Source organism: Rattus rattus, chromosome 16 (assembly GCF_011064425.1).
Source record: "Rattus rattus isolate New Zealand chromosome 16, Rrattus_CSIRO_v1, whole genome shotgun sequence".
NCBI classification, from domain to species: domain Eukaryota; kingdom Metazoa; phylum Chordata; class Mammalia; order Rodentia; family Muridae; genus Rattus; species Rattus rattus.
The window spans coordinates 18,614,785-18,755,743 of NC_046169.1; the positions used below are offsets into that span (position 1 = coordinate 18,614,785).

The following is a 140,959-nucleotide window of genomic DNA, read 5'->3' on the forward strand; positions in this document are numbered from 1 at the left end:
CAATTAGATGCCTCGGTTCAGCTTTGGAGGGGAGCTCCAGTGGAAGGAGACACACAAAATGGAGGTTTTTCAGCCTGCTTCTGGTTTTTTCATTGCTTGTTATTGGTTTGGTTTGGGTTTTTGTTTTGTTTTGTTTTGTTTTTCAAGACAGGGTTTCTCTGTGTAGGTCTGGTTGTCCTGGAACTAACTCATTCTGTAAACCAGGCTGGCCTCGAACTTAGAGATCCTCCTGCCTCTGCCTCCCAAACCCTGGAATTAGATAAAGATGTGAGTTACCACTTCGGGCTGCCTGCTTCTACTTTAAAAAAGAAAAAGAAAAAAGAAAAACCTAATTGTGTGTGTGTGTGTGTGTGTGTGTGTGTGTGTGTGTGTGTGTGTGTGTGTGTGTGAAGTCCTTTGGTGCCAGAGTACACACTCTGGGTTGTTGCCGTCTTCCATGTGGATTAAATTCAGGTCACCGAGTACTTAGAACTGCTGAGCCGTCTGTCTCACTGCCCTTGCCAACGATCGTTGTGGGTTCCACGAGAGGAAGCAGTGCTTTGTAGCCAAAGCCGTTTCCAAGGCTTGTTACATTATCAAGGCATTTCCTTAGTTTCTTTATCTGAGAGTGTCTTAGTTTCTCCCTCACCTTTGGTTTTACGGACTGGGTCCTCCTGTTCCTGTATCAAAGGCTGGCCTCAAACTCAACTCTGTCACCTAGGATGTCCTTGAACTTCTGATCCCCCTGCCTCCGTATCCCAAGTGTCAGGATTATAAGTGTGAATCACCACAGACTGGCTGACGGATAGAAATTTCATTCTCAAACTTCAGGCAAAGGGGATTTACTCCCCCGCCTTGGTGTGAGCCCACAGCACACCAAGTTTACCTTTTACATAAGCCAGAAGTGACATCACAATGGACGGCATCACAATTGCCATCACTGTGTGAAGAGGGAGGGCTTGTCCTGGGTCATAGGCTGGAGGGCTCAGGAACAGCCAATCACAGTACCTTTGGGACCTCTGTATGCGACAGGAAGTTGCGAGTGTGTTTGATGCCTGTCCCCCAGAAGGTAAAACCAAATTTGAGGTGGGACATGGTAGCCCTTACATCTGGGACCCCAGCACTCAGGAGATAAAAATGGAAGGTTAGGGGCTGGAGAGATGGCTCAGGGGTTAAGAGCACTGACTGCTCTTCCAGAGGTCCTGAGTTCAAATCCCAGCAACCACATGATGGCTCGCAACCATCTGTAATGAGATCTGATGCTTCTTCTAGTGTGTCTGAAGACAGCGACGGTGTATGATAAATAAATAAATCTTCTAAAAAATTGGAAGGTCAGGAATTTAATGTAACCCCAGCTACATTGTGAAGCCAGCCTGAGCTACGTGAGGCCCAAACAAACAACAACGACAACAATAAACCCTAGAAGCTGGGCTAGAGAGAAGGCTCGGCATTTAAGAGCATTTGTTCTGGGGTTGGGGATTTAGCTCAGTGGTAGAGCGCTTGCCTAGGAAGCGCAAGGCCCTGGGTTCGGTCCTCAGCTCCAAAAAAAAGAACCAAAAAAAAAAAAAAAAGAGCATTTGTTCTTCTAGAGGACCCAGGTGCTTTTCCCAGCATCATCATGCGGGCAACTGACAACCATTCATAACTCCAGTTCTAGTGGCTCCGACTCCCTCTTCGGACCTCCAGTGGCACCAGGCACGCACACGGTACATATGCATGCAGGCAGGCGGAACACCTGCACACATAAAATAAATAAAACGAACATTTTAAAGGAGCTTTAAAATTTTTCAGTTGCGGTGGGCTTTGTTTTGTTTTTCTGCTGGCTGTCCTGAAACTCACTCTTTGGACCAGGCTGCAACCGGGTTTTAACTTGGGTTCTAGAGATGAAAGTAAAGCAAGGGATTTACCTGTTAGGTTGGGTTTCTGTTGTTGTGAAAAAGAAAAAAAAAAAAAGCACGACCAAAAATATCATGGGGAGAAAAGGATTTATTTGGCTTACACTTCCACATCATAGTCCATCATTGAAGGGATTTGGCAAATACCTGGAGGCAGGAACTAAAGCAGAGACCAAACAAGAAAGCTGCTTATTGGCTTGCTCTTCACAGCTTGCACCTGTCCGTCTGTCTGTCTGTCTATCTCCTATGACATGATGAATATATACTATCAATGTCCTTTAGACAGTGCTTCAGTGAGGCTATAAGGCCAGTGGTTCTCAACCTGTGGGTCTCAACCCCCCCCACAAGACCATCGGGAAAAATATATCTACACTATAAATCATAACGGTAGAAAAATTACAGTTAGGAGGTGGCAACAGTGTAAAACAACTTTATGGTTGAGGATCACCACAACATAAAGAACTGTATTAAACGGTTGAAGCTTTAGGAAGGTTGAGAACCAGAACATGCTGGAGAGATGGTTTAGGAGTTAAAGAGTACTGGCTGCCTTTTCAGAGGACCTGGGTTCAATTCCAGCACCCACGTGATCACTTACATCTATCTATAACTCCACTGGCAGGGGTCTGGCACCTTCACAGAGGCAAAACACCAAAAGATCATAAAAGAGAACCACTACATAAGACCAGAGCTGACAGGCAAGGTTGTGGGCATGTGCCTTTTATGGACAAGCCTGGGACTGCCCTCTAGTGGCAGCTACACAACAAAGCCCTACTGGATTAGACCTCAGAAACTAAGAAAATCGGTCCTGAGCAGGACCACCCTGTTTCTTGATTATAACCAGTGCTCATTGTCATTAATCAGTTCAGCTAGTATTTATTAACAATGTGCATCGTCTCTGAACTCTGACCCCTGCCTCTCCCACTTCTCTATCTAGCCATCCCTCCATCTTAGCCTTCCCTCCCCCTGTCTAGTCTTATCTTGCTCTTGATTGTGGAGGAACAGCTTTCAATGTATAATCTTAAAAAAAAAAAGAAGAAAGAAGAAAGAAAGAAGAAAGGAAGTTAGAAAGGAAGGGAAAGAGAAAAACACAGACTGGGAAGATTGGTACAGCACTTGCTGAGCAAGCTTACCTGGGCACAGCAGGGAGTCCCTTGTAATCCCAAACACAGAGGTAGACACAAAGATTTTTTTGTTTTTGTTTTCTTTTTTTTTTTTCTTTTCTTTTTTTTTGGAGCTGGGGACCGAACCCAGGGCCTTGGGCTTGCTAGGCAAGCGCTCTACCACTGAGCTAAATCCCTAACCCCTGTTTTTGTTTTCTGACCAGCCAGTCTAGCCAGTTAGTGATATCTGGGTTCAGTGAGAGACCCTGTGTCAAAAAAAAAATAAGGTCGAGTGTAATTGAGAAAGACACTGCTGTTGATTTTCAACCTCCACGCATGCATACACACACGTACATACACAAGAGAGTAAGCCAGATGTGGTGGTGTGCGAATGTAATCCCAGCATACATTCAGGCAAAACACACATTTTAAAAAATTATTTATTGGGGTTGGGGATTTAGCTCAGCGGTAGAGCGCTTGCCTAGCAAGCGCAAGGCCCTGGGTTCAGACCTCAGCTCTGGGGGGAAAATTATTTATTGGGGCTGGAGAGATGGCTCAGCGGTTAAGAACACTGACTGCTCTTCCAGAGGTCCTGAGTTCGATTCCCAGCAACCACATGGTGGCTCACAACCACCTGTAATGGAATCTGATGTCCTCTTCTTGTCTGTAGACAGCTACAGTGTGCTCACATACATAAATATTTTAAAAAATTATTTTGACAGGGTCTCACTATGTAGTTCCAGCTGGCCTGGAACTGACCTCTGGGATTAACAGTGAGCTTCCACGTAGGGTTTGATTGATCGGGTTTTGTTTTGAGACAGGGAGGAGTCTCACTAAGTAGCCCATGTTGACTTAGAACTGGGGATCCTCCTGCTTTCACCTCCCAAATGCCGGGATTACATTAATGTGCCACCAATCTTGGCTCTGTGCCTTGATTTCTACCACCACTCTTCCGCAGTCCGGGAGCGTCAGGGAAACCTCAAGCGTCCAAACCGGCTGTCAGATGGGCTATATTTTTTTTCTTTCTATTTTTTAGTTTTTGCTGTTTTGAGACAGGATTTATGTCTCTATGCCGCTCTGTAACTCTCTTTGTGAACCAGGCTGGGCTCAAACTCACAGAAATCCTCCTGCCTCTGCCCCCTGCGTTCTGAGAGTAAAAGCCTGCACCAATACGCCTATCCAAACTGTATTTTTCAAAATAGGCTCTCGCGCCTAGCTCCGCACGCTGCGGCAGTTCCCCTTTTCACCCGGCGCGCCGCGTCGAGGACAGTGACGTAGGCGGCGGCGCGCGGCGCGGTGTATCCTGGGATATTTAAGTCCGCTCCGCGGCGCGGAGCCGCGATGTCTCCGGCGGCTGCGGCGGCTGACGGAGGCGAGCGGCGGCGGCCTCCGTTGGGCGTACGGGAAGGCCGGGGCCGGACCCGCGGCTGCGGAGGACCAGCGGGTGCCGCGGCACTGGGCCTAGCGCTGCTCGGCCTCGCGCTCTACCTAGTGCCCGCGGCGGCCGCGCTGGCCTGGCTGGCCGTGGGGGCGAGCGCGGCCTGGTGGGGCCTGAGCCGAGAACCCCGCGGCCCGAGGGGCCTGTCGTCGTTCGTGCGCGAGTCGCGCCGTCACCCGCGGCCCGCGCTCACCGCTTCACCGCTTCCAGCCAAGTCTCCAGTCAACGGTAGCCTCTGCGAACCCCGCAGCCCGCTTGGAGGCCCCGACCCCGCTGAACTCTTACTCATGGGCAGCTACCTGGGCAAGCCAGGCCCGCCCGAGCCTGCCCTCCCGCAGGACCCTAGAGACAGGCCAGGGCGCCGCCCACCCTCACGGTTCCCGCCGTCGTCTTCGACGGCCCAGCGAGTCCACCACGTCTACCCCGCGCTCCCCACCCCACTTTTGCGACCTTCTCGGAGGCCGCCCCACCGGTAAGCCCTGGCTGTCTTCCCAGGGTGGGTCTCTGCGGCAGAGGATTAAACCTAGAATCTGATTTAACTTACCTTCCCTTTTTCTTTACTTTGCCTTTTCCCTTTCTTTTTATCCTTACTCCCTTTCTCTCTTTTTCCATTACTCTCCTTTCTCTTTACTCTTTTTTTTTTTCTCCTTTTTCTTTTTTAAGGTAGGGTGTTTGGTGGCATAGGCTGTCTGGTCAAAAACCCTTTCTTTGGCTGAGTCTGTCCTTGAACTCATCCTCCTGCCTCCATCTTCTGGGTGAGTTCACGGACAGGATTACAGGTTTGCACCAGGTTGTATGCTGTGCTGGGATCGAATCCACAGCTTCATTCATAGCTGGCAGGCAAGCACTCAACCCGTTCCCTAGTCTTTGGGGTTTTTTGTTGTTGTTGTTTTGTTTTTGAGACAGGATCTCATATAGCTTGATCTGTCCCTTGAATTCACTCTGTAGGTGAGGGTGACTTTGGACTGCTGACCCTCCTGCCTCTACCTACTAAGTGCTGGGATTACAGGTGTGCTCCACTACACTCAGCCTAGATTCTGGATAAAAGCATTTTTATTTTTAAATTGCATATGCATGTAGAGATCAGAGGACAGCTTGCTGGAGTCATTTTTCTCCTTCCATGTGAGTTTGAGATTGGTCTCAGGTCATTAGACTTGGCAGCCAGCTCAAGTCATTTCACTGTCCTTGATAAGTGTGCCTAGTTGAGTTGATGAATACCCGTTAATGTTTTGTTTTTGCTGTGTATTGTATATTTCAAACACAAGTTAGGGGGAAAAAAAAACTATTCCTACACACTCCAACTGCATGTGCTTTTCTTCCAAAGTACCTGTGTGGGCAAGTCCACAGTAGAGACAACCATTAAGCAACTGATATTTCCTGCCTTCGGATGAAATGGAAGAAATTTGCCATAAAAATGCTACGTTCCCTGTTGCTTGAGAAAAAATAAAGTTTAAGCTGTTAGTGTCACCGAGCGCTTTGTCTAGCATGCACACACCCCTGGGTTTTATTACCACCACTGTCAAAAAATAAGATAAAAATGGAAAGAGAGGGGTTGATACTCTCTGGAAAAGAAGTGTTATTGCCTCTTGTTTCTGCAGTCAGTTGAGTTTGGTATTAAGACTGTGGCTCCAGCACGTGTCTCTCTCCTGTTCTCCACAGAGATTGTGGGCCTTTATCCAGTCGGTTTGTTATAACACCCCGAAGACGATATCCCATTCAGCAAGCCCAGTATTCCTTGCTGGGGGCACTTCCAACCGTATGCTGGAATGGTGGCCATAAGAAAGCCGTGCTATCTGCACGGAACTCGAGGATGGTGTGCAGCCCAGTGACAGTGAGGATTGCCCCTCCAGACAGCAAGCTATTTCGCTCACCAATGTGAGTACCTGTGTGTGTGTACAAACTTGTGTGTGCACAAACTTGTGGGTGCACGTAAGCACCTGTACCTGTGTGGAGACCAGAAGAAGGCCTTAGGACTCTTTCATTGCCCTCAGATTTTTCCTTTGAAGCCAGAGTTTCTCTGAACCTGAGGCTCCTGTTTCAGTCTAGCTGTTCCAGCCCCAGTTGTCCTTTTTCCTTTGGAGCTGCATTTATGGGGTATGCAGGATCCCTGGATGGTTGTATGGGTCCTGGATCTGATCTTCAGTCCTTGTGATTGTGCAACTCTGTCACTCTCCAATGTGCACGTACTCACACACAAGCACACGTGTGCGCATATTCACAGACCAGGCTGGCCTGAAATTGAGTAGCTCAAGCTGTCCCAAAACTCAGGATGATCCTCCTGCCTCTTACTGTTGGGATTAAAGGCACAAGCCACCATTCCTGACTTAGTAGTCATGGTAGTTTGTACACGTAGATGAGTCAAGGCCTTGCTTGTTGGTTAGCTTCTGGATTCTGTTCTGTACATGCATGGTACTTAAAATAGCCTGTCTCCAGAATCTTCTCTCTCATTATAGGCCGGAGCAGATACTTAGCACCACACTGTCTTCACCATCAAGTAATGCCCCAGACCCTTGTGCAAAGGAGACGGTGCTGAATGCCCTCAAGGAAAAGAAGAAAAGGACAGTGGCAGAGGAAGACCAGCTGCATCTTGATGGCCAGGAAAACAAGAGAAGGTAATAGGCGGTCTCAGTAGAGTGTAACTCCTTCCCAGGGGAATCAGAGTAAATGTTGGTGACTACCATGAAGGTATAAGGGGCCCAGCTCCAGTATGAACCATGGAGCAGCTTGGTAACAAGGGCTTTCATAGTGCTCACCTCTTAGGGCACGGGTTAGGTAAGTGTCGTCCTTACACCCTTAAGCCTGCATTGGCATTGGCCCTCACTCACCACCCACCCACTCAACACACCCTTCTCTCCCAGAGTTCTGAGGCAGATCCATGTTAGACTCTACAACTCCTAGGCCTTCTACCTCTAAAATGGTGGCCTGTGTGACCAGCTATCTGCCTTGGATGCTAATCTGTTGAATTTTATTTTCAAAAGTAAATGCTCAAAGGCTCCCCCATCCAGTTGTGTTCTGTTTGTTTGGTTTTGTTGTTGTTGTTTTGGTTAAATACCAGTAGTGTTGTTGAATGAAAGGCATAGTAGGGCTGTCAGTGATGAGCAGGGCCAATTTCCTCTTTAGTATATGAGAACTCAGTGAGAATAGAGAAGGCAGCTTCCTGACTGTACAGAGGGAAGGTTGAAGAGGGTCATTAGGAGATATAGGACCTTTGTTTTTTGAGGTCATTGTTACTGCTTTGTGGTCCTGGGAATGAAACTTAGGGCCTCCTGCATGCTATGCAAGTGTTCATCTGCCAAGCCAAACCCCCTAGTTCCCAGTGTAGGATTCCAGGCAATAGCTGTGTCACTGACTGTATACCCAGCCCTCTTTCAAGCAAACAAATTTGTGTGTGTTCACATATATACATAATAAGCAAATACACACACACACACATACACACACACACACACACCCCTATACATAGGGCTATGTGTAGTTTGCTTTTTTTTTTTTTTCTATTTTACTATTTTTTATATGCTTGGTGTGCATGTAGTTCAGAAGAGTTCAGAAGTTCAGAGCTCCTGAAACTGGAGTTTGGATAATTATGAGCCTCAGTGTGGGTGCTAGGTTCTCTGCAAAAAACATCCAGTGCTCTAAACTACTGAGCCATTTTTCCAGCCTCAATTTCTGAAATTTTAAAATTGCATTGTATTCATTTATTTGGGGGTGGGGGGTCTAGAAGGCATATAGACTTGCCACACAAGATATGTGGAAGCCAGAGAGCATCTTAGAGGAATTGGCTCTCTCCTTCCGCCATGTGGGCTAGGATAGCATTCAAGTCGTCAGACTTGGTGGCAAGTACCCTACTCACACTGACCCAGCTCTCTAACGTACTGCGTTTTCCTGGGAAGGGTGTGTTTGAGACGGCTTTGCTATTTACCTCTGGCTGACCACTTGCTGTCTAGATCAGGCAGTCTTCTTTCCACGTGCCAACACTCCTTGCAAGGCTGCTTATTTAAATGGCTGACAAGGTCATTACGGGTAGTTATGAGTGTATGAGACCTGGAAGGAGGAGCGTGTTAGAAATGAGGAAGAGCTCCTGAGGACATGGTGCACCACACATCTAGGAAGAATAGCTGCCATCCCCTTTGCCTGGACTACTCAAGAGCTGACAGATTTTCAATTGACCATTTCCAATACTGGATGACAAAAATAAAGTGAAGGAGATTTGCTCTTCTTTTTGAGACAGTTTTTATAGCCCAGGCCAGCTTGTAATTCACTGTGTAGCCTAGGCTGGACTGGAATTCATAATCATTCTGCCATAGCCTCCCGAGGGCTGGGTTATATGTGTGCATCGCCATGCCTCACACTGGTTAGAAATGACACCTTAAGAAGTGGCACCTGAGGGTTGGGGATTTAGCTCAGTGGTAGAGCGCTTGCCTAGGAAGCGCAAGGCCCTGGGTTCAGTCCCCAGCTCCAAAAAAAAGAACCAAAAAGAAAAAAAAAAAAGAAGTGGCACCTGCACGTGTGGACTAAAGGCTATCAGAGGAGTTGCAGGCATAGCAAGTAAGCAGCTGTGCTGATGCCCCAGAGCTAAGCAGGAGCGACAGCTGATGGCCAGGGAGGAAGTGACAATGGCTGTGGTCCAGGTAGGTGTCTAGGCCCTGGCGCACTGAGGCTGAGGACTCCGATATCTTCCCTGTAGTTGGAATGTCGCAGGGCCCTCTCTCTGTGTGATGTACAGGGCTTCCTTGCGCCTTTGGAGCACTGGATGTATGTGACCTGTAATGTAGCTACGTCTGTGATTGTAACATCTTGATAGGAAATTGGCCACTACAACCTGGTAAGTCTGTAGAGCATGCTTGCTGGCCCCGGTAACCTCTGCACGGTGGAGGCTGATCCAGAACGGTTGGAAGTTTGGGGACAGCCTGGGGCTGTGTGAAATGTTGTGGTGTAGTTTGGGCAGAATAACAAGAACTTAATTCAAAATGGTTTTCCTTCATGTGGTACACCTGAGCAGTTGAGGCATTTTGGAGATTTTTTTCTTATTCCTTAGTTACCAGGTCAATCTTAGAGTAATGTACTTTACAGAACTGAATGGTTTGAAACAAACTTTTTCTTGTTTAGCATGAAATGTATACTCTATAGAGGTGGGGCTGGGCCCCAGGAGTATGAAGAAATGCTTTCTGTCTTCTTTACTTACATGTTTGTATGGGAGTTGGTTCACACAGGCGGTCAGAGCACAGCTTGTGAGGGTCCGTTTTCTCATTCCACTGTGTAAGGTCCAGGGAATGAAAGGGGTTGGGAGGACAGGCACACTGTTTCATGGAGGACTCTTTTGATTTATCACAGACGCCACGATAGCAGTGGGAGCGGACATTCGGCATTCGAGCCCCTTGTGGCCAACGGAGTCCCTGCTGCATTTGTGCCTAAGTAAGTGAGGTCCTCGGTGATGGAATGCTACTGCTTAGGAATGTGCTTCCGACAGCATCTGCCCTGTCACTTCTCTCTGCGCTCCGCAATGTGTCCACTTCACATGCTTAAGTCTGGAGGAACATTCTAATTCCCGTGACACAGATATTTCCTCTCCAGTTTCTTTCCAGGTTTTTCTATTAATATGGGTGAAATACCCAGAGGACCTGTGTTTAGTGACATGTTACATATATATAATTATATATGTGCTGTTGCAGTATATATGTGATGACTATATATTACGCTAGTGTGTTGTGGTAATCTTTCTGGAGTAAGCACTCTGATACCCATGAGAGAAGAGAGCAGATGTGGTCACTAGTTGACGGAAGCCAGGATAGCTCCTAAGAGCTTGCTCCTGGGCCAGTTCATAGTCTCATCTCATACTCATCTAAGCTACGAGGTGGGGCAAGTAAGCAAGTACATTTTACAGGTGCGTACGAGCAGTCGGGTTGTTTCGAGGGTGTATTATAGTGAACAGGAGAAGCTAAGTAAACCACTAAGTAACATAGTAAGTCTGTGTCTAATGCTTGCTCTATCTCACTCTACTTGACTAATGTTAGTTTGATCCTTCACAAATGGATCACAAGGCTTCTGCTGTGCATGAAATGTTGTGATATGGAATATCTCGACATTTGAGTTTAAAATGTGTGAGAGGAAGTCTGCATGGAAGGAACATAGGCTCCATATGATGAAAAGGCTCCGTCAAGCCTTGCATTCAACTCGCTGTACTGCACTGTGGGAGGCATGCACACATGTGTGGACCACCGAAATATGAAAGGCCCTTAAACAGGCAAAAGGTCGGTGAGGAGGCTTTGAAGGCCCCAGTCCAGAGGACTGTCTCAAAGCAACACAGGTGTCTGGGAGCTAGCTAAAGCGGTGGAGTGCTGGTGGAAGGAGGGGACATTGCTGGCTCTGCTGCAGCAGGCTGCACAGGTGAGAGAGAAGAAGCACACTGCCACAGTTGTCCGTGAACTGGCTTATGGTTGATGCGGGTTGCCCTGGGAAATGGTAAGGGGACCATACCGTAGCAGGGCTAAGCAAAACAGAAAGGACTATGGGAGATTTCTCTTTTTGTTTGGAGTCTCAGGACAGAGTAGTTGGTGCTCAACTCTGAGTTTTCTCTTAGCAGCTTTATTGAGGGATCATTGACAGATGTTAAACTGATGTCCCCTTGATGCCACAATCAAGGTGTAGCTCTTCCTGTTTGTGTTTCCCATGCTGTGGCTTACCCAGTCACTTTGTCAGATACAGGCGGCCATATCATCTGCTGATAGTGCCTGCGATCACACACCTGCCTGCAGTAGCCTATGTCCTCCTCTTCCTTTCCATTAGGCCTGGCTCCCTGAAGAGAAGTCTGGCTTCCCAGAGCTCGGATGACCACTTGAACAAACGGTCTCGCACCTCCTCTGTGAGCTCCCTGACTAGCACGTGCACAGGAGGCATCCCCAGCTCCAGCCGCAACGCCATCACCAGCTCCTACAGCTCCACCCGCGGCGTCTCACAGGTGGGTCTCCGTGAGCAAAGGGGCAGACCTCCCTCCTGCTTTGCACTGAACCTGGCTCTAGCCTGAAGTAGCAAATAAACGAGATCGGTGGGATAAACAGCAAGCAAACCTGGTACAAACAGAGAGCCTGCAGATAGAGACTGAAAAGCAGTGCGGTAAATGGGACTGAAAGAGTTTGTTCAGTGTGGAATATAAAGGAGATTTATAGGCAGCTAGAATTTAGTGTGAGTTTTGATGCATGAAGAAGTTGTCATTTTGTTTAGAGTTAGTTAGCATCCATAGGCGGGGAAGCCAGGCAGCTCCACTGGCAGGCGTGCTTGGGGTTGAGCATTGGTATTGACACTAGGAGCTGCACAGGCTCCTGCAGGTAGATCAGTCGCCCTTTGTGGTTTTCCTTTTGTTTTTGAGACACGGTCTCATGTGTCCCCTGGCTGTCCTGAAGCTTGCTGTACCTCAGGCTGGCTTGAACGAGCAGTGAGCCTCCTCTTTCTGCCTCCCGAGGATTAGGTCTCCAGCTTGCACCTCCATACCCAGCTGGTATTTTATATTCATATTCATATTCATGGGGTGTCAGAATCTGTAAAAGTACAGGGTGTACTTGTTATTGTAGGTGATTTTTGTTGGAATAATGAATACAAGTATTACCTTTTTATTTTTTTTAATTTTTTTTTAACTTATTATTTTGCAGTGTGTGGTGGAATACATGGTCTACGTAGTAAATTGCAATCAGGGCTATGCAGTAAGACATGGTCTTAAAAAAAATAAAAGAAAAGAAAAATTATTTGGGCCTCTGTGAGTTTAGGGGCAACATATGTATGCAGGTGCCCAGAGGCCACCAATCTCCTAGAATAGGACTCTAGTACTTGTGAGCAGACTGGTGTGGAGGCTGGGAACCAACCTGGGTCGTGCTCAAAAGCAGCAAGTGTTTCTTAACCACTGAGCCAGCTCTCCACACTCTCAAAGAGGTTATTTTTAGTTTTGCTGTAGTTGTTTGTTTTTTCTTTTTAGTTTTTTCAGACACAGTCTCTCAGTAAAATAGCCCTGGCTGTTCTAGAACTCAATATGTAGACCTGTCTGGCCTTGAACTCAAAAAATCCACCCTCCTTTGCCTCCCTAGTGCTGGGATTAAAGGTGTGTGCCTCCCCGTCTGGCCAGTTCAGAACGTCTGCCAGTAATGGTCTCAGATGTGTCTCTGCTTGACTTGCAGCTGTGGAAGAGGAGTGGCCCCACCTCTTCTCCCTTCTCCAGCCCAGCTTCCTCCCGCTCCCAGACACCAGAGAGGCCAGCCAAGAAGACAAGGTGATCATCGTTCCCTCCTGGTCACTTTGTATGGACGGGGCAATGGGCTTAACAGGGATTAGCTGGTGGGCTGCTTTCTCTGACTCAGCAAATCAAAGAGTCAAGCCCCAGAAAAGTAGCAAAGAGCCTGCTAGAGTTATGTCCCTGTCCTACAGTGAGAGCAGCTGATGGCTGGAGTTCCTTCTCTGTCTCATACTCCACTGGGAGTGGTGCAGAGTGGACCCGGTCAGCAGGGAGCCTGAGTCTCTCGCCCCAGTTCACCCTTCCCTGGAGCTCAGCTCCCTCAAGGATCAGGTCTGTCTGTGTCTGGCCCCACCTCCCCAACTGCCACCCAGCCTTTTTTTATTCTGTCTGTCTGTCTGTCTTGGGCCTGCTTCCTCACCAGTTCCTCCTTGTTCCTGGCACTAACCTACCATTAGAGCCTGAAGATGTAGTCTGGGACCCTGGACTTGGCAGGCTTTGAGTAAAGCTTTGCAGATCCCTGTTCTGTATTTGATTAAAGGCTGGTTGTTCATGGCCTCTGTCAACTCATAGTGATATGCTGACACCTAGAGCTGTGGTTTTTCTAGACTTTGCCTGTGTAGGAATGTGCAAGTGTGTGTGTGTGGGGGGGGTGCCATGCAGCCTCCAGGCCTTCCCAAGTAAACCCTAGCTTTTCACAATCTCCACAGAGAGGAGGAACCATGTCACCAGTCCAGTTCTTCAGCTCCCTTGGTGACAGACAAGGAGTCCCCAGGAGAAAAGGGTAAGTAGAGAAGCCATGGGAGCCGAGAGTGGCATCTCCAGTGGAAGTTAGCCACTGTGTGGCTTGGAAGATAGTTGTAGCCCTTTGGAGGTCCAGCATAGGAAGGGGGTCCACTGTAGAATATGAGCTCAGGGTTGGGCTCTGAGGAGTGGGGTCACAGCTGTTCCGGAAGCAGTCAGAAACAACACTAACACAGAAAACAATCTCTTCCAAACTGTCTTGACCTTGACTAGGGAGGCCAGCAACCCTGTGTTTCTGTAGTTACAGATCCAGCCATGGGGAAGCAGCAGAGCCTGTGGACTTCCCCACCCACACCTGGCAGCTCCGGGCAACGCAAACGCAAGATTCAGCTGCTGCCCTCCCGGCGAGGGGACCAGCTCACCTTGGTATGTCTTATCCATCCCTCTCAGCTCTTTTAGTCTCAGGGAGTCTGGGGCAGGTTTCCACAGCTTCTGGGGTTGGTCTAACCTGCCTCTGTTTGCTTGGGCAGCCTCCACCCCCTGAGCTTGGCTATTCCATCACTGCCGAAGACCTGGACATGGAGAGGAGAGCCTCACTGCAGTGGTTTAACAAGGTCTTGGAGGATAAGATGGGTAAGACCGTGGAGCTCAGCATGCTCTGTGTGTGTTTCAGCTTTCCTGGGAAGAGAAGTTGTAGAATACTTGATTTTCCATTTAGTTCTGAGTCTCATCTTCCAAGACTGCCTTCAGAGTCATAATACTGCTGCTTGAGCCTCCAAAGTGCAGGGTTTCAGATGTGTGCCATCACAACCAGCTCTTGGGTCTTTGTCCCCACTTGTTCTACCAGGGGCCTTATTACCAGGAGCTGTCACCAATACTTTCCCATGGGAAATGGGAGTTTTGTATAGTGTGTGAAAATAGAGTTACTGTGTAACTGCTTAGTCTCCCATTCATAGTCCTCTTGCCTGCACTCCCGTGTGCTGGAGCACAGGCCGTGTGCCACCAGTGAGGTTAGGGAAGCATTTCTGGACAGGCGTTTCTGAATCGGGAAGGAGGTCCGATGTAAAAAGCTTACCTTTCCTCTGCAGATGATGCCTCCACCCCAGCCACTGACACCTCCCCTGCCACCAGCCCTCCCTTCACACTCACCCTGCCTACCGTGGGGCCTGCTGCCTCACCAGCCTCCCTCCCAGCTCCCAGCTCTAACCCACTGTTGGAGAGTTTGAAGAAGATGCAGGAGTCTCCAGCCCCATCCTCCTCAGGTAAGCAGAGCAGTGTGCCCTGGAATTACAGGCTTTTGACATGACGGGAGTGTGTAGCCTGTCAGTTCAGGGCTTCAGAATGCCCTGGTCTGGAAATACACAGGGAGGCGGGCTGTAATACTGGGTTCATGGTTGAAAGGCAGCTAGCTGCCCTAGCGGTCCTGAGTGTGTCTTCTCTGCATTGAGAACGCTGTCTTCTTTGGGAGGTATGAACAGTGCGAGGCATCTATAGCTTTCTGGACCCCAAACCTAGGGTAACCGAAATCCCTTTCTCTGGGTGGGACTAGTGAGCCTTACCAGCTAATGCCTTCATGGCCCACACTTGCACACGCCGTGTAGTTGACGTCTCACACTGGAGTGCAGGCGTGCTGATGTAGCTCTCGGGGCTGCCAGACACTCTTTGCTGGGTTGGTAAACATGATGGGCCTTTGTCCCATGTAGACAGGGAAGTTGCAGAGCTGCAGGAATAGCATTTTCCTTCATGACCACAAATGCAGCCCCAGATAGGCTCCCCTGCTTTCCCTTCTGTCTTTGCTGGAATCTGTGGGGGTACAAATGTCTTGAGTCGTGGTGTGGTGGTGGTTGCTGGAGGGTGCAGGCGTGTTGAGTGCCACTCTCAGACTTCCTCAGGACTCACCTCACTTCTTCTCTTCCCAGAACCTCCTGAGACAGCAACAGTTGCGGCCCCTTCACCTCTGAAGACACCTAGCCTCCTGGCCCCTCTTGTCTCACCACTGACAGGGCCCCTAGCCAGCACCTCCTCAGACTCCAAACCTACAACCACCTTCCTGGGGCTGGCTTCTGCTTCATCCGCCACACCACTCACTGACACCAAGGCCCCTGGAGTCTCTCAGGCCCAGCAGTCTGTCAGCACCCCAGCCTCCACAGCTCCCTCCCCAACTCCAAAGCCCAGCACTCTGTTCGGGATGCTGAGTCCACCTGCCAGCTCCTCTTCCCTTGCCACTCCTGGCCCAGCTTGCGCTTCTCCCATGTTTAAGCCCATTTTCCCAGCCACACCTAAGAGTGAGAGTGATAATCCCTTGCCAACTAGCTCCTCAGCCGCCACGACAACTCCAGCCAGCACCGCCCTCCCCACAACAGCCACCGCCACAGCTCACACTTTCAAGCCCATTTTTGAGAGCGTAGAGCCATTTGCAGCCATGCCCCTGTCAACTCCCTTCTCCCTGAAGCAGACAACTGCTCCAGCCACCACTACAGCCACATCAGCTCCTCTCTTCACTGGCCTGGGCACTGCCACTTCCACAGTGGCCTCTGGCACCACAGCTTCTGCCTCCAAGCCTGTGTTTGGCTTTGGAGTGACCACTGCAGCGAGCACTGCCAGTACCATAGCTTCCACCTCCCAGTCACTTCTGTTTGGGGGAGCCCCGCCTGTTACTGCTTCCAGTTCTGCCCCAGCCCTGGCCTCCATCTTCCAATTTGGCAAGCCCCTTGCCCCAGCAGCGTCTGTGGCAGGCACCTCCTTTAGCCAGTCCCTTGCCAGCTCTGCCCAGACTGCTGCCAGCAATAGTAGTGGTGGCTTCAGTGGTTTTGGTGGGACCCTCACCACCTCCACCTCTACCCCTGCCACCACCAGCCAGCCCACTCTGACCTTCAGCAACACTGTCACCCCCACCTTCAACATTCCCTTTAGCGCCAGTGCCAAGCCTGCGCTCCCAACCTACCCCGGAGCCAACTCACAGCCCACATTTGGAGCCACTGATAGGGCCACCAAGCCGTCACTTGCCCCAAGTTTTGGCAGCTCTTTCACTTTTGGCAACTCTGTGGCCTCAGCCCCGTCGGCAGCCCCGGCACCAGCCGCCTTTGGTGGTGCTGCACAGCCAGCTTTCGGAGGGTTGAAAGCCTCAGCCTCCACCTTCGGCACCCCTGCCAGCACTCAGCCGGCTTTTGGTAGCACCACCTCCGTGTTCTCCTTTGGTTCAGCCACCACATCTGGCTTTGGTGCCGCTGCCGCCACCACACAGACCACCCACAGTGGGAACAGCGGCTCTCTGTTTGGCAGCTCTACTCCATCCCCATTCACATTTGGTGGCTCAGCAGCTCCTGCTGGCGGTGGAGGCTTTGGGCTTAGTGCTACACCAGGTACCGGCTCCACCTCTGGAACTTTCAGCTTTGGATCTGGACAGAGCGGGACCACGGGCACCACCACCTCCTTTGGGGGAAGTCTGAGTCAGAACACCCTGGGCGCACCTAGCCAGAGCTCACCTTTCGCCTTCAGTGTGGGCAGCACACCTGAAAGCAAGCCTGTGTTTGGAGGTAAGATTGGCAACCCTGTTAGGGGTTAGTGCACCATAGTCGTCTGCATTGTTAGAGGCCAACTGGCAATCCAAACTAGAGATGATGGTAGCCCTGTGCAGTGAAGAAAGGTTTCTGGAGGCTTGGAGAGGTGACTGGTCTTAGGTCTTTGGCTGTATGTCTGTCTGTTTACCACATGTGTGCTGGTGCCCACCCCCAGCAGCTACAAGAGGGCGTTAGATCCCTGGGACCTGTGAGCTGCCATGTGGGTGCTGGAAATTGAATCTAGGTCTCTGGAACCATTGAGCTATCTCTCCAGCCTCAATTAGAAAACCAAAATCAATGCCTTTGAAGAAGTAATGAATGGAAGGAAAAATGTTTGGTTTATGTGCTTGGTGTTAACCTGTGCGTACAGTCATTCCTAGCTTTATCTTGTATGGTTACTTGTGCTTGTACAGGAAGCACTTTTAACTCACCAAGCCATCTCCCCAGCTGCTGTAATTTATAGTGTGTATGTATGCACGTGCATGCGTATACATGTACATGCACATTACCATGGTGTACAGATAGAGGTCAGAGTGTAACTTTATGGAGTAGGTTATCTTTCCCTTTCCTTAAATTCTGGGACTAAAACTCGGGTTGCCCAACTTGTGCTGCAAGTGCTTTCACTCTGAGCCATCGCACTGGCTTCTGTTTGCTGTGTGTGTGTGTGTGTGTGTGTGTGTGTGTTACTGCTTCCTAGTGTAACCCAGGTTGCCCTCTAATTCAAGATCTTCATACTTCATCTTCCCAAAGCTGCAGGGGAGGGTAGCGTCACAGCATAGAGGCAGAAGCAGGAATGGTGGATTCATGTGCAGAGAATAGGCAAGATTGGCTGGAGGTTGCAAGGCTGGCAGAGTTCAGGGTTAGTCATAGCCAGGATTCATTGCCTGGATTTTAAATGTCCAGGGAAGTCACAGCAGAATTTCAAGCCTAAGGGTGAAGAGGTCGTACAGCAGTGTGCAGAGTGCGTTTTGGTCCTAAGAGCTGCTGACTTCTTCAGTAAATAGAAGCGCTTAGTGAAGTGAGGAAGATGGACCAGGGCAGGAGGCAGGTCTGTTGAGTGAGTTGTCAGGAACATGAGAAAGGGGATGTAAGGGAGGACAGTGGAAGGCTTGCTCACGTAGCTTGCAGAGGTTCAAGCAGCCTCTGGAATAAGGAGGTGGATGTGGCTGGGGAGACAGCTCAGTAGTCAAACTGCCTGATGCTTGCAGTTGAGGATCTGAGTTCAGTCTCCTGTGCTAAAGCGTGCTGAGGCCGTGGGAACCTGTAAATCCCAATGCTGGGTGTGTGGAGGTAGGCAGATCCTCTAAACTCACCGTCCCTCTAGCCACCATAGCCAGCTCCAGGCCAGTGAGAGACTCAGACACCCAGTGTCAACCTCTGGCTTCTGTACACTCCCATAGAGGAGTACTGCTCTGGTGCAGATACACACACAACAGATAACACTCGGACAGAGTTCGTGTGTGTGTCGTTCGCACTAAAAGATCATGAATCTTGCTCACTTAAGAATGGGGATGGGGAGGGATCAGGATCCTTGTTGGGGGGAGGGTGGTGATTGACAGGTTACCCTCCAAAGGACCACCACTGTTAGTAAGAGCCTGGTGACCTGAACCACAGGAATTGGCCTGGGTGTGGTAGTGCATGTCCGTCATCCCAGCACCTAGTCTTGGGCAGGAGGTTGGAGAGTTGAAAGCCAACGTGGGCTACATAGCAGAAGACCCAGTCTCAAAAAAGCAAAACAAAGAAATTGGGAGTTTGAGATAGAAGGGGAGAGAAGTGGTCTGGAGTCAGCATCAGAGCCAGACAGCCCCGAGACAACTACACACAGGCAGAGCAGGGGCCATTCCCATAGGGCATGCTGAGAAGAAGAGGGGCCCTCCAAGATGAGTGAGGGGAAGGGGCAGGGAGGGCTAACCTGACAGCCCCACATCTCACTGCACTTGTATAATGGAGGGGTGGCAGAGACTGGTTTCATCAGGCCTGGAGCTGAGGGTTGGTGTGATAACAGTCTGGTCTCTAACTCTTCTGTCTCCCCTTTAGGCACATCCACACCTACTTTTGGGCAGAGTGCCCCTGCCCCAGGAGTCGGCACCGCAGGCAGCAGCCTCTCATTTGGGGCCCCTTCAACGCCTGCCCAAGGCTTTGTTGGAGTTGGACCTTTCGGTAAGTCACCAGTCTGTGTCAGCATGGCATCCTTGTCCCTTGAGTGGGGAGTGATTAGGAGTATAGCAGGTTGCTGGCCCTCAGGGTTCAGGGAAGTCGGACAGCAAAAGTTGTCTTCTCAGGAAGCTCAAGTATTTGAGGAGCCAAGTGCTGGTGTTTTATTTATTTCTGTGTGCATTTGTGTTTTCCTGCATATTATCTGTCTGTGTGAGGGTGTCAGAGTCCCTGAACTGGACACTTGTGAGCTGCTATGTTGGTGCTGAGAATTGAACTCAGGACCTCTGGAAGCAGCAGCCAGTGCTCTTAACCACCGAGCCATCTCTCCAGCTAAGAGCTGTGAGGGCTCCCCATGACTTCAGAAGCCCTAGTGAAACACTTAGGTTTCTGCTATTGACTGACTTCCCAGATCAGGGCACCAGCACATTCTCCGTGGCGGCAGCTGCCCTGATAGTCTTGTTACCTCTTCCAGGATCAGGAGCCCCTTCCTTTTCCATTGGCGCGGGATCCAAGACCCCAGGGGCTCGACAGCGACTTCAGGCCCGAAGGCAGCACACCCGCAAGAAGTAGCCTGCCTGCCTGCCTGCACCCCCACCCCTGCCTGGACCTGGACCTCAGCACCTGCTAGGAAGAGCCTCTGACCCTGCAAATCCCATAGCAAACCCAGCCGTCACCAGGGTGGAAGTCTGGCCCTTTCTGTCTAGAGGAAGCATGTGCCCCGGGGAGGGGCAGTTTACTTGAACAGTCACACTGGTTAGGCTGGAGAACTGAAAAAAACATCTGTACATATTGTCCTCTTGCTGCCCCAGCGCTTGTTTAGTGTATAACCTAGGCAGCCCCCCTCTCCTTGGGCACCATCTCTGCTGGCACCCACTTGGATCCCTGATACATGAGGTGGGATTGGGGGAAACGGAATGTCCCTAGCTTTGCCTGCTTGGCTTGGCCGTGAGTGGTTCTCTTCCTCTGATCCCCTCAGGGTCTCTCCCTATTTCTTGCTGCTTTGTCCTTCACCGGTCCTCTGTGAGATTCATTCCTTTTAAATGGCGGTGAATCTTGCTTTGCCTTGGAGACCCCAGTGGGCGCTGTTTTGCCTCTGTTTAGTCTCCAGCCCTCTGCTAATCCAGCCTCTGAAAAGGTTGGTGGCTCAAGACTGTTAGCCTGGCAGAGCCAGGGAGAAGTCTGCTCCAGGAGGTCCTGGGGCAGGTAGACCAGACCGCCCTCCACTGCTTCTAGCTGCCTCTTCACCTGCCCGCCACCCCACGGGCCAACTTGCCTCTTCGGGATTGTATTTTCCAAGCCTTGTACTGTGTTTGTCTGATGTTAATGTGTGTTGCTCCTTGAATCGAGTTTGGAGGAAGAATTGAATTGTATGTGTGGCGGCATGTTGGTAATGCCGGACTTAATGTCACCTGGGCCTCCTGGGCCTAGCTAATTGAATGCTGAAGTGGCACCGCCACAGTGACAGCCACAGTGCTGACTCCTGAATCTCAATAGTGTTTGACTAAGGGCTGGCAGCCCAGGGGATGGAGCCTGCTGGGAGCAGACTTCCCTCTGTTGGTCCTCCCCATACAGCCCACCCCAGGCCAGGGCGGCTTCTGCCTGTGCTTGGAGCTGTAGATAACCAACTACACTTTTGAGTTCTTAGTTGTATTCCCAAAAGGGTCCTACCTAGCCTGTCTCTCCTTCCAAAGCCACATCACACCCTTAGGCCCAAGCCTGGCTGCCATGTCCGCCCTCTTTGGGAGAAGTATGAATGCGTGTGTCTAAATTAAAAGAAAAAATATTTAAACATTTTTTAACAAAATAAAAATTTATTTTTGTATTTAAGCTAAATTGCCTTTTAAATTCCTTCAAGCTTGGTTCACTGAGGTGGTTAAGTATAAATGCTATGGAATAGTAGGAATTAGCTGTATAGTTATGCCTGTGTGAAGGAAGGGCTCATAGCCGTCCCCAGCAGCTCTCCTGAGGGGGCAGAGCTCCTTCTAGACATGTCGTGTAAGTGTAACTCTTATTTTATAAACAGTGTGACATAGCTGTAACTGGTCCCCTTTCCTTGTGAGTGGGATTGAATGTTTATGGCAGGGGTTAGGCTGGGTTGTATGGAACTGGAGAAGAGCTGGACCTCAAGTCCCAAATGCCTGTGAGGATGGGGATGGGTGGGGGTCTGAACAAGAAGCCTCTACCTGTGCCTCAGGTAAGGAAGGGCCTCCCTGCAATTCAGTCTGAGCTAATTACCTCAGCTCCACAGCAGGCCTGTATCCAGGGTGCCGGAAGAGGTGTCCTGGAATAGCCTCGGTGTGTGAGCACATCTGTCCGTGCTCACGCTGGACAGGGACAGGGAGGCTGGGGCTTCCACCACAGACTGCGTTTCTGTGAGTGTAGCTGAGATTTTTAGTATGAATGTGAGATTGTTCTTGCTTATGTCATTAAAAATAAAACTGTGATCTGTCCTAGGTCTGAGTTTGCCCTTTATTTGTGAAGCAAAGAACTCTTGAATGGTAGGACTGTGCCCAGTGAGGTTCACATGGCCAGGATATCACCATCACCTTCCCAGATGAGCAGGGTTCCTTCCTCGGACTGTGGGTGGGGCATTCAGTGCCTGTGTGCTTGGCTGCAGGCCGGCACGAGCCGCTGCTTAGCGTCTTCTCTTCCTTTTTGGTGCTTTGCTGAGAGGTTCTGGAACCACTGCACTGGTCTGTGGGGCTGGGCTGGAAGAAGAGGCCAGAGGTTAGCAGATGTGATCACCCACACCTTTAATTTTAGCAGAGGCAGATCTCGTAAAAAGGTTGAGGCTGGGCTTGAGAGATGGCTCAGACGTTAAGAGAACAGATTTCTTCCAGAGGTCCTGGGTTCAATTCCCAGCAACCTCAGGGTGGCTCACAGCCATCTGTAATGGGATCTGATGCCCTCTTGTGGTGTGTCTGAAGTACAGCTACAGTGTATCATATAACTAAAATAAACTTTAAGTAAAGGTTGAGGCCAGCTTGTCTACCTAGACAGTAAGTTCTAGGCCAACCAAGGTTATACAGATACTGCCTCAAACACAAACAAAAACCTCAGCTCCTCGCTCACCTCGGCACCACCTCTGCGCGTTCAAACACAGCAACGAAGAAGCCACCAGTGAGTGTGGTCTCAGGGGAAGCCCGGAGGCAGTGTTCAGACCCTGGAAAGGTGCTCAGACCTCGGTGAGGCCATGTGGGTAAGACAGGAGCCAGCCTGTGGAGGAGGAGAAACTTAGACCCTGATGAGAAACAACCTGTGTGACCTCCCAGACTCCGGGGACAACATTACCTGAACGTTCCAGAGTTCTGCTGTAGAGCCTCCTGGACCACATCTTCATTCTCCTCTTGGCAAAGGGAACAAGTGGAATAGACGAGGCGCTGCAGAGAGGGGAACCTGAGTGCATGGCACAGAGCCCGCTGCTGGAACCCTGCCAAGGCCTGCAAGCGCTCCTTGCTAGGTGTGCCTCCCCCGTGTTCCTCCAGCTGCCGGCTCAGCATGCCTATGGAAAAAGAAGCCATTTCCACACCCAAATCCCCATTTTGGAGATGAGAGCATTTGCCCGAGGTCACAAGTCTGAAGCAACACCAAGAATAACTGGCAGCCTTCATTATCCAAGTTGCTGCAGGCCTATGCCCACGGCCATACTGTCCCCATCTCACCAGAGCCACTACAAGAAGGATCCAGCAAGATGTACTGGACCTGGCCGTAACGCTGGTCAGAGGGAGAAACTGTCAGGAAGTCCTTCTCTGCTACCTCGCAGCAAGAGACCCCAGCCCGAGCCAGCAGTGTCGCCATGGCCGCCAGCCGCTTAGCATCCTGGTCGAAAGCGAAGATCTTCCTAGGAAGAGAGCAGAGGCAGAATGAACTGAGAATTTCCTTTAAGATATCTGTTGAGGTTAGAAAACGATGTTGGAACCCAGGGAACGCGTTACAGAGGTTGTGAGCCACCTGACGTGGGTGCTGAGTACTGAACTCGGGTCCTGGAAGAGCAGCAAGTTCTCACTGAGCCACTTTGCCAGTCCCCGAACTGAACATGGTGGAGAATGGAGGCCCACAGTTAGATAACATCAAACCATAATGTGTACTAAGCCAGGACACAGGCCTGGGGTATATGGCTCGGCAATAGAGGGCTTACCTAGAATCCCCTAGTGAGGGGTTATGAGTGTGGCTCGGTGGTAGAGTGCTTCCCTAGCATGTATAAGGCTTTAGGGGTTCAATCCCCAATGCACTACCACCCAAACCCAAAAAGCTAGGACACTACATATTTCAATCATCTACAAGGGTCCCTGCCACCGCCATCCAGCCTGGGAAACCCCCAAGAGCTGAGGGAGTTTTGCCTCAGACCAACAGCCTGGCTGTGAGCTGCACGAGGCCCTCAGTGAGACTTTCTCCTACAAAGGACAAGATTGGACCCCGCCCCTCCTCTGCCTCAAAGCTCATCACCAGCACTCACCCCTGGTTCTTCAGAAGGGCTGCAATGTAGCTGGTCTTGTTGCCAGGGGCAGCGCAGGCATCAATGACATGGGAGCCTGGTGGAGGAGACAGCAGCATGGCTGGGAGGCAGCTGGCCTAGCAGGACAGAAGATGGCAGGCAGCTGGGTGAGCACGGAGCCCCTGCAGCCACGTCCCCACACTTCCTCCCCGTCACCCTACCTTATCCTGCAGGATGAGGTGGCCAGCACGGTAGAGTGGATGCTCGTGCAGATCTGTCTGTGCAGGAAATACAAGAAGCTCGGGCAGCAAGGGATCCAAAAGAAAATGTTGCCCCTTGAGAGTTCGTAAGTCCTCCAGGCTGGCAAGGGAAAACCACTGGTTAGGTTTTTGTTTTAACCTTTGGTTTTCTGTGTTTAGGTGCTTTGTCAGTGCATACAGTGCCTGCAGAGGGCCAAAAGAGGGAGTCGGATTCCCTAGGACTATGCCAAGGTGCTTCTCGTGTCTGTGGGCTATGTAAAGTGCACGCGCTGTGTTTTCACAGCCCAGGCTATGTGACGTTACACCGTGCAACACCAATATGTGTTGCCGAGAATACCCTGGCTCCAGTAAATTAATTCTGAATTAATTTCGGTCACTGTGCCTTCAGAAACCTTTTACTGTTCCCAAATACTACAAACTGCACATTGTTGTGGGTTTGTTTGGTTGGTTTGGTTTTTCAAACTAGGGTTTCTGTGTAACTCTGGCCGTCTTGGAACTCACTCTTATAGACCAGGCTGGCCCAGAACCTGGAAATCCTAGTGCCTCTGCCTAGCCTATTGGCTGACAGCTGAAGAGGCTGTCGTCTAGACAGGAAGGGTAGGAGACAGCAGTTAGAACAGAGAGCTAACAGAGGGGTCATGGAATGCAGAACAAGAACTGCAATACCAAGGTTCAGGGTAAAAAAAAAAAAGGTCTCAGAAGATACAGAAAAATGCTGCCGGGGCCAGAGACATGGCTCAGCAGTCAGGAACACACACTGCGCTCGCAGAGGACCTACATTCGGTTCCCAGCACCATGTCCAGCAGTTCACCTGCCCTAAAACCCCAACTCCAGAGGGTCCAATGTCCTCTTCAGACACATGCACACACCCACACATAGACATAGACATCATTTAAAACAAAAGGATCATCTTTCAAAATGAAAGAAAATTTTGTTGGGAAAGTAGGAAAAACATATAGAGAAAACAGCCATTACCACCCCCCTCACCCACCCCCATTACCTCCCTCCCCTGCCCAGTCTCTCCTGTCACAGACTCCTATTTCCTTAAGAAATCTGGACACAGATGAAAACAAAGGCACCGGGGCAGGACGCTCAGCTCACCTGGACGCCCGACCCTGATAGGAGAAACCTTGTCTCTTGAAATAATCGATCGCGTCCTCAGGGCAGGTCTTAAGCGTGTTCACACGCACGAACCGTGGTACCTGGTGGGCTAGAAGCCACAGCGGTGAAGTGGGTAGGAAGGCAAGCCCCTCCTGACGGACACCACCCTCCCCTCAGCCTCCAATTCACCTTGGCCAGGTCTCTCTTGCAACAGGTCCTCGTTTCGGCTCACACCCCGATGAACTTTGAGTCGGGCCAACTCGGCCTTGAGCCTTGCCTGGTGCCGGCCCAACAGAGCCTTCCATCGGCCTCCACCCCCTCGAAACCCCTTCCCCAGCAACAATTCATATACTAGCACCTGGATGGGAAAAACAAAAATACATAAACACCATAAAAACCTCCAGTGGGAGAAGTGCCTGTCCAGATGGTCATGTCAACAGAATTTTATTGCCCAAGATCACAAAAGAAATGAATGGCCTGATGTGAGGGCAAATGTCTATAATCCCAGCAACATCAGAGGCACAAGCAAGAAGACTACAAACTAGCTAGGGGCGTGGCTCAGACATAGAGCCCCTGCCTAGAATCCCCCAGTGAGGGGCAGGAGGCGTGGCTCAAGAATACAGCATCTGTCTAGTGATGCTGTCCAATGAGGTATTGCGGGTGTGGCTCAGTGGGAGACCTCTTCTATGGCTTGTTGGAGACTCAAATCTCCAGCATTACAAAAAGACATTCAGGCAGGCAGGCAGGCAAATAGTCAGACGGGAGCAGATTCCGTATGTAAACCCGGTGTCCTCCCCCATGCCTGAAGCTTTCCCCCCAGGTAGCCCCCAACCTTCCTTGCCATCATCACCTTTTCTGGTAGGTAGCCTCTGCTACTGCTAGTTTGCACCTTTGTCCTACTTAACCCTTCACGCAGTGCTCCAAGTGAAGTCACATCTGTCCCAGCTCAACTGGGACCCCAGAAAGAAGTTCAAGAGCTATGCACAGGTGACAGCCTCTGGCCGCCACTCACCTTGGCAAGATGCGGCCGCAGCTTCTTCTCAGCGCGAAGGAGCCCGGCGCTGGCGATCACCGCGTCCAGCACCGCCGAGTAGCGCTGCGTCTCGCACACCAACGCGTACAACTGCTTCAGATTCTGCGCGGCAGAGAAGAGACCCGCTGCATCCAACCCGGGCTTCGCCTCGCACTCCCGCCCGGCCAGGCCCCGCTCCCCAGTCCTCCCTCCCAGCACCCGGCCTCACTACCTGGAAGTTGCTGGAATACACTAGCCCCTTGAGGGAGCCCTGGCGGCTTTCCACGCCGGCCAGGACCGCAGCGGCAGTCGCATACAGCCCCATGCTCTCCCTTCGGCAAAGGCTTTACGACACTGTCGCAAACCTCGGCCTGGCTTCACGGCCGCCGCAACAACTTGTACGACCGGATTTCCGGAGTCAAAGGGCTCGAGCCTTTGTTAGACTTCAGAAAAGGTAGCTTCTCCCCATTTTTAGCGTCCAAAAATTAATCTTAGGTTCTAAAGCCGGGTGTACTGGATCGCGCCTTTAATCCTAGGCGCGTATAAACGGAGGCAGAAGGGTCTCTGCGAGTTCGAGGCCAGCTAGGTTACATAGTTCGAGGACAGCCAGAGCTACATAGTGAGGTCCTATCTCAAAAGACCAAAAAAAGAAGAAAAAAAAATCATTCTATTTTCTTTGTATAGTTCAGTGTCGTTATTTTGTAGTTTTTAAAGTTTTTTTTTAAAGACTATGGAACTCAGAAGTTACCGCAGACTCTCCTAGCAGTCCTGTCTCGGCTTCTCCGAGTGACTGATGAAAGGCTCGGTTAATTAAAGTATCTGCGTAGGTGCCTGACTGAGAGGCTCAGAGTGTTGCTCAGTGGTAGAGCACTTGTCTAGGATCCCCTCTGTGAGTGGCTAGGGTGTGGCTCAGTGGTAGAGCACCTGCCTTAAATCCACTATTGTGTGCTTCGAGTTGTTGAAACCCACCTAGTAAATGTGGGTCTCTGGGGTTCTGTCCCTAGCGCTGGAAAAACTAGTCTAGACTGTTTTTTAAAAAGTGTTTAATAAGGCAGACAGACATTGTCCATAGACATAGAGCACATGCCTAGCCCTGGGATCAATTCTCAACATTATGATGATGATGATAATGATGGTGGTGGTGGTGGTGGTGGGGAGGGGGAGGAGGACTGATGATGTAACTCAGTCTATAGCGGGCTTGCCTAACAAGCAGAAGGCCTTTGGTCCCAGTCCTTGCACTCATAAACCAGGCATGGCACACTTCAAGAGGTAGACGCAGGAGAATCAGGAAAGATTCAAGGTAGTTTTAAGCTAGCCAATTCAGGCCAGCCTGGGCTACATGAGACTCTATCAAAATAATAGTAGTTGGGGCTAAGAGAGGTGGTTCAGCCATTAGAAGCACATGCTGTTCCTAGACACGTTTTGCCGTCAAGGGATCCCATAGCTTCTGACTATTGGCTTACAGCCAATTCTGCTGGGTTCTGCCCAACAGCAACCTAGCAACAGCTTGCGTCATCGGCTGCCACCTGCGCCACTTGCAGGTACAGCAGCAGCATATATGAGGACTGCTCACTACCCAAGCCCCCTCTCCTCTCACTCTCTCTCTGTCCACACCTGCCCTGCCTCTCTTTCTTTTTCTTCCTGCCCCACCCCCTTCTCTGCCTCTATCCCTCTCCAAGACCCCACTCCCTTCCCTTTCCCAACAAACTCTATACTAAGCCTGTCGCTCGGGTGTGATTCCTCAAGGGGACACCTTGGCAGCGCCTACCAGGCACCTCCTTACTCCTGCTACAGCCGCTCTATACTGCTCTATATTTGATAACACCTCTGTGGGCACAGCACCCCCCAAGCATACCCCTAGATAAAAATAAATATTAAAACAGTAGTAGTAATAATTAATGAGAAAAGATGTCAAATTTATTGTTTTTAATAGATGTTTGAAGGTCCCAGTGATAAAGATTAAATCTGTGAGGGACAGTGTCTGCCCTCTGCTGGAAGGGTTAGGAAGCACAGTTGAGTGGAGCTGGTAAGGTGTGAGGTAGCATGCATACCCCTATGTGGTGAGGGAGAGGCTCTGTCCCCTGCTATAAATGTTACAGGGACACGTGGGTGTGAAGAACCTTCTCGAGCAGTCCAAACATTGAGACCCAGCAGAACCCCTCAAATCCCTGTGTCTAGCAAGATAGACCAATGGGCAGACAGTACCAGGACGGCCTATACCTGTGCACGTGTGAGGTGGCCAGGCGCACTGGGTGGGGGCAGTACCATGGGCAGTGAGTTGCTGCCCCTCTCATGCCAGCATGTGTCCAGGATAGGGTACAGCTTGCCCTGGAAGTCAGCCTGGAAAGTGTAGAGTGCCCGCAGATCATCAGGACGGTCAGCATCGAAGAACGTGAGCTCACCCTGCTCATAGTGTAGGTAGACGCCAATGCGATGAGGGTGGCCAGCCACGGGCAGTGGCAGCCGTGGGCAGCCAAAAGCCTCATACAGCCGACCCTCTTTCAGGCCTATTAGCCATACCCCATGTTCTGGGGACTTGTTCAGCTTGCCTTTGCGACTGGCGGTGCCCTTGATGACCCCCAAGCGCCAGTCACTCTTGCTCCCCACCACCACTTCCCAGTAGTGGCGACCCCAGGAGAAGCCCTTGCTAGCCAGGACACAGGTGCTGTAGTCGAAGCGCTCAGGTTGGCTGGCGCGTCTCTGGGCCAGGAGGCCACAGTGCACCACCGTGTTGCCCTTCGAGAGCTCCAGGAGAGGGTGGGCAGTAGCCGGGTCCAGCTTGAGAGATTCTGGAGCTACAAGAGAAAAGGCCTGTGTTGGCTCACAGAGAAGCCGCAGACCCTGCCCAGGAGGTGATGGCAAGGTCTGGAATGGCAAGGTCCTCAAGCACAGGAATCGTGCTGACTCTATGTCCCCGGGACCTGGAAGGGGCCGGCATGGCGCTGTGTGGATAGAAGGGATGAAGGGTGGATGGGGTAGGAAGGTAAGTGGATGAGTTGGGCTAGTGGGTCAGTGGGTGGATCATGCCTGTGAAGCACATTGGTCACGGCCACTGTGAAGGAGTTCTGCTAGGGAACAGGTGTACTGCTTTGCAAGTGTGTGTGCCACTCCCACTCTCTCCTCACCACCCCCCTGCAGGCTCCCTTCACGTTCTCTATATGCCTCTTGGTATCGTTGATGAATTGGGAGGATAACAATTTGAAGCCTCACCTGGCAGAACTTTCCGGAACAGCCTCTTCCACACGGTCAGTTTGATGTCAGCTTGGTGGAGAGCAGGCTTAAAGGAGATGGGGCTGAAGACGCCTTCCAAAGGCCGAGCCTGCTGGACCTCTGCCCTGTGTGCATGGGTTCCAGTGGTCAGGGAGTCTGTATTAAGGCTGCCTCCCGCCCTCCTTCTCATGTGGGGGTCCACAGGAATAAATTCACCACTGAGGCCACACATTCATGATACCACCCTTTTCTCTCCTCAAAGCTCCTTCCTGGGAACATGCCTGCTTCCTAGAATTGGAATTGTTGGGGAGCCGAGGAAGCCCCAAGGAAATATGCAAAGTGCAGATGAAGTCTTGCGGGAACGCAGTTGTTGACCTGACACAGGTCAAGGACCTCAATGTCTCAGACCTCGGAATGGCAAAGCCTTCCCCAGGGTGGGGCTCAAAGGGAGGCCAAAGCCTTCCTCTGGTCCCAGTGCAAATGTTGACAGCGTGTAAAAGTCTACCAAAGATGTGCAAAAGCTGCAGCTTCCAGATGTTTGAGAGTACTGACCCATAGACACCTCCCGCTAACTCCCACCCAGCCCCCACACACCGCACATAATGAGCATGCCAGGATACCGGGTGGCTGTGTAGTTGAGGCCACTGCCTCGGAGTGTGCACGTCCCACCTGACCCCAGCTTTTCTGTCTGTGTGTCTATGCACTTGTCTCTCCTCATTCACTCGATGCCTAGTCAGGTCTCCAGAAGCAAGCCATGCAGGACACGGTAGGGATTCTGCACAGCTGCCATTATGATTGAATTGGAAGCATCTTCCACAGACTCTGTTCCGAAAGTTGATCCCCAGCTGGTAGAACTCTTTAGAAAGAGGCGGGGCCTGGCTGGTGGAAATAGGTCACGCAGTCGGTCTTTGAACGTTAGCCTCACTTCTGGCCTCAGCCTTATCCCTCTACTTCCTATCTGCCAGCACAAGCCATGAATACTGTCACACCTTCCTGGTCATGCTGGACTGAGAGCCGTCTGAAACCAAAATAAACCTTTCCTCCCCTAAGTCATCTGCACGAGGTAATTTGGTCTCAGCAAAGCGAGGTCACTAATACAGCAGGTGTTGACCAAGCACGGGTCTGGGGAGACAAATCTAACTTTCCTGGGAACTTGTTAGGCCCTGGCCCAGATCTGCTCATCAGAAACCGATCACCCGGGGAAAGTTGTATAATGTATAATGTGTTTTAGCCAGCCGGCCAGGTGTTTCTCACGTGTGTTGACACCTGAGAACCATCACATCCGGTGACCTGATGCTGCTCCCAGCCGAGCTAAGCAAATTGTTCATTTCCATCTGTGCTCTCTAGGCCTGTGGCCCCAAAGATGAAAGAAAACCAGGGCGGGCTAGAGGTAGATCAGTGGGTAAATGAATGAGGACCTGAGTTCGAACCCCAGAACCCACCAGTCATGGTGGCTGAAGAGATGGCTCACTGGTTAAGAGCACTTGCTGCTCGTGCACAGGACCTGGGTGTGGTTGCCAGCACGCACATGGCAACCATCTGAGACTCCAGTTCCCCGGGATCCATCTCCCTCCTCTGACCTCTTCAGCCACGGAGCACACAGTTGGTATACAGACATACGTGCATGCAAAGCATCACATAAAATAAAAGCGTAAATCTAAAACGCCAAGTGCAATAAATCCTGGGAAACTGGAGGCAGACAGATCCCGGAGGCTCTCTGACCAGCCAGCCTAGCCTACATGGTGAACCCCAGGCTAGTGAGAAACCCTGTCTCAAAACAAAACAAAACCGAAGCTGGACAACAGCCAAGCTGGCCTCTGGCTTCCACATCCATAAATGTGCACGCACACCCACACATAAAACAAGAAAGGTGGCTGTCTCAGTGGTTAAGAGCACTGGCTGCTCTTCTAGGACCCAGGTTCGATACCCAGCTCCCACATAGCAGCTTACAACTGTAACTCCAGTTCCTGAGACCCCAATGCTGTCTTCTGTGTGTACTTCACACTCACATACAGGCAGGCAAAACACTCATACACATAAAATAAGAATTAGGAAGAAAGGGCTGGAGAGATGGCTCAGTGGTTAAGAGCACAGACTGCTCTTCTAGGGGTCCTGAGTTCAAATCCCAGCAACCACATGGTGGCTCACAACCATCTGTCGTGGGATCTGATGTCCTCTTCTGGTGTGTCTGAAGACAGCTATAGTGTACTTGTCATATAAATAAAATAAATAAATAAAATCTTAAAAAAAAAGAATTAGGAAGAAAGAAAATAAGGTGCCACACATCGACAGGCTGGGCTCAGAACTGTTGAGTTCTCCAGCACTCGCTAAATTTCCCCTCCCCTTGAAGCCCCTCATTCTGGCTTTGGCTGCCGGGTACATCTCCCCTCCCCTTCCTCACACGTAATAGTTGATGCCATCGATAAACTTCACCACATCCTGTGCCCTGCACACCGCAATCTCATTTCTCCACCTACTCGCACACTGCGGTCTTCTCAGCTGTCACACCAGTCCCTGGCCATCACCGTCCTCCACAGTGCTGTCATAGCTTGAGGCAATATCAGTGGCCATAGCTACCACAGGGATGGGACCAGCCTTTACCAGAACCCTGATGGCAGGCACTTGACTACCATTATGTTCCCCGTGCTCGGTGACAGACACACACGGGGAGCAGCTTAGGGTTCGACCACATGAAGGGAACATGGGAATGAGATGCCCGTGCCAGCCACCACTGGACACACTGTCGACCTCTCTCCCAGGAGCTTCAGTTGAGGTTATTACCTGGAGGTTATGGAGTGAAACTTCTGGAAGAGAAGAGAGGGACAGGGGGTTAGTGCTGTGTCTGAACTATGTGTCGTTGAGGAGAAAGCTGGGCTCTTGTCCACTCACCCGGATGAACTCATGGTGACTCTCATTACCAAACTGCTCCAGCACCCGCTCGGCTTGGGCCAGTCGCTCTTGAGTACCCTGAGCCTGCTCCAGCTGCATGTCCAGGGAGGCCACCAGGCCACGCGTGTGGCTCTCCACCCCCTCCAGGCAGCGGGCTTTCTCTTCATCCACCAGGTGGTGCAACTCCTGGAACTCTCTTCGGATCACCCAGCTGAAGACGTCGGACTCATTCTAAGACAGGAGGGCCGGTCACAGTGCGGGCACAACCGAGCTGAATGGCTGCCCTCAACATCCCCAGGGCCTTGTCTTTCTGGCCCGTCCTGAAGGGGCTCGTCCTAGATGCCATGTGGGCTGATGATACAATATTGGGTTCATGTGACTGGGGGGGACCTAGGGGTGACCTGCTTCTAGTTTATATTTTTTAACTTTTAGCAGGACTGGAGATTGAACTTGGGGCCTCATGCATGCTAGGCAAGTACCTTACTCTATTCCTAACCCTGACCCTGATCCTAACCTCATAATCCTAGAGCAGCCACTGTACGGTTATGGTTGGCGATTCAGCTAAGCCATTATTGGTGATTTTGCTCAGTCTCCATCTGGAGCTTTACTCAATTTGGCTCTTTTTGCTGAGTCGTGATTTGATTTATTTTGGGAGACTGAGCCGTGGTTTGATCTTTTTTGTTGTTGAATTGTGGTTTGCCCTGGTTATGTTTGGTTGTATTTGTTTGGTTTTCTGAGATGCAGCTTCCTAATGTAGCTCTGGCTGTCCTTGAACTCACTCAGTAGACCAGGCTGGCCTCGAACTCAGAGATCTGCCTGCCTCTGCCTCTCAAGCGGTGGGATTAAAGGAGTGCACCAGCACACCCGGCTTATTTTTTTTTTTCTCTGTTCTTAGTCATAGTTTTCATTTTACTGAAGACAGTTGGACTTTTGCTGAGTCATCACTAGGTATTTTCCATTGAGTCATCATGGTACATTTTGCTGTGTCAGAAAAGGGCATTGAGGTGGGCATGGTGGTGTGCACCATTAATCCCAACACTCGGGAGGCAGAGCCAGGAAGATCTCTGTGAGTTCAAAGCTAGCATGGTCTATACAGTGAGTTCCAAGGCAGACAGGGTTACAAGAGACCCTAGCTCAAAAAAAGAAAGAGAGGGCTGGAGAGATGGCTCAGTGGTTAAGAGTGCTGACTGCTCTAAAAGAGGTCCTGAGTTCAAATCCCAGCAACCACATGGTGGCTCACAACCATCTGTAATGGGATCTGATGCCCTCTTCTGGTGTGTCTAAAGACAGCTAGAGTGTACTCACATACATTAAATAAATAAATCTTTAGAGAGAGAGAGAGAGAGAGAGAGAGAGAGAGAGAGAGAGAAAAGAAAAGAAAAGATTTGTGGCTGAAGAGATGGATTAGCAGTTAAGAGCACTTGTTGCCCTTGCAGAGGACCCGGGTTTAATTCCTAGTACATACTGGCAGCTCACAACTGTCTGTAATTCCAGTTCCACGGGATCTGATACGTTCTTCTGGCCTCTGTGGATACCAAAAATGTACGTGGTGTACATCCATACATGCATGCAGGCAAAACACTTATACACATCAAAATAATCTATGTCTCAGGTCTGTTTTATTACTTTGTGCGTGTTTTGCCTGTAGCAAGCACGTGCAACACATGTGTTTCTGGTGCTCACAGGGGCAATAGGGAGGCAAGGCAGGCAGATCTCTATGAGTCCGAGGCCAGCCCTGTCTACAAAGCAAATCCGGGACAGCCAGAGCTACATAGAGAGGAACACTGTCTCAGAAAGCCAGATTTGTAACTGTTGACTCAATCTTCCACCTTCAATTTCACACAGCACCACATTGGCTTATGAATAAGAATGAGAATGGGGGTTGGGGATTTAGCTCAGTGGTAGAGCGCTTGCCTAGCAAGCGCAAGGCCCTGGGTTCAGTCCTCAGCTCTGGGGGGGAAAAAAGAATGAGAATGGCCCCCATAGGCTCATACATTTGAATGCTTGGTCACCAGTGAGTGGAATTGTTTGGGAAGGTATGGTGGTTTGTATATGTGTGGCCCAGGAAGAGGCACTATTAGGTGTGGCCTTGTTGAAGAAAGTGTGCCACTGTGGGCATGGACCATGTGAACATCCTCCTAACCACATAGAAGCCAGTCTTTTCCTGGTGGCCTTCAGATGAAGAGGTTGAACTCTCAGCTCCTCCTGCACCGTGCCTGCCTGCACGCTGCCATGCTCCTGCCTTGATGATAATGGACTGAACCTCTGAACCTGTAAGCCAGCCTCAATTAAATGTTGTCCTTCTGAGAATTGCCTTGGTCATGGTGTCTGCTCACAGCAATGAAATCCAAAGACAGAAGGATTAGGACACTTGGCTTTGTTAGGGGAGGTGTATGACTGAGTGTGCATTTGGAGGTTTCAAAAGCCCAGGCTAGACCCAGAGTCTGTCTCTCTCCCCGTCTGTCTCTGCCCCTCTCCCATTCCCCTTAGCCACGTGTGGGTTAGGATGTAAAGCTCTGATCTACTGCTCTGTTTCTATGCCTGTTATCTTCCCAACATGATGAGCATGGGCTAACCCTTTAAATAATAAGGAAGCCCCAAATTAAATGTTTTCTTTTATAGGAATTGTCTTGGTCATGGTCTCTCTTCACAGTAATAGAAGAGTAATTAAGATGGGTCATATGAATGAAAACTGTCAAGTCAGGCCAAATTCTAGTCCATAACGTGACTGAAATACTAAAGCAGAAGGCAAAATGTATATGTAATTAAACATTCTTAGAATGTTGTTTGCTAGTTCCACAAAACAGTCCAAGAAGTCCATATTGATGTGTCCACTACCCTTCTGGATGTGGTGACTTCTGCTCCAACCTGCAGTCTCACCCAAATGGAGAAATAGCCTCCCTCGGGGGTTGATCGTTCTAGACTCTACTGTTCCCAGATTTCAAGAATTGAGATTGGTCGCTTTTTATTATTACTGTCTGCTCTTCCAAAGGACCTGGGTTCAATTCCCAGCACTGGCATGGTAGCTCACGACTGTCTGTAGCACCAGTTCCAAGGGATCTGACATCTTCACACTAATGCACACGAAATAAAGTTAAACAAATTATTAAAATTATCTTCCGGACTGTTTGGTTTGCATTTGCAGCTGTTACTTACTGAAGACGTAATGTTTACGTTCTCTGTGTTTAAGCTACACTTTCCATTTACATTGAAATATAAAGTTGTTTTATTAGGAAAAATAGTATGGGCTTACAAAAACAAAAACAAAAACCAAGAAAAAATACCCAAAAAAACAAAACACATGCTCAGAGAACAAAGGTTTGCTGTTTTATCAAGATCATTGCCCACGGTCTCCACTTAGCTTCGAGTTAGGAAACTGAGTCCTAACAGAGTTAAGGTTTATTTGGAAATGTGGCTTTGTCAAGCTTTATCTCGATGTTATCAACAGCTACGTTTGAACACGCTGTTCGTTCTTAAATATTGGTGTAAGTGACCTTCCGAATGTTCAATAACCATACTTGGAAGCCAACGTCAAGCTTAGCCAGGGGCTAAGACGGCAGCCAATTCTTTGGCTCATACTTGATCCTTGGTCAGCTACATTCCAGGAAACAGCAGGCTGCCTCTCAAAGGGTCCTAAGGCTTTGATTATCACCAATCCTCATCCTCTTGAGGAAAGGGAGCTGTGGAAACCCAGGGTTCACTCTCTCAGGAGTGCAGACTGGAAAATAAGGGGAGCCACAGAATGAAACACCTTCAACACTTCTTGGGGGAGGCCCCCTGGTCGGCAAGACCCTGATACACCCCTCAACATGATTGATAGTGGATGGATTAAAGGAGCCAGGGGCTCCTATGCAGACCCTGAAAATGATCTTCAGTTGACCTTGAGCATAAGAATACATTTGGCAAATATTTGATCTTTTGTTTGTTTGTTTTTTTTTTGTTTTTTTTTTGTTTTGTTTTTTTTTCGGAGCTGGGGATCGAACCCAGGGCCTTGCACTTCCTAGGCAAGCACTCTACCACTGAGCTAAATCCCCAACCCCCTTGTTTGTTTTTTGAGACAGGATTTTTCTGTGTAGCCCTAGCTGTCCTGGAACTCAGAAACCTACCTGCCTGCCTCTGCCTCCCGAGTGCTGGGGTTAAAGGCATGTGCCACCATGCAGGTTGTCGTCGTTGTTGTTGTGAAGGATAGCCAAAGAGTAAAATGATTTGTAATAACACAAAATAAAAGGAGTAGGACTTGGTATGGTGGCACATGCCTTTAGTCCCAGCAGTCAGGATGCAGGCAGGTCTCTGAGTTCCAGGACAGCCTAGAACTACACAGCCATAGTAAAACCCTATGTCAAAAGTAAAGCAAACAAACAAAAACTAAAAGAAGAAAAGGAAAAGAATTAGATTCAGCTGTAGAAGGGGAAGGCAGGCATTATATACTTCTTACCAAACCCTACTACTAACAGGACAGGTCAGACAATGACAGCTGCTCCGCTATAATCAGGTTAAAGGGCCCTCAGGTTTTTCCTAGCTTAAAAAAACATTCCCATCAGCTGGTCAGGAGTGGTGCGCACTTTCAATCCCAGCACTGGGGAGGCAGAGGCAGGCAGGTCTCTGTGAGTTCGAAGCTAGCCTGGTCTACATAGTGCATTCCAGGACAGCCAGGGCTACAGAGAGAAACCTCTGTCATCTTTCTCCTAAGGCTCAGGAGAGCTGAGAGAGAGCATGCATAACTTGATGTCCCTTCTCTGCCACTCCTACGCTGGCAGATCTGTGTCCAGACTCTTGTTCCCCCATTCCTCGAGATAGCTGCCAAGGGCAAGCAGATACAGGTGGCACCAGGATATGGAGGAGAGCTGGGAGAGCTTTGGGACTTTATCTCTGGGACTCCCGTCCTGTCTTATCACAACCCCAAAGGACTCTGAACAAAAGCCAACTTGGAACCACTTCTGACAACTGGGTCCAATTCCCTTATAAGGAATGGAGCCTTCCCCAGCCACCCGGGAATTCTTTGAATTTGGCTCTGTGTGGAAGGCACCCTCTTCTATAAAGGGTGAACTGGAAAATGCTGGGGGTATGGTTCAGTGCTAGAACCCTGTGCTCACAACTAGCAATAATAAAATGAACAAAAATAAAGTTAGAAAATAAAGGTTGGGGCATAGCAATCGTCTAGCACCCCCAGCAAGGGGCTTGAGAACAAGGCTCAGTGGTAGAGCACCTGCTTCAAATCCCCCAGTGAGGGGCTGGGGGCGTGGCTCAGTGGTAGAGCACCTGCTTCAAATCCCCCAGTGAGGGGCTGGGGGCGTGGCTCAGTGGTAGAGCACCTGCTTCAAATCCCCCAGTGAGGGGCTGGGGGTGTGGGTCAGTGGTAGAGCCCCTGCCTAGAATCCCCCAGTGAGGGGCTGGGGGCGTGGCTCAGTGGGAAAGCACTTGCTTACAATACCCAAGAGAGAGGTTAGAGGTGTTGTTTAGGGACAGAGCTCTTCCCTAGAATTTCCCAGGGATGTGGCTCAGTAGTAGAGCACCTGTCTAACAGACATGAAACGCTGCATTCGATCCCCAACACTGCGTGAATGAAGCATGATGGAACACGCCAGTAACCTCGACCCTCAGGAAGAGGAGGTCTAGGGATGAAAAGTTCAAAGTCATTCTCAACTACATCAAGAATTCAAGATCAGCCTGGGTTACACAACACTCTGTCAGAAAGAGGGAATGCAGGTTGGTGGGGAGAAGGGGGTGGGAAAAAGTTCTGTAGGAACAGGGTGGATGGATCTCAGGCCCAGGCGGAGGGAAGGGACTCACAATAATCCGGGTCCTGTTGTTGACCAGTTTGCCAATGTGCTCCTCCACGTCCCTGTGCTGCTCCTTCAGCTCAGACAGGCGGCCTGCAAGCTCTTCCTGGAGGGAATAAACCGCGGTCCTGTGAGTAGCTGGCCAATTGTGCTTTCCCTTCCTGCGCAAACCCTTTCCCGTCTGAGACTTTCCCGGTGACTATGACAGTGGAGCCAGAGTAGGAGCCAGAGCTTTCTAGTTGTCCCCCACACCCGGGTGAAGAGCATTAGGGAAGGTGACTGTAGTGGTACGTGCCTGTCATCCCAGCACGCAGGACGCCGAGGCAGGAGTTCAAGGCCAGCCTGCATCACAGGTAACCAGACTGTGTCAGGGAGGGAAGGAGAAAGGGGGAGGTAGAAGAGAGAGGAGAGGAGAAGGGAGGAGAGGTGAGAGAGAAGGAGGAGAAGGGAAGAGAAGGAAAGGAGGGGAGGAGAGGGGAGGGGAAGTAAAGGAAGGAGGGGGAGGAGAGGGGAAGCAGAGGGTAGGAAAGGAATGGTGAGGGAGGAAAGGGGCAAAGGAAAGGAAGACTTTTTTTTTTTCTTTTTTCTTTTTTTTGGAACTGGGGACCGAACCTAGGCCTTGCACTTGCTAGGCAAGTGCTCTACCACTGAGCTAAATCCCCAACCCCGGAAGGCTTTTTTTTTTAAGGGTATTGGAGTGATGGCTCAGTGTTTGATTCCCAGCACCTCCATGGACGCTCACAACCATCTCTAACTCCAGTCTCAGAGGATCTGACAGTGTTTTCTGACCTCCTAGAGGACCAGGTACATGCACATGACACACTCATGCCAAACACTCATGCACATAAAATACAACAAATATTCTAAAAAAGAAGAAGCAAGCAAGCCCAGGTATCCAGGGTGACTGAGGTCAGCAAGCCCAGGTATCCAAGGTGACTGAGGTCAGCAAGCCCAGGTATCCAGGGTGACTGAGGTCAGCAAGCCCAGGTATCCAGGGTGACTGATGTCCTGTTCTTGTCCAATACACACAGGCACAGAGCATCTCCAGCTCGGGAGGGAATGCCCACACTTCCTTAAGCAAGAAACTGGAAGCTGGGTGTGGGGAGAGGAAACTATGCAGCCAAGTCACACACTTATATCCCAGCTCAGGAAACTGAGGCAGGAAGGTAGCGAGTTCCGGGCCAGCCTGTGTTACAGAGTGAATTCCAGGCCAGCAGGATAATGTATTGAGACCTAGTCTAAATGTCTACACGTGTCCATGCCAAGGCACATTTGTGAAGGTCAGAGGAAGACAGCTTTAAGGAGTCTGTGCTTCTACCATATGCGGGGATTGAACTCAGGTCTTTACACTTGCGTGGCAGATGCTTTTACATGCTGAGCTGACTCACTGGCCCAGCTGTCAGCTCAGATCCTTCTGCTTCACAAGTGCTGTTTTGTTTACTTGTTTGTTTGTTTATTTTTTGTTGCTTATGTTTTTTTAAAGACATATATACTCTTTATATACCCCAAGCTAGCCTCTAATTCTATTTATTTATTTATTTATCTGTTTATTTATTTATTGTGTGCATGCATGCGTGAGTGGTGTGTGTGTGTGTGTGTGTGTGTGTGTGTGTGTGTGTGTGTGTGTGTGTGTACACTGTAGCTGTCTTCAGACACACCAGAAGAGGGCATCAGACCCCATTACAAATAGTTGTGAGCCACCATGCGGTTGCTGGGAATTGAACTCAGGACCTCCGGAAGAGCAGTCAGTGCTCTTAACCTCTGAACCTTGTCTCCAGCCCTAGCCTCTAATTCCTAATCCCATTCCCTCAGCCTCCAGAGTGTGGGCCACCCCACCTGGCTTCATCACCACCACATTCTAGTCTCCACCCCAAGGCCTCAGAGGCAAAGTCGCTGATCTCAAGGTGCTGCCCCTCTAAGTACACTGTCGCTGTCTTCAGACACACCAGAAGAGGGCATCTGATCTCACTTCAGATGGTTGTGAGCCACCATGTGGTTGCTGGGATTTGAACTCAGGACCTCTAGAAGAGCAGTCAGTGCTCTTAACCACTGAGCCATCTCTCCAGCCCAGTGCTGGCCCTCTACTTCCCAGGATACCATAGGAATCCCTATGCTCCTCCTCTATGGTACTCTCTCTTCCTCTCTCCCCATATCCCAAGGTTTCCTGTCACTCAGGTGGGCTGTACACTTGATGTATAACCAAGGCTGCCTTGGAATTTCTGATCCTATGGTCTCCACTTTCCCAAGGCTGGGATTGTAGGTTTCACCCCCAGGCTTGGCTCTTTACCTCACATTCCCTCCTGAATTGTGGGATTGTGCGCGTGCGTATGCATGTGTGAGTGTGCGTGTATGTGTGTGATGCACAGCCCATACACATATGGGTATTCATGCCCATTTGCACATCTGTGGAACCCAGAAAAGGATGCCAAATGCTCTATTCCACCCATCTCTGTCTTATTCCCTTCAGACTGGGTCTCGGTGAAACTGCAGGTAGGCTGGCAGCCAGCATGCCCCAGCCATCCTCCTGTTTCTTTATTTCCATGCCGCCAGTGTCACAGACATGCACAGCCATGCGTGCTTTTCACACACTGCTGGAGATTCCAATTCAGGCCCTCGTGCAGCAAGTGCCCTCACCATTGTCCCCTCCCCCCGGCATTGGAATGACCTCACCAATACCTCCTGATCCTTTGCAGGTGCAACTCTTCCCCCAACCCCACACCCACCACCTGCCTTTCCTGTGATTCAGTCTCAGGCTGGTAGTCTACTTCCTCCAGGAAGCCTTCCATGACTACTTGAGATTTTGCAGAATCCATGACCACTATGATGGCTAATCTCCATTGTCAGTTTGACTAGATTTAGGAGTGGCTATGCATCTCTGGTGTGTCTGCAAAGCTTTCCAGAGTAGTTCAGTCCAGGAAGACAAATCTAAGCTGAGTGGGGGTGGGGGACACCATGCCACAGGCTGGGGTCCTAGACTGAGTCAGAGGAGACAATGAGCTGAATACCAGCATCCGTTTCTCCCTGCTTGTTAACTGTGGATGCTGTGCGAGCAGCCCCCTCACCTTCTTGCCGCCATGCCTTCCCGGCCATGATGGACTGTAGCCTCTAACCACGAGTCAAAGTGAATCCTTCCTTCCTTACGCTGCTTCTTGTCAGCCACCAGTACTTAGCCTGGGCATCCAACACACAGAGCTCAGCAGACCCCAAGTGATGCATCTTCCAGGCCTGGCGAGACCTTTGCCTACTGCTACAGCAGGCACAAGCACAGTGCCTGCACATATTAGACACTGACTGTGTACATGTGAGTGAAAGGCACAGGACTTTGCCGAACCCTGATGTTATACTCCAGGTTGAAGGAACAAAGAAATGCACCAAAAAAAAAAAAAAAAAAAGAACAATTAAAACTGACCCTTTTCAGTCCTACTTACAAACTATTTTATATATATATATATTTTTTTCTCTCTTTTTTTCTGGTGCTGAAACCCAGGGCCTTTCCACACACTAGGCAAGCTGTCTACCACTGAGCCACGCCCCCAGCCCCTCACTGGGGGATTCTAGGCAGGGGCTCTACCACTGAGCCACGCCTCCAGTTTTAGAAACATGACTCTCAAGCCTTATATACTAAATATATTAGTATATATGACATTTGGAGAAATAAATAGTAACTGTTGATAACAGTCTATGGGCTGAGGAATTCCCACCCTTAACACTTATATTTCGAACATTTATGGCTTGCCAGCCGTGGCTGTAGACCAGCAGTTCTCAACTCTCCTAATGTTAAGACCCTTTAATGCAGTTCCTCATACTGTAGCTGAGCCCCCACCATAAAATTATTTCATCGCTACATTATGACTTTAATTTTGCTACTGCTATGAATCACAATATGAATATCTAATATGCAGGAAACTTGGTATGTTAAACCCCGTGAAAGGGTAGTTCAGCCCCACAAGGGTCTTGAGGTTAAGAACCTCTGTTGTAAATGCTGAACTAGGGCAAGAAGAAAAGGCCCCACCCTCATGCTTGTGAAAAGATAGGCTTAGGGGCTCTGAAGAAGCAAGGCCAGCATTCTGGCTCAGCAGGAGAAGCATGATCTGAGTTCGAGCGTGGTGGAATACGAAAACTGATCCCTTGAAGTCGTCCTCCATACATAAAAGAATAAAAAATGCAAAAAGAAGAACTCTGTTGTAACACGTGCCTATAATCTCAAGCTCTGTGGAGAATGAGACGAGATTTATTGTTCAAGGTCAGTCTGGGCTGTCTGCTGTCATAGCCCAAATAAAGCACTACCAAAACCATGCCACTGTACCTAGGAAGTTGCTTAGTGGCAGAAGGCTACTTAAGCTGTAAACTAGGCTTTGGATTCCATCCCTAGCACAGCAAGGAAAACAAAATAAGACAGAGATACAAGGCAAAAGAAGAGGAAAAGTCTGGAAAGGGGCTCCCTATCATTCCTGCAGTTCAGATCCTCAGGACTTGGTATACAAGCAAGTCCTCAAAAACCAACAAAGGGGACCCCACGTGGAAGAAGAGAACTGACTTCCACAAATTACCCTCTGACTTTTACATCCATGTCGTAGCACATGTGTGCACACAGTCAACCAGCCAATAATCAAATAAGTGTTAAAAACCAATGAATGAATGCATACTTGTGTTTGTGTGCCATACATTCCCAAAATGAAGTTGGAGCCCTGGCGCAGTAGCCTTGATCTACCACGTGGGGGCGCAAGAGAGAATGCAGGAGAGCCGCCCTTTGCTCTGCTCCTCCCCCTAGTGGCCCGCCCGCCCCTCGCACCTTCATGCGGCTGTAGACGGTGGAGACTGGTGTGACTCTGTGGTGTTGGTGGGAGCCCAGCAGGCCACAGAGACCACAGATGAATTCCTGGTCTTTCTCACAGAAGAGGCTGAGAGGGTTTCGGTGGTGCACACAGACGGTGGGCTCTGTGTCCCCCGGGAGCCTCAGAGCATCGATCACCCGGGCCAGGGAGACATTAGGCGGGGAGCTGCTGCAGTCTACTGACTGACGACACACAGGACAGCGCAGCTCGGAATCCAGGTGTTCAGACAAGCTATCCAGGCAGTCCTTGCAGTAGGAGTGGCCACACTGAAGCATCAGAGGCTCTTTGAAGACCTCCAGGCAAATGGGACACTGCAGCTGGTCCTGGAGTTCTGGCACAGTCAGCTGCCAAGCCATGCACACAGCTGCAACACAGGTGGCAGTCGGTCCTTTATCCTGCCACTCCCTCCATCTGTTGTATTTGCTCCCCCACCCTACCCCCAAGACAGCTGGAAATAGGGAGAAAAGGATGCCGGTCCTGGATTCTGATCTTAGAATACTAGGACCCTGAACCTTAGTTTCCCCATCTGGAAAAAAAGGACTTAAGTGGAAAAACAATGGCCTCTATGAGCCTAGATGTACAGCTCAACTGGGAGTCTAAGTCAGGGTTTTGTTTTGTTTTTTTTTTAGCATACATGAGGTCCTGGGTTCAGTCGCCAGCAACACAAATGTCACATAAAGCTATTGCACGCATGCGTGCACGTGCACGGACACACACACACACACACACACACACACACACACACACACATGCTCCCAGCATCGGAGGATTGAACCCAGAACCCCATGCATGCTAGGCAAGCACGTTACAGATGCAGTAAACCCTCAGGCTTCTTTTAACCTTTTTAAAAGGCGCCCCTCCATCCCTCTCCTTACTATATTTTAAGACAGGCTCTCATTAAATTATCCTAGAGCAGTGATTTTCTTTTTTTTTTTTTCTTTTTTTCGGGGCTGGGAATTGAACCCAGGACCTTGCGCTTCCTAGACAAGCGCTCTACCACTGAGCCAAATCCCCAACCCCTAGAGCAGTGATTTTTCAACTTGTGGATTGCAACCCCTTTGAGGGTCCGACAACTTTCAGGGTGGTTGCCTAAGACCACAGGGAAAATACAGATGTTTACAATTCATACCAATAGCAAAATTACAGTTATGGAATACCCACAAAAATACTTTTTATGGGGGGGGGTCACACAACAGAAGGAACTGTGTTAAAGGGTTGCAGCATTAGGAAGGTTGAGAACTGCTGTTCTAGAAGTCTTGGAGCCCCAGCTCCAGTCAGAGACTCTAGTTCAAGGAAGAATCTCTCTTGAGACCCAGGAATCTGTAACATACACCTTCCAGTCGAGCACTTTTTGTTTGTTTAATTTTTTTTTTTTTCCGGAGCTGGGGACCAAACCCAGGGCCTTGTGCTTGCTAGGCAAGTGCTCTACCACTGAGCTAAATCCCCCCCTCCCTTTTTTTTTGTTTTTAAGACAGGGTTTATCTCTGTATCCTTGGATATACTAGAACTCTCTCTGTAGACCAGGCTAGCCTCCAACTGGCAGACATCTGCCTGTCTCTTCCTGCCAAGTGCTGGGATTAAAGGCATGGACCTCCCGGGACCTGCCACTTAAGCAATCTTAAAGCAAGATTGATACTTTTTTTTCTTTTTAGGATAGGGCTCAGGCAAAAGGTGATGGCCTTGAACCCTGTGTGTAGCTGGGATTGTAGGTGTGCTCTGCTAGACCCCATCTAAACAGTTCTGACTCTAGAACCCTGGGGGCCTCAAGCATGTTTGGTAAATCAGAATCTCAGTAGCTACATCCCTAACAGCGAGCCAAAGTCCCTTGTCCCAGAACAACACAGTCCTCAGAGGCTGAGATAAGGAGGCCTGGGTGCTCTTCTTCCGAAACAGAAACAAAGTCTCTACTGACCAAGATAACAACCCCATCCCCACCGGACTACGGCATTACCTGATCTCCTGATCCAGCAGGCCTCCCGCTAGGGCCTCAGACTAGCAGCTCTTTCCGGTCACTCAAGTCTTTTCTTCCTCCCGGAATGGGGCAGCTGACACGGAGACCTGGGGCACCCAGCTGAACACAGAGTCCACTTGCCTAGTGTCTGCCCCTTCTCCCATCCCCTCCCTTTTCCCAGCAACACCTGTGTCCTCAAGGTCATCCAGAATCAGGTGGAAAGTGGGTCACGTACCACGAGACTGAGGCGGCAGCCTCTGCTGGGTCCCTTATGATAACCTAGACAGGCAGATTGTGGCCTTGCCCAAGATGGGGGAGGGTTGAGACAAGCCGGCCTTTTATGCTTACCAACTCTGGACAAGAGTAGGTGTGAGCTATGTGTGAGCAGACGCTTTCTGAATACCCCAGCCCAGAACTTTAAAGGTATTTTATTTATTTAGATTTTTCTCGTCTTGTAAGTGTGGGACAACCCGCCCCCCACACACACACCAGTGATAAAACACACGGCTTATTCTGATTTTTTTTGCATCTGAGTTGTAACATCAACAGATCTTAACCACACAATGTAATGTATATCTTATTTGTGTATGTTCCCACTCAAGGTCAAGTTAGAAACTGGACAGGGCCATGAACACCTGTAATTCCAGAATTTGGAAAATGCTGACCAGAGGCCGGGAGTCGAGTTCATCTCAGCTACATAGCACGCCCAAGGCCATCCTGAGCCTCATGAGACTATCTCAAAAGCAAAACAAAACAAAAGATCTAATTGTAGAGAATTTGCAGTCAGTCCCTTGCCTTCTGCCAGACTAGGTCCTCCAATCCAGACAGTCACGGTCCTGGTTCATATCCTCCTACCAGCTGCCTGCCCGTATGTATATATGTAGTATGTATATATGTATGTGTGTATATGTATTTTACCATTTATGTGTATGCTTGCAAGTGTAGGCCACTTTATGCACGAGAAGCCAGGGGATAAAACTTGCAGTACTCAGTTCTCTCCCTCCAGCTGTAGTGCGTGGTTGTCAGGGTTGGTGGCACACTGCACCTTACCCACTTGGCCATCTTAACTGGCATTGTTTGTTTCCTGCCTTGTTAGGAGAGAGAACCAGGATCTTGAGCATGGTACAAAAGCACTCTGCTCCTGAATTACGACCCTAACTTACTGGGTCTATTTGTTTAATTTGATGTGGACAGTACTCTTTTTGATATGGGACTCCTGTCAATGCTACTAAAATAGGAACTTTTAGTATCTGAAATCTTGGAACCAGTTCTGGTTGTAAACACCTTGATTGCCAGCAGGTAAGAGGTAGAGGCAGGTATCGAATTTCTGTAACTTCTCGAGGTCAGCCTACTCTGCCTAGCTAGTTCTAGGCTCACCAGATCTCTTTATGGGCGGGGGGAGACAGAGGGTAGGTGGGAGGGAGGAAGAAAGAAAAGGAAAGAAAAAGAAAGAGGAAGGAAGGAAGGGAAGTTGAAGTCCCAGGTTGGAGACTTAGCTCATCAGCAGAAAGCCTGCCTGGACGCCTCAGTAATGCGACTGGATGGATGCATGGTTCAGAGATGGGGCACCTACTTAGAATCCTCCTGGGGATGGGGCTCAGTAGTAGATCTCTTGCCTAATATTGGCTACTTTTATCAACAGCACCACACACAAAAAAGCTATTGAGCATCTAACTAGTCAACCGCGAGGTAAAAAAACACATGTCGCTCTCAATCACTAATTTTGTGCTGATGTGTCCCACTTGTGACAGAACGCCAGACATAACAGAGACCAAAAGAAAGGCTTTTGTGTCCCATAAAATACTTTGTCAGAAGCCCTCCCAGGGCTCCATCATGCTTTGCGCCTGCCATGACGTGTGTAATGAGTGCGTGCTGGGAGACCCTCAGCGCATGCTCGCTGCGCCGATCACGTGCTGATTTCTCGTGCACAGCCCGCGTGGTGCCTGACTTCCGGGAGTCGTTTCCGGCGAGGCCTCTGGCGACGGTTGAGCGGCAAGATGAGTGTCTTCTCGCGCCTCAGGAACGGAATCCCACCATCGCGAGACGACTGCCAGGTACGGAGGGGGGTCTGGGAGCCTGGGAGCACGAGCTGGGGAGCACCCGGAGCGCGGCCATGGGTGGTAGTACCCGAGGCCGGGGAGCCCTGGAAGGGGACGACGTCCTAGGCCAGGTAAGGGCGGGAACATGGCGCTGGCCTGAGGAGGTGAACCAAGCGGCTCCCACCTCTGAGGCCTGTGACTCTCTCTCTACCAGTCTCCCTATGAGCGATTAAGTCAACGCATGTTGGACATTTCTGGGGACCGAGGTGTGCTGAAAGATATCATCCGCGAGGGCGCTGGCGATCCTGTGACACCTGACGCTTCTGTGCTGGGTATGGAGGCCGCTACTGGCTGCTCTTGGTCCTTGGGGAATCATGGTTTAGGTTTGGATTTTTGTTTTTATGAAACAGGGAGGGTCTCATGCAACCCAGACTGACCTCTTAACTGCTGATGTAGCTGAGGTTGAACTCCTGATACTCCTGTTTCCACCTTTCTAGTCTTAGCCTAATGGGGTGGGCACCACTACATTTTATGTGGTGCTAGGAATAGAGCCCAGGGAACGTATACCGACCCACCTGGTTAGTTTTGGGAGTTCTTTGTTTCAGGAATCAGGGATTGAACCTGGAATCTAGATATCTTCAATTGGCGATTGCATCTTTCCAAAATATGGCGTCTTTTAGGACTAGATGTGTTCCCTCTGAATGGAGAGGGTTTGGTTTTGAGAAACAATCGCATATGTCCCAGGTTGGTCCCAAACCTTATGTAACCAAAGACCTAGAACTTTTGTTTGGCCTCCCAAATGCTGACATCATACTCGTGTATGCCACCTTGCCTGGTTTATTAGGAGGTGCTGGGGATGGAACCTTGGACCTTGTACATGCTAGTCAAACATTTCAACCGAGCCACGTCCTTTTGTGGTTGTATATCTGTTTTTGTTTTTTCTTTTGTTTTCCGGTGGGTTGGGTTTTTTTCGTTTTGTTTTTTGTTTTTGAGACGGGTGTCTCTTTGTAACTGCTCTGGCTGTTCTGGAACTCCCTTTGAAGACTAGGCTAGCCACAATTCAGAGATCTGCCTGCCCTCACCTCCCAAGGTGCTGGGATTAAAGGCATATGCCTTTGTTTTAATTATTTGTTTGTTTCTGAGACAGGGTTCACTGGGTAGCCCAGGGTAGCCTGTAACTCTTTATGTAGACCAGGACAGGCTAACCTCAAAACTCAGATCCCTCTGCCTCTGTCTCTCTACCTCTCTGCCTTTCTGCCTCTGCCCCGCCCCCATAGTACTGGGATTAAACAACTTCGCACTGCCAGGTCCAGCCCCCCCCCCTTTTTTTTTTAAAGACAGGTTCTCCTGTATCCCAAGATGGCCTCAAATGGCACTCTTCCTGCCTTCCTCTTTTTTTTTTTTTTTTTTTTTTCCGGGGCGGGGGCCCAAACCCAGGCCCTTGCCCTTGCTGGGCAAGCGCTCTACCCCTGACCTAATTCCCCACCCCCCCCTGCCTCCGCTTCTTTAGAGCTGGGATGACAGGTGGCTGCCAGCCTGCCTGCCTTGGGCTTTGTGGAAGTAAAGCAGGCTTCTGCTCTTCCCTTGATGCCTCTGTGACATGAGCTAAGTTCAGCAGGAGAGCTCATGAACCCCAGAGCTGGAAGTCAGATACTCCGAACACAAGAAGCCCTCCTGTGGTCTGGGGCCCAGGCGCTTAAACTCGTTTATTCCTTTTCCCACCCTAGACAGGGTCTCTGACCAGACAGGTGCCTGGTGCTAGCATAGAATTTCCAGTGTAGCTGAGGCTACCCCTGTCTCCGCTTTCCCAAGTGCTGGGATTACAGACTCCTCCACTGTGCAGCTAACTGCAGTGTTTCCCTGTGGCACTGATGTGATGGCTCTGAGGGGGGCTTAGGGATGTTTTCCTCACATTTGTGCTTTCTTTCCCTCTGCTGTAGTGAAATACTCTGGATACCTGGAGCACATGGATAAGCCTTTCGATTCCAATTGCTTTAGGAAAACCCCTCGACTGATGAAACTTGGAGAAGGTAAAGTCACCTGGGGTCATCTGCGCAAAAGAAGGCAGGCCATGTTTTAGGGCTGTCATAGCCTCCAGCAAACAGGTGCTTAGAGTTGGTAGCTGAGCTTGGTCTTAGGGAATAACCCAGGTCGTCTTGTCACTTTTCTTCTTGGGACCTTATTTTTGGCTGATAGCCTACCTTGCAAGTTCATCTTGGCATCTAAGTTACGCATTGGGCATTATTAAAATGCATATGTGTATATGTGCCCAGTGCCCGCAGAGGCCAGAAGAGGTGGCACACCACCCGGAACTGTAGTTAGGCAGTGGTGAGCCACCATGAGTTACTTAGAACCAAATCCAGGTCCTCTGCAAGAGCATTAACCACTCTTTAACTGCTGAGCCATCTCCAGCCACAGGGCATCTTTTAAGACAGAGTCTCACTATGAAACCCACACCTATCATGAGAAGTCTCCTACCTCATCTCTGACGTGATAGGATGATAAACATGAGCCCCCATACGTGGATCCAGTGGGCATAATTCTTAGTGCATCAATGAAATAAACATAGTAAATGCTTACTTCCTAGCATGTGTAGTGAAATAAGACATCATGGGATCTGGGAGAATGAGTCAGTCAAGTGCTTGCCGTGTAAGCATGAGGACCTGCTTTCCATTCCACAGGACCCATGGATTTTTACTTTGCTGGTTGGCTTTTGTTTTTGTTTTAAAAGGTCGGATGTAGTATTGTATACTTAAATACTACAGGGGAGGCAGAAACAGGTGGCTCTCTGGGGTTCTCTAGCGAGCCTCCTTAGACTTCAGGACAGTGAGAGATCCTGTCTCAAAAGCATGGCGATGCCCCTGAAGAATGACAAGTTGAGACCGTCTTCTAGCATCCTCGTGCATGTGCACACATTAACACACACACCCTCAGATGCCGGGCTCAGATGATGAGAACCCCATCTTATGGACCTTACTAGGTTGGGGAAGTTGGTCTCTAATCCAGAAATGCCGCCATAGAACTGAATGAAACATGGAGCTCTGAGGAATGATCTGGGTCTGCTTGATGACATTACAATTACCCTCCTTTTGGCAGGGTCATGGCACTAAGGAAAAGAAGGCTTGAGATGAGAGCCCTGAGGTTTGAATAAGATTTTAGTTGTGGGACTTGAGAGATGGCTCAAAGGTTAAGAGCAATGGCTGCTTTTCCAGGAGACGGGATTCAGTTTACAACACCTAAATGGTGGCTTAGAGTCATTTATAACTCCAGCTCCTGGGTATCTGTTGCCCTCTTCTGGGCTCTGTGGGCATTGAGTGAATGAATTTGGCATACATTCAAACAGGCAAAACACATACATAGAAGTACACATAGTCTTGTATTTCAGTTAGAATAGATAGTCCACAGGCACGGAGGGCAGATAACTTAACAGAGAGAACACACTGTGCAACAGAGATGGAGCCTGCAGGAGGTGACATTTGGGAAAAGTAGGACAGCAGGAGTAAGACTGAGCACTGAGTTGGGCCCCAGTGCAAGGCTTGGTTGGCATGCTCCCTTGGGTTGGAGTAGGGAAACTGGTACCTGTGAGTGGAATGCTGAGTGAACTTCAGTTGAGTTCTTGGTCCTTTCTTCCAGATATTACACTCTGGGGCATGGAGCTGGGCCTTCTAAGCATGCGCAGAGGGGAACTGGCTAGATTCCTGTTCAAGCCAACCTATGCTTATGGTACCCTGGGGTGCCCGCCCCTCATCCCTCCAAATGCCACTGTTCTGTTTGAGATCGAGCTGATTGACTTCCTGGACTCTGCCGAGTCGGACAAGTTTTGTGCACTCTCAGCTGTAAGTTCCAGACCTTGGATTTTCCAGCACTTTCTAAATGGAGGGGTGGGATCACGTTTGGTGGCTTTGTTAGAAGGCCCGCTCACCCTGGGTTCCACCCAGCCTACTGCACAGTGATGTCTGAGGTAATGCAAGGTGTAAAGTAGCTCTGTAGGAGCTGTGTGCTACTCATCACCCTTCGCTTGGTTCTCACTCCAGGCTGGTGACTACCCTACAGGAAGTTAGACACTGTAGCTTAATAATGAGGGTTATTGAGGCTTGGGCATGTGAGCGAGTTCCTGCCTAGAACCCCCACTAAAGGGCTGGGGCTATGTATGTCAAGTTAGAGAATTGGTCCCTCCTTGAGAACTGAAAAAGGCTTATTCCTCTCTGGTAGTGGTGTTGCTTTTAGTCCCAGGAGCCAGGAGGCAGAGGCAGCCAGATCTCTGTGAGTTCAAGGCCAGTGTGGTCTGCATGGTTCCAGGACAGCCGGAGCTACACAGAGAAACCATCTCCAAAAACGAGGGGCGGGGAGAGTCTTGGCTTTCCTGTGTGACCTCTACCTCCCCAGCCTATAGAAGCAGAGCTCGTAAGCTTGTAATTCCATCCTCGGTCACGTGCATGTGGTGGTAGCTGTTCATCTACTACAGGCTTCGCTCCTCCCTAGGATTTGGTGTCACACACTAAACTGTCAGGGTTGCAAGTGGATGTCTCACGGTCGTCATGTCTTTCCACAGAGTCCATGTTCCTGCACTTACCTGGGGTTCTGATTTCGAGGCTCAGAGTAGGGTCTATGGAAGGTTCTAATATGAAGTCAGGATATCAGTGTGAGCGTGTAGAACCCCCAAGGCTCTAAGCCAATTAGGACCTTCCAAGTTGTTGTTGAGTAATTGGTCTGGGCTTGGCAGACTCCTTCAGTTTCTGCGGGTGCTTTCTGCTTCTGGGGGGATCTGGGAAGGACCACAGCAGCCACTGACTCCTGGGCTGCTCCTTAGATGGGCCCGTTACAGTGTGCATCTGTGTGGCCTCTGCACACACAAGCAGTAAGTCCATGGTCCACGAGGGAAATGTTGGTGACTGTAGCATGGCAGCCATTGCCACTGGCGCTTCTGGCTCCATGCCGCCCCTCTTGTCTTTGGTCTTCAGGAGCAGCAAGAACAGTTTCCACTCCAGAAAGTCCTCAAGGTAGCGGCAACCGAGAGGGAGTTTGGCAACTACCTTTTCCGCCAGAATCGCTTCTGTGATGCCAAAGTGAGATACAAGCGGGTAAGAACGCTATGGAAGTGTGTGTTCCAGAAAACAACCTACCATTTAATTTTTATGTGTATGGCTGTGCGGCCTGCATGTATGTCTGCCCACTGGCCATGCCAGTGACTTCGAGGCCAGAAGAGAGTGTCTGGTCCCTGGGAATTGATCCCCAAGAACTGTAGTTTCGGACACTTGTGAAACACCATGTGGTGCTGGGATTCAAACCTAGATCTTCTGGAAGGGCAGCCAGTACTCTTAACCTCTGAGCCATTTCGCCAGCCCCAGAAAACTTAAGAGCATAAGCTTCATCTCCTTTGCTGTTCTTCGTGGGCAACCATTAGGAAGATTCCAGTACCTGAGAGACTGAGGTAGGAGGAGGTTCCAGGCCTGCGTGGGCTTCTTGGCTAGACTCTATCTCAACGAAAAGGTGCTGGGGAGACCGTTCAGTGAGTAAGAGTGCTCGCTTCATAAGACGAGAATCTGAGTTCAAATCTCAGTGCCCACATTAAAGACTGGCGTGGGTGCTAGAAAGGCGATTTAACAGTGAAGAGTGCTCACTGCTCCGACAGAAGATCGGACTTTCATCCCAACACCCATGTGACTCTCAGCTGCCTGTACTCCAGTTCCAGGGAGTATGGTGCCCTCTTCTGACGTCCACGGGTTCCTGCGCCCACACAGTACATATACACTCACATAGGCAGGCACACTTACACGCAAAGGTGGTGTTGGTTAAGCCAGGCATGGCCACGTATGTGCTCAATCCCAATATTGTGGGAAGCAAAACAAGATTGCTGAGACCTGGTTCCGAGCTCAGTGAGAAGTGTGGTGTCAAGGACTGAAGTAGCTCTCAACCTTCTGAAGCTGCAGCCTTTATCACAGCTCCTCATACTGTGGCGACCCCAAACATAACATTATGTCTGTTACCACTTCAGTAACTGTAATTTGGCTCCTGTTACAAATTGTAATGTAAATGTGTTTTCCAGTGGTGTTAGGTGACCCCTGTTTCAGTCCACAGGTTGAGAGCCACTGAGGTAGAACAATACAGCAGGACACGTGACATTGTCCTCTGCACCCCTCAAGTGCACACCAACCCACCCACACATGCACATACACACATATACAGGAAAAATCCTTATGTTAGAAGGGAATGACTGAGGGGGCTTGGGAGTGGGCTGGTATGAGGTTGATCTTTTCTCTTTCGTTTTTTAAGACAGTGTCACTTTATAGTCCAGGCTGGCCTCAGGCTCATGGCAATCCTGCCTTAGCCTCTCAAGTGCTGGGGCTACAGGCATGAGGCACAAACCCGGCTCTGTCTGTGATTCTATTTGTCTGTCTGAGGCAGAGTCTCACTATGTAACCTTAGCTGGCCAGTACTTGCTTTGTAGACCAGGCTGTCCTTGAACCCACAGAGATACCTGCCTCTGCCTCCCAAGTGCCCGGATAAAAGTTGTGCACCACCATGCCTGGCCTGTGTGCTATCTTGATGCTGTTTTCCTAGGTATATTTTGAGTTCCGAAGCTTCATTAAGCTATGCACCTTTTCTTACTTACGCCCATACATATTTTAGTAATTGGGGAGGTAAAGAAATAGCTCAGTTGGTAAAGAGTTTGAAAGAAAGTATTATGATCTGACTTTAATCCTGAGAATACATATTTAAAAATGAAGAAAAGGGTCAGGTGTGGTAGTGCCTACTTGTAATCCCAGTGCTGGGAAAATAGGCAGGTGGGACTCTGGGACTCCCTGACCAGCCAGCCTAACCCCCTTGGCAAACTTCAGCCAGCAAGAGAGGCTGTGTCCGAAAGAACAGTGAATGAATGGCTCCTGAGGAGTGATACCTAAGGTTGTCTTCTGGTCTCCACATGCACTTACAGGGACTCGCCCACACATACATCCACACATACAAACATGTAAATACAAAAACTACTGCTCCCAAAAAGTTAAAATATCCTCATCCAGCACTGCCCTCTCCAGCTGTAGCTGATTTTCTTCATCGTATTTACTGTCTGGGATGTCCTGTCCCTCTATGAAGACTGGGTCACTCTGTGGCAGGTTGGGTCTCCAGCTATAGGGCTCTGGGACAAGCAGGTGGGACAGAGGTCTGTTGTGTTCTGGGCTGCGGAAATAGTACTATTTTACACACCCATTAACAGCACTCCACCTGCCCATTCCAGAATCAACAGTTCCATTTCTCCAGGAAACAGATCTGAGCAGGGGATACAGCTCAGTTGGTAAAATTGGCATACAAGAAACCCTGGGTTCCATCCCCAACATTGTGTAAAGCAGAACACAGGAGAACCAGAAGTTGAAATTCAGACTGCAGCCATCACTCAGCAGTTAAGAGTGCAGAAGACACGAGTTCTGTTCCCAGCACTCACATCAGGCCGCTCAAAACTGACTGCTTAGAACTCCAGCTCCGGGGTTGGGGATTTAGCTCAGTGGTAGAGCGCTTGCCTAGGAAGCGCAAGGCCCTGGGTTCGGTCCCCAGCTCCAAAAAAAAAAAAAAAAAAAAAAAAAAAAAAAAAAAAAAGAACTCCAGCTCTAAGGGCTGTGTTATCGCTAAATGTTATCTCTAGCCTTTATTAGCACCTGCATTCATGTACATATAATCACAGACAAGCACACAAATACACATGTCTACACATAATTAAAAATAAGAAATTGAAGGTTATTCTTGCTACAGAGTGAGTTTGAGGCAAGCCTGGGCTATATGAGACCCCATCTCAAAGATTTAAAAAAGGGAAACTTGAGTTTTATACCTCTAGTCCTAGTATTTGGGAGGCATAAACAGGTATTGCTGTGAGGTCAAACCTTTAATCCCAGCTCTTGGGGAGGCAGAAGCAGGTGTATCTCTGGGAGTTTGAGGCCAGCCTGGTCTACACAGTGAGCTCCAAGACAGCCGGGTCTGTAGAGAGAGACTGTCTCAAACCCCACCTCCCAGGGTTTTTTTTTAACTGTGCGAGTGTAGGGGTGTGTGCATTTAAAGTGCCGGTGCTGATAGAGGCCAGAGGCATGGGATCCCCTGTAGCTGGAATTACGGATAGTGGTGACCTCACATGGGTGCTGGGACTCCAGCTTGTCCTTGACTCTTGGTGGGTTTATTGTCCTTAATTCTTTGAGGCAAAACAGTAGAGCGTTGTCTGCAGACTGTTGTCTGCCTCATTCAGATTTGCATGCCTTCTCCTGTTAGAAACTTTCAAATTGGACTGGAGAGATGTCTCAGTGGTTAGAAGCATGTATTGCTCTTGCAGAGGATCTGAGTTCAATTCCCAGAACCCCCATTAGGCACAAGATCACATGTAATTCCAGTTCCAGGAAGATCTATCGCCCTCTTCTGGCCTCCACAGGCATTGTACTCATGTGCACATCCTATTCCACACATTTTATTTAGGTTTTTGAGACAGAGTTTCTTTGTGTAGCCCTGGCTGTCCTAGAACTTGCTCTGTAGACCAGGATGATCTGGAACTCAGAGATCTGCTTGGCTCTGCCTCCAGAGTGCTGGGATTAAAAGTATGTGCCACAGCCTCTTGGCATAGGTCTTAGGGTTTTCATTTCTGTGAAGAGACACCATAACCAAAGCAACTCTTATAAAGGGCAGCATTTAATTGGGCCTGGCCTACAGGTTCGTTCTGAGGTTTAGTTCATTATCATCATGGCGGGAAGCATGGCAGCATCCAGGTAGGCATGGTGCAGGAGGAACTGAGAGTTCTATGTCTTGTTCCAAAAGCAAACAGAAAACTTGTCTTCCAGGCAGCTAGGAGGCGGGTCTCAAAGCCCACCCCACAGTGACACACCTACTCCAACAAGGCTACTCCCTGAATTAAGCATGTTCAGACCTCCACAGCACATATCCATAATTTAAAACAATGCAAATAAATCTTAAGAAGCCTTTTGACTTTAATATATTAATGACATGTCTTGTGAGCTAGTTGAGTTCTTTCTTAGATCAGTAGTTCTGTGTGACTTGTAGGGATGTAGGACTGTCCCTCCTGACCCTTTGCCTTCCCTCCTCTCTCCAGGCCTTGTTGCTGCTCCATCGACGCCTGGCCATCTGTGAGGAGCAGCACTTGGTAGAACCTGCTGAGCTCCTAGTCCTCCTTAACCTTTCATTTGTGTACCTGAAGCTAGACCGCCCTGCTATGGCCCTGCGCTACGGGGAGCAGGCTCTGCTCATTGACAAAAGGAACGCCAAAGCCCTCTTCAGGTGTGGACAGGTGAGTTGAGGGTAGTGGGGAGAGGGGCTGGGACAGCAACTCAGTAAGTACTTACCAGGCATGCAAGTCTGAGAGCCTGAGTTCATTTTCCAGGACCCACAGTGCTAGAACCCACATTAGGGAGGCAGAGACAGGTAGACCCCTGGAGTTCCCTGGCCAGTCAGTCTAGGTAAATTGGTGAGCCCTGGATCCCGAAGGAGGACCTTATTTTGAAACCTAAGGTGGGCTGCTCCCGAGATGGAAGCAGGTTTACCTCTGGTCTCCATCCACGTGTGCGCTCCCACACAGAGCAGGGCTCACGTGGGCTACTACCACAAATGCTAATCCCCGAATGTCTTGTCCTTTCTTCACAGGCTTGCCTCCTCCTGACCGAGTATGAGCAGGCTCGGGACTTCCTAGTGAGAGCTCAGAAGGAGCAGCCCTGCAACCATGACATCAATAATGAGCTGAAGAAGCTGTCCAGGTGAGAGGTGTGGCCAGAGGCACAGTGAGGCATGGCTGTGAGAATTGCAGGTCACCCAACCAGCTGGGTGGCACACAGGCTAGGAATGTTGTCCCAGACTGGCTCAGAGCGGCCATCTCACCTGCCCAGTCCATCACTCACTGCCTTGAGCAGGCTGTTCTGTGTGAGGAAGCCTCACTTCTGAGCATCTCCCTCCTTCCTCTGGTGGCACCTGAAGACCAGCAGATCTCCCTACAGAAGCCAGCCCAGGCAACTCTTTGTGTACATTTGCAAGTGCGTGCATGTAGGCCAGAAAACAACCTTGAATGTGTGCCTGGGGTGCAGCAGTTAGACCGGGCTCCTGGCCAGTCTGTAGGTCCTCCTGTCTCTGTCTACTGGTACTCCATTCTCCACCCCACCCCACCCCACCCCATGCTGGAATTACAGACACATTCCACCTACTGGGCCTGGTTCTTACATGGTGCTGAGGATCTGAACTTGGGTCCCCCCTTTCCTAACTGAGCTTTGCCTGTAGTCCCCATGTACCTTATAAGGGTCTCGTGTAAACCATGTACGGTGAGCCACTCTAGTAGTCCTACCACCTAGGGTACTGAGGCAGGAGGATCACAAATGCCAGACCTTCTAGGGTCTAAGTAAGGTATCTCTTCCCTTCTAGGTTCAAAAACATAAAGGTTGGTGAGCCAAGAGTGCATACCATTCTGATCCCTAGGACCCACGTAGTAGAAGGAGAAACTGGCCTCCAAATTGTCCTCTGACCTCCAGGCATGTGTACATGTACAGGATAAATAAATGTACAAGAAACCTATTTTAGATTCCCCACAACAAAGTAAGTCTGAATATTCAACACTCAGGAGGCAAAGGCAGGTGGATCTCCGAGGTCAAAGCTCCCCTTGTCTACAGAGTGAGTTCTAGGACAGCTGGGGCTGCACCTTGCCTCTAAAATCAAAACTTATTGTAAAAAAGCTGTACTTAAGACTCTACCTGTTCTCAAAATCACCTGAGACCCCTTGTTCCTGAGGAATCTTTGTAGAACCACAAATGAACTGGTTCTTTGTGACTCATTCAGGTGAGGAAGACATTAATCTTTTAGAAGTGATCACTAAGGCAGTTCAATGGAGAAGTCTTGTGCTGCCAGGTCTTAGGCCTGAGTGTTCTTTCTGAGGACCCATATGAGAGAAGGAGAAACTGACTTCACAGACACTTCTCCCCCAACACAGACATTAATAAATGCTAATTAAACACAGACATTAAAAAAGAAAAAGAAAAGCTTTATAAAAAATGTCACCTTTTCTGCTTAGAAAAGCTGTGTTGTAGAGAACCTGAAAACATCTTCCCATAAGCTTCCGGCTAGCCACCATTTTTAACATGTCTTTTCCTGCCTTGGTGAGTTTCTCTCCTTAAGTAAGGGTAAGCATTCTCTCACCACTGCTGAAGTGTGTGTCATTTCCAGTTGAGTGCAGCCTCTTTCCCGCTGGCCTTTTTGGGTTCCCAGGAGCTTCCTTCCTGGTATGGGAAGTGTCCTCTCAGGTTAGATGCCGGACTGCGGGGCAGTCTGATCCTTGTTTAGGAGGAAAGAGCTTGGAATGAGTTTGACAGCACCAGGAACATGGGTCACTTAGCGGGGCTTTGCCCACTCACACTGGCTTTTGCCTTCCCAGCACTGTCTTTCCAAATGATGACCTTGTGTCTAGGACCTTTATCAGTGGCCTTAGCCCCCTCTGTCCTGGCATCTGTCCCCACAGTGTTGTCATTGACTGATAGCCAGTGCTGGCCATTTAGTGGCTGTAACCAGAGAGTTCCAGCCAGCAGATGTCACCTCCTGCAAACGTACAAAGTTGCCTTTCTTTCCACAGCCACTACAGGGACTATGTGGACAGAGAGAGAGAGATGTGTCACCGGATGTTTGCCCCCTGTGGAAGCGGCTCTTCAGTGGGAGGAAACTGAAGGTACCCAGAGGGCTGGGCATTCATGAAAAGATTCAGGGTTCTATCTATTGGGGAAGATGGTCCTCCTCAGCCCAGCTCAGTGACCAGTGGCTTTCTCACTGAGGAAAGCACAGGACAAAATACACTATGGGGGCTTCCCACAGAGCGGGTCACTGAAGGAGGAACACTTGGAGGTTACATTCGTGTTTGGGAGGTCCCACGCTCTCCCATTCAAAAAACTTTTTCATGGTTTGTGAAATTAAATTCTTCCTCGAAGTTTCTTGGAACTGAAGTTGTTAGTGTGACACTTTAGCTGGGCTTGAGGAAAAATTGAGTGTCTTTGTTGTGTTTTTCACGTCGTCCAGGCTGGCCTGGGATTCACTGTGTAGCTTAGAATGACCTTGAACTTCTGTTTTTGTTTTGTTTTGTTTAATTTATTTTTCTTGGATATTTTATGTATTTACATTTCATATGTTATCCCCTTCCCCCTGCTTCTATGAGGATGCTCCCACTCCCACCCACTCCAACCTCAATGCCTTGGCTTTACCCTACCCTAGGGAAACGAGCCTTCACAGGACCAGGCCTTCTCTTCCTATTGATCCTGGACAAGTCCATCCTCTGCTACATGTGTGGCTGGAGTCGTGGGTCCCTCCATGTGCACTCATTAGTTGGTGGTTTAGTCCCTGGGAGCTCTGGTGGAGTCTGGTTGGTTGATATTGTTGTTCTTCCTATGGGGTTGCAAACCCCCTCAGGTCCTTCAGTCTTTTCTTTAGACCTTGGACTTCTGATCCTCCTGACTCTTCCAACTGAATACTAAACTCAGAGACGTGTGCAGTCAGTCTGATGAAGGCAGTACTGGGTATGGAGCCCCGGGCCTGTGTGCCCAGGAGGCAGGCACTCTGCTCACCACGCTACATGCTCAGCCTGCTGTTTGTGCATGTGTGTGTGCTGCTGAGGGTTGAACACAGCGACCTCACATTTGCCTGCAAAATCTAGGCTTTCCCAACAGCATCTTGTGGGTGAGCAAGCACAGGGTAGAGTGTCCCTACAGCCCCAGAGGACCTTTCAGTCTGCTCTGCTCTTACTTAAGAAAATTAATGGGAACAAATTCACCTGCCTCAAACACCTGTCCGAGGAGGGCGAGAGCCCCACTCTGCTGAAAGAAGTTAGATAAGGAAGAGGAAGGAAGCAGCTGCTGAGCGGGCCTCTCTGCTAAATCCCGCCTTTATTGTCCCTTTGTGTCTGCAGAAAAGGCTTGAGAGGAGGGGTCATGAAAGGCCCATTCATCCATGCGCTCTAGCAGGTTCTGAAGTGCTGCTGTCTGCTTGGCAGATGCCCACTATTAGTGCCTTTGCAGGCATGACTTTTTGACCCCATCCTCTGAGTCTTCCAGGGGAACTTCTGAACTAAGCTGCAACCAGAAGACCTCTTGTGATTTGGCTCTTGTCACATCATTCAGTAGAGATATAAGACATCTGTTTCCCAGATCCTCTGTGTTAAGGATCTGTGTGGCTGCATGTGTGTTCGTTCGTGTTCTCTCTCTCTCTCTCTCTCTCTCTCTCTCTCTCTCTCTCTCTCTCTCTCTCGCTCTCTCGCTCTCGCTCTCGCTCTCGCTCTCTTTCTCTCGTGTGGGTGAGAGAGAGAGAGAGAGAGAGAGAGAGAGAGAGAGAGAGAGATTGAGAGCTTGAGAGCAAGTGCGTGTGAGAGCAAGCATGGTGGTTTTCCTGTCTGTGCCCTGCTATGTTCTGGGATTTAAACTCATGTCCTTATAATTGTGGAGTGTGTGCTCCACAACTGTGAAGCCATCTCCAGCCCAGGACCTGAAGCCTTACATTGTAGATGACATGAGTACTTTTAAGACTGAGACCTGGTTTTCTCTTTGTGTGGCTGAAAGAACACACACACACACACACACACACACACACACACACACACACACACACACACACACACAGAGAGAGAGAGAGAGAGAGAGAGAATATGAATGAATGAATATCTAATTTCTTTCCTTTTATTTCTTAGACCATGGCTCCTAACAAACCACAACCAGCCTCCCTTGACAGCCAGCAGCCACCCACACTGCCTCTCTCAGGGCTCTCACACCGCCTCTCCCAGGGCCTCACACCGCCTCTCCCAGGGCTCTCACACTGCCTCTCCCAGGGCTCTCACACTGCCTCCTCAGGGCCTCACACTGCCTCCCCAGGGCCTCACACCGCCTCCCAGGGCCTCACACCGCCTCTCTCAGGGCTCTCTACACTGTCCTCCCAGGGCTCTCACACCGCCTCCCCAGGGCCCCCACACCGCCCTCCCCAGGGCCCACACCGCCTCTCCCAGGGCTCTCACACCGCCTCTCCCCAGGGCTCCCCACACCGCCCCTCCCAGGGCTCCCCACACCGCCTCTCCCAGGGCTCCTACACCGCCTCCCCAGGGCTCTCCCACACCGCCTCTCTCAGGGCTCACACCGCCCTCCAGGGCTCTCACACTGCCTCTCCCCAGGGCTCTCACACTGCCTCTCCAGGGCTCTCCACACTGCCTCTCCCAGGGCTCTCCCACCTGCCTCTCCCAGGGCCTCTCCACACCACCTCTCTCAGGGCTCTCACACCGCCCTCCCAGGGCCTCCCACACCGCCTCCCCAGGGCTCTCCACACTGCCTCTCCCAGGGCCCCCCACACCGCCTCTCCCAGGGCTCTCTACACCGCCTCTCCCACACTGCCTCTCTCCCCAGGGCTCTCTACACTGCCTCTCCAGGGCTCTCACACCGCCTCTCCCAGGGCTCTCCTGTCGCCTCTCCCCAGGGCTCTCACACCGCCTCCCCAGGGCTCTCCACACTGCCTCCCAGGGCTCTCTACACTGCCCTCTCAGGGCTCTCACACTGCCTCTCTCAGGGCTCTCACACTGCCTCTCTCAGGGCTCTCACACTGCCTCTCTCAGGGCTCTCACACTGCCTCTCTCAGGGCTCTCAAATTTATACCTCTGAAAAGATCCAGGCATTCTAGAAGTTGGAAAAACCATGCTTCTGCTAGAGCATGCAGCAAGTCGTGGTCAGCTGATTTAGAAAGTTTAAAGCAGCCCCACATTCCTGATTAAAACAAAAGCACATTCTTAAATATTTCTGTTTTTTTTTTTAAATAAAACAAAATTCCAGAATTCTCAAAGATATCACTACACATTTGTGCACTTCTAGCCCCAGTGGTGACTGAATCAGGTAAAACAGTGGGCCAGCCCCCACCTCCTTTCAACTATTGGCTGACAGACACTGTGCTAAACAGTGACCAAGGCCAGACTGGACTTCCTGTCACAGTGAGCAGCTCCTGGTGCAGGAGATGGACTTGGCAGGGATAGACACTTCAGTGGCCTCGCCACACCCTCTTCCAGGGGACCTCCTCCGCAGCACCTGGCACGGACATGTCCCTCTGTCTGTGACCATGCTTTGGGGTAAATGTAAGCCATTAGCAGTCAGAAGACCTGGAAGTCAGTTCCCAGCTGACCGTGAAGACACATTTGTAGCTGCCTTCCTGTGTTTAGCAAAGCAGTGGGAGTCTCTCCAGACCTGGAGGTGCCACTTGAAACTCTCCTGCGTGTGTCACACCTGACTTCCCTTAGCATCATCACAGCAGCAGAGATGATGTCGTGAGCCAAAATGGATGTGTCATAATTGTGCTTATTGTTCCTAAGCATGTTTTGCAGGGGATACATGTGTGCTTAAACATGGAAACCAGAGGCCAGCCTGGGATAGTGGTGTTCAGGAGGCTACCACCTTTTGTTGAGACGGTCTCTCACTAGGACTTAGCACTTGTCTCCATCCTCCCAGCACTGACTGCAGGCGCTCCCAGGCGTGCTTGGCTTTTCATACGCGTGTTGGGCTGAATTCAGGTTCTCTGGCTTGTGCAGCAGGCACGTTACCCACCAAGCCATGTCCCCAGAGATGGATTGTGTGGATTTTAAATACAGCATTTCCACGACATAGATGTTGTCTCCACTGAGGATGTCAGACCTGAAGCAACTAAGTACCTTGCCCAAGTTAGAAAGCAGATCACACTGGGGCAGCCTGGCTATGGACACAAAGCTGAAATCAGTGACCAGTACTGGCCATGAGAGGAGACTGTTTAACTCGGAATACTCCTTTCTGAGTATTTACCTGATCTCTTAGGGTTTCCACTGCTGTGAAAAGACACCATGACCATGTAAACTCTTAGATAAAACATTTAATTGGGACCAGCTTATATTATCATCATTTGAGAAGCACGGTGGCACACAGGTAGACAGGGCGCTGGAGAAGGAGCGGAGAGTCCTATGTCTTAATCCACAGGCAGCAGGAGACTGTGTTCTACACTGGATGTAGCTTGAGCATAGGAGACCTAAAGCCAGTCCCTACAGTGACGCACTTCCTCCAATAAGGCCACACCTCCTAATATGCCACTTCCTGTGGGCCAAGCATTCACACACGAGTCTATTGGGGGGGGGCATAACTATTCACCACACCCACATAGGTAAACATTGTGTTTACATACAAATGATAGCATTTTTGTGTGTAATATGGGCATGTATATACCACAGAACATGTGTGCAGGTCAGAGTATAATCAGAATGACAGTTCTTTTTTTTATAATTAATTTTTATTTATCTTATGTCTATAGATAGTCTGTCTATATGTATGTCTCTGCACCATGTACATGCCTGGTGCCTTGGAGGCCACAAGAGGGAGGGCATCTGGTCTCCTAGGACTGGAGCAACATAGGGTTTACATTCCTCCACAGGAATGCTTAGAATTAAACCCAGGCCCTCTGGAAAAACAGCCAGTTCTCTTAACCGCTAGGCCGTCTCTTCAGCCCTGGAATGACAGTTCTTATCTCCCACCTTGTTTGAGATGTTTTCTTTTGTTTATTATGCGTACTCAAGGATATTAGACTTCAAGCTTTTTGAGATTGCCCTGTCTCCTACTCCCATGGGAACACTGAGCACTAGGATTGCAGGTACTTATTCTATACATCTGGCTTTTATGTGAACTCCATGTTCTGATACATAACGTGGAGGCAGTGGAAGGGTAAGGGGGCACGTAGTGAGCCCATGCCAAGTTGTTCTCCTGAGAAATCACGCCATGCGACAGACCTGATAGAAGGGAAGTTTATTTTTGGGGAAAGGGAGTGAGGACTTGCAGAAAGGAGAGGCAGAGAAGTGTGGGACAGAAAAGGACTGAACTAGAAAAAAAGAGTGGACAGCTGGGAGCATGTGAGGACCGAGAGAATGAAAAGGGAGAGAGAGAAGTAGGGAGAGAGAGAAGTGGGCAGAGAGAAGGACAGAAAAAAGGGAGGCTGGGGTAGCAAGCAGACCTCTTATTCGCTGCCAAGTCACCCGCACCTGGTGGTGGCAGAGGTAGTGATTGTGGCAGATGATGACTTAAGGAGTCCAGCAGAACAGTCTGTAAGCTAACACACTGGGAAATGACACTCATGTGCACCATATGTTTTGGGTTTTGTTATTGTTTTTTTTTAACCACTGAACAATCTCCCCAAGCCCACATTGTCATCTGTAGTTTATCAGTTTGGTACTGTGGCCTTCTTACCACGTCATAAAGCCTGGTTTCTTCCCTTACTAACTGCATTCCCACTGTCAGACCCTCTTCCAGTATGATGATCACACCCATCATGGTGCCTTTGCTTCCAGAAAGACTGTGTCCTGTGCACTGCTCTAGGCAGACTAATAGTAACTGTCTGTGCTCGTATCATTTTTATTCGATGCTTTCCTGAAACTTCTAATTGCCCTTTCCACCAAATGAACTGTTTGTCTGTATTATACTGCTCACTTAAGAGTTCTCGTTCTCTCTCTCTCTCTCTCTCTCTCTCTCTCTCTCTCTCTCTCTCTCACACACACACACACACACACACACACACACACACACACACACACACACACACACCCCCTCATGTGGAGGCTAAAATTAACAACAAACATCAAAGATCTTCCATTGCTCTCCAACTACCTACCACCCCCTTTTTGAGACAAGATCTCTTACTATGTAGCCCTGGTGGCCCTGAGCCTCTCTGACCAGTCAGACTGACCACCTGTCTCTGCCTTCGGGCTCTGAGATTAAAGATGTGCTCTACCAGGCCACACTCTACTTTTTGATTGTTTTGGTTTGTTTTTCTAGACAGGGTTTCTCTGTGTAACAGACCTGGCTGTCCTGGAACTCGCTTTGTAGATCAGGCTGGCCTTAATTCACAGAGATCTGCCTGCCTGTGCCTCTGCTTCCCCAGTGCTAGGATTAAAGGTGCTACCACACCAGCTCTGTCTTAGTTTTTGAAGACAGGGCCTCTCATTGAACCTGGAACCTTCAGCCAGGCTGGCTGACTAGTGAGCCCCAGGGTCTTCCTGTCTCCACTCTCCAGCTCCAGGACTACAGGGTTTCTGACCTCAGGTCTGCATGCTTTCACAGTAAGCACTTCACCAACAGTGATCTCTCCAGCCCCTGTTAATCTTTTAAAGCTCTGTGGGGCCAGTGAAATGATTCCACACATAAAGATGCTGTGGCCAAGCCTGATAACTTGGGTTTGATCCCCAGGACTCGTGAGGTAGAAGGACAAAGTGGATTTTGTAACTTACACACACTGTGACTGAGGCATACCCATACCCGTTCCCATATCTCCTCATCCCTTTGGTATAAGGACCTCCCCCCTGGAAATTGGAGTTTCACAACCGTCTGCCCAGATGGTTGATTCTATAAGCTGAGGCCCTGCTGGCATCCTGAGCCAAATCAACTGTTTCCTGAATTCCTTGTCTTGTTCCTTTCCTTAGGATAATGTTGGACATTGCATGGGATAGGAAACAACTGTGAAGTGTGTGTGCGTGTGCATTCGTATGTGCAGGTTCACATAGTGCGAAGGTCACAGTTCAGCCTCAGATGCCACCCACCATTTTATTTGAGACAAGATCTTTCCTGGGCCTGGAGTTTCACAGTTAGGATAGAGCAGCTTCCAGTGAGTCCCAGGGCTGCCCATTCATCTTTGCAGCAATGGGATTACAGGCAGAAGCAACCATCGAGACTTGTTTATGTAGGCTCTGAGGATTGACTGCAAGTCCTTCATGCTTACAGGGTGGATGCTTTACCAACCAGCTCCCTAGCCCTGTTTATTTTTAAGGTAGATGATAGGCAGGTGTGGTGCATGCCTTCAAGGCCAGCCTGATCTGAACAAGTTTCAGGTTTCACAGAGGAAACACTGTCTTGAAGGGTGTCGTGGGGGAGAGTCTCAATATATAGCCCAGGCTGGAACTTGCAAGTCTCCTGCAGCTGCCTCTGCTAGGCTTTCAGATATATACTGCCTAAGCTGCTTTAGCATGTTAACCTCTTTATGTCCAAGGAATGCTTTAGTCGGCCCTTACCCTGAGTTAGCTTAGAACCAGCTGAGCACAGACTGTAGGGTGAGAAGGATGTTCCTTCTCCTCAGAACAGCCCCAATTATACCTCTCGCATTAGGCTATCTCAGGAGAGAGCCACCATTCCCACACAGGCTCTTTGCCTGCCCCTTCATCTTCCCTTAGTGATTCCTTTGGGCTGTGCTCCAGAACATCTCTTTAATAGGCAAGGTGTCCTTTCTCCTCCTGCCTACCACACATTGGACCGTGGCATTTGCCATTAGTCCTAAGTCAGTAGTCCAGACGGGGTTTCACATGCTACTCTGACTATCCATCACTGCTAGGGACACAGCACACACTTGCCCTCATGGAATTGGTGGTGTGCTTACAGCCTTCGATTGAACCAGAGCCTCGAAACAAGATGTCATCCGTTGACCTCCCTGGAGTCGGTACCTGCAACAGTCAGCCCTTCATCCTCGGGGTCCTTCTTAAGCAGTTCACTCACACCCAAAGGAGAAGGCTCTGTTAGTGAGTCTCTGTGCCTTCTCTGGGCAACTGACCCTATGTAAGCCATTTAATTTTTCCAGCCCAAAGGCCTAACAGTTGTACCCGGGAGTCATAGTCTTTTGCCATAAGCTGAGGTCTGCATTGTGCATAGACACACGGCACACAGAATTTGTCCTTGCCAGCACTGCAACCTCTGCCTCTGCTGTGAGTGGTGGGATAGCCATGAACACTTACTAGTTCCCATAGCACATCCACCCAACACTGCTTATTGGATAGATTTTAATCTTAAGTAAGGAAACCCCTGCCAAACACAGTGTTCCCTTCTCTGTAACAGGTAGAAGAGACCTAGCAGCAGAACGGATAGCTCTGTAAACCTTAACTCCAACCACCATACAATCCACCTAAAGCTATCCTAGGCTTAACAGACATTGGTCTGACAGGCCTGGGCAGAGGAATGGTCCAGGCTGATTTAAAGGGGAAACAACACTTTACAAAATCTGCCTGGTGTACAGAGCAAGTTCCAGGACAGTCGGGGTTTTAGGGAAGAAACACTATCTTGAAGAGGAAAAAAAGACATTCATATCCACGCACTTCTTTCTGTGATACTCCCCAACCCCTGGCACTGCTGAGTTCCTGTCAAGTATTTCCCGAGTACCCTATCTAGTTGAAAAGGACCATTCTTTTTTTTTTTTTGGTTCTTTTTTTCGGAGCTGGGGACCGAACCCAGGGCCTTGCGCTTCCTAGGTAAGCGCTCTACCACTGAGCTAAATCCCCAGCCCAGGACCATTCTTTATGTAGTTTTTTCCCTTGCCTGGGATATTTTCTGCCTGTGTGTTTTGATTTTTCTGTTGTGGGTATTTGTCAAGTTCCTGGTTTCTTAAGCACCATTTAACAATTCAGAGTGGACCCTGTGGAGCTCCCCAGGAGCCTGTGGAGTAGCTATGCTATGGTGCTATGGTGCTATGGAGGCCCTGGGTTCAATCCCAAGGATCACCATAAAACAAATAAAGACACTGTGTCAGTAGAAACATTGATAGCAACTCTGTGGACAGAGGCAGGATTTGGGTGGAGTAGTCCTAAGGCTAAGCCAGGAGGAAGCAACCAGAATGCTGTGAGGTCCCAGGAAGCAGAAGGAAGAGGTGTCTGCGCTGGGCACTGACCCCAATACTAGTTCTTAATTTCCCCAGCAGCAGTCTTATTCATGAAGTAGTGTATGCGAGAAGCTTTTCACTCTGGTTTTCACTTTCTAGTGAAGGTGAAATCTTGTATACGTTTGCTGGCTGAATTGTGTTTGTTGCCTCCTGATCTCTTTTCCCTCTTACATTGTTTGTCTCTGTAAAACCTTTATGGGGTCTGGAGAGGCAGCTCCTTGGTTACAAGCGCTTGCTGCTCTTCTCCAATTCCCAGCTCTTAGCCACTTTTAACTACAGTTTAGGGATATGACAACCTCTTCTGGCCTCCTTGAGTACTGCGCTCAGGGACACGTAATCCTAAACGCATAATCAAAAATAAAAGAAACCTAGCTGGGCAGTGATGGCACATACTTTAATCCCAGCACTCAGGAAGCTGAGGCAGGTGGATCACTGTGAGTTTGAGGCCATCCTGGTCTACAGAGCTAATTTCAAGACAACACAGAGAAAACAAACCAAAATCAAAAAACCAAAACAAATCTTAAACTCTGTTGTGTGTGTCCATGTTTATGCATATACAGGTATATGTGTGTGAATGTGCAAGTCAGAGGTCAGCATCAGGTGTCAGTCGCCCACTTTTTAAAGACAGTTTCTCAATGTGGAGCTTGTGATTTTAGCTAGACTGGCTTAACAGCAGGGCCCAGCAGTCTTCCTGCCTCCCCGCCATTCCCTGGATAAGTGCACATGGCTCTGGGTGCAAACTCATGCCTCACGTTTGCATGGCATGTGCTTCACTCCTGAGCCGCCTCTCCAGCCTAGATATGTCTGTGCATCAAAATGTTTTGTTATCGATCTGTTCACATATACATATTTTTATTTGTGTGTATGTCTGTGTATATGAATGTGTGACTATCATGGTATATGTATGGAGGTCAGCTCTCTGCTTGACCACATGGCTTCTGGGGATAGAACTCAGGTCACAAGTAAGGCTGGTGGCCAGTTGCCTTTTCCTGCTGCGCCATATTGCTTCTCCTCCCACACTCCCCTCCCCCACTTGATGTGTGTGCATGTTTTGCCTGCATGTGTCTGTACCAGGTACGTGCATTGCTCTCAGAGGCCAGAAGAAGGGGCCAGAATTACAGACAGTTGTGAGCTGCCCTGTTATATCTGTTTTATGAAAATGGCCGACCAGTGCCCTTTACCATCTCTAGGGTTGTTATTTTGTTTTTATAGTTGAACTGGCTTCTGTGTGAACAATTGGAAAAAGTCAGATAATTTTTCTTATTTTCAGTGTAGTTCCACTACACTGTGGGTGATGACCTGATGACCTGTGGGTGAAAGCAGAGGTCTGTGGTTTGTGGCAGGAGTCAGGATAAAGGGCTCCCTCACTGATCTCCTGCATCCAAGATTAGTCTGTGTCTGTAGTGCCCATGGTGTCTGTAGGCCCACTTAGCTCACCAGCATTGGTATGGGAAAGAGATGAGCATTTCTGTCTCATAGGCAGGGGAAGGTTGGAGCTCCTAATTCTGTACCTTTCCCTGTGGGATCTTGGTGTGCGTGTGTGAGCACTGTGGCTGCTTTCGTTGGATTGGGCTTAATGGAGTGTGATCATGGTATCCCCTCTTATGTTAGATGTGAGTTCTCTTCTCTCCATTCCTTTTTTAAAGATTTATTTATTTATTTTATGTATGTGAGTACACTGTAGCTGTCTTCAGACACATCAGAAGAGGGCATTGGATCCCATTACAGATGGTTGTGAGCCACTATGTGGTTGCTGGGATTTGAACTCAAGACCTCTGGAAGAGCAGTCAGTGCTCTTAACCACTGAGCCATCTCTCCAGCCCTCTGCTCTCCATTCTTAAGGGAAGCCAAAGCCGTGGGCCACAGAATTAAGAGAACTGAGCCAGAACTGAAAAGGTGGCTCAGTGGCTAAAGGCACTTGCTGGCAAGCCACATGGTTAAAGGACAGAACTGACACCCACAGGTTGTGCTCTAACACATGCAGTGACATCGATACACACACACACACACACACACACACACACACACACACACACCAGATTATTTTAAAGGATTGAGCTATGTGGCCCACTGTCTGATAAAAGAGTGCTGTGTATGTGCACATGAGACAAATCAGAGATCAACATTAGGTGTCTTCTCGTATCCCATTCCTGCACCTCTTTTGAATAAGCTCCCTTACTGAACTTGAAGCTTGCCAATTTGCTTAGGTTGGCTGGTCAGCAAGCCAAAGGGATCTTTCTGATTTCACACCCCCAGCCTTGGGATTATAAGACAATTTGCTCTCTGTGGTAGGATTTGCATTTTGCTACTGCTGCTGCTGCTGCTGCTGCTGCTGCTGCTGCTGCTGCTGCTGCTGCTGTTGTTGTTGTTGTTGTTGTTGTTTTCGTTGGGTTTTTTCCCCCAAGATGGAATCTCACTGTGTAGCCCTGGCTGGCCAGCTTTGAACTAAAAGAAATCCTCCTGAGTACTGTGATTTAAGGTATCATGCACAGCCCTGTGCTTGGCTTTCACGTGAGGACTGGGTACTTTAAGCTATCTCTACAACTCTCAGGAAAAGAGTATCTTTTTTTTTTTTTAAGATTTATTTATTTTATGTATATGAGTACACTGTAGCTGTCTTCAGACACAACAGAAGAGGGCTTCAGATCTCATTACAGATGGTTGTGAGCCACCATGTGGTTGCTGGGAATTGAACTCAGGACCTCCAGAAGAGCAGTCAGTGCTTTTAACGGCTGAGCCATCTCTCAGGCCGGAAAAGAGTATCTTAATGGGATTTTTTTTTTAAAGATTTATTCATTTATTATATATAAGTACACTGTAGCTGTCTTCAGACACACCAGAAGTGGGCATCAGATCTCTTTACAGATGGTTGTGAGCCACCATGTGGTTGCTGGGATTTGAACTCAGGACCTCTGGAAGAGCAGTCAGTGCTCTTAACCACTGAGCCACCTCTCCAGCCCCCTTAATGGGATTTTTTAAACCTTGTTTTCTGGGAAGTCACAGGAGGCCCATGTGGAAGTGGGGCAGGCTGCGGAGAAGGCATTGGAAGCCAAGATGGAGGAATTTGGTCCTGGTTCTAGAGTCAGCTGAGAGAGCACAGGAGCAGTGGGCCTCAGAGGTCTTGGGACAACAGTGTTTCAGAACAGATTCCCAAATCTAGGTCCAGGCCAGTTACCAAGGAAGCCCTGAGATGATTGTCACTATTTGGTATTTGTAGTGTGCGATTGGATTTATGGGGGAGACTATTTGATCTCTCTTTCCCAGAGAAGAAGCCCTTAGGCCCAGCATGCGGTCTATGAAGATACTCTGCATCCAGTTAGATGTTGGCATCCCAGACAGATAACTTGTGTAAATGTGCTTTTGAAATTTAATATGGGATTCATTCTTCTGACTTCCTATCTCCACACTGAGTGTTTTGATGACTGTGGAGTCTCATTTTCCCCAGGGTGTCAAGCCAGTCTGTCCTCCTCCTGTTGCTGAGGGAGGGCTGTTTAGTGTAAACTGTTAAACACGCTCTTGATCTCCTGGACCCTGTGAGATGCCTTTCTGCCTGCGCAGGAGGTGCCTCTGAAGTCACCCCTTTGTTGTGTGACTATAAATACCTCCTCTGTCAGGTAGCTCCTGTGTGATGAGAACCCTTTCCTGAAAAGACATTTCCCCTGTAGTGTGTCTTTGGCCCCTCACCTCTTCCACATCCTCTCTTGGCAGTGGTCACAGGCTCATAGCCTGCTTCCTGCTGAGATGTGCGTTAGTGGATTCCATGCTCTTTGTAGGTGAGGGATCAATGAGGCTATTATTATCTTGGAAGCGAGCTAGGCTCCCTTTCTGATCTACAGAGTAGGCAAAGGCAGAAATGAAAAACAGGTTGCCAATTGTAGTGCTCTGGCTGTGAGGTTAGCCAAGTCAGTTCAGCCTTCTGGGCCTCTGTGGAATTGTCTATGTGAATCATTAGGCTATGCTTCATTGAGGCCAGTCAATGTTTGCTTACCCTGGAATCAAAACTGCTGTGTAACCAAGGATGACCCTGAACTCTTGCTTCTATCTTCCTTTCCTTGCTTCTTCCTTTTGCTTTTGTCTTCCACGCTCTGAGATTACAGGCTTGCCTGGCTCATGTGGTGCTAAGGATGAAACCCAGGGCTTTGTTCTTGCTAGGCAAGCACTATGTCAGCTGAGCCTGTTTCTAATTTCTTGGGTTTGTTGGTAACTGCATGTGCCCTGCCATTGAGCACATGTGGTCCAGAACACCTGACTGGATAAAAAGTATCCCGGGAAACCGAAAGAAGGGACCCAAGCAATAAGAATGGCCATCTTGCCTTCTGAGTGGGATGATGAGAAACCCACCCCTCCCCATTCCCAGAGTTTGCCTGCAGCTCTGTGGACATGGACTATGCCCACACGACTTTAGGTTATAGCTACTATCAACTTTACTCAAAAAGTTTGTGTGGGGTGTTATTTGATGTAATACGGCAGGGGTGGGGGTGTTACTTAGCAGGCCCATGCCAAGATATCTCCTTGAGAAATGATGCCATGCAACAGATCTAGTATATAAAATGGAGGTTTGTCAGTGGAAAGCGAAGGGAATGAAGGTCTAGAGAAGAGGTAGAAGCAGATAGACGGGAGCAGAGCCATGAGGGTAGAGAAGGACAGAAAGGGGGTGGAGAGAGAGCTGGGTAGGGAGTTGTCCTTTTATATGCTGTCTGCACCAGGCAACAGGTGATTACTTAAGCTATTGCTAGGTCCCTTGGGAGGAACCTAGCAGAATCACCTATAAGCCAATATTCTTCCCATTTTGTTTAATTAAAAATGAGGAACTAAGAAGGAGTGATGGTGGGGCAGAAGTGAGGTCGTTGTGTTCTTTAGACTACTTCCTGCTGACTGGGAGTGATGTCTTTAGAGACCCTATGAAAATTGGGATGCTACTGGTTAAGTTCTGGGGGAGCTGGCTGTTTCACTGTTGTCCAGGATCTGTGAGAATATCTGCTGCCAGGAAAGCTAGGCCCCTTTGAAGCAGCCTGAGAGGCTACACCAGAGCACCTGTGGGTAGCCAACCTGGAGCTGTCCTGGATGCAGATCTCAGGGAAACACCCGGATTTGGCAGGATACGGAAACACATGTTCATATTAGAAGCAGAAGAGAAAGTTACATAGGTTAGGGAGAAAATTTTTTTTTCTTAGGTGTACATTTGAAACTTTAGGCCCATGATCTTGGTAGTTGAGAAGGAGAGGAATCCCAAAGCCAGGGATCAGGGAAGGGATCCCTTCCTCTGGAATAAGCAATAGGTGGAAAACCTGGGCCATCGGTTGACTGGGCACTTATCTGGAGTCCATTTGACCCCTGAGAGGTGGATCCCAGTGGATTTCCTGAAGCTTTAAGAGTCTTTTTAAGTTTACAAAAAGACACATTTGTTAAAAGCATGAACATTCTTTAAGGTGAGCTCTGGGAAAACAGAAACCTTCCTTGGAGCAGAAGGGGCAAAAAAAATCAGTTGATCTTGATTTTTGATGACTCCAGACGGTGAAAGAGGGGCTTCTTCCCTCTATCCAGAAGACTCAATGTCTGTAAATTTAGCATAATGAGAAACACCTTTAAATCTGTACTTAAAAGACAACCAATGGAAATTCAAATTCTTGAGCTTGGAACTATGATAGTGGATCATACAGTGGAATGTTTTACCAGAGACTAATTACTTACCAGAATTTCTTTAATGTTAAAGCTTTCAAAGTCCTAATACCACAGAAGCATAGCAAGGAGGGAAAATCTGAGGCATTTTTCATTCCTTTTATGTACTTTAAAAATCACTTTTTATCGCCTTTTAGGCTTTTACTTGTATTTACCAACCTTAAAACACCTTAGACTGTAAAACATTTTGTCGACCCTCATAACTTAAGATTTTATACTCTCAGACCTTATATATAACTTTACATTTTTTTTGAGTCTTTATTTGCCATGATTCACAGATGGTTGGTCATTGGGAGCAGTCACTGCTGAGTGAGTTCCTTTAAATAAAGGAATCATGAAAGTTACACCTGAAACATGTTTATTCCTTAACATAGAATTTATGAGTAAGGCAGACCTGTTTGCTTTTCTGATAAGAGATTTGGTAGTCTTAATTAGTTAATGAACTGACAAATGGACTAACCCATTGGTGTATTACCTTGGGACAAGGGGCTAGTTGCCTGTTGTTCTCTGGCTGTGAAGCTACAGTTAGCTTTACCTGTAATATGATCAGAGACCTTAGAAGGATAAATTATAATCTAAACGCCATATATTAATTAAAATGACATATTCATCCATAGTCCACTACTTAGACTATGTTGTCCCAGGTTTCTGTGGTCTCCATGGCAACATGGGCAGAGGCATCTTTGGTCATCGGAAGATGAGAGGCTTTGTTTTCTGTGGAGTAGGAAGATGCTTCTCTTAAGTAACATGAGACAACTCTTTGGCAGCAGATAAGGCATGAGGCAGTCTTACGCTATGGTTGGTGTGCCACAATCCAAGTAGAGTCCTTTGTGCTGTGTCCATATCTTCTTGAAGGGGAGTGTTACTGTTAAGATTTGGGAATCTCGGGGTTGGGGATTTAGCTCAGTGGTAGAGCGCTTGCCTAGCAAGCGCAAGGCCCTGGGTTTGGTCCCCAGCTCCGAAAAAAAAAAGTTTTGGGAATCTCTGTCTGTTATAGTAAGTTTGAATATTTAATGCCATATTCAGCAGATCTGTGACAGTTTCGAGAACTAGTAACTTAACTACTAAATATATCTGAGTTAAGCAACCTTTTAGTTCTCTGCTCTAAATTGTACCTTGCAAACATAAAACAGGAAGCTAAGTAAAGCTTAATCTTGTAATTAACTGCATCAATTCTTTGCATGACTTAAAATATATCTCTAAACATATTAAAGGATTTCATTATTTATGTGGTTACTGACTATCAACTTGCAGTTCTTAATTATAGGAGCTTTTTTTAGATTAAGTTGTTAGGTTTTATCCCTGTTAGGTATGAGCCTTAAAAATCAGTTTTGAATTAAAGCTATTCTAAAATTAAAACTTTTTAATCTATAAAGACACTGGAAACCTTTTGACCTTCTTATGGATATATTATTATAGAATATTAACAGTTTACTGCATGATATAGCTTATAAAAATCTATAGCTTATAAAAGTCTAAAGCTATATTTTGCTTAACAATATTAGCAAAAACAAGGCTAAACATATTTTCAAGGCAGTGATTTTAACCTTTTTAATGTTACAAACCTCCAAAAATTAAAAGTTTAAAATCTCTCAATTGTGTTTTTAGGAATATTTTTTAAAAAGGTACCTTCTTAAGATTAAAGACATAGAGGGGTTGGGGATTTAGCTTAGTGGTAGAGCGCTTGCCTAGCAAGTGCAAGGCCCTGGGTTCGGTTCCCAGCTCTGAAAAAAAGAAAAGAAAAGAAAAAAAAAAAGATTAAAGACCTAGAGAAACAATGTAAACAATATATCAAGACAGGACAAAAATCATGCAAAAGTCTTTTCCTAATTTAAAACTATCTTTGGAGATTTGCTTCCATGTTTTGCTCAGCACATGTTGTCCTTAACTAAGTTGTGGTAAAGCCTTGACCTTCTGTAACAAAGATATCTGTCAGCCATGTGCCTGCTCTTAACCAAGTTGATGGTAAGACTGTGGATCCCAACTTCTCTAGCCCTTAGTGAAGATAACTAGCCATGTTTGCTTATGTCCCAGAATGGGAAAAAGTCACATGGTTTAAGATTAATTGATTTTCAATTATTAACCCTGAGCTATGAGTTTTAACCATATCTGATAATTTATAAGTCAATAATTCTGTTTTTGAACCTGAACTTTAAATATGTGCCTGGATCTGAAAAGGGTGATCAATAACCTATTTTTCAGAACTAGCAATTAAGTAGAACAATATAAGCTAGCAACAGAAGGTATAAAATAATTCCAGAATTTTTCATATTTAAATAGCATTTGAATTTCTAATACAGTAAATCTTGTGGGGGCGGAGGAAGAGGTGAGTTGAGCCCAGGTGGCTGGTGGCAGGAGAAAGAAACAGCATTCGTTTACACAAGGCAAGTCAGAGACAAGCCTGCAGTGGCCATGTCCTAGCAATGATATAAATATTAGACATATAGTTTACATTAGCTTTTGTTAATTTGAATAGACCTTTATAACCTTGAAATTTCATCATCTTATAAAGAATATTTTAAATCAGGTTAAATCACATACACAATATGTTGTAAAAATAAAACTTTTAATTTCTGTCATCACACAAAAATTTATACCAACTAAAACATGAGACTTGTTGCTTTCTTAGTTTATTAGTATGTTTATTTCTTAGTTTATTGGGATTGGGACGTTTTATAATTGCTGCTTTATATCATGTAGTCATCTTAAGATGGTCAGATCACATGCTAATCTTAAGATATATTTTTTCCTTTTGAGACCAGAATGCAAAGAAACCAGAGATAAAAAAAATTTAAGAGTGGGGAAGTGGAACTTTAAGTGTAGAGCAGAGCAAGTTTACATGCAGGATATTCGAGTCATTTGTCTGTGGCTGTGAGAATCTGGAGGTCAGGCATGCCAGGTTGTAATAAAATCTGAGTCCATGAACAGAGAGCAGGAAGCCAGGATGGGGGTGGGGCACAGTTCCACACGGGCAGACTGAACACCAAAGCCATGTGAGGAATCAGACTCTAGCTAGAATTGGGGATCACATTCACAGACAATGATGTACATACCTCAGGCGTGTTTAGAGCAGGAGCTTGGTTAGAGCAGCCATTGTTGGGAACTAGTGTATGTTGCTGCCCCTGGTCCTAACCTACCTTGATCTGTTGTAACTTACGACAAGACATTTAAGCAGTGTTGGGAGGGAGACCAGGCAGAAAGAAACAGAACTTGGAGAAAAGAGAAATAGGGACTCTCTTTCCATTGATTGGATCACTGAGTTTGGAAGGATTTAAATCGGGTACTAGGTGTGTGGGTCTGAAGTTTTCCAAGAGGCATCTCAACAGAGAGCTTGGAGAAATAGATGAAGAAGCAGTTCCCAGGGAAAAGGGCAGGGGCCAGGGAAAGGTGCTCAAGGAAACATGGTCTACTGAGTACTAGGATTTATGGGACAAAGACTCATGCCAGTAGAAAGGTGAAGCCTCTACCAAGGAAAAAGGTTCATTGTGAGGGTCAGCAAGAAGGGCCAGCCTGTCTGTAGGCATAAAGATTGACTGGGGAAAACTGCTACCAAGGACACCAGAGGGGTGCCAGATGCTCACAGACACTGCCTGGGGTCCAAGGAAGCGTTTATGCCAACCAGGAAGGGGGAAACTCACCAGTCGGTTGGTGTTGGATGAAGAAATTCAGCAATTGGGTAGCAGAAAAGAGCCTGTGGCAGACGGACTGAGAATAGAGTCCAGGCATGTGACTTCAACCCACAGAGGTGGGGGGAGCACAAGCACCAGGAGAACCTATCCTTGGTTCTAGTCTTGGTACTAGTGTTATGAAATATAATTTGGTCTGCGTGTAGCAGGGGAGGAGGGGCTAACTGACGGGCCCATGCCAAGGTGTCCCCTGAGAAATCACACCCTCTTACAGACCTGGAATAAAAGGACATATTTTCTCTGGATATGAGTTATGCTTATTGGGAGCCCAGATTTGTTAGTGTGGTAGAGGTTACCAATAGTGTCTGTTTTCCACCTGGGACTCCATGGGCCTTGGGTATAGAAGAAAAGGGTCTGTGTCATTGATAGAATAGGTGATTGGTCTGTAATGCTAACATGTATTTAGCAAGACCAATATGGGCAGCCCCCATATTTGCCTAGCCATTTCCTAGCCAATCATCCTTTGTCTGGTGAGGAAGCAGACAAAGAAGTGGTATTATTTAGAAAGAATGGTGGATTTTAGGATGATGGCAATTTTTTTCTGCTTCTGGCATCCAGCTATGGACCAATTTTTCTGACCCTATTTAGAGAGTGTGTTAGAAGCAGGGGTTTCTCTAACTTTAAATCTACAAACCCAAGGGTTGCCCTGCATGGAGACAAACAGCAGGGAGGAGGAGAAGCCCATGTCTAACTCAGTGGGGTCAAGCATAGCTGCCTGAATGGAGTCTCATTCTGGGACTAGGGACAAGGTGGTTGGTTCCAACGGCTCTGAAGCTTAAGGGAACAGGGTCATGTTGGGGTCCATGTGTAAGAAAAATAGTTATTTTGATGTGGAGGGGTAAAGGTCTTCTTGTTTTTTTGTTTTTTGTTTGTTTTTTTTTTCCCGGAGCTGGGGACCGAACCCAGGGCCTTGCGCTTCCTAGGCAAGCGCTCTACCACTGAGCTAAATCCCCAACCCTAGGGGTAAAGGTCTTGAGGTGAGATAGGTGAACCCAATGAGAGAGTTCCTCAAGATTAGGAGTTGTGGGAGTCGCAAGAATTACCTAGAAGGGGCCCTGCCATTAAAGAGAAAGGGGTGAGGGTGATGATCCAGACGGGAGAAGGGCCTGATCTCCAGTGCTGGTAAGGAATAAACAGGAGACAGAGTGTGGCTGTGGTAGAAGGTGGTCACTAAAGTTCCATAGGAGGGAGCGGAGATGACAGAGTAAGGGAGTGAGCAGTTGATCAGGGAGGGGAAAGGTTTGGGGGAAAGACTAGGAGTCAGAACCAGTCATCCATACATAAGCTTAAAGGGTGAGCGAAAAGAGGTCACTTGGGGAGGGGAGAGCCAGTAGCCTGAAAAGAGCCAGAGGTAGGAGTTTAATCCAGTGTAGGCTAAGTTGTGTAGTATTAATTATTTTTAATAAATCCTGGTGTGGGATTACCCACCTCAATGATTTATGTTCCTGAATGAAAGTCACACACACAGCCTTTATATTTAATATGCCTTAAGCAGCACAAATGCCTGCGTCCATGCTGTCAGATTCTGCCTCTGAGTTACTTCTCAGGTTCCACCTTGGCTGCTCCTGACCCAGCTGAGCAGCCCCGGGGCTGTGCTCTCCTGCCCACCTTACATGGCAGCTCTGTCCTGCACTCTTCTCTCTTCCTCCTTCCCAGGCCCTGGAAACTAAGCCCGGCCTCTGCCTCTCCTCCCTAGCTATTGGCTACTGGCAGAATTAACTTGGGGACTGGTTCTCAGAAGCTATGTGCAGACCCTCCTGCAAGCAGTTGGGGAGGGGATGTAATTAGCATTAGAATACGAGCAGTTACAAAGTTCCTGTGACAATTTGACAAGAGTGGTATTTAAGGAACAGTTAGTTCATTATATCTGCCTTGAAGTGGGGGGGGGGGATATGTTAAGGAATATGAAAATACCAAGGGAAGTTGAAGGCTTTAGACAAGGTTTGAGAAACTTAGGAAGTGAATTCAGGACCGTTGTCTGACTGGAGGGAGGTGGGAGGCTGGGCTTCCAAAGGGAGGGATGATCTCACCGAGGAGGAGACACAGACTGTCTAAGCCTTTTGTTGGTAATGGCTAATGCCTCCACCCACTCTGAGAAGGTGACCACCAGGACCAGGAGGTACTAGGCACATTTGATAGTGGCCATGTGGGTAAAGTCAAGTTGCCGCTTGGTTCTGACCTCTAGCCTGGTGGGTGGGAGAGAGGGAACTATGATATCCAGAGTTGGTCTGACATCAGACAGATTTTGCAAGATGCAGTAATAGATTTAAGAAACGTAAGTCCTGGGGGCTGGAGAGATGGCTCAGAGGTTAAGAGCACCGACTCCTCTTCCAGAGGTCCTGAGTTCAATTCCCAGCAATCACATGGTGGCTCACAACCATCTGTAATGGGGTCTGATGCCCTCTTCTGGTGTGTCTGAAGACAGCGACAGTGTACTTATACATAATAAATAAATAAATAATTTTAAAGAAACGTAAGTCCTTGGGAGTAGACTAAGTGGTTTTAACAAAATAAGAAAAACCTTGACTGTTAGGATCAAAGAGCTGGTGGAGACAGGACAGAGTTTAAAGAGTGTCAGAGGGTAGTGGAAGCTTCTTCTGGCTGAGATTTCATAGCAGGAGGAGCTGAGCTGGGGAGCAGGAAGAACAAAGAGGAAGAATTAGGATCAAAAGTGCCGTCCAGTGTTCATTTAGAGTTGTTTATAGTGGGCATTGGGGCCAAATTTGATTGTAATTGTGAATGATTTTGGAAGCCTTTAGGTCAGGTACAAGTTTTAGAGGTTTATAATTTTCCAGGAGGCATCCCAGTGGGGAGACTGGAGGTATGGGCAAAGTTGTGCTACCCATATGTGAGGGAAAAGGTTATTTCTCTGGCTTGCAGCTTCCTAGAATAGAAACAATAATAACAGAACATATGTGGTACAAACTGGCTTCCAAGTTGTCATGTGGTAACCAGGGACCAATTAGGGCAGAAGATTGATAAATATGGAACACCCAGTACTGGGATCTTTGAGAGAAAAGGGAGAAGCCATGTCTTAAGAAGAGAGAAGTCTCACCCAAGGGAAGAGGTCCTAAGGTGGGCGGATGAACAAGAAGGGCCAGCCTTGGCTGGGAGTTCCTCTGTCCCCAAAGGGCACTAGAGGGAGGCTGGGAGCTCAACAGTCATTCCTTTGGACCCTGGGGCTGTTTACACTGACCAGGGTGGGGAACTGACCAATTTGATGATGTTTGGATGGAGAGATCTAGCAATCCGATGGCGGTAAGTGACCCCAAGTAGCAGGTGGACTTACCAGGATGGGGTCCCGGCCTGTGGGCTTACCCAACATGGTGGCAGGAACACAAACCTGCGAATTCTTGAATCTGAATCTCAGCACCACTGAGGGAACTAGATGGTTGGTTCTGACAAAAATCACACTATGCAACAGGTTTCACATGAGAGGTTTATTAAAGGGAGGAGACATTGAGGCAGCCTCTGGAAGAGGGAGGAAAGAAGAGAGTGGGGGAAGGACACAAGGGGACACATGACAGGGGCAACAATGTGCCCTTCTGGGCAGCAAATGATGGCGTGTCTTGTCACAGGCCCCTGGAAAGCTAGCTGTAGAGATGCCTGATTGTGGCAGAGCCTTTCACCTGTCCTGTCTGCATTTGCCTGATTGCCAACACTTCATTTCTTAGTGTGATAGGAACTGAAGAAGTTCCACGTCAGCTGCCAGCTGCTCCTGCCATCTATGGTCTCCACACTGCTACCAGACCTCCAGGCTCATGGCCTCTCTCTAGCTTCAGACATGACCAGGCATAGATTCGTGAGAGCTCTCGGAGCTATCAGTCTCTTTGTCTCCTCCCTCTGTGCTCCTCTCAGATCCTCTCTTTTTCTGACCTTCCTTCCTGTGCAGTGTGCGGGGGCTCAGTAAAGAAACTGTAGACATGGCCACTCCACTGTTAAGGGCAGTGTTTTGTTGTACACAAGAGAGAAAATGTCCAAAGTTACCTGTGAGGAGTCATAGCAGAAAGAAAGAGAACGGACTAAACATGGTCAGGCCTGTCTCCTACAGTAGAGGAAAAAGTAGGGGCAAGGGGGAAACATTTGCCAATATAAAAAGAACAACTAAGTATCTGGAAGGAAGGAAGCCTGGGAGGCTAACATGGACTTTGAAATGTATGGCAAGTACTTGTGAGTAGAGACTGAAGGAACCTGGAGGCCATCATGGACTGTGATACGCAACTACAGCTATATGCCAGTGAAGCCATGTCCCTCCTGCCAGACCCATAGGGAATACTGGCTTTTATCTAACCCCCAGAAATCATCCTCCAGTCCATCTTAAACTAATTTTTTGGAGTGCCTGAGACCTAACATCCTGCCTGTTGTTCATTACAAGGGACAATATAATGTATTCTGACTGCTTCAATGCTGGGGGATCTTTATGGGCCCAGAAAGGTTGGAATGCAGGTTAAAGGTAGAGATGGGAAGGAGTTGTTGCCTGTTCCCTGGACTGTTCGCTCCCCGACCCTACCTGTTCTTGGGGGTTGAAGGTGAGGTGGCACAGAGTCAAGGACACAGACTCTGGAGCAGGTAAGAAACGCTGCAACAAGCTCTTCAATATCACCCATGTCCCCATTGGCCCCAAGAAAGTGTCTCATCAAAACAGCAGTTCCTGATTGGCTAGCTCTGCACCAGCAATCCTCAGTCTCTCAGGTAGTCCTCAATTAGGGTGTTTTTTTTTTTTGGCTGAGGCCTCCAGTGTTTAACATAGAGCCACCCTCATCCCCATCACTAAAATACACCTGTTTGCCCAAAGAAAGTAGGAGAAGGTCAATAATGGAAGGGTGAGCATTAGCCCGATCCTGGCAGCGTTTGTTACGGGCAGCCACCACTTCCTCTGGGGAAGAATTCTTAAGACTGGCCATGACTGCAGGGAGGATGGGGACAAAGACCAAGGGTAATCCCAGGCTGTACCTCACACTTTCAGGCAAGGAAGAGAACACGCATCCAGAGGTCAGGGTCCCACAGGTTCTCCAGAGTTATTCAGGGACCGAAATAGCATCCTCCTCCCCAAATTGGCCCAGGTCAGGAGTCCTAACCTTGAGACCACGAGTAACCAGAGGCTTTTCAGAGCCCTAATCTGCGGTTCCCTGATGGTGGAGGGGAGAGAACCCTGATGATGACGACAACAACGAGCACAAAGGAAACAAGTGACCAACAGACATGACAAACATGACAGAAGAGGTGACAAAAGTCACGGTATACTAAGTAGGGGACCCCCTCAGGTGTAGCACAAAGACCTTCTGCCTGGACAGTCTACCCAGGATGAGAAAGGCGTTTAGAAGCTGATTCCTGGTACCACCACCTGGGAAAACAGCCCCTGTGTCAGGTTCCAGGATGAATCCAGACCAAAAGTAAAAATGAGCTGACAGAGACAGACAGAAAAGATGGCTGCCGCGCCCACCACAGCGACAGCTCTAGGGAAGCAGCCCCCAGTGCTGGCCTACCCTCACAGATGCCTCTACGGAGCCTGCGCTTTCCTAACCTCAGATGATCCCACAGCAATGAAAGAGCCAGGATTCGACTGGCGTCCCAATTTTCTTAGGTTTCCCAAAGATAAACTATCTCCTGCTGACTTCAGGTGATGGTTCTAAAGAACACAGCATCCTCATCCCTGCCCAACCATCATCACTCTCTAGTTCCCCATTTTTTAATTAAACAAAAATGGAGGAATATTGGCTTATAGACAATTCCACTAGGCTCCTCCCAGAAACCTAGCCACATGGGCTTAGTAACAACTAGCATCATCACACGTTAGCAGGTGTGAGCTAACAGTTACTCTCACTCTCTCCATCTCCTATTTTCCCTCCAACCCCCAAGGGTTCCCTGCCAGCCTTTCCCCCTCTTCTCTTTCTTTGTCCCTACTTTATCAGCTTCTACCCTTCTCCAGATCCCCTTTGCTTCTCCTGCTAATAAATTTTCTTTATATTGGGTCTGCCCCATGGCTGGATTGTTCAGGGCCGGGCCCACCAAGTTGTCCCTGAATTCTACCACATTATGGCACATTATACTAAACACAACAGCCTGCCCATGACTTTTCCCAGTCTCATCCTTGGATGCTGGTGAACTTCCCCAGGAGCCATTCCCAAATAAACCTGCCCACCCCCTTTGAAGCCAGGACTTCCCAGAACAGAGATGGCTGCCAGTCATGTGACTGTCCTTAACCAAGATGGTAGTGAAGCTGTGGCTCAGCCTTTTTTAGCCCTTATCAAATATGGCAACGAGCTGTGTGTTCGGTAACATCTCAGAATGGAATGTCACGTGATTTAGGATTAATAGACTTTCAATTACTAATTTGACCTTGGATTTTAAAAATGTGCCTGAGTCTGAAACTGGTGACCGGTAACACAATTTCAGAGCTAGTGCTAAGGTAAAACAGCATAAAACACCAGTAGAACAGTCTGAAGTAACTCTAAGATCATACATATTTAAATAACATCTGAATCCCTATTGTAAGAAAGCCAAGGGGTAAATCGAGCCTATGGCTTATGGCAGAGAAGGAACAACACTCATTTACACAAGCATGCAGTGGCCGTGTATTAGAAAGAGACAAATGGTGAGACCCACATTTTGAATTACCTTTTTAACTGAATAGAGCTTTATCATCTTGAACATTTTAAATCAGCCTCGAATTGTATACATAGCATATTGTAGAAATAAAACTTTGAATTTTTGTTATCATTTAAAGCTGCATACCACCTTAAAATATGAGGCTTCCCATTGGCTACTGGCACACCTGCATGGCGTTGCAGATTGGCTGTGTGTGGGAGGTGTTGCATGCCCAGGGATCCTGCCCTCAATGTCGCCACAGCTGCTGGACTGGGGAAGAGCCTCACCAGTGGGCACTGGTGTGCCGGCATGGCGCCTCGCCTCCCCTTAGCCACAGGTGCTGACTTAGATCAGGGGAATCGGACTGTTTAATTAAAACATTTTTCTTGAGAGCAGAATGGAAAATAATCAGAAATAAAAGATTTTTAAGGTAGGGCAGAGTGAGGGTAAGTATAAAAGGTGCTTGAATCATTTGTCTGTGACAGTGAGAATCTGGAAATCAGAAACATCTGGTTCCATTAAGAGAGACAGCAATTCTACTGTAGGCCAGCTCCATGACAGGAGAGGAGTGAACACAGGTCCATGTGGACAGGGTTGGAGAGGGGGAGAATGGAGTTTACTGGACCATGGTGGGGCGGGTTGGGGGAGGGCATGGAGACAAACCAGAGTCTCCAACTGCCCATCCTGACCTCTTCGGGTGTATGGGCAATGGATCATGTCTGGCTACTTCCTGCTGAAAATGGATGGCGTGGGATGGGGGAGTTAGGAGCTGGTGGGTTCATGCTCCGAAGGAAGTTTTAGTGAAGAAGCATCTGGTTGACCTGGGAAACCTCAAGAATCTGTTTCTGGAGGAGGCAAGAAGTGAAAAAAAAAGCAAATGAGAAAGAGGAATCTTTTTATTGGGGTGAGCCATTGAAAAGGTGGAGACTGCCATAATGGAAGGGAAGAAGTACCCTGGTTTGGCCATCCAGGTCCCTCATTGGGGCTTTCTGGAGAACCTAAGAGTGGAAGATCCTGGTTGTTGGACAGACCACTTATCTTGGTTAGGTGCCCTCTTGAGGCTGGAGAGGTTGTATCAGCACTGATGTCCCAGGAGCTTAGCAGCTAAAAGGGCGGTGAGTGTCTTAGTCAGGGTTTCTATTCCTGCACAAACATCATGACCAAAAAGCAAGTTGGGGAGGAAAGGGTTAATTCAGCTTATACTTCCACATTGCTGTTCATCACCAAAGGAAGTCAGAGCTGGAACTCAAGCAGGTCAGGAAGCAGGAGCTGATGCAGAGGCCATGAAGGGCCATTTCTTTCTTTCTTTCTTTCTTTTTTTTTTTTTTTTTTTTTTTTTTTTTTTGGAGCTGGGATCAAACCCAGGGCCTTGCGCTTCCTAGGCAAGCGCTCTGCCACTGAGCTAAATCCCCCAACCCTGAAGGGGCCATTTTCTTGGCTTGCTTCCCTGGCTTGCTCAGCTTGCTCTCTTATAGAACTCAAGACCACCAGCCCAGGGATGGCACCACCAACAATGGACTGGGTCCTCCCCCCTTGAGAAAATGCCTTACAGGTGGACCTCATGAAGGCATTTCCTCAACTGAGGCTCCTTTCTCTGATAATTCCAACTTGTGTCAAGTTGACACACAAAACCAGCCAGTACAGTGAGGATCACAGTGTAGGGTCTTTTCCACCAGGGCTCTCGAGACTTAGGAGAGAGCTGTTTGAGGAGTACTCTGTCCCCTAGGGAGCATAGGGCAAGTTTGGGAGCAGTTGTATCTGCTGGTGTAGGGGCAGCGGTTGTCAAGAATAGTCAGCATGTGAACAGAGAAGGAATCATAGAAGGGAGAGGTATGATAGGTACCCAGCCAATAGAGTCTGGGCCTGGGTGTATTGGCTAAGGAGGAATGGCCTCCCAGATAGGAGTTTGAAAGGCCCTGTAGGAAGAGCACAGGGTGGCTCAGAGGGAGGTGAGGACAGTGGGGAGAAGATGACTTGAGCTTGAGAGAGAACTTGATAGCTGCTGTTTGATGCAGCATTTGCTCTCTCAACCTTTCCTGAGGACTCTGCACAGTAGGGGATGTAAAGTTTCCCAAAGATGTTGAGAGCTTCTGACACAGGAGCTCACTGATCAGAGTATCTGATAGAGCTCCCATCCACAAAGAGGGTGAAATGGGGGTTTGTGCGGAATAGGTCTAGAAGACCAGGCCACGGTGAGCATAGGGCCTCCACAGCCCCTTGCGTGGATCAGGGGGATGGGACAGGGAGGAGGGCTACAGGATAGGGCAGGACTGGAGGTCAAGGTAACTTGGGGGGTTTCTAGAAAGAGTAGGTGAAAAGCTTGGAACCATGAGGGCTCAGGGAAGGAAAGAGGGAAATGGCTCAGAAAAGCCCAGAGGTGATAGGTAGAGTATACCATGATAGGCTGGAACAGGGTGGTCTGAGGGCATCCTGGGTGAGTTCCACTGCCACTGCTAAGGCTCTCAAACATGGCTGGCATCCATTATATGGTGGTGTCACCATCTGTGCTTTCTATGTCTGCCCTAGCTCCCGAATGATGACACAGAGACTTGTTTATTTGCCGTGCTTCTGGCTTAGCTTTTAACTTATATTGACCCATTTATACTGTTCTACGTCGGCAGGGGCTAGTTACCTCTCGTCAGTTTCACACATCTGACTGCTTCAGAATCAAGATGGTAAATCTTCTGTGCCTATTTTCCAAAGTTCCCCTCTCTCTCTACTGGAACTGTCACCTTCTAGTTCTGCATTTTGCTAACAATCCATCAGCTTTTCATTGGCAAGTGATTCCTTTACACAGTGCACAAGAGATTATCCCTACATCTCCCCCTTTAGTCTAATAAAAGACTGTTCCTCTGACATCAATAATCTATAAACAATAAGAACAATTATGAAAGCTATAAGGTAAGAATTATATTTACAGTGTCTAGTCTGTATGCATTTGGCAACCTTGGAGAAACTACTATTATTTTTCCTATCTTGGTAAGTTCAAAGTTTTGTGCCTAATTCACTTTTTTTTTAAGATTTATTTATTTTATATATGTGAGTGCATTGTTGCTGTCTTCAGACACACCAGAAGAGGGCATCAGATCCCATTACAGATGGTTGTGAGCCACCATGTGGTTGCTGGGATTTGAACTCAGGACCTTTGGAAGAGCAGTCAGTGCTCTTAACCTCTGAGCCATCTCTCCAGCCCCAGACATTTTCTTGAATCCTAAGCAACTCAAGGATAGGAACAAGGACTGGGAGATGGGGCTGGGATGGGGGGTGGATAATGGAGGCAGAGCCCACAAAGATTTCTGGCATTCAGACTGGAGACCATCATTAGGGTGTAGGTCTAGTTTTATTATTTAGTACAGTAAACTCATACAGTTTTTTTAACCAATCAGGGTGCAGTTATATAATCAAGGGCCAAGTGGCACATTACACATGTTGTCCTGCCTAATCTAATTTGCTTGCCCATGGCTCTATAGGGGAGGGAGTCAATATCCCTGGGGAGATTTCCATGAAGAGGAGGCAGCCATCACCCTTTGTGTCCTTTGTTATGTCTCACCACCGCCAGGGTCATGAAGCACGCGTGCAGATCAGGTCTCCTTGAAGAGTTGCAGGAGCCTGTGGTGCTTTGCTCTCCATCCCACTTCTGCCTCTACCAGGTTCACTCCCACATTCCCCACACCAGCTCCATTATGAGGCTCTCTAGTCTCCAGTCCTCAGAGACCTGAGAAGGGTAAGCATTGCCTGAGTTAACAGGAAGGGCAGAGCAAGCAGCTTCCCAAAGTATCCATTGACAGGCTGCTGGCTACTTGGACAGTCACCCAAGGTTTCCTGCTGTGTGGGAGGAGCATCTTTGGCCGGTTGGCCCAGAATATCTGACAAGCTTTTCTGTGAAGCAGGGATATTGAGGGACACGCCCACCTTTCCTTGGCAGAGCTTGGCAGTCGACTTCTACCATGTTCTGCTTGTCCACAGCGTGGACAGCATACTGTCTGCAATCGAAACTAGGGCAGATTTTTGCGTCTCCACGCAGTAGATTTGCCACATTTGAAACAAGTTCCATAAGGAGGTTCTTCAGTGCTCATCATTATCTTTGAAGTAGAATGTGGGAGCTGCCAGCAGCAGACATACTGTCTGAAAGCCTTTTATTAATAAAGCATCTTCAAATGCCATTTCTGTATATCGCTGAGGTTTCTGAAGGCCATCTCTTTGTATAGTATATCTAAATAGGCAAACACTGCTCATTTCTAACTATCTGTTCATATTTCTGTAATTAACAATACTAGTATCTAATATGACCATAAGTTTGACTAACTACTGACTTGATTTTCTTAATTGTCCTAAAGAGTTTGCAATAGCAGCTTTAAAGACTAGAACTTCATATTGCATTTTAAAAAGAGTTGAAACATGTATGTATGCATACATACATATATATACACACAAATATATATGTTGTATGTTGTAGCAAAAATAATCTTAAATTTGTATCAGTATACAAAGATCCATACGGAACGTAAGATAGCTGGCTAGTGTGATGCTATTTAGTTTAAAAGTTGATTCAGTGTAATCTACCCACTTAATCTTATTCCTATATCCCCTTTTTATCTTTCCATTCATTCTTCCTTTTTTCCTGCAAAATTAGATAGGAGACAAGGGAGGTTAGAAGAGAGAAAAAGAGAGGAATCCCTAAATCTAACCTCCTTTATTTTGTATCCTCCCTGACGAAGACAAAGACCATTGGCAACTTGCATCCAACCCCTTAAGATGATGACGTTCCTCACCCACCAAACAACCAAAACCATCCGCTCCAAGTTCTTGGAGTGGGGCGTCATTCTCCTAAAGTTGCTTCCTGCAGTCTGGGAGTGATCTTCTTTTGGAGGCCCATAGGAAGTTGGGATATTGGTCAGTTCCTAAGCTACCTCATTTCTTGTACAGTCTCTGTGTGCAAGGAAAGTGCAGGGCTTAACTGAAGTCCTGGCTAGAGCAATCTGTGCTGCTGGATGCTCAAGCAAAGCAAGCTGCATAGAAGTTTACCTGGATGCAGATTTGTAAGGAAACAGCAACTGGAGCAAATCAGTGAAGTTGTGTTACCTAGGCTACTTGTTTTGTTTGATGTCTGGTCCTTTTGCCCTGCAAACATATAAACTTTCAAAGGTAATCTGCATTCTATATTAACACATAATATGGAACAGTGGTGTGCACAATTCAACTAAACATGAATCTGCTTTGTTCAAGCAGGAAAAAGGCATCCAACTTTATAAGTCTGTCTGGACTGTGTGGCCAGCCTGCCCAGGCCGCTCCGTCCCTCTTCCTGCCTGGGAAGTGCACTGAGGCTTTTGGGGGATAGATCCCAAGCCGTGTGTGTGTGTGTGTGTGTGTGTGTGTGTGTGTGTGTGTGTGTGTGTGTGTGTGTGTGTGTGTGTGCGTGTTGCAGGGTTGGGGAGATGGTGTATCTTGAAAGCCAGAGGGAGAACCGTCCTTGTGAGCTGCCTTGCATATCAGGCTTCCCCCAGGTGAAGACAAAGAGAACGTGAGTCAAGTATAGGGGACAGTAAAGAAAGCATCCTTTACCTCCAGGACAGTAAAGTAGGAAACTGTAGAAGAAAAGTTAGAGAGGAGGGTATATGGGTTTGTTCAACTGGAAAAACATAAATAGTAACTCAGCCCAGCTCTACTTCTCTTTATTGCTTTTTGGCTTCTTCCAGTGAAAGAGATTTATCGGAGGGTCCAAGGTGCAGAGGGAAGAATCCGGGGTTGTCTGCCCCCTGTTCCGGGAGCAGAAAGCAGGGAATTGGGTAAAGGGCAGGGCAGATACAGGATCTCTTATGGAGCGGAGCTTTTCAGGGCAGAGACTTCCAGATTGAGATTTGTGGGGAGCTCAGGGATTTTCGCCCTATTTTCTCTGCACCAGACCCATGGGTTAGGATGCGAAGTCCTTCCCAGCCACAGGCAACTTTTCTGATGGAGTTGCTCGGGGAGGTGGCACCACTGTGGGCAGCTCCTGTGGGATAGCTCCTGACGTGGTATTTCATGAAGCCCATGGACTGAGACAGGTGAGGAGATACACCTCCGTGGACAGTGGACAGTTGACAGGCCCTGCAATGACTGCAAGCTGAGGAGGTGCCGTGGTGCTACCATCTTTTTTTTTTTTTTTTTTTTTTTTTTTTTTTTTTTTTTTGGAGCTGGGCTCGACCCAGGGCCTTGCGCTTCCAGGCAAGCGCTCTACCACTGAGCTAAATCCCCAACCCCGTGGTGCTACCATCTTGACAGCTCCTGTAGGGGAATCCTAAAGTGGCCATAGGCCGGAGTGGGAAGGAGGCACCAATGCCGCTTTGGCAGCTTTTGCAGAGAGCCGGTTTGGGGCTGCAGTGTCAGCCGTGGCAGTCTATGAGGATGTCGAAGAAGTGGATAAAGAGTGTTTTAGCGGTTTGTAAAGTCTAAACAGATTAGAGCAAGCAGAGGTTAGATATCTTCGCCATCATCTCAGATTTGACTTTTGGGTATGTGGGAGTTGGCCTCCTCAACATTGTTTCATAAGGGTAAGCCCTGGGCTGGAGAGATGGCTCAGTGGTTAAGAGCACTGACTGCTCTTCCTGAGGTCCTGAGTTCAAATCCCAGCAACCACATGGTGGCTCACAACCATCTGTAATGGGATCTGATGCCCTCTTCTGGTGTGTCTAACAGCTATAGTGTACTTATATATAATAAATAAATAAATCTTTTAAAAAAAAAATAAGGGTAAACCCTTCAAAATAGGGAGATTTTCTAACCCGGCAAGGCACGAGGAAGTAGTGCTATCCAGTCATTGTCAGTCTGTTAAGGTTAATTTAGTCAAGGTCACCTTCAGAGACCCATTTGTGGGGCTTGGGAGCCATGGGAATGGGAAGAACCAGCCTGGAGCAAGAGCAGGGTTGAGGCATGTCCAAACCCCAGAGATCTCGTTCTGAGATTGGCAGGAGGAGCATTGCTTCCCTCCCTCACCCCAGACATGCATGTCCCGGTACAAGTAGCCCTGCACCTCCACCTTTGCCCAGGGGAGGTCACATAGCTTGGTTAAACTTCCTCTCCCCTTACAAGGTTATGTCCAGCAGCACCTGGAGTTCCTCCTTATATAAATGAGGCATCCCCAGTGCCCTGCCCAGCTAATGATGCACACTCATCCTGAAAACCCCTATCCACCCACAAAGGTTTAAGTAGCCTTTGTTCCTCTCATGAAATGAGCTATTTATCCCACTGCATCTGTCTCACCTGAGGTCTCTTCTACTCCTGGCCGTTCCTGCCTTGCTCCCCTCTCAGTCATGGTTGCAGCTGATTCAGCTGTGATAGGCAGGGAAGTGGAGCCTGAATGGCAGGCAGCTGGCGCTGCTACAGGGGGGCAAGGATGCACAGGAGGACGGTGAACGATCGTCCCTCTCCCAACTGACAAGAGCTGGCAGTCTGCCTTTTCCTTCCCTTTCTCCAGTTTGAACTTTGTGAGGAACCAGATATGGCGAAAGCAGTTTGAGACCCTGTAGCCAAGGCTATTCCTTGGTGTGAGTGGAAGGCCTCCAGCCCTGTGATTGAACCCCAACTGCCCATATAGGGTTGGCTACAGCCATTATGTGTCCTATAAAAAGCTCGGAACTCAATGACAAGATAAAAGCCTTCCCGCATGGGCTAGAGAGATGGCTCTGCAGTTATGAGCACTGGCTGATTTTCCAAAGGTCATGAGTTCAATTCCCAGCAGCCACATGGTAGCTCACAACCATCTGTAATTGGATCTGATGCCCTCTTCTGGTGGGTCAAGGACAGCATACTCATATACATAAAGTAAATGAGTGAATCTTTATTAAAAACAAAAGCCTTTACTGCAGTGCTGGTTTCTTGAAATTTGCTAGGCTTCCATCTAGGACTATAGATGCTTCCAGTACCACGAGACACCACGAGCACGTATCTCTCGGGCTGCGGCATTTCCATACTTCTCTGTTGTGGGAAATACTTCATCACATTAAAAGGAATCCCAGGTTAGAGAGCGCAAGCCCTGCTCAAGACCTGTGAACATGAAACTTACCCAAAGGAAAGCCACTCCCTAGATGGTAACAGGACACTCCTACAACTGCCATATATGGATTTGGGTCACTTATCTTGCCTACCACCAAGAAGACCAGGAAGGAAGCCCCCTCCCTTTTCTCTTGTCCATTACAGCTGTGTCCACCAATGCTTGGATTCCTTTAAGCCAGAGCCAACCAAGGATGCTTCATTCACTCCACCAGAGGACTGTCCTGTCACAGACCTCATAGCCCTAGAAAAGGCCAAGGAGGAGATTTGCAAAAGGATTGCTTCCCAGTCTTGGCTCACCCTCTGGCCCCACCCACTCTGCCCTGTGCACTCACTCGCCTCCTACACTGCTTCACAGGTCAGTCTTCCCTCTGCCCCTCCCTCCTACACTGCTTCACAGGTCAGTCTTCCCTCTGCCCCTCCCTCCTACACTGCTTCACAGGTCAGTCTTCCCTCTGCCCCTCCTTTCACTGCCCAGCAGCTCTATGACCTCTGGGACTCTGCCGTGGGTCTAGAGATCCAGGCATTTTCTAGTTAATGTCTACCAACCTGGGTTAAGTCTCTAAATTGGTATCCCTATCAAGCTGAGATTCCACGCCCTTGGACTAAAATCCCTCCTCCAAAGTCATATCAAATCACCATGTTGAACATGCCCAGGATTGGTGAGACATCTGCTATGGTGACCCACTCTTCCTCAGTGGGAGACTTTCCTCAGAGATGAATGCCTCCAGCAAGTCAGGTGGATTCAGGGCCAAGATGATATCACATGGAGCTATGAAGACCTTTTCAACTAGGACGATTTCTATGGAGCCCAGCAGGCAGCCCAGCCAGCAGGATATTATGATCATGTGCACCTCTACACACATCAAGCCCGGGACAGAATCACCTCGCCCTCTGGCTCACAAGATCCTACTTTTCCTCTTGTGTCAAAAACTGGAGGAAACTCTGACTTTATTCTTAGAACTAAAATGAGCTTAAAAAAAATTTACAACAATGCATTCAAAGATCTCCTTTTAAATATCATGTGGGGAGGGTATGACTTCTGAGTGCAGGCTCACCTGCCAAAGCCTCCCAGGTGAACACTATGATAATGCACTGTGGCCACTCGGGATATTGGGACAGCATCTCATCAGGATCCTTCCATTGCCCAGGCCTTCGCAGCAGCAATGAAAACAAGTGGCTTGCTTTAAAGGTATCCAAAAAGGGCCCACTTGTAAGACGAGTGCCTCCAGCAGAAATGCCACCACCCCAAGACAGTCTGTATCTGATGCCATAGGGGCTTCCACTGGAGGAGAAATTGTCACTCCCACTATGACAAGGATGGAAGCCATTAAACTTAAAATGGGGCAGCCCCCGTTAGTAAGAGGTAAAACTCCAATAGAGACTGTGGGTTTCCAACATCTCAGAAGGCTCCCACCCAAAGATAACCATGGAAAACAGGTGACAAACCAAAATGCCTCATTGATACTGGAGCAGAAAAAAACAATTTTAAAACAACAAGAGGCCCCACAGACTGGGAACCAATCCCCAGGCCTCAGCTTCTAGGCATAAGAGGTTGTTCTCGTGCCCTTACCACCAAAAAAGCCTACAAATGGGAGGGCTCTGATAGGTCTACAGGCACGATGCGCCTGCCCTCTTGCAGGAAACATTGCCTAAATCCTGGAGGCTCTGGAAGTTACTCTCACTAGTCACCCAAGGGAAAATTACAATAGGGTAAATGATTATACCAGTAGTAATAATTATGCTCATAAAAGCTTTAAAAACTCTCCCATGGGTTACCCTAAATCCTAAGGGCCACTATTAAGTATAAAACTCCTGACTCAACTTGTTCTCCAACGAGCCTATCTGGGTTGAATAGTGCCCTCTATCAAGGGAGAAACTTGAAGTGCTCACACAGTAAAAGAACAACTCCAACCTTAGCATATTTGCTCTTCCCACAGTCCATGTAATACCTGTGATCACTATAAAACACAGGCCAGTGAGATGGAGACTGCTACAGGATTTAAGGACAGTAAAGCTATGTGGGTTTGGGGTCTCCCCAAAGAGGGTTAACCCTTGTCTCCACCATTCCCACCAGCATCACTCTCTTAGCAATAAACATTAAACTCTGCCCTTTTTTCTATCCCCCTCCACCCACAGGCTTGCCAACACTCTCAGTACCCTCTATCTGTTAATAGAGGCTGGCTCTGTGAGTGGACAATCCTCACACGGGGATGGCAAACAGTTCACCGTCTGCCAGGAGGCTCTTGCCACAACCTTAAGGCCCTACTTAGACAAAGGCCTCCATATTTATCACTGTATGGATGGTGTCTTGGTGAGGGGAAGAAGACTCTTTCACCTCCACCTCCCAACTTCAGGATCAGTCAATACCTTCCCTATTCTCCCTAGGATTTAAAATAGCTCCTCACAAAATACAGCTTATTTCATCCATCACATTCTCGGGAACAGAAGCTTTCCTTCCTTTAATACACACCCTCTTAAACCTGCTCTTGCATCCCCTCAATCCTTAGCTTTCACCTCCCTCCAAAGCTTCTAGAAACCTTAGTAGGCTCCAGCCGTGGCTTTCCCTACCTCCGCACCAGTGCCCTGCAGCCTCTCTGATCTCATAGATGGTGATAAAACTCCTCCCTGCGAGCTCTCTTCTTCTGCGGCAGTCAAGGCTTTAACGGATAAGGCATAACGGATGCCCCATTATTTGTTTCATAGTGTTGCCCTGTCACTCGCCCAATATAAGGAACTATATGCTATTTAGCTCTCAAAGGAGTCAGTGGGCCCTTACCACACAAAAGTTACAAAACACTCGTCTTTTTAACCTACTGTAACCCCTTTGCCTTGAAGGACCCTCTTCCAAGTCCTGCATGTTCCCATAACATCACTGTCACCAAGCCAATACGTGTTAGCCCCTCCTCCCCAATTCTTCTCTGGTGCAATAACATCATCTGTCCCTGTGCTAACTCCTCCCTCCAAGGCTTTTGTACCCCATAATGATTACACCCACAGGTCTACCTGAGGAAACCACCTGGCAGCTAGGTCAGAGACCAGAAAAGGGTGGGTATCTTTATCCCCTGCATGTTGGATTTGGCCTGGCCATCTCAGCAGGAGCAACAGGGGCCACTAAGGTGGTCCTGGCACAGACACAACACCTAGCTGACGACTTCAAGAACAAGCTTGACCAGGCCATGGTCTCCCCCTCAAACAGCAGCAGATAACCTCTCTTTCAGGGTTGCCTAACAAAACAGGAGAGCTCTCACCTGACAGCTTGTGTTGTACTGGAGGAGGAATGCTGTTTGTATGTTAATGAATCTGGGGAGGTAGAAGAAAACATACAGGTACTTAAGGACCTCCTGCAAGATCTCCAAGTCCCATTATGCCCTGGGTACCTCTACACCATGGTACTCAAACCCTCTGATAGCTTGGCTTCTTCCCCTCCCTGGCCATGTACTCGCCATTGGAACCTCCTTCTTCCTGACCCCTGTTCCATCTGATTTCTAAAACACCATGTAATTAATCAACATTGCCAAAGTCACTACCAACCAGTTCTGGTTGAATACCAAACCATTCCAAACCAAGAGGTTGACAGCTGTTGAGTTCTAGGGCTAGAGAGCTGTAGGACCAGGCTTGGGGGAGCCAGCCCAGAGGAGAAGTGGGGTCAGGGAGTGTCCAAACTCTGGGCATTGGCAGGAATAGGGTCACTGCTTCCCCGACTCCACCACCCCTGACATACATAAATGCACACGCACACCCAGGCCTGTCTGTCCCAGAGCACATAACTCTGCACCCCCACTGCTGCCCCCACCAGGAGCACCAGGAATTCCTCCTTATGCAGATGAGGCATCCCCAGCACCATGGCTCTGGCTTACGCTGTACAGTAAACCTGAAAGCCCCTACCCATCTGACAAAGGTAGCCTTTATGTCCCCCAGTTAAAAAAGCGTCTCACTGAAACCGTCTCTGTTCTCGTTGCACTCACAAGCACCTGAGGTCTTTTCTGTTGTCAGCTATACCTGCCTTGCTTCCTTCCTCTCTCAGGACCCGTCAGCCGGCAGGCATGCTGCAGTGGCAGGGAAATATATGTATGTATGTATGTATGTATGTGTGTGTGTATGTATGTGTGTATATATATATATATATATATATATATATATATATATATATATATATATATATATATATAAATACAAATGCTGGAACCTTTTCTGAGCCAGTAGCCAGTAGGGCTGCAAATTTGAGAATAATCTCATCAAAAAATTTTTTAAGTCACCACTTGTACTATCTCCTACTTAGTTGGGAACACTTCAGCCCACCCTGAAAAAGTGTCTACAAAACAATATATTTCTAACCATACCTTCCAGGCCTTACCTCCATGGTGTCAACTTCCCAAAACACTGCAGGGGCTGCAGTCCCACTTTCCCTGATTCTAGGAACCTCTCTGCTTCGTGGGGTTCACTGCTTGTGAGACTAGAAATCTGGAAACAATTTCATGGAGACTTGAGTGTAGGGAGGGAATGGGGTAGTTTCTTGACAGGAGTGTTGACATTTTGGCACAACCAAGGTACATAGACTCAGGGAGCTGCTTAGTAGAGTTGGCCTTGGGCCTGGATAGGGGACCTGTTGTTTGTTGTCTACAGCCCATCTCCAGCCTTTCTTGATGGTGGTATTAGGAAGCTTCAGAAGAATCGGCCATCTTCTTTCAAATAGGTTGGTGTTTCAGGCAACGTTGGGCCTGGAATGGCCACAAGTTCAGTTACTGGTTTGTCTTAGCCGTCTCTTTAGCTGCCGAGTCTGTGCTCCTGTTGCCCTCAGCTTCCTTATCTCCCTTTTCAGTGCCCTAGGCAGTGTATCGTAGAAACCCTTTCGGGTTCCTTAGGGTTTTAGGATCTCTAACTTGACTTCCCCTCTGCAGTTACACGGCCACTTGCCCTATCTATGGTCCCATGGACATGGAGGGTAGCAAAGGCAGATTGGCTGGCTGTGTAATATGTGCACATCTCCAAGTCAGAGATTCCAGTGGCATATGTTAGGTCTGATCACAGTCCATGAATTGTGTGTGATTGTCTCTAAACAGTTATGGGAAGACCTTCTAGGGTGGTGTGTAGGAGTAGTGACATGGAGTTGAGGATTGTTGGCCATGCAGAAGTTATCTTGGGCTGGTTCAGTAAGAGAGCCATAGGGGAAGGGAAGAGTAGCCCCAACCCTTAATAATGTGAGGCGCCATGATGAGGAGACGCTATCTCAAAGTCAGTCTATCTGAATCCTTTGCTAGCAGTGCAGTAGCAGTGATAATTCTCAACGTGACTGCCAGCTCCCAGCCACCAGGTCCAGCCTCTTGGACAAATAAGCTATAGGCCTAGTCCATGGTCCCAGTCCTGGGTTCGCACCCCTTTTGCCACCCCATTTTTATTATCCACAAATGAATAGATTTAGAGATGTCTGCCTACCCAAAGCCATTGGTGATAACAAGGCCTGTTTTAAGGCCCATGAAAGCCTTTTCCCTTTTTTCTGTCCAGGGGAGCTTACCTTCTGGCCCTTTTATGGCCTCATAGAGAGGCCTTGACAGTTCTGTGAATTCAGGAATCCAAAGTTGGCATTAGCTCACCATTCCTAGGAATTCTCACATCTGTTTCTTTGCGGTAGGACTAGGGATCCCAAGGATGGCCTGTGTGGTGTTTTGGATACACTTGGCCTAGGGACTGGCACTATTTGGAGGTATGGTCTTGTTGGAGGAGGTGTGTCACTGTGGGCGTGGGCTTTCCTTTATCCTAGCTGCCTGGAAACCAGTTTTCTGTCGGCCTTTGGATGAACTTTCAGTTCCTCTAGCCCCTCATCTCCCTGGATGCTGCCCCGCTCCCACCTTCATGATAATGGACTGAACCTCTGAACCTGTAAGTCAGCCCCAATTAAATGTTGTCCTTTATTATAGTTGCCTTGGTCATAGTGTCTCTTCACAGCAGTAAAACCCTAAGACAGCCTGTTTTCAGGACATCGACAGGGACCTCTTACCCTCATGGAGTTCAGATCCCAAGTAGGTGGTCTTCCAAGTCCAAATCTGAGTCTTCTTTGTAGACCACAGGATCTCAGAAGTCCCTCAGTTGCATCCTTGCAGTCTTTTCATTGGCTGCTGCAAGCAGGAGATCATCTACGTATTGCAGCACCAAAATCTGGGGGAATCTCTGATGTAACTTTCCAAAGTCATAGTGTAAGGGCCTCATTAAAGAGGATTGGAGAATTCGTAACCCTTGTGTTACAATTGCCAATTAATCCTGCTCAGTTCAACCTGGCAGCGGTGGTAAAAATCTGTATTCCACCTTTGTTGCCCTAGGCCATTCTTCGCTGGCTGCCGGCTCTTGCGTGTTGGCTGTCTCTGTCCTGCCTTGTCAGGTGTGGCAGCTCTCTCCCCTCCTCTCCTTCCTCCATTCCGTGCTCAGGAATCCTAAAAGTCCCGCCTCTGTCTCCCTGCCCAGCCACTGGCCATCAGTAACATTGTATACCAGTCAAAATCACCTCCAGGCAAGGACCCTCAGCTTCTTACATGTGGACATGTGGGATTCTTGTGCAATTTTGGGGACCCAATTAATACAAGTAGCATTAGACCAAATCTACAGTACCTTTGAGGCAGACAAGTCCAAGTCAATTTATTAAAACCTGAAGTTAAATTCAGGTATTGCTAATGGACAAGGCTGCTTTCGCCCCCTGCCTGTCACACATATGCACGCACCCACCTAGAAGCTCTCTGGATTTGTGAATGAAAGACACACATACACACCAGTTAATTTTAAAATGCCTTGGCTAGCTCAAAGGCTGGGCAGTTCTAATCCTCCACACGGCTAGCACACATTTCCCTCTTGTAATCCTGGCTTAATGCCCTCTAATTCTATCATCTTTGTTGCCCTGACGCTTCTGAGCAGCTCCCTAGTCTTTGCTGCCCCAGACGCTTCTGGGCAGCTTTTTTGGGGGCTGCATTCCTTCTCATCTACATTTCTGATGATTTTCCTTCTGCAGCACAAAATCTGATCCATCTCCCTCTGAATCATGGTGATTCTCCATCTTTCTTTCCTTCTGGTTCCTAGCCTGCCCAAATCCAAAGGTCTCAACTCAGTCTGCCTGCCCAGCCATTGGCAGTTGACTCTTTATTGATCAATCAAAAGCCAGCTGGGAACAAGAACCTTCAGTGTTTGGACATGCAGATTCCTGATTTTGGGGGCTGGATTAATTCAAAGCATTAGAACCAATTCCCAGTATACCCATTCAAAGGCAAAGAGGGGGGGACTCCATACATCCAAAGGGATGTTGGTGAAGAAGGTCTGAACAGGATAAATCTGTGTCTCCGTGGTGAGCATACTGAGAAGAGTATGGATTTGGCGCCATACCATGTATATCCTCAGTCCTTTTATTTACCTCCCAGAGACCCTGTACTGGGCAGTAGTCATTGGTGCCCATTTTGTGAATCAGCAGTGGGGGAGTGTTCCTGGGGGACTGGCAAGGGACGAGGATCCCAGCTTCCACCAGATGGGCAATGTGTTTAACAATACCAGCTTTTGCCTCTACTGACATGGGATACTGCCTGACCTGAACCTGGGCTACCCAGTGTTTCAGTCTTAGAGTGACAGGTGCTAACTGCCCTGCCAGCTCCAGGGGGTTAGATTCTGCCCATACATGAGAGAGACTGACGTCTCTCTCAATGAGGATGTAATTTGATTCTGGTATTTGTCTACCAGGGAGAGGAGGTATTCTTCCCCTAAAGGAACACAAACATTGGGGGTTGGGGGGCTAGTTGAGAGTCCCACTGTAACCCCATCTTTTTTTTTTAAATATTTATTTATTGTATATGACTATACTGTAGCTGTCCTCAGACACACCAGAAGAGGGCATCAGATACCATAACAGATGTTTGTGAGCCACCATGTTGTTGCTGAGATTTGAACTCAGGACCTCTGGAAGAGCAGTCAGTGCTCTTAACCACTAAGCCAGGAGGTGGTGAGTTCTCTTCTTCTGGAGTAGGAAGGACTGCCATTTTAGGTTTCAGTGTGAAGAGGGGGAAGTGGATATTCTTCCTTTGTCCTGAAGTTGGGTGTCTTAGTTAGGTTTCTTTTTTTTTTTTTTTTTTTCTTTTTTTTTTTTTTTTTTTTGAGCTGGGGACCGAACCCAGGGCCTTGCACTTCCTAGGTAAGCGCTCTACCACTGAGCTAAATCCCCAGCCCCTTTAGTTAGGTTTCTATTGCTGTAATGAAACACCATAACCAAAAAGTAAGTTGGGGAGGAAAAGATCTATTTGGCTTAAACCTCCACCTTCCTGTTCATCACCAAAGGAAGTCTGGACAGACAATCAGGAGAGGAACCTAAAGGCAGGAGCTGATGCAGAGGCCATATAGGAGTACTGCTTACTGGCTTGCTCAGCCTGCTTTCTTATAGAACCTGGGACCATCTTCCCAGGTATGACACCACCCACAATAGGCTGAGCCCTCTTCCACTGGTTACTAATTGAGAAAATGCCTTATAGCTAGATTGTAGGTTAGGTGGGGTCCCACATCTGCTCCGCCACAGGCTTGAGATGCTCTGGAAGGCAGGACAGGGGAGATTTGACTGTGTTTATCCAATACCAGTTGGGTGTCAGGCTATGGGAAGCTATGGGACACAGATCAGGGGTAGGGAAGCATGGTCTGAGGCACAGGACACAGCCAGAGCTAGCTCGGGGGTTCCCGGCCTGGAAGAGCTGAGAACAGAATGGGGGCCATGGGGCTGGATCTAGCCCAGGGCCCGAGGGAGATAGAGGGGGAACGCTCTGGATGGTCCCACTGGGGAGAGTCTTTGGCTGGACAGTGGTGGCAGGCTTGGGCTTGGTGGCAGGTGCTGCTGAGAGCGCAGGGAAACCTTTGGGAGATTAAATGGTGGCTCTGTAGGCCACCTTCTCTGTGGCTCCCCTCCGGGGGCGCAGGGTCGGGGGTGGAGGGCAAGGGGTAGGGGATCCTGATAAAAGAGGCAGTCATGGTTTTAAGGTGTTTATTGTCATGGCGGAAGGTGGATGAGTAAAGCCATACCCCACTTCTCAGAGTGGGCCTGAGATTAAACACCTTTTGCAGGGAGAAGTGTCTGGGAAGGAAAGCTTCATTGGCTAAGCCTCCAGGCCTTTAGGTACCTCATTATAATGGAGATCTGTCTTGAGCCTATGTGACCTGTGGTCACATCCTCTACCTGTGAAGTTGTTTAGGGCATTGCCCTTACGTGACTGAAGGTCACAGATCTATGAAGGGCTGCGGGCTAGTGGCTGGCCTGGTTTTCTGGGAGGCAGGTGAAACGCCTTCCGTCCCTTCAGGGTCTTTGGGGTTCAAACCTCCTCAACCAGGAACCAGGGCATCTTTCACTGTCCCACACTAGATCTCATGGAGGCATTTCCTCAGCTGAGGCTCTTTCTTCTATGATGAGTCTAGCTTGTGTCAGGTTGATACACAAGCCAGCCAGAACATGAGGTTTGAGCCATTTCAGGGACTTCTCCACAGAAAATCCAGGTAACTGTAGATCTGGTCTGGAGCTGAGAGGGGGTCAAAGCATGCCTTAAATCCTCAATGCTCTCATCCTGAGTGGCAGGAGTTTGGCTGCACCCCTGCCTTGCTCTAGTGCCCATAGACCCCACCAGATGGGCATGCGTGTACCTAAAATATCCTGGGCTGGACTTCCTTTCTGTATGACCTCATCAGGGTCCTTCCCCTGGCCTCTGTTGCTCGCATGCATGCAAATGAAGCACCCTCAGTGTTCTTGCCTCAGCCAATAACATACCATCTCATGGGCCCTACTGACCATCTCCCTACGGTATAAATATCCCATGTCCCTCCTAATATATGTGCTGAGCTGTCCTCCCACACAGTCTCCCTGTCTTCTCATCATGCTCACTGCTGCTCAGGCTTCCCCCTGGAATGGGGCTGGTGTGCCATAGTTAATCACAGTGGGACAAAGGGGGACTTAAGCCCAGGAGGCAGTGATGTCCATGGCCTGGTCTGGATGCCCAAGGAAACTGAAAACAGCATCTTGGACTATAAATAAGTCAGACATGTTAAATGAGCCCTCGGAGGGCCGGTTGGTTTGGAAGGCCAGCCATTCAAGCTGATAGAACATGCAGAGTTTTCCAGGAAAAACTGTGTCTCCCAAGATACTCCATGCCTTCTGGAAAATTTTGAAATGCTGTAGGACAGGGAGCTGAAACTGAATGGGAGCTTTGACTCATGTTTTTAAAGTAGAGAATGAGAAATGGGCTGGTAAAAGAATCATAAGCAGAAACAAAGTTTGGTAAAAGGAACAGAGCAGTGGGACAACAGTAGGCATACAGACCGTCAGAGGGTGAGATGTCTCAAGACTGAGAACAAAACCCAGAGCCAGGCGCTCCTCCAGAGGGACCCAGTGGCTGGAGTGTCCCCCACCCACCCCACCCCAGGAGCAGGGCTGATCCAGCTTCTCTTCTTTGGGTCTCTAGTGGGTGCCACAGACTTACCTATGGGACCCAAGCAGGTGTGGGTGCTCAGCTTCCTGGCAAACACACTGTCTTAGTCAGGGTTACTGCTGTGAGCAGACACATGAACAAGGCAACCCTTATAAAGGACAATGTTTAATTGGGGCTGGTTTACAGGTTCAGAGGTTCAGTCCATTGTCATCAAGGCAGGAGCATGGCAGCGTCCAGGCAGGCATGGTGCAGGAGGAGCTGAGAGTTCTACATCTTCATCTGAAGGCTGCTAGCAGAATACTGACTTTCAGGCAGCTAGGATGAGGGTCTTAAAGCCCACACCCAGAGTGACACACCTACTCCAACAGGGCCACACCTTCTAATAGTGCCTCTCCCTGTGCAGAGCATATATAGACTGTCACACACCAGGTCTTGGGTTGGGGAGAAGCCAAGAAAATCTCACTTCCAAGACAGAAACTTAAAATGAAAGCTTTATTCAGTAGGGAGGCAGACAGTTCAGGATCTGAACCACATCTGTGAGGAGATTATACAGTACTTTAAAGAGAGGAAGTACAAAAGGGAGGGGGTCTATAACACTGTCCAATCATATTTTGACACAAGGGATTAAGCAAGGAAGCAAACACTGGTGACAGGACCTTATCTGTGTCACCTGGTTTCAAGATCCTTCACTCAGCCTTTGTAGTCACATCCCCTCCTGGACTTTTGGCCCAGAATTGATAATGATAAGGGATCAAAGGAGTGGGCAAGTCATGTGTAGTCAATTAAGTCCTGACAGGTTTTTACTACTTGTGTGCCTTAGTTTAGATAACAGCAACTCAGATCAAAATGAACCACCTCAATAAGCAGTATAGGAGTTAGTTCCTGGGCATGGGATAAGAACGCAGTTGTGAGCCTGTCAGCAAAATAGAGGTTGTTCCTGAGATGGTGGTTCCCGGGCAACTGTCTCCTGACAAGATGAAGAGCAGTGCTATCACAGAGACCTGAGAAGGATAAAGTGAGTAGGAATAAACCAAGTGGCCTCTGTAAACTAAAATGACACAGACTTACCTGCTACCTGGGTAACTCTCTGGGATCCTCCATGGTGATCTCAATGACTTTGTTGGGGCAGAGTTCGTCAGTTTTCTGCTGTCTCACAGGGCAGCATCAGCCTGGGGCTAGCAGACCCAGATGAGCTGAGAGATTTTTCCATGGAGGAGGAACTTTGGGGAACTTGCAGAGGCAGAGTGGGGCAGTCAAACCCAGGTCTCCAAGGTTTGGCCAGTGGGTGAGGCATGAGGCAGTTCTTTGTCCATTGGTCAACATTATCACACTCAAAAGCAAGGCCATTGCTGCCCAACCTCTTCAGAAACACCTCATCTGCAGCTGCCAGAAGCTGGTATTTCTGTCTGCCAGTCGGGGAAGGCCTTTGCATTAAGCAGTTTAAACGCCTGTTCATTCAGCACGTCTCTTGGAGGAGTTGGAGGCTGTTTCTAATCTATTAAGATTTCCGATTTCTTGTCTGTTTCAAGACAGAGCTTCTCTGTATAGCCCTGGCTATTCTGGAACTCACTCTGTAGACCAAGCTAGCCTTGAAGTCCAAGATTCACTTCCCTTGCCTCCAGAGTGCTTGTAATAAAGATGGGTGCCACCACTGCCCAGCTGAGTGTGCCTGACTAAACAAATTTTGTTTTGGTTGCTTGCATTAGGCTTAATCTTGATAGCATACACAGAAGGAAGGCCAGAGCTTGTCCTGTAAAGGAGTTGCACTTGCACTTAGCATGACTATGGACAGTTCTCAGCGCATTAAAGACTCTGCTGTTTACAAGGTGACTGGTCATTAACTTGCATGTCTTCATTATCTGTAGCAATTTACAAGACGTAGCTTTTCTACGAACAGAATTGTACAGTTTTATACCTACATAGTAAGTGTGGGCCTTAAAATTTAAGTGGAAGATTTAATTGAGGATGTTTTAGCTTCAAAATAAACTTTAAACCTAGAGTCTAGGGACTTTATTTTTCTGATCCTTTCATAGGTACTTGATCTAAAGTTTCTTATATGAATCAGTTTATCTGCTAAAGCTTAACAGAGTCAGCAAAGGCAAAGAGGTTAGATGCACATCTGTGCATCACACACATCTGTGCACCACACACATCATCTGTGCATCACACACATCTGTGCACCACACACATCTGTGCATCACAACACATCTGTGCATCACAACACATCTGTGCACCACACACATCTGTGCATCACAACACATCTGTGCATCACAACACATCTGTGCACTACACGCATCTGTGCATCACAACACATCTGTGCATCACAACACATCTGTGCACCACACACATCTGTGCATCACACATCTGCACACCACACATCTGCACATCACACACATCTGCACATCACACACATCTGTGCATCACTTTCTGCCTTGATAACTTTACAACCTTATGAATTTATAAACCTTAATCATCGAACATACATTGTTAGTAACTTTTATCTTTTATAAACAAGAATTGGTTCTAAGTTACACGCTATGCTGTAGTAAATCTCTCCGCCAATTTTGTTACAAGTTTTAAACTTTTTGTTACAGACTTTTTTTTAACCACACCCAGTAAATTTACTAGTTCTGACATAAAGAGAATTTAAACAATGATGTTAAAGATATTTTCTTCAGAGCAGAGAGTAAAGATAGCATAGAGAAATGTGGTTTTCAAGAGCACAGAGTAGAGGAAGCTGAGAGATGAGAGACTTTGGGGATCATCATGTGCTTGTACGTGGCAGAAGTTTTTACCATCTCAGATCCCTTGGAAATTGAGTGTGCCTTTTCCCGGCCATTGAGCTGTACTGAGGTCAAGCCATTTGTCATAAGACAGTGAGGCTTAGGAAATTTCTGAGTCTGAGGGGGAAAGAGATTAGTGAAGGCAGGTGAGGAGACCTAAGAACCCATGGTTAGTTAGATCCGGGAGTGAGCCAAGAGACAGCAAGCAGGAAAGAAGACATCCTTCTGAAGCAGAGTGAAGGAACATGAGAGAGGCTTAGGAGGAAGGGTGGCAAAGAGGAAGTCGTGTTTCAGGAGAGGAAGAAGGGTAAGTGCCTTATCTTAGGAGAGAGGCACTCGAGAGAGAGAGACTCCACTGAGTCACAGTGGAGGCGCAGACTCCAGCGAGCCAGTGAGATGGAGAGAGCCTTTCCATGTGACGGGCGCCCAGCAAGGCCTAGCAGGCTCCAGGAGCAGAAGTGAAGAAGGCAGTTACTGAGCGGGTGAGCAGAGACAGTGGTTCGAGTAGGCGAAGGAGAGAACATCTAAAGAGTCAGACTCTAGAACTTGAAGTCAAATAAAGTAGGTGGCAGAAGCCACCAGAAACAAATAGGACAAATCAGCAGCTTGGTTCAGTTAGGAGCCTGAGAACTGGCTACTTGGACACAGAGTCTGTCCGTGCTCCTCTCAGGTCTCAGCGCCTGATATGTCTAGGGGCACAGTAAAGAAACTGTCGGCATGGCTGCTCCATTGTTGGGGGAAGGCTTTTATCGTGCATAAATGAGAGAGAAAATGTCCAAAGGCATCTAGAGGACTATTTTACGTGTCAGCATTTCCTGGCCACTCCCAGCGTAGTGTAGTAGCTAGTACAGGCTTCCTCCTGGCTGTCCTGTGTAAGAACATCACTCTACTCTAGAACATTCTCTTCTAGTGTATCAGCACTTCCTGGTGAGGAAAGGAGGGTTGGGGAAAACAGACTGAAACAAACCAGGATCTGTGTCATCACAGGCAGGAAAGGGAAGGCCTGAGCATAGAAAGTGTGGCAGAGAGAATGGGTGATGGTCAGACACAAAGTCTCACAGTTGGAGTGGAGCAGGATGAGAGAAGCAGTAGGGGAGGCTCCCACAGTACCAGCTTTGCTAACTGGGGTCTCACAGCTCAGCACAGCCATGTTGTGTGTAGCTTTGGAATTTGAGATATTGCAAGACATGAAATGAAGGTAGAGGTGGCCAGCAGACACTTACTTGGAAGGGGAATCAGATGAAGCGTGAGTAGTAAGAGAAAGTGGGCCACAGTGCATGCGGGGGGGAGGGACTGTCACTCAAAACAGGAAATTCAGGCTGCACACCCTGAGTTCAGTCACCAGGATTCACATAGTAGAAAGAGAAAACCAACTCCTGAAAGTTGTCCTCTGACCTCCACATGTGCACTGTGGACATGCACATCCACAGCATGTGCATAGCGAACATAAGCAAGTATAAAACTGAAAAATGGGGGCTGGAGAGGTGGCTCAGCGGTTAAGAGCACTGACTGCTCTTCCAGAGGTCCTGAGTTCAAATCCCAGCAACCACATGGTGGCTCACAACCATCTGTAATGGGATCTGATGCCCTTTTCTGGTGTGTCTGAGGACAATGTACTCATATATAATAAAGAAATAAAAAAAACCTGAAAAATGTAGAACACCTGGAAGACAGAACTGGGCTTGCATGGGCTCTTGCAGAGTAGGCCCCAGGACATCCACAGGCTTCACCAACTGTAGACACATCACCATTTCCACAGTGGACATCAGCTCCAGTGAGCTCCGACACCACAAACAGTGAGGACTGCCACAGGGGCGGCAGCCTTCCCATCGTAGTGCAACATTGCCAGCGGCTCATGCTTGAGAACTGCACTGAATGGTTGCAAAAAAAAAAAAAAAAGTTTCAAGACAGGGTCTCTCTGTAGCCCTGGCTGTCCTGGAACTCACTCTGTGGACCAGGCTGGCGTCAAACTCAGAGATCCACCTGCCTCTGCTTCTAGAGTGCTGGGATTAAAGGTGTGCGCCACCACTCCCACCAAGCAGACACACGAACAGTGATGCTGGATATGGTGGTGTATGCTGTAATCTGAACACTTTTGAGGCTAAGGCAGGATCACAGGTTTAAGGGTAACCTGGACTATATGGCAAGACATTGTCTCAAACACTGAACCCCACGGATGGAAGCTATGGCCCCTGCTCCAAAGCCCTAGTGGAGAGATGCGGGACCCGGGTGGCCAGGTGGAGCCGTCACTAAGCATGAGGACCTGAGTTTGATTCCCAAGTGCCTACATAAACACCTAGGCATGTGACACACCTGTAACTTCAGTGTTGGAGCCCAGGAATAGGCAGGTCCCTGCGACTCAAAGACCAGCCAGTCTAGCCATCAGTGAGCTACAGCTTCAGGGATAAGCACTGCCTCACAAAAATAAGGTGGACAGTCACTGAGAAAGATACTTAACATCAGTCTCTGGTGTAGACACATGCATGCACATGTGTACACACATGTGTATTCACATGGGGACGATTCAGACCTTCTGTGAGGCTGCTTAACCAGCTCTTCCCTAGAATGCCTTACACCTGAACAAAACTAACACCTTGGGCATCCCTCATCATCTGACTGGAGGAGATGGAGCCCATCACTGATACTGTGCTCTGGCCACTTCAGACAGCTGGATCTCTGGCCAGATGGTCCTGAGGCCGACCCTCCCTCCCTGACTGCCAGGTCTCCTCCACTTGCCTCTCTAGCATCATCTAGCATTCTCTGATGTCACTCTTGCACCTCACTTGCTGGTCCCCTGGGCCCTCTGCCGTCCTTTGGCGCTGTGCCTGAGCATGGGTTGCCAAGACCCGAGCCTCCTCTTCTGAGGCAGGCGTCAGCCTGGGGGATAGTCGAAACCATCCTGTCCATGGCTCAGCGTCCCGAGCAAGCATCACCGCCCCTTCTCACCACATCATCCCACCACACTTCTTCAGCCGCTGAAGGTCCGACTTCCACAAGGTAGGCTCAAAACAAGTCACCCATCTAATGTGTCACAACCTACCATCTTCACATTCTCATGGTTCCATCCCGAGAGGACCCCACTGCTGGGATCCATAGCCAGCCAGGCACATGGTGACCTGCCCGGGGGTCAGAAACAACAGTTCTAAGGGCCTCTGATCTCGGTGTTGCCGTCTTCGGGAGGGACCGAATGCTCTGCCTTCAGGGCGTGGTCCCAGCAGTGCCAGCTCAAGTGTCCACACCAGGCAGTTGGGACTTCGTTCCTGCTGTGCTGCCTGCCACGATCACCTTGGTCCCTTTTAGCCATCTGACTTCAGTCCTCCCTCAAAGGTGTCCAACCTGGGAGTGGCAGCATTTAACTCAGAACAGCTATGGATGTGGTCTGTGGTGTTACTTATAACACTCAACTTTAACATTGTGTGTGTGTGTGTGTGTGTGTGTGTGTGTGTGTGTGTGTGTGTGTGTGTGGTGTGTGTGTGTGTGTGAGACAGAGCCATAGGGACGTGCTGGAAGGGCAGCCACCTTGGGAACTGGGTTCTGCCTCCTAGCCCTGATCCTCAGTCCTTTGTCCTCAGGCCCCATGTGCTGTAAACATCCCAGGTCTGCAGCAGGCACTGGAGGTGGCAGCACCTCCTGGCTTCCCCCGCCCTCCCGTCTGTCTTCTGTTACACATTCACACTCTTCTTTGATTACTGCTCATTGTGTGGGTGACAACTGTGGACACTGATGGTATCACTCCACCCAGTTTGTGTCTCACACTGGCCTGTGCTGTCCAGAGGCCGTGGGAAACAGCTCGCCTGGTATTCACAGGTTCCGCTGGAGTCTGCCCTCGGACTGGGCTCTGTCGCTTCCATTGTCTTTTGGGTCTCTGGCAGCAAACACTCACCTCTGTGGTGTGCACACTGGGTTTTCACAGTGAAACAGGAGCGGTTCTCCTCTGACTCCTCTGTCAGGGTAAGATGGTGTTTTTTCTCAGTTCCCTGTTTTTAAATTTAACTCACTGTGCCACACAAAAGGCCTGGTGTGACAGGGATCTTGCCACCTTAGCGCTCAGAGCACACTGAATCTGAGGCACCTGACACGGAGCAGACAAAAACAGTCTCTCCTTTTCCTGGGTGATCACTAAACCTTTCTCCTGCCTTCTTCCCAAAGGTGAAGGAGTGGCATGACTGCCGCCATGCACTCATGAGCTATCTCTGACAGCTTGCAGCCAGCTCTCTGCTTGTTACACTCACCTTTTGGATTTTTGGGAAATAGTCCATGTTCAATATTCTGAACCAACATTCTGAAAAGGGACAGTCAGTCTGCCCAGGCCCTGAAGCTACCCCTACCCTGCAGAGACAGCCCACAGTGATATTCCTTGTGACTTTTGTTGACGCTTTTGATAATTTTTTTAAATATTAAATGTGCATTTATCTTCTCCACAAATACATCATATACTAAAATATTTGTAAATATATTTTGGGTATTTATAAGTCAACATATGAGAGCTACCTTGTATTTTCATGCCATGAGTATTACCATAATGTTGTTTTGTGGGTTTTTAAAGTTTCAATTATTATAGAAAAGGGAAAACAACAGAAAGGTGATTACTTAACTTGCACATGTGTGTGTGTGTGCGCGTGCGCGTGTGTGTGTGCAAGTGCACACATGAAAGAGGAGACAGGGACCTGCTCCTTGTCCTTCAGCTTTCTCTGTCCGTTGCTTTGAAGCAGAGTCTTTCCCTGAACTCAGGGCTCTTGTGTTGTCAGTGAACCTGGAAGCCCTAGGGTCCCTCCTGTCTCAGCTCAGAGCTGCGGTCCTAGGTGTGCACAGGTCATCTAGCTTGTTAATGGGTGTGTGTAAGAATGGTTCTCAGGGTGGTTTTCAGACCCTGTGTTCTCCAGGACATGCTGAGCTGCAGTGCTTGGCTGTGTGATGTCTCCCCAGGTTGGACGGCAGTTGGAGGTTGAAGTTGTTGATGGTGTTTATGTTGTCTCTTGCAGCAGCAACTCAGGCCAGTGTCGGGGTTAATGGCATGGGTTAAGATCCAGAGGATTCCTCCTTGTCTTCTGGTGCCAGGCCCTGTGGCTTTACTTAGGGCCTATAGGAGAAATCACAGATGCGGGGCCTCAGCTCTCATTAGTAAGTAGCATCCGGCCCAGCCATTGGTGGGCCTTGAGGGAGTTTGTATAAAACCGTTGGTTTGGGTTCAGCCTCTTCTCTGTTGTGTCATTTTACAGGTGCTGTGGAGATTGGAAGGGACAGTTTATAAGAGTTTAAGTGTAAGCTGCTTTAGCAAGTTTCTCTTGAGCAGTCAGTCCCTTATTTTCTCTTGGTTTTGCTTACATATTTAATTTTTAGGTAATAAATGATGCATTAATTATGGCTTGTGCTGAGGCTTGTAGGAATGCCATGAGAGACGTGAATTTCCTAAAGTTGGCAAAGGGAGGAAAAGTTTTCCATAGGTAAGCAGCAGCACCGTTTGTTTCCATCTGTTAGGGGACTCCTGTACCAGAGAAAGCAGCGTCTGCAAACAGCTTGCACAGACTCCTGTGTCGGAGCCAAAGGAGAGATAAAGAACAAACTTAAAGCAACCAGAAGAGGTTATGAGTGTTACCTCCATTTGCCCAAGACCATTAGGACGGGGACCACAGGAGTTGACCCCTTGGATGGTGGCCCGGGACTGACTGACTGACTGACAGACAGACAGACAGACAGACAGCTTGGACAGTTGTTGAGCTTTGCATCTGTGATCACTGACATTGTTTCCACAGAGCTTTGGCTTCTTGATAAAAGGAGTCAGCAGCTGCTGCCGTGTGAAAGACAGGCCTCACCCGGTGTGGTGTGTTTGTTCCACAGCGCAAAAATGGCTACTTCTTGTAGTGAGAATTTTGACTTCTTTAAAAATACAGAAATATTATAGGAATATGTTTTTGTTTTAATCCTAGATAGGGCTGCTTCAGATTGTCCACAGCACCTGACTATGGTTACCTCGTGCCCTAGCAGGGGCCTGATTTTGCCAGCTGCAGACAGTTCGTGCAGTTGTGTGATGTTTGGAATTCTGATGACTTTTGAGAGGGTTTATAAATGCTAGGACCCTTAGAACAGGGTCGTTAGTGGGCTGGTTGTTGTTGATTGTTGATTGTTGTTGGTCATGGTTTTTTGTTTTTTTTTTTTTAAAGTGGTCATGCAAAGAAAAGGTGAAGGAGGAAGAGGATGAGGAAATAATTAGATATCCTAACAGCGAAGATCAAACTTGCCCCAAGGAACTCAATGCCCCGAATCAGCAGCGATGGCGTCTAGTGATAGCGTCTCCCCCTTTCTCACCCCTGACTTTAATCAGGGATCCCTTTCCTTTCCCCTCTATCCCTTTGTCTCTTATCTACTGTGAGGGAGTTGAAGGGATGGAAGAAAAGGGTTGGAAAGTCATGGAAAAAGAACCCACAGAGTGGAAATCTCCAGTTACACGTACCTTAAAGTGTGTGTCCTGGGGAGAAAAGGCCTGTGTAGGAAGTAATGGAATTCTTTATAGAACTGTTTTTTTTTTTTTGGTTCTTTTTTTCGGAGCTGGGGACCGAACCCAGGGCCTTGCGCTTGCTAGGCAAGCCCTCTACCACTGAGCTAAATCCCCAGCCCCAGAACTTTTATATAAAGAAAATGAAAGGTTTGTCTTTGAAATGAAACAGTAGAAGTCTTTTGTTTTCTGAGATTTGCACTGGAACCCGTACTCTTGCTCTCATGGAGGCTCAGCAAGTGATCTGAGTCCCTGAGCCTCTCTCCTGCCTTCCCATTGGCCTCTCACCCCTTTGTCACTGTCACATTCTGTTCTGTACCTGTGTTCTGCAGTGCTCCCTCTGCAACCTTTGCCACTTCCTTTGTTTTTTATTAGTTTGGATTCTGTTGCTGTGATAAAAATCATGACCAAGAAGGAAAGGTTTATTTGGGTTTCCAGTTCTGAGGGGTAAGAGTCCACACCATTTCCAGTGTGGTAGCCAGCAGGCACAGCGACTACAACAGCTGAGAGAACTCAGCTCTCAGACTGCAAACAGGGAGTAGAGAGAATGGATTGGAAATGGCACATGGCTTTGAAACCTCAAATCTCATCCCCACTAATATACTTTCTCTTGCAAGGCCACAGCTCCTCAACCTCCTAAATACTGCTCCCCACTAGGGACCAAGTACTCAAACCTCTGAGGCTGGGTAGGGATGTTCTCATTTAAACAAACCTCACAGTTTTGTCTGTGAAATGCAGTCTCACTATGTAACCCAGACTAGCCTACAACTCTGAGATCTACCTGTCTCTCTCTCCCAAGTACTAGGATTAAAGGGTTGTGCCACTGTACCCCACATCTGCCTTATTCTTTTGAGACAAGCTATGTCACTGAACCTGGAGTTATCAATTTGGCGAGGCTGACTGCTCAGCCAGTCTCAGGCAATCCACCCATCTGTCTGCACCTCCCCAGCTCTGGGGTTACAAGTGTATGTGTACCACTGACCTGCACTGTGATGGTTGTTTTGTTGTTTAGTTTTTGTGGGCAGTGTTGGGGGTGTTCTATGTCGTGCTAAGGATCAAACAGGTCCTTATGCACTGATCTCTCTCTCAGCTGTATTATGTCAGCAGCTTAGCAGGATGCACTGGACATCTGCATTCTGACTGGGATTGCTCTCTCCTCCTCCAAGTTAACATCCTTGTTTTATTCAGAACTTGTCTTTGACTCTGCCCTTGGGGATCATAGGCCGATCTTGTTCAGAGGGCAGTGAGAGTAGAGATGACCGAGGGTTCGGAAGCCCTGTGAGTGTGTGTGGTGAGTGACCACACCAGGACCAGGTATGGGGAATCAGATCAACTTTTCTTGGGGTGATTTAAGGCTTTTATATAATTTGGAGGTTGAGTAGAGACATCCAGGATGGGCAAAAGGGTCATTCAATGAAGGCCTAGGGTACCAAAATGTCTCCTTAGCATGGGGAAGCATTTCAGCAATCTCAACAGGTTCTTATGAGTAGAAACAAAGTTGATCCTGTGATCTAACTGAGGCTACATGACACTCCTCAGGTAGAGGCAAATGTGGGCTTGGAATTCCCCAGACAAGGTCAGAGGAGGAGAAAGCCTGCCAGTGAAGGGAGTCGTCCATTCCATGCTGAGCTCCAGAAGGCCATTCAGTTAATGGTGAATGGTGGGCCTGGGCCTTAATTAACAGGGTTTTCCACACTTGTTCTCCATGATCAGTGGTGATGGACGAAACTACAGGCCATTTCTTCTTGTCCTACAGTGGAGCCATCGCCCTTCTGACATTGACCATGGTGTTGGCTTTGAGTTCAGACATTTTTTTTTCAACATCAATTTAAAGGAATTATTTCACTAAGGCTTTTATCAAAAGTATTACCAAGTACCTTCTAGCACAAAGACCCGTTTATCCCCTCCTCCCCGTTTGATTCATTATGGTTTCTGCAGCTGCTCTGTTGTGGCAGGAATAAATGTGCTGGGCCTCTGTACAGGCAGCAGCTCCCCTGAGCACAGGTTTGCCTTCCCTAAGCAACTGCTTGGCGAGATACTTGCTAATGAAAGGCTTGCAGACTCAGCGAGACAGGCAGCCTGCAGCAGCTCTCCATTACAGTGCTTCAGACAACTGTGTCTGTCTGCCCGCTCAGTTCCCTCTGTACAGATGTGCGTCTGCCTCCCACCACTGTGCAGGACCATCTGCATAGGAAGATTAGTGACCTGTGCCTCCAGTGTGAATGTTGGCATTGTGAGGGAGTCGCAGTATCCGCTGAAAAGCAGCTCCCATGGGTGGCCTTGGGGCACCATTCCATCTAGAGATGGTTTAAAGACCTATATGGAGACTGGAGAGATGGTTCAGTGGTTAAGAGCACTGACTGCTCTTCCAGAGGTTCTGAGTTCAAATCCCAGCCACTACATGGTGGCTCACAACCATCTGTAATGGGATCTGATGCCTTGTTTTGGTGTGTCTGAAGACAAAGACAGTGTACTCATACAAAATCTTTAAAAAAAAAAAAAAAAAAGACATGCTTCTTGAAAAACAGTTGGAAATAACAAATGCCTTGAAGAGCTACTGCATTAGCACTGTCTTAGTCAGGGTTCCTATTCCTGCACAAACATCAGGACCAAGAAGCAAGTTGAGAGGAAAGGGTTTACTCAGCTTACATTTCCACGTTGCTGTTCATCACAAAAGGAAGTCAGGACTGGAACTCAGGCAGGTCAGGAGGCAGGAGCTGATGCAGAGGCCATAAGGGTTGTTACTTACTGGCTTGCTTCCCCTGGCTTGCTCAGCTTGCTCTCTTCTAGAAAGAACCCAAGACTTCCAGCCAAGGGATGGCACCACCCACAATGGACTGGGCCCTCCCCCCTTGATCACTAGTTGAGAAAATGCCTTACAGCTGGGTCTCATGGAGGCATTTCCTCAACTGAAGCTCCTTTCTCTGTAATAATTCCAGCTTGTGTCAAGTTGACACACTAAACCAGCCAGTACAATTGACCCCTTGTCAATTTGATACACAAACATATCACTATTAAGCCTCAACCCTTACTTTCTTATTTATCCCCAAGATCTAAATAACTCTCTCTTTAAAAGTCACACAATCTTTACATATTAAAAGTTCAATCCCTTTAAAATAGCCATCATCTTTTAAAATTCAAAGGCTTTTTTAAATTCAAAGTCTCTTAACTGTGGGCTCCACTAAAATACTTTCTTCCTTCAAGAGGGAAAAATATCAGGGCATAGTCAAAATCAAAATCAAACTCTAACCATCCAGTGTCTGGGATCCAAACATGATCTTCTGGGCTCTTCCAAGGGTTTGGGTCACTTCTCCAGCTCTGCCCCTTGTAGCACACATTTTGTCTTCTAAGCTCTACCTGCCTTTTCTCCACTGCTGCTACTGCTCTTGGTGATCATCTCGTGGTACTGGCGTCTCCAAAACACTGCTGTCTTCCGCTGCAACTAGGCTTCACCAGTAGCCTCTCATAGACTGTCCTTATAGTGCCTTCAGTCCTGGGCCATCAACTGCAGCTAAGGCTGCTTCACCAGTGGTTTTTTCATGGCCTCTCACAGTGCCGAGCCTCAGCTGCTCTTCATGCCTTCAGAACCAGCACCACTTTGGTGACTCTTACACACTACCAAGTCAGCCACAACACAAGTACCATCCTTGGCTGTCTCTGGAACACAGCCTCTATGTGCTCTCAGAAAACACTTCCCAGATTTCACCTCAATGATTCAGGTCTCCTCTTAATCACCACCAATTTCTTAGCTCTAGCAGACCAGCATCAATAGTCCCAGTAATGCAAAGGTTTGCTTTAGGAGTTCTGGTATTGGGGTTGGGGATTTAGCTCAGTGGTAGAGTGCTTGCCTAGCAAGCGCAAGGCCCTGGGTTCGGTCCCCAGCTCCGGGGGGAAAAAAAAAAAGGAGTTCTGGTATCTTCTGGTTTGTTTTTTTTCCGGAGCTGGGGACCGAACCCAGGGCCTTACGCTTGCTAGGCAAGCGCTCTACCACTGAGCTAAACCCCCAACCCCTTCTGGTATCTTCTTAATCACAGCTGATTCTTCAGCCCCAGCTAACCAAAACCACAGAATCTTCACAATCAAAATAGCAACAGCCCTGATAAAAGAATTTATTATTTTTTCTTTTTTTTTCTTTATTTTTTTTTTCGAAGCTGAGGACCGAACCCAGGGCCTTGTGCTTGCTAGACAAGTGCTCTACCACTGAGTTAAATCCCCAACCCCGATAAGAGAATTTAATCTTCCCTTTGAAATTTCACAAGTCAGCCTCCATCTTCTGCACTGTTCTCAGCATTATCTTCCAAGCTCCTACAGAACATCCCACAGAGTTCTTAATATCCCAATGGCTCTTCTAGCTCAAAGTTCCAGAGTTCTTCCACAGTCCTCCCCAAAATATGGTCAGGTTGTCACAGGAATACCTTACTCCTGGTACCAATTTATCTTAGTTAGGGTTTCTTTTTTCTTTTTTTTTTTTTTAAGATTTATTTATTTTATATACATAAGTACACTGTCACTGTCTGCAGACACACTAGAAGAGGGCATCAGATCCCATTACAGATGGTTGTGAGCCACCATGTAGTAGCTGGGAATTGAACTCGAGACCTCTGGAAGAATAGTCAGTGCTCTTATCTGCTGTGCCATCTCTCCAACCCTTAGTCAGGGTTTCTATTCCTGCACAAACATCATGACCAAGAAGCAAGTTGGGGAGAAAATGTCAGTTTACACATTCACATTGCTGTTCATCACCAGAGGAAGTCAGGACAGGAACTCACACAGGGCAGGAACTTAGAGGCAGGAGCTGATGCAGAGGCTATGGATGGGTGCTGCTTACTGGCCTGCTTCCCCTTGCTTGCTCAGCTTGCTTGCTTATAGAACCCAGGACTACCAGCCCAGGGATGGCACTACCCACAAAGGGCCCTGCCTGCTTGATCATTAGTTGAGAAATTATTAGTTTAGATCCTCACCCTTAGCAAACAGCCCAAGAAGCCATGCAAAAAAGCCAGGTCATCAGTGAACACCAGGGCAGCTGACAAGACAACATGGGTCAAAAGCCAAGGGCAGGACTAGGCATAGTGGAGCAGTTCTTTATTCCCAGCACTTGGGAGGCAGAGGCAGGTGAACCTGTGTACATTGAAGGCCAGCCTGGTCTACATTTAAAAAAGGAAAAACAGCCCAAGTTGGGTAGCCCCTTAGGAATAACCCTTAAGGTTGGCCTCAGGCTCCACATACCAAGAAAAGAAATTGAGGGCTAGAGATGGCTCCATGCTTAAGAGCACTGGTTGCTCTTCCAGAGGATCCTGGTTCAATTCCCGGCACCCACATGACAGTTCACAACTGCCTCTAACTCCTGTTCAAAGAGATCTGGACTTTGCAGATACTGCATGCACGTAATGCACAGACACACACACAGGCAAAACACATGTACACATAAGATAAAAATGCAGGGCTGGAGAGATGGCTCAGCGGTTAAGAGCACCCGACTGCTCTTCCAGAGGTCATGAGTTCAATTCCCAGCAACCACATGGTGGCCCACAACCATCTGTAATGAGATCTGATGTCCTCTTCTGGTGTGTCTGAAGACAGACAGCTACAGTGTACTCACATATAATAAATAAATAAATCTTAAAAAAAAAAAAAAAAAAAAAAAAAAAAAAGATAAAAATGCATTTTCATAAAGAAAGAAAAAACCCAACCACTTAGAACCTCACCTGGAAAATTTTTTGACCTGACATTCTGAGGTCGGGGCCTATATATTTTGTTGCTGTTTCTATGTTCATGGTTCTGGTTTCCTGAAATCATCAAGGAGGCCATACTTAACAGCATATGGCTTCCTGTGTCACCCACCTGGGAACTATGCCTGTTCCCTGGATCAAGACCCACCTGGGGTGGGCTTCCTCTCTACTTGTGTGTGAAGACACACTCTGGCCTTCCTGGGAGCTGCTTTCTTCTGAGACTGCAGGTCCTGGCATTGCCTCACTCTCTGTTCCGTTCCTAGGGTTTCAGCTACTGCAAACACAACTGGACTCCTCCTTCGAACTGTGGCTGGGGATGGATGGAGCTCCTAGTGCAGATTGCTCCAGCCACCCCTGGAAGAAAACGACACCCTGCCAGCCCTGCCAGACTGTTTCTCCAGGTTCATACACAGCAGCAAAGGGTAGTCCCTGACAGCAGAAATCGCTCAGAAAAGTAGGTTTTGTATGTGTGTCAGTTCTCCGCTTACCTCCCAGCCTCACCCCCACCTCCTTTCCAACTGCTGATGTCAGTGGGCCAGTACAGATAGAAATGCCTTTGGGCATTCTGTTGGGTTTTTTGAAGAGAATTATGTTACAATTGTTTTTGTTGTAAATAAAACACATTCTTGTCCTAGCAGTATGCAGTACAATTCATTGTGTGACTTGTACAATTCAAGTGTGACTTGTGCTCAACTCCTGAAGTCTATGGCCTGGCAGAGGGAACCATTTGCAGAGAGCAGCAAGAGTGGGAATTGGGTCTGTTTACAAGAGCACACATTCTCTGAGCACCTGGACAGGGAGCGCACTTGACACCTCTCTGTGGGGAGCTCTGGCCAGGCAAGTTCATTGGAAACTGAAAGCCAATTAGTCTTCCTGCTGGCGCCCCAGAGTCTCCCCCTGTCCTGTGCTTCCTCTTGGGACTGAAGCAGAAGTGCCCCTCCTCCCTCTCAGATGCCTCCCAGCTGCTCGGTTCCCAGCAGAATACACAGGGCAGGGTCTTTCACACGCTGCCCCCAGGCCTCCCTGCCAACCTGAATATCTCTTCATATTGCTGTCGCTGACCCTGGTCCCCATCCTCCAGGAGTGCTCTCTGCTATCCTGCCTTTCTCCCCCACCACAGCCAGTTATCCTCCACGCTGCTGTCCCACCTTTCCGCTAAGCTCAAACAGAGCAAGCCAGCAGCCATTTCTAGTGCTGACTGGCCTCCACTTTGCAGCTTTTTTTTTTTTTTTTTTTTTTTTTCCGGAGCTGGGGACCGAACCCAGGGCCTTGCGCTTCCTAGGCAAGCACTCTACCTGCTGAGCTAAATCCCCAACCCCCACTTTGCAGCTTTTAAAGTGAATGTCCATGCCTCCACCCAGCCATGTTTCTGTGACCTGCCACCCCGCTGGCTTTCCTTGGTCTCAGGAAGAGCCTCCCTTAGCCCTCTCTCAGTCTCCTACCACTGAAAAATTCTCTCAGGCATTCCTCGTGTTGAAGGCACCCTAAGGGTAAGAATAAGGAGCCACCTGCTTACCCATGACCATGTACTAACACCTCTGGAACATGAACAAGGGTAAGCCATTTTTGTTTATGTCAGGTGTCTTCTCACAGTCGCTAACTCAACCATGGCTGGGGAAACAACAAAACAGAACACTTCAAATTCTTCCGAGGAACTGAGAAACGAAATCATAGCATGGCTACCCCAGGGAGTGCTTCAATCTGTTAAAGAATAAAGGAAAGGTCTCAGTGAGGTCACATACAGCTAGTGGTGCCCTGGTGATTTTCTTCATGCTGAATGCAGCAGGATGGGCCACGAGCAGTTGCCCTCACACAGACACTTTAGTAAGCACTGGGAGGTGTCACATGTCTCCCTGCCCTGACATCAGCTACTCTGATATCTGAACAGGAGAGCATGCAAGGTTCTCTAGCAAAATCAAGATGATTTTCCCACAATTCATGAACCAAAGCTGAATTCCCTTGTAGTTTCCCATTTTAATTGTTTGCTGTTTTAGACAGGATCTTGCTGTACAGTAGTCCAGAATAGCCTTGAATTCCTGAATTCTAGGCAGGGGCTCTCCCACTGAGCCACACCCCAGCCCCTCACTCTAGATAACTTTTCTGCTATTAAGTTATATCTCAAGTCTGTCCTCCCCCCCCCTCGCTCTCTCGCTCTCTTCCCCCCTCCCTCCCCCTCCCTCCCTTCCTCTCCCTCCCTCTGTGTGTGTGTTCCTGGGCAGGGTCTCCTAAGTTTGCCTAGGCTGGCCTTGAACTTGAAGTCTTCCTGCCTCAGCCTTCCCAGTAGCAGGGATGACAGGCGTGCCCCATCATTTCCAGCTCCCTTCTCAGATAAGGCAAGTTCTAGGGCTTTGGTCTCCCCTTTTTAACTCCCAGCACAGATGACCAAATTACTTACACCCTATTTCACGATGTTGTCTCCATTCACCTGTCCCTACCTGGGAGCAGACTGTGTCCCCATGCTTCACATGGTCTTCATATGTGTGTTCTTGTAAAGTGTGCCCATGTGCATGCTACAGAGCCAGACTCCCTGTCGCTGTGGGAACAGGTAAGGAATGGCTCTTGCCCTCTCTGGGCAGCCAGAGGCCTGGGCTCTGCTGTGCTCCTCCCTCAGCTCAACCTGCCACCATTGTGTGTCCACCAGCAGGGTGATCCACACCAAGGATGGAAAAGGGTAGCTTAGAAAGGACAGGAAGCTTCCAGAACCATCTTCCTAGTCAGATACGGTAGGATGCTACCCTCCCAGGATCTGCTCTGGCCACAGTGGAATGAATCCCCAGGGTTACTTCAGAATTAGCCTTTGAGTCCCAGGGAAGGAAAGTCTTGTATCAGGTGACACACGTGAAGTAAGTACAGTGCTCAGTGTTTAGCACCCACTCGTGCTCACCCATGTTCTACATTGAGCCACACCCCAGCCCTCAGATCCATCACTCCACCAGTTGCTGGTTTGGTTTGGTTTGGTTTGATGTTGTTTTTTGACCCGGGCTGGGCACTGAAACACAGGATCTTGTACCTGTCAGGAAATACTACAGCTAAGCCATACATCCGGCCCTTCTTTGCGTTTTTATATTGAGAGAGTCTCACTTGCCCAGGGTAACTTCAAGCTTTGCCCTCTCCTACCTCAGTCTTGCTTATCTCTTTCAAAACCAGAGTTTGAGGGACTCTGAGCTAGCTAGCACACAGGGTATCAGCACATGTGGTCAATCAAGCCTGGTCATCTGAGTTCCAGCCACAGGGCCAGCGTGGTAGAAACAACTCCTGTAAGTTGTCCTCTGGCCCTGCAACATGGAGCGCGCGCACACACACACACACACACACACACACACACACACACACACACACACACACACACACACACACACACACACACACACACACACACACGAAATAAGGATTTTGAGCTCTTTGAACCCAGTCCACAAGGTGACTCATGCGCTGAACGTCGGGCGATAGGGGGCGACATAGCCCACATCATGCCATCAGTCCCAGCACTGGCCCCTGAGACACTCTGGTACCACAGGCAGGCGGTGTAGATGGTTTAACAGTGTGGGGGGATGGGCCGTGGTCAGGGATGTAATAGCCACACTCCTGGAGGGGACCTAGGTAGCAATAGAGGCAGGCAGCACACAAAGACACAATGTGTGTCCCGACTCCTTTAGACCCTCCCTCCACAGACCTGAAACAGCGGGCCTCCTTCCTCCAGTACTCTAGAGACAGGATTTTCAAACAGGGTCTTCTTCCACAGCGCTGATTTTAAAGGCCTATGCCCCCAGTCACAGCTCCATCTTATTTCTTGAGACAGGGCTTCTTACTGAAACTAAAGTTCATGGCTTGCTGGCCAGCAAATTCCTGAGATTTGCCTCTCTGCCTGCCACAGGCTGGGGTTACAGGCACAAGCCACCATGCCCAACTTTTTAACATCCGTCCTGGGAATCAAACTTAGGTCCTCATGATTGTGCGGCGAGCACTTTGCAATCTGAGCCTCTTTCTAGAAAAAGCCGCTCGTTGTGAATGTGACCCTGTGGTTAACCCTGGCTGAAAAGCCCCAACAAACTAGCCCTGGCCACCTTCCCAGTACAAATGAAGAGAATGTTGGGAGAAAGCAGAGCGCTTCAAGCAAGTCTTGTATCTGAGAGACAGTAAAAGGGGTCTAGTGACCCCAAGACTGTTTCGGGGGTACTGACATGAACTTTAATCTGAGGAAGAATCGAAGTAGGTAACAGGCATGCATAGTTAAGCAGACCTGGTTGATCATCGTCTCAGCTCTATGAGGTGATCCTTAGAAGTCATTGTTTGAGGGGACACGGTGGTTCAGGTGACTGCTTCTGCTTGGAAGCTGATCTCATCATAGGGTCTGCCTTTGTAGTTCTGCTTTCCCTGGAGTCCAACTGCAGACTTGGGTCAGTGAGGGAGAGTCTCAGATCTCTTGGGGGGTCCAGAATGGGGCATCTTAGACGCCTATAGTAAGATGTTCCGTACCTCCTCCCTCAGCCTAGGTCTCAGCGAGGCTTTGTCTACTGTGGACCCTTATGGGATGGGCCTGGTGATGCAGGCCTGGAGTCACAGCTGTTAAGGAGGCCGAAATGGGAGGGACTCAGGTTCAAGGCCTACCTTGGCAGGAGAACAAGTTCAAGGCTAGCCCAAGTAACTTATCAAGACCCCGTCAGGAGGGTGGTAGTGCACACTTTTAATCCCAACACTCAGAGAGGCAGAGGTAGGCGGATCTCTGTGAGTTTGAGACCAGCCTGGTCTACAGAGTGAGTTCTAAGATAGTCAGGGCTACATAGAGAAATCCTGTCTCAAAAAACAAACAAAAATGAATAAATACCCTGTTTCAATAAGAAAGAGAAGAGACAGTGGATGTGTGCAGCTCGGTGGTACCTCAGGGTCCAGTGATCCCCAGTGAGGAGCTGGGGTGGTGGGGAATGATGTAGTGGTAGTTACTGCCTAGCATGTAGGAGGCCCCAAGTTAAATCTCCAATACCACCAAAGTAGTAATAGCAACGATAATTTTGTGTGAGACAAAGATACATAGCCTTGTAGCCTTGGCTGGCTTGGGACTTCCTATGTAGACCAAATTGCCTACAGAGATCCGCCTGCCTCTCTGCCTCCAAACACTGGTATTAAAGGCTACCACACCCGACTGTGGTAATACTTTTCAAAATGTTTTCTTAATGTGTGTGAGTGTTTTGTCTACATGTATGTGTTTGCCCCATGATTGTGAGCTGCCCCATGTTTGAGAGCACCAGTGTGTGTGTCTGGTGCCCACAGTGGCTTGGCCAAGAGTATTGAATCCACAGGAACTGGAATTACAGATGCCAGAAGCTGTCATGTGGGGTCTAGGGACAGAGCCCAGGTCCTTTGGAAAGCAGTGCTGCTAACTGCTGAGCCCCTCTCCAGCCCCTTCAGTGATAATCAGTAAAGGAAGCCCAGCCCCAGGACAGGGTGGGGGATGGTACATAGCAAGTAGTCTGGGCAGAGTCTGCACTGACCCCAGTGCCCTGTCGAGGAAACCTAAGTGACAAACCCTTGATAAGAAAAAAAGACTAATCCAGACCCAGGGACAGAATCCAACCTGGGCCATGGGAGTTGGGTTGTTTTTTTTTTTTAAAGATTTATTTATTATATATGAGTACACTGTTGCTGTCTTCAGACACACCAGAAGAAGGCATCAGATCTCATTTCAGACGGTTGTGAGCCACCATGTGGTTGCTGGGATTTGAACTCAGGACCTCTGGAAGAACAGTCAATGCTCTTACCATTGAGCTATCTCCAGCCCGAGTTGGAGATTTTTGCCAGGTCTCTTCCCTCCTATGAACTTCTTCTGGTAAGCTGTTACTGCCAGCTAGAGTCACCTGAGAAGGAAAAATCTGTTGAGGAATCACCCAGATCTGATTAGCTTTGGACATATCTATAAGGGAGGGGTTATGATCATTAATTGATGTGGGAGGGCTCAGCCCACTTTGGGTGGCACCATTCCCTAGTCAAGTAGGTCTGAGCTGTATGAGAAAGCTGACTGAGCTTGCACAAGTGAACCAGATAACAGTATTCATCCACCATTCCTGCTGGCTGTGAGTGAGTTCCCTGGTCAGAGGTAATATTGCTGCTTAGAATAGCAAGCCAGCCTTCAGGTCCCTGCTTTATGTTCCTGCCCAGGCTTCCCTAGGTGATGGATTGTGACATGCAAGGGTAAGCCAAATAAGTCCTTTCCTCCCTCAATTGCTTTTGGCCAGAGTGTTTAATCTCAGTAACAGGAAGGAAACAAGAACAGAAGCCCAGGCAGGTCTGCAAGCTGCAATTCTGAGTGCAGCCCCCATCCAGGATGTGTTCAGAGAGCTGAGCAAGAGACCCAGTTCAATAACTCTCAACTGTGACACATGGGGACCTCCTCCCCACTGGCCGTGAACATCAGACCTGATGATGACATTCTCAGGTCTAGCTGCACCTTGCCAGACACTGCCAGGGAGGGTTTGGGAGAGGCACAGTAAGCACAGAGTTGGCTGGAAATAGAGGGAGAGTTTGGACCTCTTCTACAACCCCAACCCCTCAAGTTCTCACTCTTGGATGGCAAGACTCCCATAGCCTGGCTTAAAGAAGGGCCCTGGCCCCGCTGGCTGCCTGTCTCCTTGGCTGTGCTACCAACGTCATGGCACATACACGCATGCCCCACAGAGCCTGCTGCTCAGTGGGGTCTACTCCAGTCTAGCTAACCATTTAGAAAGAAAGGCTGGCACCCGGAGGGGCCTGGCCCTATCCGGGCACAGAAAATCAATGCCACAGTGTTTCACAGCATACAAAGAGCCTCCCTCAAGCCCCATGGAATAGATGTAAAAATCACTGAGGTACGTTTCCAACCTCAGGATTCCTCAGCCGCCCTTTAATGCGTCACTGACTCCCTTTTGATTTCATGAGAAAGCCCTTCCTCACTGTGCCTTTGATTCTCAGGTCTCTTTCCCCTTCCAGATATACCTTTCCATTCCTCTCTCCAGGCCCAGGGGCTGTTCCTCCTCCTCCACAATAAATAAATAACAAGGCTGTCTGTCATGAAGGAAGCAGGACTAACCCCTGCCAGAAGCCCTCTTCTCTCACTTTTTGCTTCTTCCACATCTTTTTGCTGTGGAAGGAATCCCGGGCCTTAGACATGCTGGGAAAGCCTCTACCACTAAGCCACGCCCCCAGCCCCTCCCTGGGGGATTCTAGGCAGGGGCTCTACCACTGAGCCACGCCCCCAGCCCCTCACTGGGGGACTCTAGGCAGGGACTCTACCACTGAGCCACACCCCAGCCCCTCACTGGGGGATTCTAGGCAGGGGCTCTACCACTGAGCCACACCCCAGCCCCTCACTGGGGGATTCTAGGCAGGGGCTTTACCACTGAGCCACGCCCCCATCCAGAGAAAGACTTTTTAAAATATTTATTGATTAAGAAAACTTGAATTAAAATTAAAGTTTAAAAATTAAAATGTATTAATTAAAACTTACTATTAATATGTGGGGTGGGGTGTGCTGTGGCATACGTATGAATATCAGAAGACAACTTTGAAGAGTCAGTTCTCTCTCTGCACCTTTATATGCTTTCCAAGGCCCAAAGTCAGGTCACGAGGCTTGCACAGGAAGTGCCTGTCCTAGCTGAGCCACAGCCCCAAAGAGGGACGTCTAAGAAGGTAGATTATTCAGATGTGGGGGAGGTGGACTCAGAAGGTACCCACTGGATGGTCAGGTCAGCCAAGCTGCCCCTGGAGACTGCAGTCCCAAGAGTGTGCATGGAAGTTTTTTGCTGACATCTAACATCTGTGTCTGATGGAGCAGGAGCTGAGCTAACTCAGCCAACTGATCAGCAAGTACGGACTCACTTGAAAAGTAAAGAGGGCATAGTTCTGGGACACAGTGCTTGTCTATCCAATGGGCACAAGGCCCTGAGTCCCACACCAGTACTACAGGAAAACAATTGAAAAGGAGCTATGGTAAAATGCTGACTGGGAGACAGTCACAATAAGGGATTAGAGGTATTAACACTTCAAATGGTGACACCCCTCTGGGCATGGCAAGATGGTGCACACTTGTCCCTGAAGCACCCATGAAGCAGGAAAGTCATGAAGCTAAGGCTAATCTGGGCTATATAATGAGATGGTATGGAAGGGGCAGGGGCAGGGAGTGTGGCTCAGTGGTTGTTTGCTTGGATTCTCACAGTGAGGGGCTGGGAGCTTAGCTCAATAGTAGATTGCTCACCCAGCCTGTGCAAAGCCCAGGTTCAATCCCCGGCACAAAAACAAAGTAACAAAATTTCTGTTGGGTTTAGAGGTGCACACTGGAACGCCGAGGCAGGAAGACTGGGGGTTCGAGACCAGCTCCAATAACACCGTGAATCAAAAAAATCTGGTGAGGTGAACTGGGCAGCTGAGGTAGAAGGATTGCCTCAACTGAATGGCCAGCCTTGGCTAAAGAGTTAGCTCCAGGATAGACTGGGTTAGAAAGAGACTCTGCCTCAAACTAAACTTCTTTCTCTTGTGACTTTCACAAACCTTTCCCCTGGCTCTACTCTGTCCCCTGAATCCTCCCTGCCACACTCCCTTTTTCCTCTTGTACCTTTCTTCTTCATGTACCTCCAACGTGTGGGCTCCACCCTGGATTGCCTGCCCTCCCTTTCCCAGGGGTTCATCTAAAACAGTGTTTCTCAGCCTTCCCAGTGCTGCGACCCTTTAACACAGTCCCTCATGTTATGGTTGCCCCAACCATAAAATTATTGTCATTACTAACTTCATAACTGTAATTTTGCTGCTGTTACGAATTATAATGTAAATATCTGTTTTTCCCATGGTTTTAGGCAACCCCTGTGAAATGGTTATTAGACCTCTCCCCCCAAGGGGTCTCAAAGCACAGGTTGAGAACCGCTGACCTAAGCAAAACCCGCAGCTCCCAGGACCTCCATTTTATCCACAGTCTTCCCTAACCTCTCCCTCAGCCCTGCCCCTGAATGGCTTGTAAACTGAGTTGCTAAGCAGTCATGTGCTTTTCAAGTTTGTTGAAGGGAACTCTGGGAATGAGGATGCTCCCTCTCTCTCTCTCTCTCCCTCCCTCCCTCCCTCCCTCCCTCTTTCAAAACACTCTGTCCTATGGCAGACCAGTCAGTCCCCTGGCTCTCTAACGGGGAGAGAGAAAACAGCCTGGAGCTAAGGGTGTTAGAAACATTGTGTCCTTGAACACTGCTAGAAACTGAAGTATTTCCAACAGGGTCACTGCTGTTTATTCCACCCCATGGGCCGGAGGTGGGAATGGGAACCGGAAGCCTGGTGTAGTGGCACACCTTCAAGCCCAGTGCTTGGAAGCCAGAGGCAGCCGGATCTGTGAGTTCCATGCCAGCCAGATCTCCGTAGTGAGACCCTGTCTAAAAAAAGATGGATTCCTGGGACTGTTTCCGGAACAGCTCAAGTATGGCTTTTATTGGCTCCTTTTGGCGCCCTTACTCCCTGGAACGAAACAGGAAGTTGGGAAGTTTTGTGCCCTCATGATTTGGGGACGAGAGTTCAGTCATGAGGGTCTGAAACCAGAGAGCCAGAAAGCTACCAAGTGACCAAACCTCTTCCGTTGGGGGACTCTGGGGGGGTTCCTTTATGAGGGAGTGGAGTGACCTTGGCGAGGGATGAGGAGGAGGATGTGAATCCCAGAGAGGATTCCTAACTGGTATAAATACCTTATCGAAAAAGAATCATCCACCCTGTGGTTCCGAGCTGTCCTCATGCTATGGTTTGTAGTGGTTTCATCCCCAGTGAATTCATCCAAGCTTGATCTCCAGTGGGAGGAAGATCAAGGAAGTGGAACCTTTGACCTTTGACCTTTAAAGATGAGGCATGGGAGGAGATTCAGTCTTGGGAAGAGGTTGGTGTAGTCCTCATGGCATCTTGGTTCATTCTTCTACCTGCTGCTTTTTTTTTTAATTTGAGACCAAGTCTTGCTATGTAAACCAGGCTGGTTTTGAACTCACAGAGATCTGCCTGCCTCTGCCTCTCAAGTGCTGAGATTAAAGGTGTGCACCACCACGTCCATCTAGAATGGATGGCTTTTAGTGCCAGCACTAGAGGTTAGGGAGCAGAGGCAGGTAGATCGCTAGCTATGAATTCCAGGCCAACCTGGTCCATACAGCAAGTTCCAGGCCAGCCAGAGTTGCTGGAGGAGTTGCTGAAGACTCGGAGGCTGGAAAGACGGCACGCGCCTGTAATCCCGGCACCTGGGAAGTGGAGGCAGGGGGGTCAGAGGTCACGGTCATCTTCGGGTACATATCCAGTTGGAAGCTAATGGGTACACGAGCCCTTATCCCAAAGATGGGTGGATGGATGGACAGATGGACGATACTGCCCTTTCACTGGTCTCGAGCTTCCTTATAAATGCGAGAGACTTTCCACAGCCATCATATTTTGTCTCACCAAAACTCCCAAAGTGGAGACTGAACAGACAATACTGCCTGTTCTAAGTCCACACTCCTCCGAAGTTGGGCGCTAGACCCATAATAAATAAAACCCACCAAGATGGCACAGTGGGGAAAGGCACTTGATGTCAGGTCTGGTGACCCGAGTTCAATCCCAGGCCATATGGAGGAGGAGGGAGTCATCTTCTTTTTTTTTTTTCCTTCGGAGCTGGGGACCGAACCCAGGGCCTTGCGCTTCCTAGGCAAGCGCTCTACCACTGAGCTAAATCCCCAACCCCGGGAGTCATCATCTACAAGTTGTCCTTTGACCTCCACACATGCCCCCACCTGAATAAATAAAATAAATTTGTGATCAGGGTTTATGTAACTTTGGGGCTTGTGTAGGAAGCACAAGGCCCTGGTTTGAGTCCCAGCTAACTCTGAGGACCGAGTTTCAGTTATGTCTGTTACAGCAACAGAGAAAGAACCGATATACTCCCCATCAGCACCAGTTCTGACAGCAGAGGAGGCGACTTGACTGTCGTCATGGTGCCCCGAGATCCAGTAGCTTTCTCTGCATAGGGCACAGTAGTGCAGACTTCTAACCCTAGCACCAGGAAGACGAGGCAGGAGCCTCATGAGTCTGAGGCCAGCCTGGGCTACAGAGTGAATTTGAGATTAGCCTGGACTATGTAGCTACCCCTCCTCGGAAGAAGAAAAGAAACCAGGTCTGAAGAGATGGTGCTGGGGCGGGGGCGGGGTAGGGGGTGGGGTGTGGGGTGGGGCTAAGAGCATTGGCTGTCCTTCCAAAGGACCTGGGTTCGATTCCCAGCATCCATGTGGGCACCAGGCACACACATGTGGTAGGTACACACACATGTGCGCGCGCGCGCGCGCGCACACACACACACACACACACAGCTCACACGCCCATACACATAGAATAAAATATTTTTTAAAAGAAAATAAAAGCCCAAACAAAAGCCTGAGCATGATGGATCATACCTTTAATGCCAGAACTCGGGAAGCAGAGACAGGGGGATCTCTGTAAGTCTGAGGTCAGCCTGGTCTACATAGTGAGTTCCTGGAAAGCTGGGGCTATGTAGAGAGACCCTGTCTTAACAAAGGAACAAAATGTCAAAACTAAAAATCGTCACACAGTTTGCAGGGGATTAAACAGATTCCTGGCCCCACCTGGTGAACCATCAGACCAAGATGTAGGAAAGAATTTCAGACCCAGCCCCACAAACCTGCAGGGCAAGTGAGTCACTAAGAGCCTTCTATTTAAGGTTCTTTGTCGCTCTTTCATTTATGTGTGTGTTTGTTTGTTTGTTTGTTTGTGTGTTTGTCTGTGAGGAAGCTTCCCACAGCTCTTGCACAGCCAGAGGACACGAGTCAGTCCTCCCCTCCCACCCTGTGGGCTCCAGGAATGGAACTCTGGCCTCTGGCTTGGTGACCTCCAGAGCCATCTCACTGGCTCAAGTCCTTTCTTTTCCTTTCATTCCGTTTCCCTTTTCTCTTTTGAATATATGGTGTACATGTGTGTACACATCTGTTATTACGAGGTGCACATGGTGTGCATGCCCGGAGACCAGAGGTCCCAGGGCTGTCTGTCTCCTCAGTCACTCTGCCTTTTACTTTTAATTCCATTGTATTTGTGTGTGGGGTGTGTGTGTGTGTGTGTGTGTGTGTGTGTGTGTGTGTGTGTGTGTGTGTGTGTGTGTGAGAGAGAGAGAGAGAGAGAGAGAGAGAGAGCGCGCGAACATGAGCGGCGGTCAAAGGACAACTTGAAGGATTGAAGGAGTTATTTTATTTGGGTTTGTTTGTTTATTTGTGTTTTCCTTTCTCTGTGTGGGTCCCAGGCCCTCTCCACTTTTCAGGCTGAGTCTCCTAATGAACTTGGAGCTCACCCTTTAATTCTTCTGTCTCTGCCTCCCCAGCAAACAGACATCAGCTTTCAAATGGGTGCCAGGGTGAATCAAACAAACGCAGGTCTTCAGCAAGTGCTTCACCCACCGAGCCATCTTGTCAGCCGCAAGAGCCCTGTCTTGTCCCCTCCAAGGTTGCAGACCGTGAAGGGAGTGCAGCAGATGGACGCGGTTGGGGGCCCAGTTCTGGCCGCTGGGAGCCAAATGGGCTTCATGGACGAGATGGCTGCAGACCTATTGGACAGCCTCAGGGCTCTGCGGAGGATGGCGCATCGCGGTGGTGACACTGAACTAGGTGCTCGCCCTCCCCACCCCCACTTCCACCCCACCTCACCCGCGGCAGGGAGGGTTCCCGCGCTGCCTGTGATTCCAGCGCCGTCAGCAGAAAGCAGAGTGGCGCCAGCGCGGGGCGGCGGGACCGCAGGCTGGAGCGTGGCCGGAGCTGCGCGGGTTCGGATCCGCCTGCATTTGTGTTGGCAGCGGCCCGGGGCGCGCGGCCTGAGCGATGAAAGGGGCCTCTGTCTGCGCTCGCCATGCCCTCTCCCCTCCCCTTTACTCTTAACAGAGCTTGGAAGCTTTCCTCCTCTTTCCTAAAATACACGTGCGTGCGTGGAGTGTGTGTTTGGGGAAAAAAAAAAAACCACTCACAGGGAAGGTTAAGTCCTGGCCTAAGCACGGGAAATGTGAACCCCAGGGCAGAGTGGAGGAGGCAAAAGCTTTTCTTCCTGGGCAGAGTGCCTCTGGGGGAGGTCGGCAGATCTTCCATCACCCTACTGCCATTTCCCAGGAGAGATGGGCTCTTCCGCAACCTAGATGGATGACGAAGTGGGCAGTACTGTCACCCAATGTGTCCAGAGGGCCCTGCCACGCATGATAAGGATGGAGAGAGGCTGATCCCTGGAACTCACTGACCAGCCAGCCTTGGGGTCTAGTGAATTGCAGATTCGGTGACAAAGCTGCACACCGAAGGGGACTGCCAAGATGGCTCTGTAGGTAAAGGCGGCTGCTGCCAATTGTGATGAGCAAAGCACAAGCTGATCTCTGACCTCTGAATCCCCCCCCCATTCACATATAAGTGAATGTAATTTAAAAATACCTAAGGCAGAGAACCACGGAGGAAGATACCTGATACTGACCTCTGATAGCCCTGGACCACGACCCTCCGGGCTCTACTTCCTGAGTGCTGAGATCTTAGAGGCACACAACCCAAGGCCAGCTTTATATTGTGCTGGGATCAGAACTCAGGGCTTCCTGTCAGCTGAACTACATTCCCAGCCTTTTTAATTTTCTTTTTTTTAAAACAAGGTCTCAGGTAGCCCAGGCTAGCATTAAACCACTGATCCTTCTGCCCCCTCCTCTGAGTGCCCAGATTACAGGAACTTACCACAGAGTCGGTTCCCCAGCCCACCCCCCCCCCGCACTGTTGTCACACTCAGCAGCAGATACCTTTACCCACTAAGCCATCTCGCCAGGCCCTCTGCCTTCCTATGAGACTAGCTTTCCTAGCTAAGCCAGCGGGCCGGTGAGTTCCAGCCATTCACTCCCATCGCTGGGCTTACAGAGAGAAGCTGCGCTTAGAGGCGCACGCCTGTAATTCCCAAACTCTCATCATGCTCTGAAACAAAGACAGTTTAAGGCCAGCCTGGTCTACATGAGCCCCTCTTTCAAGAATGCCAAAACAGTGGACTCTTTGTCCAGCCAGAGAAGAGGCAGGAACCCAGTATCCCCAGCTTCCCTCCTGGGGAAAAGGTTTCCACGTGGGAGCCCATGCTCGCCAGGGAGAGGGGCCGCAGTGTTCTTGGCTGTGCGGCCTGGAGTGGAATTTCCATCTTGTCCTGCATAGGGAGTAGGGAATGGATCGTAGCTCAAAAACCACAGTCTCTCACTGTGCTTCCCATGTGTCAGTAGATTTTCTTGAATAAATGTTTGCTCATCTCTTTATACGCCTTTCAGAGCCATTCCAAAGGGGGCTGCGGTAAGCAAAGCGCCCCCCCACCCCGCTCTGGTCTGTACCCCAGAAGGCCAGGAGGAGGGAGGTTCTGCTGACATCACAGATCTGGGTCTGGAGTTCCCAAAATGGAGCCAGAAACAGACGGAGGAGCTGGAGGGTGGGGAGTGCGCAAGCCTGTGTTTGGGGCACTCTGGAGGCCAAGGGGGGAAGAGAAAGTTCAAGGCTAACCTAGGCTACATAGAGAATTCTAGACTAACCTGAGCTACAGACGGGATTGTTTGAAAGCAGAGAGGAAGTAAGGGAAGGAGGGAGGGCGAAGAGAAGTGGCTCCACAGGGAAAGGTTCCTGTCATCACAATGGCAATCTGAGTTCCGTCCCTAGGGTCCACATGGGGGACATAGAGAACCGACTTCCACAAGTTGTCGCCTGACCGTTTGACCTCTGCATGAGTGGGACTGGTACCTTCCACCCACACCTACACCGTAACAATAAAGAACGTTAAAAGAAGAGAAAGCCAGGTGTGTTGTACACATGTTTAATCCCGACACTCAGAGTACGGGCAGAGCAGGCAGATCTCTGTGAGTTCGAGACCCGTCTGGTCTATATGGTGAGTTTCAGGCAAGACAGAAGGACAAAGTGAGACCCAGTCGTAAAATAAAAAACAGGGAGGGAGACAGAGAGAGACTGAGAAAGGAAAGAACTTAGATGATGGTTCAGTAAAGCCCTTCCCTTGTAGGCACAAGGACCTGACTTCTCATCCCAGGAATTCACCAAAAAAGATAAGCAAGTGTGGGGTTGGGGATTTAGCTCATGGGTAGAGCGCTTGCCTAGCAAGCGCAAGGCCCTGGGTTCGGTCCCCAGCTCCGGAAAAAAAAAAAAAAAAAAAAAAAAAAAAAAAAGATAAGCAAGTGTGGTAGTTCGGGGTGGTCGTCCACACCTCTGACCCCAGCCGTGGTGGAGAGGAGCAGATCTCTGCAATCTGCTGAGCCTGACCCATGAAAGGTGGGCAGCATCTGATGGTGGTCACCTACAGTGGTGATCCAACCAACGTCACATCACGCACACACACACACACACATACACACACCTGCACAAACTTGCATGCGTACACACAGAGAAAGAAAAAGAAGGGGGGCTGGAGAGATGGCTCAGCGGTTAAGAGCACTGACTGCTCTTCCAGATGTCCTGAGTTCAATTCCCAGCAACCACAGCAGCTCACAGCCATCTGTAATGGGACCTGATGCCCTCTTCTGGTGTGTCTGAAGACACTGACAGTGTACTCATATACATAGAATAAATAATTCTTTAAAAGAAAAAAAGAAGGGGAGAAGGACAGAGAGAGAGAGAGACAGAAGCAGAGAGACAGAGACAGACAGAGAAACAGTTACAGTGGGAAATGCAGGCTCCACCCAAAGCATCCGGATCCATTGATGGGGCAGCCTGAGAAATCAGATTTCTAACCCTTCCCAGGGCAGTTCCTGATGCAGACCAGAGCACATTCACAGATGCCTCCGAGGTGCGCCCTGCAGTGATGGAGAGCTAATATTGGAGTGATGGTACCACCTCCCTAAGACCTCTGTGAGTTCTCAAACACGCCTATAGTGTGCTCAGAATAACAACTGAAACAACCCCAGCATTAATACATCCTGTGGGGTCGGTATTGATTACTAACAGCAGAATGTAGCATTCTAAGAGGCCGGTCACTAGGCACACCTGAGGGTCCTTACATGACTCAGCCTCTGGGATGCCTGTGAGGGATTGCTATGCTTAGGTTAACTGAAGTGGGGAGACTGCCCTAGGGGAGAGCTGCATTATTCCCTGGCCTTGGTCCTGGGTCGAATGTAAAGGAGAAATCTAGTGAAGTATTCCTTTTTAACACTTGTTTGATTTTGTGGGTTCATTTTACCTGTGCATCATGCTTACGCCTGGTACCCTCAGAGGTCAGAAGAGGGCGTCGGGTCCTCTGAAACTGGACTTAGCGATCATTGTGAGCCACTGTATGGGTTCTGGGAACAGAACCCAGGTCCTCTGCAAGAGCCATGAGTGTATTTACCCACTGATGTGGCAGACACATCCCGTTTTTTAAAATGTATTTTGTGATCAAACTCAGAGGTCTTTCTTCTTCCTCCTCCCCCCTCCTCCTTCCCCTCCCCTCCTCCTCCCCCTCTTCCTTCTCCCCCCCCTTTTTTGAGACTTTGAGACAGGTTGCGCTCTCTCTCTCTCTCTCTTTCTCTTTGTGTGTGTGTGTGTGTGCGCGCGCACACGTGGGCATGCCTGCAGAGGTGCGGAGACCACAGGTTGATGGTGGTGTGTTACTTTGTAGCTCTCCACCTTATGTTCTGAGACACAGTCTCTCATTGAAGCTGCAGCTCACGGAGTCAGCCAGCCCTGCTCGCCAGCCAGTTCCAGGGATTCACTTGAGTCTGCTACTCCCAGCATCCAGGTTACAGATGCTCACCGAACTGTTACAGGGACGCTGGGTATTAAACTCAGGTCCTCGTGCTTGCATAGTGACACTGGCTGAGTGAGCCATCTCCCTGGTTCCTAGAGTCCCTGCCCCTCCTCTCTTCATTACATTCTATGACATTCCCTAGGATAGAAGTGTCCTGTGGACAGGGGCCTTTCCCGACTTACTCTCACCCACCCAGGGCAGGTATAGAATACGAGAGAATATCCCCTATTGGAGCTGCCACAAGCAGGCTGTCAGCTGGATTGGAATTTATCAGACTCGGGAGGAAATTAACTCCCCCGAGATCTCCCAGGGCTTGGTGTGGCCAGAACCGCTGCTCCAGTCTAATTAGATGAATTAAGGACCGGAAGGCTCTGGCAGAGCTTCAGCGCCGGGGGTGGGGGCTGGGGGGACACAGTGAAGTTCTGCCTGGCAGAGGTTGATGCCCAGGGAAGGTAGAGGGAGGGCAGGGCATGCTGCCATCTCTGGCTTGAGCTCAACTGGATGCCTCCGTCCCGAACATCACAGCAGGGAGACTTGGTAGCACAAAGCTTGGATGCCAGAAAGAAACTGCGGTTCTCCATTTTGAGTCAGACCGCGTGGATAACCATCAAAGAGACCCTGGCGGAGACCCCTCCGTGAGGGTAGAGAGACAGTGGAGCCCGGTACAGGCCTGTGTGTGACCAGCCGCAGACATCAGGGATCGTGAGTTCAGAGTCAGTCTGGGCTGCACAATGAGAGCCTGTCTCGAGAAGAAACTGAGGAGGACAAAGCAAACGAAATTAAAACAAAAATTAAAATGTAGCCTGGGGGGTTGGGGATTTAGCTCAGTGGTAGAGCGCTTGCCTAGGAAGCGCAAGGCCCTGGGTTCGGTCCCCAGCTCCGAAAAAAAAAAAATGTAGCCTGGGTAGTGGCAGAGCGCTACCCCGTGGGGTCCAGGCTCAGCACTGCACAAACTGGGCGTGGTATAATCCCTGCACTCAGGAGCTGGAGGCCGGAGGACCAGAAGTTCATTGTCATCCTTGGCTACACAGTGAGTTGGAGGGCAGCCTGGGCTATGTGAGTTTCTGTCTACCTCTGCCTCCCACCTCCCCCAGAGTGCTGGAATTAAAGACACACACCACCATGCCCAGCTTAGAGGTCTTCATTCTCAAACGGTTAAAAAAGAAAAAGAAGGAAAAAGCTGCTGCTGGCGGTGGGGTCCACAGGTCTTTCTCTGTGACTCCTCCCAGATGCGACCCAAGGCCTTTTACAACAAAGCCACCTCTCCTGACCCCCAGAGAGAGACTGGAACAAGTGCCAGCCAGGGCAGGGTGTGATCATGCCCCCAATAGGTCACTTTTCCAGCAGGTCACTTTTTTTTCCACAGTAGCTGACCCACAGACAGCTGGAAAACTGGCTGGCTTAAAGGGAAGGGACTGAGGGACCAGGGAGGCAGGGGAAGTGGTCCTGACCTTGTCCAGCTCCCAGCGCATCCGTGGAGTGGCAGGATGCTGCGTTTGAGGGCATGGACAGTTCCTCAAAGACCCACAATGAAAATTACAAATGGAGATTGGGAAGAGACAAGCCCACACACATACCCCACCCCACCGCAAACCCCTCTGCACCCCTTACTCCCCCTCGTGAGTAAATTGCTTATGCCAAAAGCTTGAGGTCCAGAGTTCAGATTCCAGGATGCACAAAAGGCTGTCATTCTTGGTGGGGCCTATAATCCCAGCTCTCGGGAGACTAAGGCAGGATGAGTCTAAAGCCAGCCTGGGCTACATGGTGACTTTCCGGCCACTCTAGGCTACATAGTGAGACCTTAAAATAAGCGGGGCTTGGGATGTGGCTCAGTTGATGGAGTGCTCACCCAATATGCCTGAAGTCCTAGGGTTAGTCCCTCACACTTGATAAACTGGGTGTGGTGACCCCAGCACTCAGGAAGTAGGAGCAGGAGACCAGAAATTCAAGGTCGCCCTTGGCTACATATTGAGTTTGAGAACAGCCTGGGCTATATAAAAGCCAGTTTCAAAAACAAGCAAAACGTAAGTAGTCTAGCGTGATATGAAGCCCCGATGTGGAACCCAGCACTACCACTCCCCCAAATTAAATCAAAAGCAGTCTTGGGGGGTTGGGGATTTAGCTCAGTGGTAGAGCGCTTGCCTAGCAAGCGCAAGGCCCTGGGTTCATTCCCCAGATCCGAAAAAAAGAAGAAGAAGAAAAAAAAAAAGCAGTGTTGGTCACACCCTGCAGAGTCCAGGTCGCAAGGGCTTCTGAGGGCTACTGACAGGGCTCATGGTGAAGCATCCCTAGATGGCCTTAGCGGCAAAGGGGTTCTCCCACTGGAATCTTGATTTGGGCTCAACAAAGGCCCTCCATTCCTCCTTCCTTGTTTCCCCTACTGTCAGGCCTCCCATGCACCCGGGTATTGATTCGGGGTTCTCTGGCATATATTCGCCCCCATCCCCACCTTGCTGTTACACCACCTTCAGGGAACAGGGTAGAATAATAGGCGTTCAGAAGGACTCGGGCAGGAGGCCGGATTGGCAGACTGAGCTGGCTACCTGGCTCCAACCTTCCCTCCATCAAACTTTGTCATTTGTCCCTCTCTGAGCAAGCCAGAGACAGCCCAAATTACTAGTCTCTTAGCCAGTTTCTCCTAACGCCGCCATCTGCAAGCGAGCCTTCCAGCGCTGTTGGGGGGCACCCCTGTCTTGGGAGATGAGCACTCAGCAAGCTGGAGCCATGAGAGGAGCGGAAACCTGGCCGGGACTGTCAAAGTAGGCGTGCCCCCCGGGGGGGGGGAGCGTGCGCGGGGGAGGGGGGAGCTGGGGGGCTGTCGAGGCCAACTCTGTCCCATGTGCTCAGGCCTAAGCGGCCTGCCGCAAGCTATTTTTACTCATGCTAGGAAACAGTGTGATTTATGTGCGGCCTGGTCCTCTTCAAGGCCAGATTATAAATACACCCAGCCCCACACTCTCGTTCATTTGAAGAGAAAGCCCAGGCCCTGTCCTCTATGGCCTGGTTCCCACCTCTAATGCTCACCTCAGACCCTCAGGCTTAGTATACGTGAGGGAGGTGCGGAGCGGGGGTGGCACGGGGCGGGAGCGGGCGGCGGGGTACAGCTCTGATCGCAGATGGGAGCGGAGAGGAAGAAACAGGCTTTGGATTAGGATGGAGGATGTGTCAGGACAAGAGAAGGGGGCCCGGATCCAGCAGGAGGTCGGAGTGGCTGACTGAGCCAGCCTTGCTTCTAATCCGAAATGTCCCCGTAGGACACGCCCCTCTCGGATACCGTTTCAAGGGGTGTTCAGTTCCTGAACAGGCCCTACCCTAGCCCTCCTGCGTCCTCCAGGCCGTCCTCAGGCACGGTCACTCACCCTATTGCCAGTTCCACTGGCCAGGTGTGGGAGCTCAGAAAAGACCACTTTCTCTCTGTTTCTTTGGTCTGTGGGGCAGGCGAGATGGCTCCGTGGGCTAACAGCTTGTGCTTGATGGGTGATGTAGGAGGCCAGGCCTTCAGTGAGTAGGGCCGCCCCGGCGCAGGAAGTCCTGGCTGCTGTAAGAAAGCACTGAGCAAGGCAATGGGGGCGTACGCCTTTGATCCCAGCACCAGGGAGGCAGAGGCAGACAGATCTCTGAGTTTGAGGTCAGCCTGGTCTATAGAATGAGTTCAAGGACAGCCAGGTCTACACAGAGAACTCTGTCTTGAGATAGAGAGAGGAAGAGGGAGAGGGAGGAGGAGGGGGAAAGGGAGAGGGAGAGGGAGAGAAGGAGGGAGAGAGAGAGATTGTGAGAGAGAGATTTTGTGTGTGTGTGTGTGTGTGTGTGTGTGTGTGTGTGTGTGTGTGTGTGTGTGCGTGTCAGGTTGAGCAAACAACCGGTGGAGAACAATCAACCCTGGAAGCATCAACCATCAACCCTCCATGGTTCCTTCCTCCAGGTTCCTGCTTGGGCTTCCTCTGATGACGGACTGTAAGCTGTCAGCCAAATAAATAAACCTTTTCCACCCCAAGTTGATTTTGAGCATAGTCTTTATCCCAATAACGGAAAGCAAGCTGACACATCCCCAGCACCAATCAAACCAAACACATAAGTTCTCCAAGAATGCAGATCGTGAAACTCCCTCAAGCCTCCCTTTGCCACCTACACCCATTAAGACCTTCTTATTGAGGGCATGGACTGCTTCTGTGAACAGAGTTCGGGACTAAGTAAGCACCTGGCAAACAAACACCAGCAGAGAGAATAAATGAAGGAGATTGGGGAGCATTGGAGAGACAAGGGTGGACGCTAAGCGCTGGAGCAGAAGGCACAGGCAGGACGGAGCAGATGGGCAGGTGGTAGGTGGGGTGAGCACTGGGGAGTGGCGGGTGGACAGTGAGAGGCTGGTAAGGAGGCAATGGGCTATGGAAGGATCCTGGATGGCAGTCTAGGGATGGATGATGAATGGATGGGGGTCTACAGAACAGTGGATAGATGATGGAGTATGGTGAATGATGCAAGGAAGGTCGTCTACAGAAGGATGAAAGGAGAATGATGGCTTATAGAAGAATGGTGGATGGATGACGGTCTGTGGGAGGATGATGTTCCATGGAACAATGACAGAATGGATGACAGTCTGTGGGAGGATGACAGAATGGATGATGGTCTTTAGAAGGGTGACAGAATAGAAGATGGACTATTGAAGGTTGATGGAATGGAAGACGAACTATGGAAGCATGATGGAATGGATGATGGTCCATGGGAGGATGATAGAGTGGATGACAGTCTGTGGGAGGATGATGGTCCATGGGAGGATGATGGTCCATGGGAGGATGATGGTCCATGGGAGGATGATGAAATGGATGACAGTCTATGGGAGGATGAAGAATGGATGATGGTCTATGGAAGCATGATGGAATGGATGATGGTCTATGGGAGGATGAGGAATGGGTAATGGATTTCAGTAGGATGATGGAATAGATGCGCAATGGTTTTGCTGAGTATTGTAATGCTAAGGGCGGGCAGACCTGGTTGCCCCAGAGACTAGAGAGTCTGCAATAGACCCAAGTGATGCTATGTGACCTTGCCCCCAAGTTACTTCTGATTGGTGAGTAAAGACGCCAACAGCCAATAACTGAGCAGAAGAGACATAGGTGGAGTTTAGGATTCCCTGGGCTTTGGGTCAGAGGAGAGGTGTTTGCTGTTGCTGGGTTGTGTTCTCATGCTAATTATGTTACCCAAAAACCTGTTTGCAGTGTGTGTCCTACATTTAGGACTAAAGGAAGCCTGTCCCCAGTTGGTTTCTGACTGGTCAATAAAGTTAGCAACGACCAATGGCTGGGCAGGGAGACAGAGGTGAGACTTTTAGGAATCCTGGAAAGGGACTGAAGAGGAAGAGGAGGAGGAGGAAGAGGAAGAGGAAGAGGAGGAGGAAGAGGAAGAGGGGATTCCACCATGATGAAGGCATAAGAGACTGGACCACACCAGAAAGGTGTAGGAGGGAGACACCCAACATGTAGGTGCAGGGGAAAGTGGCCCCAGGAGGGTTGCCTGGCAGGGACCAGGGCAGCAAGGATGAAATACAGATTTAGTAAGCATTAACTCAGGAATATCGGAGTGTGTGTTAGCCATGTGGAGTTAGGGAATGGCCCAGCCATTGAGCAGTTTAAGGTATTTAAAATATAAGGCTGTGTATGAGTGTCTTTCTTTCGGAAATTCAGAACATCAGAGCAACAGCGAGAAGCGCACGCACAGCCACCAGGAAATATAGAGCGGATTCCCTTATTACCTCAACAGAGAACCACGAGACAGGGAAAGAAGGCGAGAAAAAATGGCTGCCATGATTTAGGAGTCAAAAAAGCATGGCCCTGAGGGCTGGCCAATTAGAGTTAAGAGCAGTTCAGACAAGACATAGTGAGTGATAACATGGGGTATCAATAAAAAAATAGATTTTAATAATACAGAGGTAGATATCTGTCCAGCTCTGTGCCACTTAAGGCTTATTGTAAATGATAAAAATTAGCGTGTCCTTTTCATGAAAGCTAAATGGTCAGAGTAGGGTAGAAATCCCAGATTGAGTTCAAATCCCAGCATGTAATGAGATCTGATGCTCTCTTCCGGTGTGTCTTCTGGTGTGTGTATGTGTGTACATACATACATACATACATACATACATACATACATACATACATCTTTTAAAAAAAGAAAAAGAAACAGATTGGGACTAAAATTTTTACAACAGGTTGAGGTGGGCGGATGATGGACTGTGGGAGGATGGTAGACAGCCATGGATGGGTGATGGATGTGTCTTCTCCATGAGAGAACATGTTGGTGGAGACAGATAGACAGACAGACAGACAGACAGACACAGAGAGACATAAAGAGACAGACAGAGACACACACAGAAAGAGGACGAGTATGAGGGTGCTTTGTCTCCCCCATGTTTTTCCTACATGTTCAGGCCATGTGGGACCCAGCGGACAGAGAGGACTGGGCAGAAGTGAGGTGAGGGTGGGGAGCCTGAGCCCTGAGTCCTGGGGGCTGCCGGACGTCTCTTCTGCACGCCTTTCCTGGCTGTCACAGCCCCCATCATCATTTTACTTCCCACAGAGCCCATGTGGTCCCGGCTGGCCTTAAACCTCCAATTAGACAAGAATGGCCTTGAATCCTCAACCCGCCTGCCGCCATCTCCAAGTGCCAGGCTTGTAGGCGTGGTCCATCATGTCCGGTTTATGCAGTGATGGCTTGTTCAAACCTAGTGATGGCTTTGTGCGTGTTAGGCAAGACCTCCACCGTGTAAGCTGCACCCCGGCTCTCTCACTTTCCCCCTCTTTTTCTCTTTCTTTCTTTTGGTCAGGTTTGTCTGTGTAGACCAGGCTGGCCCATCCACCTTCCTCAGCCTCTGAAATACTGTGTGGCAGGCGCCCGCCACCATTTAGGTTTTCTTTTCATTCTCTTCACAAGAAAGTCTTGGGCGTTCCTTACGCGCAGGTGTAGGGTCTCCCACAGCCGGGAGCCCGCTGAGCGCCTGCGTTCTGTAACCTGCCACTCCGGAAGAGGAAGTGCCTCCATTTTGAAGCCATGGAAACTGAAGCCAGAGGCCAGCAAGCAACTGATCCGCGTCAGAGCCGAGGACCAGGTGTCGAGGCTCTCCAGGAAGCGCCCCATGGGAGGAGCCCATATCCAAAGCTGGTGGCTGTCATTTCCTTCCTGAAATCAATGCCAAGCCCGGCGCAGCCACACAGGGCCTGCCATGCACCCCAGATCTCTTTTCCGGAAAGTTTGTCAGTCGGTTTTGCCCCCTGCCCAGGCCCAGGCTTCCTCTCTCAGGCAGCACTTGGAAGGGGGGAGCAGGGTTGGGTACCCAGGGCAGAGCACCCAAATCTTCAAGAAGAGGTGGTCTTCCCAGAAGTCAAAGAAGCTCACAGAGTAAGGGGTAGGGAAACCCCAACACCCCTTTCTCCACCCCAGTCCCCAACTTCTCTGTATTTGTTTATTTACCTTGGACAAGGCCCCAAGGCTCAGGCAGGAAATGGGCCAATTCCAGCAGGCTGAGCTGGGGAACAAGGAGCCACATTGTGTTCCCTG

The 140,959-nt window shown here is 48.9% G+C and overlaps 4 protein-coding genes across 7 annotated transcripts; 2 read left to right on the top strand and 2 right to left on the bottom strand.

Annotated features, from left to right (window-relative positions):
* Positions 1 to 4,285: 4,285 nt before the first annotated feature.
* On the top strand, positions 4,286 to 21,541 carry LOC116885285 (nuclear envelope pore membrane protein POM 121). Its single transcript, XM_032886532.1, has 13 exons — positions 4,286 to 4,884; positions 6,072 to 6,287; positions 6,866 to 7,024; positions 9,744 to 9,824; positions 11,196 to 11,367; positions 12,575 to 12,666; positions 13,338 to 13,411; positions 13,673 to 13,797; positions 13,902 to 14,004; positions 14,460 to 14,633; positions 15,291 to 16,907; positions 18,969 to 19,091; positions 19,561 to 21,541. Exons 1-13 carry the CDS (start codon positions 4,316 to 4,318, stop codon positions 19,656 to 19,658), a joined length of 3,603 nt encoding a protein of 1,200 aa, XP_032742423.1. The 5' UTR covers positions 4,286 to 4,315; the 3' UTR covers positions 19,659 to 21,541.
* Nsun5 (NOP2/Sun RNA methyltransferase 5) lies at positions 20,886 to 26,257 on the bottom strand. 2 transcript variants are annotated; one of them, XM_032886531.1, is made up of 10 exons: positions 26,129 to 26,257; positions 25,897 to 26,019; positions 25,074 to 25,242; positions 24,885 to 24,993; positions 23,745 to 23,883; positions 23,545 to 23,660; positions 22,751 to 22,929; positions 22,380 to 22,590; positions 22,169 to 22,304; positions 20,886 to 21,796 (listed from the first exon to the last, which is right to left on the bottom strand). In XM_032886531.1, exons 1-10 carry the CDS (start codon positions 26,219 to 26,221, stop codon positions 21,539 to 21,541), a joined length of 1,533 nt encoding a protein of 510 aa, XP_032742422.1. In that variant the 5' UTR covers positions 26,222 to 26,257; the 3' UTR covers positions 20,886 to 21,538. The 2 variants fall into 2 exon arrangements, with proteins under 2 accessions (XP_032742422.1, XP_032742421.1); XM_032886530.1 differs by having other exon boundaries at positions 21,538 to 21,796; positions 22,161 to 22,304; positions 26,129 to 26,256.
* A 1,525-nt stretch (positions 26,258 to 27,782) lies between these two features.
* On the bottom strand, positions 27,783 to 44,714 carry Trim50 (tripartite motif containing 50). 2 transcript variants are annotated; one of them, XM_032886916.1, is made up of 7 exons: positions 44,562 to 44,714; positions 42,568 to 42,974; positions 37,786 to 37,881; positions 31,996 to 32,226; positions 31,888 to 31,910; positions 29,107 to 29,231; positions 27,783 to 28,691 (listed from the first exon to the last, which is right to left on the bottom strand). In XM_032886916.1, exons 2-7 carry the CDS (start codon positions 42,964 to 42,966, stop codon positions 28,111 to 28,113), a joined length of 1,455 nt encoding a protein of 484 aa, XP_032742807.1. In that variant the 5' UTR covers positions 42,967 to 42,974; positions 44,562 to 44,714; the 3' UTR covers positions 27,783 to 28,110. The 2 variants fall into 2 exon arrangements, with proteins under 2 accessions (XP_032742807.1, XP_032742808.1); XM_032886917.1 differs by lacking the exon at positions 44,562 to 44,714 and having other exon boundaries at positions 27,808 to 28,691; positions 31,888 to 31,907; positions 42,568 to 42,966.
* Positions 44,715 to 46,530: 1,816 nt separating this feature from the next.
* On the top strand, positions 46,531 to 117,320 carry Fkbp6 (FKBP prolyl isomerase 6). Of its 2 annotated transcripts, none has more exons than XM_032886958.1 (9): positions 46,531 to 46,615; positions 46,815 to 46,932; positions 48,541 to 48,630; positions 50,234 to 50,436; positions 51,562 to 51,681; positions 55,680 to 55,874; positions 56,228 to 56,337; positions 58,191 to 58,283; positions 116,947 to 117,320. In XM_032886958.1, exons 1-8 carry the CDS (start codon positions 46,559 to 46,561, stop codon positions 58,279 to 58,281), a joined length of 984 nt encoding a protein of 327 aa, XP_032742849.1. In that variant the 5' UTR covers positions 46,531 to 46,558; the 3' UTR covers positions 58,282 to 58,283; positions 116,947 to 117,320. The 2 variants fall into 2 exon arrangements, with proteins under 2 accessions (XP_032742849.1, XP_032742850.1); XM_032886959.1 differs by lacking the exon at positions 46,531 to 46,615 and adding an exon at positions 46,675 to 46,731 and having other exon boundaries at positions 116,947 to 117,029.
* Positions 117,321 to 140,959: the final 23,639 nt, after the last annotated feature.

Coding starts and splice junctions, on each gene's coding strand:
- Nsun5 (XM_032886531.1), bottom strand. CDS start 26,221: ATGGGGCTGTATGCGACTGCCGCTGCGGTCCTGGCCGGCGTGGAAAGC. Junction 22,305..22,379: donor CAGAACTCTGGAACGTTCAG/GTAATGTTGTCC, acceptor CCTCCTCCACAG/GCTGGCTCCTGTCTTACCCA. Junction 21,797..22,168: donor TGTTTGAACGCGCAGAGGTG/GTGCCGAGGTGA, acceptor CTCTTCTTCCAG/CCCAGCCCCACAGACCAGTG.
- Trim50 (XM_032886916.1), bottom strand. CDS start 42,966: ATGGCTTGGCAGCTGACTGTGCCAGAACTCCAGGACCAGCTGCAGTGT. Junction 37,882..42,567: donor CCGTCTACAGCCGCATGAAG/GTGCGAGGGGCG, acceptor TATTCCCTCCAG/GAAGAGCTTGCAGGCCGCCT. Junction 31,911..31,995: donor GTCACCATGAGTTCATCCGG/GTGAGTGGACAA, acceptor CTTCTCTTCCAG/AAGTTTCACTCCATAACCTC.
- Fkbp6 (XM_032886958.1), top strand. CDS start 46,559: ATGAGTGTCTTCTCGCGCCTCAGGAACGGAATCCCACCATCGCGAGAC. Junction 48,631..50,233: donor ACTGATGAAACTTGGAGAAG/GTAAAGTCACCT, acceptor CCTTTCTTCCAG/ATATTACACTCTGGGGCATG. Junction 50,437..51,561: donor AGTTTTGTGCACTCTCAGCT/GTAAGTTCCAGA, acceptor TTTGGTCTTCAG/GAGCAGCAAGAACAGTTTCC.
- LOC116885285 (XM_032886532.1), top strand. CDS start 4,316: ATGTCTCCGGCGGCTGCGGCGGCTGACGGAGGCGAGCGGCGGCGGCCT. Junction 13,412..13,672: donor GGAGTCCCCAGGAGAAAAGG/GTAAGTAGAGAA, acceptor GTGTTTCTGTAG/TTACAGATCCAGCCATGGGG. Junction 14,634..15,290: donor TCCAGCCCCATCCTCCTCAG/GTAAGCAGAGCA, acceptor TTCTCTTCCCAG/AACCTCCTGAGACAGCAACA.